This window comes from Mus caroli, unplaced genomic scaffold (assembly GCF_978045245.1).
Source record: "Mus caroli unplaced genomic scaffold, Mus_caroli_1 scaffold_14, whole genome shotgun sequence".
Taxonomy (NCBI): Eukaryota; Metazoa; Chordata; class Mammalia; order Rodentia; family Muridae; genus Mus; species Mus caroli.
Window position 1 is genome coordinate 107920358 of NW_028227269.1, and position 144179 is coordinate 108064536.

The following is a 144179-nucleotide window of genomic DNA, read 5'->3' on the forward strand; positions in this document are numbered from 1 at the left end:
TGTACCAAGTGCTGTGCCTCCAGTGTACACAGTGGCCATAGGGTTTCCATTCCAGCAGAAGTGTCCAGATGGCCCATCAGTAGGCCGACAGACAGAAGGGGCTAGGGAACCGACTCTACTACCAAGAGAGGTCACCTAGCTGAGAGCCCTGCCACCCTCACCTTGCACACAGCCTCCCAGACCCAGGGTGATGTGTGCTTATAGACGGTGGTCACCCCCTCCTCACAAACTCTCACTGAGAGGTGTCACTCCTTGACCTTTCAGGTCACTGGGATTCATCCTGAGGCTCCTCCTGGAGTCAGCTTAAATGAAAGAACCGTGTGACCTAGGCAGATTTGCTAGTTCCCAGCCTGAGCTTCCGGATTCTGGGGGCCTCCCTCTGCCTGAAGTTTTCTTCTCACTTCCTTGAAGGTGAGGGTCCACCAGGGGCAAGGGGCACACCCCCATCTCAGCTGGTCAAACAGACCTAAGGTCACCAATCCTAAGACCCCTATGTGGCCCCAGAGGAGGACCCTCTCAGGGACAGTCAGCTTAGTGATGCTTGGTTATGTAAGGGCAAGAGAAACCACAAAAGCCACAGAGAAGCCCTATAAGAATGGGCAAGCCTCAGATCTCAAGGAGTCTGCCTTCACTCTCCTTCCCCCAAATCTGATAGTCCCCAGAGCACAGATGGCCAGGAGAGTCAGGCCTGGACTTGTTTGTCTCCAGGGTTTTCAGGTGTAGGAAAGGACCCATTTGGCTCCTGGAGGGCAGTGGTCGATAAAGAGGGGCATCTTCTGATACCCTGAGCATCTCTGCCTCCTTTTGCCTCTGCAAACTGTGCTGACGTGGGATGATGCTCTTATCCACGTCTCCAGGTGCAGCACCCCAGGCTCTCTGCCTCCAGGCCACAGACTCCAGCCTGGAGACTCCATTCATGTCACAGGCTGTGCCCCTCCTCTGGACAAGATCCCAAGCTCCAGGTGTGACTTGGTGGTATCACTGACAGTCAGAGGGACTCTCCTCCTAATGGAGCCTCTTGGGGCCCCACACAAGCTGTTGCCACCCCCTTTCCCTCCAAACTGCTAGCTGGTTTTAGAGCCTGGGATGTCTGACAGGTTTTCCCTACATTTGCTTTTCATTTCAAAGTATAAACCTGGCAAGAGGCACATGGATCCCGTCAGAGAAAGTTCTATGTTTTTCTCCTCCTTCTGTCCCTCCCAAGTATCCCTCTCACAGGGCAGGATGGCTCCAGAGCTCCTCCTGGGTGGTTGTTACTGGCCACAGAGCTCTGGGCAGCGCCAGACAGCCAAGGCCCTGGCAGCCCTCCGTTTCCAGTCGGTTTTGCCACAGGGTTTGTTGTGCTGAGGGCAATCTCAGGCTCCTTGGGTTTCGGTAGTGTGTTGACGGTGCCCACGAGTCACCCCATTTATCATGGGAAGGGCAGGGGCCCCACCCAGCTATCTACCCTGACTGTTTACTGGGCCTGGCATCCCTCTGCAGGAGGAGCTGCTTCATCCCGTGGCTGCTACCTTGGCATGCTGTTGCGGCTCCTTCCCGGCTGCTGTAATCCCAGTCCTTCCCATAGCATCCAATGAGGACAGACCTTTAGGATTTAAGTCAAAATTCTCCCTCCCCGCTCCAAGCATAAAGAGGAGGGAACACGAGGGTCCTACTCAGCTCAGAGCCTGTGAGGCCAGCAAGGCTCAGGTGGAGAGGACTCCTGACTGGCAGTGATACCACCAAGCCACACTCCCCTCTTGGAATCTTGTCCAAGAGGAGGGACACAGGCTGTGACATAGATGAAGTTTCTGGGCTGTAGTCTGTAGTTTCCTGGTCTTTACTCAACCTGGGCATCTCAAGTTGTTTGGCCCCACAGAGCCTAAGTTGTACCATCCCTACAATAACCTCAGGAAGTTCCAGAGGCAGAAGCGCCTGGTGTATTTGGGATAAAGTTGAGTTGCCTCCAGGCTGGAGCTGCTGATCCCCACTCTGCTGAAACAGACATTTCCATGCACCAAGGCTGTTGTGTCTTCACACCTGGTGGACCAGGAATACTGAGTGAGCTGATCTGGGGTGGGGCAAGAGCGTGCTACCAACTCCTTACGGGCAAAACAACTGGGACTCAGCCTGGTCAGGGGCAAGCCACAGCCACTCTCAAGGGTCTTCTGCTACCAGAACCAGCACTTCTAGGCCAGATGAGCATCAGAGGAGAAAGGATCAACCCTGTGCCCACTCTTTACCAAGAGACATGTCCCTCCCACCCCGTACACTGAACCTAATCCCCAGGCTGTGAGCCGAAGTGCCCTGAATCCAGCCAGAGTCTCATTTAACACTTAACCAAGACAGGGAAACTGAGGCTGGACAATTCCAAAAGCAACCAAGGAGCCCCATGCTGTGGCGGAAGGGCCCAGGCAGCAATGGGGCCCCACTGGCCAGCTGCTGGAGACAGCAGCAGGCTTCTGTCATAATTAAAGGTCAGACCCAATTGCCCAGGCAACAAAAAAGACACAGTGCGGTTCCTGACCTTTCTCAGCTAATAAGGAGAAATATTTGATGTCGTAAAACATTTCATTATTAAAGCGACCAGGAGAATCTATTCAGAGGCACAGCCGACAGGCTTACAATTAGCATGCACGCAGACCCAGACAGCGCTGGCTGCTCACCCTGCTAGAGGGACAGCTCCTGGACAAGGATGATCCAGGCTTGAGGGCAAGACTCTGAGGTTCACGTGTCCTCACCAACATTTCATCTTGCTCTGCTTTTGTGGCGGGTGCTGGGGGTTTGAGAGAAACATATAGCATATATGTCACTCTGTGGATCTGGAGGGTTGGGGGACATAATGGTGACTGGAGTGGAGTCTTAGGGAATGCCATCTGGAAGGAGGACGGGGCATAGTGGAGGTAGTTCTTCAGGGTGGAGTGGAGATGGGATTTTTCCAGGACCTTCTGGATGCTAAGGCACCATCTTGTAACCAATGTGCTGCCCCTTCATCAGGGCTTGGAGCCCTGGCTTGGCATACCCCTTAACATGAAACCTTGGAGAATCACATGAAAAAAATAGGTTTGCATGGTGTATGGTGTTTGACAGTGGCATGTCATGTTGCACAGGTGTTAATTGTATTGAATGGTCTTTCTTGTCAACTTGACACAAGCTACAATCATCTGGGAAGGCAACTTCAGTGAAGAAAATGCCTCCCTTAGACTGACCTGTAGGCATGCCTTTGGGACATCTCCTTAATGGATGGTGTGAGAGGGTCTAGCCCATGGTGGGTGGTGCCACCCTTGGTCAGGGGGTCCTTGGTAGTACAAGAAAGTAGGGCAAAAGATGGAGAGAAACCACTATTCCTCCAAGCTCCCTGCTTCAACCTCCAAGGTTCCTGCTCAACTTGAGTTCCTGCCATGGACTATAAGGTGCAAGCTGAAATAAACTCTGTCCTTCCCAAGCTGCTTTGGGTCATAGGGTGTATCACAACAATAGAAAGAAACCTAACAGTTGCAAAGTCAAATCCCCCTTCTTAGGGTCATGTATGGTGGAGCTTTCTCCCATCCATAGGTGTGCCCCCTCTGCCCCCAGAGCTGCCCCAAACCTCCTTGCCTGCTTCTCTTTACCTCCACCCAGTTGTCTATCACCCTCTTCCTTCAGGTGAGTCCCCTGCTCTTCCTTTGCAGGGCTGCAAGGCAAAGAGAGGCAGAGCCCAGCTGTCCCAAGGCAGACGAGAGATGAGTTGAGCAGTGAACGGGGAAAAGCCAGCTCTAGGCAGGGCAGTGCCGAGGCCCGTGTGGCTTCCTCAGGATAGAATCCTTGTTGAAGGATGTCTCCAGAGAAGATGCCTGAGATGACCAGACTATCCCCTGGTCGTGGAAGCATTTCTGCATGTCCAGCTTGCATATGTGGAGTGACAGCCAGTCCTGCTGCGTCTCAGACACAGGTTGACAGGGATGCCCAGGCCATGGGGGTGGAGCTGCATGGAGGTAGAGCTGCATACATGGAGTCTCAGCTGGACCTTCATGGGCATCCTGGGCCCAGGAAGGACTTTTTCCTCCCAGTGCCTACCCCAGCGGCATCCTTCCCAGTAAGGATCCTAGATTCTCTCCACACAGTGGCTCAGTCCTGGGGATCCTTTTGGGACCTTCAATTCAGCACCCCATTTCCTTTAAGCCCACTCCCACAGCACCTCCCTCAAGTCCCCTGCAAGCCAAGGTTCCTGAATCTACCTGTGCCTCTGTGGCATTTGCATACACTTGCAAACTTGTGCTCAGGGAAAGTCATGTCCTTCTCAGCCCCTGAGACTGACTCTCTCTCTCTCTCTCTCTCTCTCTCTCTCTCTCTCTCTCTCTCTCTCTCTCACACACACACACACACACACACACACACACACACTACCAGCAACTGGAAGGCCCAGATCATTTGCTATGATCTTTGTGTGGTGTCCTCACATAGACTTTCTATTCTTCCCACTATGAAACCCAGGGTTGACCGTGGGCTGGAAAAGACAAGACCCAGGGATCAGGAGAGCAGGCCAAATGGCTCCCAAATGAAGGAGGATACATAGGTTCACTGTCTTGGGCCCCAACCAGACTCAAGTGTGTGCCCTGTGTCTGTCTCCCCGACCCTCCCACCTCTCCCACCACCCACCTCATCTCAGCAGTGTGACAAGGCACTGTTCACAGACAAGCTTCATAGCCCAGCCCCCATGGCAGTGATGGGGCCCAAGAAGAGGTGCCTGGGTCCTGAGAGCTCCACACTCATAGGTGGGTGTTGCTCTTTACCTCAGGAGGAGGTTAGTTACCAAGGGTCTTTAAAAAAAAAATTACCTGTGGCCCTTTTGTGGTCTTTCCCTTCACAGCAGGGGTAGAATGTACTTTAAGGCCCTTCTTAGGGGAGGCCCCTTGACCTCCAGGCTGGCCAGGAACTGGATATGTAGTTGAGGGGTGACCCTGAGTGACAGACCTTCCTGCCCTTTCCCCTGAGTACTGGGTTACAGGAGTGTGCTTCCATGTTCCTTCCGCCGTTCCTAAGCCCACCTGTTTGGAAGCCCTCAGACACCCTCCTTTCTCAGGAGACAGCTGAGAGAGGCTGTGTAAGGCTACTGAAATGGGAAATGAACCTAGGCTGTGCTGACACGGGTGGACATTTTTCTGTCGGGCTGCTGGGGGTTGAGTGAAACCCAGGTCTTCCGTTACTAAGGTAACCCAAGGAGGTTACGCTCCTCCCTTCAGGAGTGAAGGACTCTGGAGTTCAGGGAATTTATATCCCGCCCGGTCCACCTCAAGCTACACAGCAGCTAGGGCCCGGAACTCGGTCTCCCTTCCTTCCTGGAGTTCCTGCTCTTCCTAGCTGTGCTCCTGGGGCCTCATTTCCCCAGGACAAGATGGGGAAGCCGTGTTCACAGCAAGCTCATACCACCCATTCCGCCCCTCTCCACCCCTAGACCTGGAGCAGGTCCTAGGCCTCAAACCTGCAGAAGGCCTCCTCGGGAGCGGAGAGCCCAGCAAACCTGTGATTAATTTTCCAGGCCTCATTAGTTCCCGAATCTCACCCTCTCATTATAAGGCGGTGAGGCAGTGGGTGGTGCGCAGTGGGGCTGCATGCCTGCCTGGCGCAGAGAGTGGTTACCAGAAGGCCTGGTGCTGGTAATTGCCTTTGCCCAGCCTCGGATGGGCTCATTAGAGGTAATGAAATCAACAAGTCCAGGGCAAGAGAATTGCAGGTCCCTCAGGGGACCAATGTACAGGCAGACATTCCGCCTTCAGAGGAAAGTGTCCCAGGAAGCCGGGGCTGTGGAGAGCCGTGTGAGCCTGGGGCCCAGGGTCTCTGCCCATTCAGGGGCACAGGTAAAGGCAGGCCCGGGTCAAGCTCTGGGGATGCATGGTACAGTTTGGGGCTTGGTTCCAGATCCTTCTCTTTAGGATCCCTGGGAGTTCTCCTTGATAGGAATGATAGCTGGATACTCCTTCCTGTTCCCGGTACTTCTGCCCAGAAATCTGTGCAGGTTGTCCCCACCCACTGGCCCTGCTGTTGTTTCCAGGATGGACAGGGCTAGCTTTCTTCCCTGGCCTTAGTTTCCAGGCTTTGCCCTTCCCTAGTTCTCCATCTGTACAGAGTCTTATAGAACAAATATGGCTTCCCAACATGTTGAGGTCCCCAGTTGTAAGCTGTGCTTCCAGTCTCCCAATCCCCGGTCTAGCCTTGGCCTCTGGTCACATGGCTTTCCTCTCACCCCCTTTCACCTGTGACCTATCTTAGCTCAGCTGTCCCTGTGCCTGCAGTTTTCTTAGCTCCACGGTGAAGGAGACACTAGAACCACTGTCCCAGTTCTCCATTCCCAATCAGCCACCCACAGTGTGTCACCCACCAAACCTTTCCTCATGGTGCTACATTGGCCACACTATCCTCTTCACCCAGGAACACAGATCATCTCTTCAGATCACTAATAAAACCTAAAACCTAGCCTAGGCCTTGTACACAGTAGGTGCATCATAAGAGCACACTGCTCGGAATTGGCAGTGCCTTTTCTGTGCTGTCTCTCCCTGCATTTTGCTCTATGGCTCCTGCCCAGAGCATCCCTCTCCTAAAGGGTTGCCATAGTCTCTGAGTTCTCCACACTTCAGCAGGAGGGAGAGGAGGTGCCAGTGCTGAGCCCTGGTGTCCTGCTGCCCCCAGCCCTGTAACACACATGGCCTTGGAGAAGCAAGCTGTGAGCTGTCCCAGAGCTGTCCATGTCTTGGTCCCTGCCTCAGCCCACCACTAGGATCCTCCTAGGAGCGTGGATAGGTTGGAGTCATTGCTTCCTGTTTTGGTGTGTGACTAGTTCTCTCCTGCTGTCACAAGTTGTCACGTACAATGCCTATGACTCTACAGTGGTATCACCTCACCGTGCGGGGGATGATGACTAAACCACCTTTTACTGGCTCATATTGAGAAATCAAGGGCTTTGTTCATTCTGAGCACTCAGAGGAGAATCGTTCTGATTTATCTTGGCCTCTTGAGGCCACTCATTCCTTGACTTCCGGTTCTACCCCATCCTCAAAACTAGTGGTGACCTGGCAAGTCCTCTTCTGGCAGGGATCTGACCCTGATCCTGACCACTTCCTTCACATTCTGAGGAGCCACAGAGTTACGTGGAGTCACCATACAACCCAGGCTTCATCTAAAAGACCCCGAACTAGACCTCTGCCATGGAAGGTCCTGTGCCTTGTGGAGTTGTGTGCACTAGGTTTTGAGAGTTGAGCCCTGAACACAGGACCACAACCTAGACTCCCTGGGCACTGTCTCAAGAATGACATCCTAGGGGCATGCAAGGGAGCCCTTGCTAGGATGTGGGTCTTTCCCAAGACCTAGAAGCCAAGAGAAGCCTCCAAGAAAAAAGGGGAGCCCAGAGGATAGAGACGAGCCAGGGCCAGAATCTGGTGTGTGTACTGGTCAGTGCCCTGGGCTGAGTTGAGACAGCCCAGCTGATCCCAGCAGTGGAGGTGGGCACTTGCTGAACCCTGGGTTGGCTGGGTGGACCTCTCATGCTCCTTAGACCATGCACTGGTCTGGCGCAAGATGACTGAGCTAACTGAGTCTGTGGTACTGGATGGTGTTCACACACCTGTGCAATGATGTGGCCATGCTTCGTGCTCCCAGCACGGACACCGTGGGCCACTGTCTCTTCTCCAGTGCTCTCAGCAGATACTGTGTTTTAAGACATACTCTTGGAGGTTCTTAGGGTCTGTGAGCCTCCTCCCTTCCTCCACTGTTTTGGTTTTGGTCAATATAAGACCAAGCAGGGCCAGCCCTCCTGTCCAGAGTTGAGCAGGAATCGTGTGTCCTGGAGCAAAGGGGACAAGAGTTTCCAGTTCCTGTCTTGAAGGTGACCACAGAGGACAAGAAACAAGGACGTGATGTGCATTCCATGACCTGTGTGCACCTTGTGGATTCAGATGGGTGCAGGCCAAGGGGACAATCTTTACATTCCAGTCCTTAAGCAGGAGGACACAGTCACCTGAGTTACTCTCTTTAGCATCTAAATACCACAGGCTAATGGTATGGAATGCAATGGTCTGAACGTGATATATCCCTCAAGATGACTAATGTGTTCAGGGCTTTGTCCATAGCTGGAGCTGCTGTTCTGGGAGATTCTGAAAACTTTGGAACTCTCTCTCTCTCTCTCTCTCTCTCTCTCTCTCTCTCTCTCTCTCTCTCTCTGTGTGTGTGTGTGTGTGTGTGTGTGTGTGTGTGTGTGTATGTGTATCTCTGCCTCTGTCTCTCTCACACACATACCACATAAACACATATACACACACCCCGCACACAAACACACACACATACATGCATACCCCACACCATACAACACACACGTGTGTGCACACACATGCATGCTACACACCACACACACACACACACCACAAGACACACATGCACAGCACACACACATGCAAACCACACACACACACATATACATGCACACTCACACACGCACACATTCTCACCCATGCACCCCCATCACCATGCTGCTCTGTCCAGATATCTGGGGTCAAGCGAAGAGACTGGACAAACTGCCTGCAACTTAGATCTAAGTGGCAATGACTGCTTTGGGACAGAGGCTGACACATAGTTACCCTTTTAAAAATGAGGTTTGATAGGAGACATGGCCTCAAGACCATTATGGAGTTTGAGGTGGGAGAATGTTAGAAAGGCATGATACCCTGACCCTCACAGGGAAAGACACGTTCCCTTTTAACACCTAGATGGGAGCCTAGCAGACATAGGTAACTTACAAGACTCAGAGCACACTGCTTGCTGCCAGCAGGCTAAACCCTACTCCAAGCTACTCCATGTTGCATAAATGGTAGTTTTCTAGGCTGCACATTGCCCTAAGCTACATCATTTTACAAGCAGCATGACTCCATTTTGAGGGAGAAGGGTGACTGGCCACTGGATAGACCCAGAAACTGTGTCAACCATCAGATACCACCCTGCATACCCAGACTTATCCTGGGAATAGAGAGGGAGCCAGCCTGTCTGATTATTGGTAAGACTTGAAAGTGTGGGGACACTTGGAAGATTAAGATCATATATGGCAAGCCAGGACTAAGAATTTGCCATCCATACCAGACTAAGGAGCAGGTGTCACCCCTCACCTAAAGCCCATAAAGCAATGGCCAACTAACACCGAGACTGCCTGGTCCCACACCAACCGGTGTGTGCTTGAGGGAGTGGGGGTCCTCCTTGGATGCCTGCCCAGCCACCTGTCTCTCCCCCGCCCCAGCACTGGACCTGGTGGCTGTTTCCTGCCCCAGACCTTCACAGCTGACTCCAGCAGCATCGCAGATTCCCGGCTCCAGCAGCACCCTCCCACACTGCTCTGCCTTGTTATTGTATCTATAGAGACACTTTCTCAGCCACTTCTGAAGCTTCTTGAACCCAGCTGTAACTCTTTACCTTATAGACATTCTATGACCGATATATACATATGTAGGTATATGACTACATATACTGTATGCTGTGTAATGAGAGCTAATCTTTTTTTTTTCTTCTTCTTCTGGTTGTTTTTGAGACAGGGTTTCTCTGTATAGCCCTGGCTGTCCTTGAACTCACTTTGTAGACCAGGCTGTCCTTGAACTCAGAAATCCACCTGCCTCTGCCTCCCAAGTGCTGGGATTAAAGGTGTTTGCCACCACTGCCCGGCGGTGAGAGCTAATCTTGGGAATTAAGACTCAAAGAAAGAAGTTACATTCACCTCAGCCAGCTTAGCAAGATAGGTGAGTTTTATGGAAAATTGCTGTCCTTGGCACCACTTAACCTTATGAATTTATTGTTATTCTATATGTTCTGACACTGGAAAGATAGCAAGTTTGTTTATGTTTCTGGTGTGCTATGCCCGGAGCACTGATCTTGCAAAGGACCAGAGTTCAGTTCCCAGCGCTGTTAGAAATACGTTCAGGATTGCACAGAAGAGACCACCAACCACTCCAGCTGAAGTGTCTGGGCGAGGCAAACCTTACTCGACATGAGGACGGTGTGTCACAAGAGGGAACACTCTGATGGGAAGCTGAACTTTATCTTCATTCTAATGCAGGTGATGACCATGTCTTTTCCACATTGGCTGGGATCCAACCTCACAGTCTTTCATGATTAGTTAGTTTTAAAAGAATTGGAGGAAAAAGGAAGAGAAAGGAGGAAGAAGGAGGAGGAGGAGGAGGAGGAGGAGGAGGAGAAGGAGAAGGAGAAGAAGAAGAAGAAGAAGAAGAAGAAGAAGAAGAAGAAGAAGAAGAAGAAGAAGAAGAAGAAGAAGAAGAAGAAGAAGAAGAAGGAGAGAGAGAGGAGGAAAAGGGAGGAGGAGAGAGGAGGGAGGAGGAGAGAGGAGGGAGGAAGAAAAGATCAGCCACTTTAGTCACTTAAGAATACAGCAGTGATTTTGTGTAAACAGAAGTTTTACCAGGTTTTGTGAAGATATTAAAACACTTATGTGAGTCTTACAAGATGAAAAATAATAAAGATTTAAATTATTTCTCAGAAGCACGAGCTTTTCAGTGTCTCATAGAAAAGACGAGTACTTAATGTTTCTTATGACACCTGTGTGGCTGGCTCACCACCACCTGTAACTCCAGCTCCAGGGAATCAGTCACGCTCTTCTGAACTCTGGGGGCTCCTGTACGCATGTGCACTCAACACCCCCCCCCATGCAGGCATAATTGTTTTTAACATACAAGGAAATCTCTTTTTATTAAGAGATGGGGTAAAGAAAAGGCAAAAAAGTCAAACGTCACGGACAGGATAATGGGGCAGACAGAGGAAAGAACAGAAGGTCCCTCAGAGGAAACCCAGGAAGGAAGGGAAATATGTCGTTTATTTGTGAGTGTCTGACTCAGTGATCTATTGCTGTGAAGAGACACCATGACCAAGGCAGTTTATAAGAGACAGCATTTGATTGAGGCTTCCTGACAGTTTCAGAGTGTGAGCCCATGATCATCTCGGCGGGAAGCAGACGGTCGTGGCGCTGGAGCCGTGCCTGAGAGCTTTGTGTCCTGATTCTCAGGCAGGAGGTGAAGAGAAAACCTCACCTGGCCTGACACCTGCTTTTGAAACCTTAAAGCCCACCCCCAGGGACATACTTTTTCCAACAAAGACACACCTCCTAATCTCCCAACCCTACACAGGACACCAACAGGAACTAAACATTCAGGGACTGACCCTGTGAAGGCTATTCTCATTCAGAACACCACAATAAGTTTTGGGGGAGCTAGTGGGAAGTTGTACGCCTCACGATTAGTTCAGCATGGCATACATGACGAAGAGCACAGAGGAACCAAGCACTGGTCAGGATTATAAACTGAGGGCTGCTGTTAGACCCCAGGACAAGGCTTCTTAAAGCTCTGTCTCAAGGAGAGAAGCTAGAGGGGTGTGCATGGCCCCATTTCTTCAGCCTGTGTGGTTTGTCTTCTTATCGTGGCCAGTGTCTTTTTTTTTTTCAGATATATTTTATTCATTTATATGTGTGTGTGTGTGTGTGTGTGTGTGTGTGTACCATGTGTGTGCAGGTACCCCATCTAGGCCAGAAAAGAACACTGGAGCCTCCAAGGGAAGGGAGTTACGGGTGTTTGTGAGGCTCCTGGTGTGGGTTTTGGGAGATGAACTCAGGTCCTCTGCAAGAGCAGCAAGCATCCTTCACCACTGGGCCATCTCCACAGCCACTGCGACCAACGTCTTTAAGGGATAGGCCACGCTCTAACAAAATCCAGGAGCAGAAATGAGCCCTTGATCCCTTTAGCTGTTTCTGGCCTATGTTTGATCACATCCTCGATCAAAATGACACCTCTTCGCAAACAGTCTATTTCCTGCTAATGTCTGAGCTCGTGTCTAAGCCCTTACTACTTCAGTGTTGAGGGAGCTGCTGGTAGGCACCTGGCCCTACCACTCCCTGCATCATGCTTCACCACAGAGGACATACATTCGTCCCACTATCCACATCTACCCAGATGGTTGGCTGCGTGGTGCTGCTGTCTGTTTCCTCTCAACGTGGTTACCTAACTATAATTTCGGACAGATTACTTTGGCCCAGTAGCCATGGCAACCAACTAACGGGAACAATACAGAAGTAGTTAGGTCTGTGTTAATGATGTGGAAGCCACCGACAGGACCTAGAGGAAAGAGGGAGGGAAGCTCACAAGACGGATCCTCACCCACAATGGCAGCTTTTACTTCTCCTAGGCTGTCATCCATGATAGGGTGGGACTTTGTGGTGATTATGGGGGTCACCCATGCTCTTTAAGTAACCAAAACAGACTCACTGGTTCCCAAGCTGAACCTTGGTGGAATGGTTTGTCATTGGTGTCCCTATCTGGGCTGAGTAGATGTTTGTTCATATCTCCCCAGGAAAAGTTTACGCAACAAGTACCAAGTATGTGAGCTGCCTTCAGTCATCTGCAGAGTTCCTGCTCTGTTAGACTATGGGCAAGTGTCTTAGCCCCTGCCTCCTGAACCTCAACTTCCTCATCTGTATAATGGGGTCAGATACATCTGCCCACCAGAGCCTTTACAGGGACTGACTGGATGAGGCAGACAGAAGAGGGTTGCCATATAGCGGGAATGTGGCATGGGATAGCTGTCACCTGCCTAAAGCTGGTCATCAGCATATATCCAGTAACACTCACTTTGGTACCATAGTGCCCCAAAGACTCTTGGAAAGGACTTAAGGAGGAAAGAGATTCTGGTTCGGAACTTCAGAGTGCATGGCAGAGTGCCTTAGTCAGGGCAGCGGAAGTGTGGGGCACAGGCAACAGAAAGATGGGATACAAGGGAGAAAACATAGCCTTCAAGAACCAGCCCCTAATGACAAATGCCCACCAACTAAGCCCCACCTCCTAGGGCTCCCAGTCTCCCAAAATAGGACCCTTATTTGGGAAACCTAAAACCGCTATAGTACATGGGTGGTTTCAGCCCTCGCCCCTAACCCTCCCGCATGGTTGTCCCCACTTTCTCAGTCTCCACTAAGATTTTCCATTCCACCTGGTTTTGTTTGTTTGGTTGGTTGGTTGGTTTTGGTTTTTAGAGACAGGGTTTCTCTGTATAGCCCTGGCTGTCCTGGAACTCACTCTGTAGACCAGGCTGGCCTCGAACTCAGAAATCCACCTGCCTCTGCCTCCCAAGTGCTGGGATTAAAGGCATGTGCCACCACGCCCGGCTTCCACCTGTTTTTTTATTGATAAACAATTCTCATTGTATAAGTTTATCTTTTAGAAGCATGTATATCAGCGGCTCCTTATATCACAGCAGTGTGCAATTCTCATTGCGGTCTTGCTCCCGAGCCTTTCTTTGCCTCCTCCTTGCTGTCAGTCACTCATTCTCACCTCCTGTCAGCCGCATTCTTCGTTCTTTTCTCGGTGAAACGGCCTTCCCTGCACACTTGGAGCTAGTGGCTTTGTTCAGTGCCTTTGCCCTCCCTCAGCATCCCCAAGATCAGTCTGTGCTTCTGCCTGAGTCAGAGAACCACAGTCATTCCTTTTTAACGGTTGAGTAATATTCCATCGTGTGGCCATTCTGTTTTCTTCATTGAGGGACACTTGGGCTGTTCTATCTTTTGATTACTGTGCATTCACAGTAGCTCTGCTGAGAACATCATCGCTCAAGTTTTAGGGTGAACGTGCTCCTGGATTTGAGTATATTTCTATGAAATTATTGATTGCTGTGCCAACTCTATGTCCAAATCTTTGCAGATCATGGTCAGGCTACTTTCAAATTAAAAAAAAAAAAAAACCCGCCACCCTGTGCCTTTAAAAGTTTATTCTGCTTACCTATGTATTTATATGAGGAGGGATGTGTGTGCCACAGAGCACGTGCGGAGGTCAGAGGACAACACGCTAGAGTTGCTTCTCGCCTTCCACCATGCTCATGATGGGAATCGAACTCAGGCCCTCAAGTTTGGCAGCAAGCACACTTCTACACATTAAGCCATCTTGCTGACCCAAAGCTGCACCTTTTAATTTTCTTAGCAGTCTTCCATTGGGGTTCTAATGTCTCCACATGGTCACCCAAACTAGCTGCTTCATGCAGTTATTTTTCTGCCTTGCGTTTATGGGCAGCCCTAGAGGGTGAGAAATGGGGGAACCCCCACTGAGCTGTGATTTGCACTTCCTTAAGCATGCACGTGACAGAATGCCTTTCCATGCACACTGCCTGGCTATGTGAAATAGCCTATGCGGACTTCTATTTGCACTCTTTTTAAATGAGTTATCTGTGTGTGTGTGTGTGTGTGTGTGTGTGTGTGTGTGTGTGTGTGTGTGTGTGTGTGTGGTATAGTATGAATGTACACATGAGCATGTGTGTGGTCCACGTTACATTTGGAGACTTGATCTTACTCTGAACCCGAGGCTCACCCATTGGCCAGACGGACTTAAGGAATCCCTCTGTCTTAGCCTCCCTACCAGCGATAAATTTGCAAGTGTGTGTGTGTGTTGTATATGTATGTGTGTGATGTGTGTGTGTTGTATATGTATGTGTGTGGTGTGTGTGTATGTGTGTGTGTATGTTGTACATGTATGTGTGTGGGGTGTGTGTTGTATTGTATGTGTGTGTGGGTTGTGTGTATGTGTGTGTGTGTTGTACATGTATGTGTGTGGGGTGTGTGTGTTGTATATGTATGTGTGTGGGGTGTGTGTGTGTGTTTGTGTGTGGGTGTCTGTGTGTTGTATATGTATGTATGTGTGTGGGGTGTCTGTGTGTTGTATATGTATGTGTGGTATGTCTGTGTGTTGTATATGTATGTGTGTGGTGTGTGTGTGTGTGTGTGTGTTTGTGTGTGGGTGTGTGTGTCTGTGTGTTGTATATGTATGTGTGTGTGGGGTGTGTGGATGTGTGTGTATGTTGTATATGTATGTATGTGTGTGGGGTGTCTGTGTGTTGTATATGTATGTGTGTGGGGTGTCTGTGTGTTGTATATGTATGTGTGTGTGTGGGGTGTCTGTGTGTTGTATATGTATGTGTGGTATGTGTGTGTGTTGTATATGTATGTGTGTGGTGTGTGTCTGTGTGTTCACACACCTTTCATGTGGGTTCTGGGGATCTGAATCCAAGTCCTCATGCTTAGATGACTGGCTCTGGCCCTTCAACACAAGAGGCATCTTGTTATAACTCCAGTTATTATTGTCATCACTGTCATTGTCTTCTTCTTCTTCTCCTTCTTCTTCTTCTCCTCCTCCTCCTCCTTCTTCTTCTTCCTTCTCCTCTTCCTCCTCTCCTTCTCCTTCTCTCCTCCTCTTCTTCTCTACCACTACTTCTTTTTAAATCATCTTCTTAAGATAGGATCGGCATTCCAAAGCTGTGTACCCCACAGCATGTAGTAACCATAACTTGATGAGCTTGGAGAATTACGCACCCAAGAAAGTTTCACCACAGTCTACATATAGTAAGGATGTTCTTCACCCCTGCAAGTTTCCCCTGGCCTTATTACTGTTTGTATGGACATGTGTGATATAAAGACAACATAAACCACTGCCTTGGCGTGAATGGCAGGCACTGTTTTCTAGGACAGACTCATCTTGCTGTGTTTTGCCATCTGACTGATGTTTTCTGTGCTTCCCTGCACCTCACCCTTTATTTTATGGATGGCTTTGCAGGTGACTTAGGCCCACCGCCTAGACTGTACTAGGGATGCCCAGATGGCTGGAGATTGTTCTCATTATTCTCAATGCTTCCTCAGGCTTCCCAGCATGCCCCTCTCCTGCTAGAAGGGAATTTCTGGTAGCTTGGCATGCAGGGAGGATGACTGGGAAGGGTGTGTGTGTGTGTGTGTGTGTGTGTGTGTGTAGATCGGCAGTGGGTCAGTAGGCTAAATGACCACTGCTCTCCAACTGGGCAGTAGCATCTAATTGGCCGGGAACAGGAATAAAACAAAGTGGTTAACGTGGGTAAGCCTAGGGAGCAGGGTAGAGTGAAAGAAGGCTGATGCAGAACAGTAAAGATGACTCAACAGATAGAATTAAAGGGCCGGAGAGGAGACTGATTTGAGAAACCAGTTCCCCAGTTACAGAGGCTGAGTCTGTCTCTTCTGAAGCTAGGCCAACCTTCTACTCATAGCCAGGACATCAGACTCTCCAGCCTTTGGCCTAGGCAAACTCCTCTGACCCCTGGGGTCTTGGGCCTTCAGGCCTACCTTCTTCTTTCTTGCCTGGATTCCTAGTGCTTTGATGGATAGAAGGCAGGTGGGTGGGCGCCCTTGCCTGCTTCCAGATCTCACTCCCGTTTCTCACTGTTAAACACAGCATTAGCAGAAAGATTTTCATACGTGGGGTTTACAGTGTTAAGCCCTTCCCACACCTCACATACTGAGAATTCTTGTCATAAAGGCTGTTGTGCTGTGTCCCATTGAGACAATTATGTGACTCAGTCTCCATTCAGTTTGCATGCTTGTCCTGTTGACGGATTGGCAGATCCGTGAGCCACCCAGGGTAATCCCGCCTAGTCCTGGTGTGCAATCCCCTTACTGTCCTGTTGCACTCTGTCTGCTAAGACTTTACTGGGGACTTGTGCATGTGTGTTCATCCGGCATACTGGCCTATAATCTGCTTTTCTTGTGTCTTAGTCAGGCTTTGAGGTCAGGGTGACACTGGTCTCCTAAAATGACTTTGGAAGTGTCCCCTCATCTGCTTTTGAAAAGAGTCTAAATTCTACTTTAAATGTTGCTTATAAGAAATTCACTTGAGATGGCTAGGCCCTGGGTTTTCTTTGTGCGTGTGTGTGTGTGTGTGTGTGTGTGTGTGTGTGTGTGCGTGTGCGTGTGTTATTTACTAATTTAAGTTCCTACCTGTCATCAGCCTCTTCGGGCTTTGTTTCCTCTTGATTCCGTTTTAGCAGATTGTATAATCCTAGAGTCCACTCGTGTTTATTAGCCTAGGATCACCTCTAAGAACCCCGTATGCTCTTTGTCAGCAGCCTCAGCACCCGATATGGTGTCTTCCTCCCGTTCTCATTTCTGATTTCCTTCATCTGCCTCTTCTCTTCCCGTCTTTTTTCTTTCAATCTAGATAATAGTCTGGCAGCTTTCTGATGTCAGAAACCCAGCTTTTAGCATCCTTGCCCGCCTCTGTTATCTCCCTCTCCCTTTATTTCGTCGGTAATCTGTCATTTCCTGTTAGCACTGTATTTACTTTGTCTCCTCATTCCTCCAGGTATGAAGTTAGGTTACTTGAGTGTGTTTCCCCCTTGAAACACATGCATCCATCACTGTAACCCCCCTACCCCCCCATCACAGCTTTCTGCTGCAGCCTGTAGCTACTGTGATATTGTGTTTTCAGACAATTTTCTAATTTCCATTTCAATTTTTTTTTTTTGGCCTCATTGTTATTCAAGAGTGTGCTGTTTAGCTTCAACGTATTTGTGATTGTTTTCATGTTCCTGTTGTCGCGGATTCTGCCTTCATTCCATTGTGGTTAGTAAAAAGAAAGAGAAAAAAAAAAAACTTGGACTGCTTTCCACCATATTGGGTTTGTTCAGACTTCTTTGGTGACCCAGAATGTGATGTAATGTGGAGCATGTCCCACATGGCTGAGAAGAATGGGAACTCATATTGGTGGAGGCTCTGGGCCTCTCTGCTAGGTCCATCCGATCTATAACGTTGGCAGAGTTTGCTGTTTCTCTGTTGGTTTTCTGTCTGGACTCACTGGGGAAATGGAGAGATAAAGCCATGTCCAGGCTTTGCCCATTGCTCCCTTCGGATCACGCTGTTCCCTGGATACATCCAGGTGACCTGACACCTCTGTTCTCATTCCATGGCTGATTCTGTGATAAAACACCCTGGCTATCTGAGACTGTGACAGACACTGCCTCCACCTGTGTCAGGAGGGGGGCTTTCTCATCTTAGCTGGAGTTCCTAACTAACTCTACCTGTGCTTGAAGATGTCCCTGGTTTGCTTCAATTGTGTCTTGTAGTTTCCAGGGAACAAACCCTAAACTTCTCTGCTTAAATTTATTCATATACAATGGTCCTATCACAAATGGAAATGCTTGCTGAATTTTCAGCAATGTTTGACATTACTATATATAAAGGAAATGAATTTTTCTACTGACCTTTTACCCTGCCATCACCCTGTCGTCTTGCTGAACTCATTTATTAGGTCTGTATGTGACAATTCATTCATACACACAGAACATGCATGCATGCATGTAACTGGGATCTTTAACACATAGGACCAAGTAATACATGAGTAGGAGTATGGCTGACTGCCATTTACCTGTTTCTTGCTTAATTTCTGTGGCTGCTGTAGGGTCTGGGTAGAATAAGCATTCTGGCCTCCTTTGTGGCCTCAGCAGGAAGGCTTTTTCATCATGATATAAGCCATGGGTTTCTTATGGCAATTCATCAGCTTGAGGAATAGTCTTCTGTCTCAAATCTGCTGAATGAAAGGTTATCAGAAAAGATTCTGAGCGAGTGTTTGACTGCATCCTGTTCTGTGTTGTGTCTCTGGTGGGGACTCTGTGCTTAAGCCTTTATTCTATTAACAGGATGTATTACAGTGATCAACTTTTGGATTTCAAAACAAATTGCGTTCTGTGGATAAAGCTCCCTTTGTCTTAGCAGATGAGCCTTTTGTACACTGTTGGATTGATTTAGTGGTGTTTGCGGAGGACTTCAGCTACAATTGTATTCTGTCATGATGTCTTCGGTTTTGGTATCATGGTAACAGAGAAAGTAAGTTGGAAGCTGTTCCCATCTCCTTATCTTCTCCCACTCCTCGTCTTCCTCAGGAGATAGTGTGGCTGGGGGCATTAAACCTTCTCCAAGTAATTTTGTAGAAGTCACCAGAAAAGCTCTCTGGTTACTAAGAATCTTTTAGGAGCATCATATTGCTAAAATTATTAATACAAACAATATGGTCCTTTGTTTTTTACATAGGTCTATTCAGGTTTTCTACTTCTTCTCTACCCCGTTCCAGTCAGTAGCTATGTCTTTCTAGCATCTCGCACATTTCCTTTGGATTACTCAACTTTGGGTATGTAGAGATTTATTGCATTCTCCCATGTTTCTATAGGGTTTTCTCCAAAGATCTATTTTATGTGTGTGTGCGCATGTGTATGCATGTGTGCAAAGGCAGAACAGAGCCTCTACACATGCATGTGCATGCACACATATGCATTTCCAAACACATGTAAATATGGATGTCTGTAAACACACACACACAACAAACAAACAAACAAACAAACAATGTCTTCAGAAATACATCAGAACTTTTCAAAGTTCCTATGAGTGTGTGATTCCCCAGTGTTTCCTTAAAGCACTTGGCTATCTTTTTGTTTGTTATCAACTCTTTAGGTAGGTTGTGAAGCTAAATGTGGCTACATTGTCAAGAAATGTCCCAGGAAAAATGCTGTTTTTGAACCAAGAGAGCCTTAGGTTGAGCCACAAAATGGCTGCTATGCAAATGGGGTCTTCTGAAAAGATCGATGCCATGAGTCGGTTCTTCCATAATGAGGGCTTAAAGAGACTCCACCCCTTACCTTTTAGGCAACCCCAGCCGGCTGCCATTCACCATGGTCATGGGGACGGTGGTTTTCAAGGATATCACAGAGTGGGACAGAGGGACTTGGGAATAAAATAAGTTAAAATACTGTAAACTCTCACCCTCACCACTATCTGAGGCACTGTCAACAACTGTTGGCAACAGGGGAGGGAGAATCCTTTTCCTCCAGGACATGGTCCTGGAGACAACGGCACCCATGCCTCAGGCCTATGTGCATGTACACATAGCAACACTAAACAGATTTAGTGGATGTGTGTGTGTGTGTGTGTGTGAGAGAGAGAGAGAGAGACAGAGACAGAGACAGAGACAGACAGAGACAGAGACAGAGACAGAGAGACAGAGAGAGAGAGAGAGAGAGTCAGAGGAGAAAGTGGCAGACAGATGGGGAGAAACTGAAAGGGAGAGAATGAGTATGGGTTTGATTAAAAATTATATACATGAATGATACATGTTTATTTTTTTTTAGTTTGTTATCAAGAATCAGTCATTTTCTTGAATAAAATCTTCTAGAGCAGATAACAAACTTTTCGTCAATTTCTAGAAATCTAAAGCTGCTGACACTGCTAATTTTTGAAGGGTGTGGTATATATGGTCGTATTGTGTGTCCATGTATGTACAGGTACACACACACCACACGCACGCATATGTGGAGGCCAGAGGTGGACAACAGATGTCTGCCCCAATCACTCTCCACTTTATTCTTTGATACAGAGTCTCTTACTGAAGCTGGAGCTCACGGATTCAGCTACGCTGTCTGGATTCTCTTGTCTCTACCTCCTCAGCATTTCAGGCCACACCACCAAGACTAGCTTTTGTGTGAGTGCCGGGGATCTAAACCCGGATCCTTGTACTACAAGACAAGCAGTTTACCAAAGAGTGGACCCTGCCCTGGTAATTGTTCTCAGTGTTCTTGGAGAGAAGTCTGACAGGTCCTTGCTTTGCCAGCGCTGACAAGACATTACCATGCTGCCTCTGACAAGCTCCTTCCCCTTTTCAAGAGGAGACCCTGGGCAGGCCCGAGGCACAGCCCACTGGATGACCTGAGGCAACTTCATAGATCCCTGTCGGTTTCTTTTCCTACAAGGGTAAAAAGAGATGTTCCACAGAGATGGTCTCCAAGGGCTTTCTGGCCTCAAATACCCTGGCTCTGTGCCTTGCCTAGAGGCATCTGGAAAGCAGAAAATCTTTGTGTTCTCAGCATCCCCTAAAGCAACAACTTTCAAACTTCTTTCCCACAGTCCAGGTAGAAATGAGAAAACACACCAAGGACCCTAGGTTGACACATGTATTCAAATGTACTACATACAGGCTGAGGATTCTAAGAAGCCCCAGCTGCAGCAGGGCACACTCTGGCCCTCCCAGCCTGTTCTACACACCCTTCCCACACCCCACTCTGCACCCCTGTAAGTGAGAAGGAGGCTTGGCAGTTCAGAGCACAACATGAGCTGTTCTTATAGAGGACCTGGGCTCAACTTACAGCTGTCTGGAACTCCAGTTCCAGGAGAGCTAACGCCCTCTTTTGGCCTCTCAGGCACTGCATGCGTGAGGTACACAGATATACCCACAGGAAAAACACCCACACACATAATGAAATAATTTAAGGCCAGGCAGTGGTGGCGCAGGCCTTTAATGCCAGCACTTGGGAGGCAGAGGCAGGCAGATTTCTGAATTCGAGGCTAGCCTGGTCTACAGAGTGAGTTCCAGGACAGCCAGGGCTACACAGAGAAACCCTGTCTCGGAAAAACAAAGCAAAAGACAGATAAAAATAATTTAAAATAAAACAAAATGTCAGTAAGTTGCTTGCTGCTCCTAGGCCACTAAAACGGCTCACGACACGGACCCACTGAGCATCATCGCCTTCAGTTTCCACGGCTGAAGACCCACAGAGAGGAGATGGGCACACGGAAGCCTATCGTCACGCCGAGGCTCAGAATGCCTGGTCATTATTAGGGGCAATGCTGGTTCAGGGGCCTAGAAAGAATAAATACTGGGTCATTGGGAACATGGCTTCCTGGTGTCCCCTTGGGTTCTAAGCAGGGGCCCCTATCCGAACAAATAAAAAGACTCTTTCATATGGGTGTTTTCTGACAGGCAAGTCTTTCTTGATATGAACAGGACTGTGCCCATCCCTTAAGTTTGAGCATTTAGATCCTAACAGATAGTATGAAGGTTTCAGAAGACCAGAGTGTTAGGGAGTGATTGGACCATGAGGGTGGAGCCATCTCATGGGGCGGGGTGGGAGTGGGGATGCCCTCACAAGGAAACCTATAGGTCTCTCTATCTCTTTACCTACCCTCTTCTGGCACATGCTTCATAGAATTCACAAGTGAAGCCACTATCTTGACTTCCTGGTCTTTCCCTTGGGAGAAGCATATTGTTATTATTGCCAATGATGTATCACCTTTAAAAATTATTGCTGCGTGTGCATGTGTGTGTGTGTGTGTTTGTGTGCTTGTGTGCATGTGTGTGTGTGTGTATGTGTGCGTGTGTATGTGTGTGTGTATGTGTGTGTGTATGTGTGTGTGTGTATGTGTGCATAAGTACTGCTCTATACTTGTAAAGGTTAGAGGATAACATCGTGGAGTTGGTCCTCTCCTTATACCTTCATGTGGGTTCTGACCCAAGCTGTGCAGCAAGCATCTTTACCTTCTGGGCCATCTTGCCAACTTATTATTGTTTATAGGTCTATTCAGGCTTTCTCTTTCTTCTCCTGTCAGTTTCAGTAGTGTATGTCTTTCTAGCATGGTTACCCACAAGCCAAGAATCACACCACTGACACCTTGATGTTTAACTTTCCAGCTTCCAGACCCATGGGGATTTCTGTTGTCTGGGACAACCTTTCTAATGACGTTTTGTTACAACAGCTCAAGTTGCCAGGTATACCTGCCTGGTCTTAGGTCTCCAGAAGTACCCGGCCACCTGAAATACACACTGAAGTGTCCCTTGAACCATTCATCAAAGCCACCACTATGCGATGGCTACAGGAGAAGACACATGGTAAGGAAGGCTTCCCTTGGTCCCCGGATGGCACCTGTGGGAAACCCTTCTTTTTATTAATGAAACTCTGTCTTTCTCTGTCACATGCCTGCAAAGGTCAGCACACCTTGAGGCAGAATGGAGGTTACTGTGGAGAACCCATCTTTGTCCTCCCTGCCCCACGGCACAGACAGGGAGCCTATCATGGTGGTTGGACTCTCCTGGTTGTCACTCAGGGATAATCAGTGTTTCCCTACTCTCAGACCAACATTTCTTGGACTACAACCACAATCCAAGGAAAGTTATTACAAAAACATCCCAGTAATTGCTTCAGCTTCTTGACACTTGGAAATCACAGCATTCTCCCTCTGTCTCTCTCTCTCTCTTTTATTTTTTTCCTTTTAATTTCTTTTTAATTGACAACAGCAGACCTCAGTCGAAGGCTCCATGATCTCAATGGAAATCTAGCTTTCCAAGATGAAATGAAATCTATGAAACGCCACCAGCGGCAGTCACAGCTGGCTCCTCCATCTTACGTACTAGCAGCCCACACTCACCCAGGGACATCTGGAAGACGTCACACCTACCTAACATGTGGGCCCTCTAATTACGGGTAGGAGAGGCTGTTAGTTGCTGCCTGTGAGACACTGACCAGATACAGATGAAGCAGGACAGGGGAGGGTCCTGTCTGTGAAGGGCACGGGTGCAGGCAGGGATGACACTATATACTCTCCCAGGTCAAATTGATTGAAGAGTCCTTATTGCTTTAGCTCTAGGTCTCTACTAGGTGGCAGAGGTCAATACTTCCACAGTCTGAGGTCAGCCCTGCAACAGCAGCAAGGTCATTTGACCCCACTTTGAGTTGACAAAATGGAGACTTAGTTTTGTTGGCATTAGTAGGAAGCTTAATGAAGAGAGCAGGGGGCAGCCTCACACCCGACCTCCCCACTCCCAGAGCTCCTCCTTAAAGATTTCGTAGGTATAGCCTGCAGTTTTATTAGGAACGGTTATAGGCCTCTTGACCCACAGACATCTGCATCACACCTTGGAAACAGCCCGAGATTGTGGTAGTTGTGTAGCTGGGTCCTCTCTAAGTGGGTAATGTCTTTCTCTGCAGATGACCACATTACCTTGTGATCTTTACTTGGGCATAAGTCCCCTCCCCTTCTAGTGAAGAAGGGACTTCTGTGGACAGCTGTGACTGCCAGATGAAGTTTGGTGCCAGTCTTGTCTGCTCACACAGCTGCAGCCAAACCCATGGCCTTCAGAGTCATGAGTGAGAGGATGTACAAATTCAATACAGTGCTCTTCCTCCACAGAGATGATCGCCATAAAATCTTTTAGGTGCTACCTTGTTCTCAGAAGGCCTAGGGAGAGGCACAAGAGTCCCACAAGCCCAACAGCACCTCCCAAATATACAATGAATGTCGCCACCCCTTGTGTATACAGCCCACGCTTGGCTACACCACTTCTTTTAATGTTCATCTACCATCCTCCTAGCACCAAGTGGCTCAAAATTATCTCTTAATGAGATCTTTTTAAATACAGAGAAGAAACTGTATACATCCACCTTGCATGGTCCCAGTGCCTTTATTCTCATATCAATGATCCATGCAGTGGTGCAGCTTCATTCTCTTCTGCTGGAAGTGCTTCTATTACCAATGTCTACTGATCACAGTATCTTTCAGCATTATGTATCTAGAATTCCTCCCCCCACCCCCCAGACCTGGTCTGGTCTCTGAGTTCAAGTTTGCTATGTAGCCAAAGATGTCCATGAGCCCTGATCATCTTCTGTCTCCAGCTCCCAATAGTCCAACTGCAAGTGCGAGCCACCCAGATATTTTTGCTGGGTATAGAGATAATCAGTTTGAAACGTAGTTTTGCTGGATATAAAGTCAGTCATTACTTTTCTGCCTGTACTTAATTAAAGTGATTACCCAGCATCCTTCTCACTCAGCACTGTTGGTAAGATCTATGTACTCCACTCCTCTGATGTAGTGACTGATTTTTCTCTGGCTACTTCTAAATCCTTTTCACCATTACTGATTTTATCCAGTTCAGCTAGGGTATCCCCCATATGCTCTTCTTCATGTTTCACATGCCTGGGTTCACTGCCCTTCTTAGACCTCACTGGTTAGAGTTTTCACCACATTTGTAAGTTTCTACTGACATTTTTCCTGATATATTTCCCATCTCCTTGTCTCCCATACTACTTCACACAGACACTGGGCCTTTGGAAGTTATCTTGATGTTCTGTATTCTCCTCTCTCTCTAATGTTGCATCTAAAATCATTTCTAATACCGCATCTTCAGGTCAATTACTCTTCCCCTCTGAGCACTTAATCCTCTGCTAATTTCATGAGATGTATTTTTTTTTTTTTTTTTTACTCTCAGATGCTGTTTCTCACCTCTTTACATAGGGCTCACATCTCCTTTTATTGCCTTTGTCTGTTTAGTGTACCCTGTGTTTCCTTTTGCTTCCTGAACACAGAGGACAGAGTTATAAAATTTGTTTTGGAGCCTACCCACTGATTCCATCTCCTATGGTATTTCAGAGTTAATCTGGATTCCTTGAGTTCTTATGCAACTCTATCTTATCTTATCTCATTTTATCTTATCTTATCTTACTAGGTCTCCTGTAACCCGGGCTGGCCTCAAATTCCCTTCGAAGCGGGGATGACCTTAAGCTTCCGATTCTCCTGAGTACTGAGATTATAGATGCTCTCCCCTGACAGCTTATGCAGTGCTTGAGGAGCACAGGGATTCATGGACACCAGGCAAGCACTCTACCGACTGAGCCGTATCTCCAACTCTGCTTCCTCCTCTGGGCACATGCCCTGCTCCTTTGCATACCGTGGGCTATCTATTTTTCACCTGGTTCCCAACCTTGTATTTATTGTTAGGGAATAGATGTTTATATTCCTATAGATGGTATTAATCTCTGCTCTCAGACATAGTTAAGGTGCTTTGGAAACTGTTTCATTGACCCATAGCTTCCAGATGGGCCCAACCTTTTGACATCAAGATACAAACTGTCATCTATGAAGCGCGTGCTTCAGAACTCTTTAAGCTAGATATTTCTAAAATCACAAACAGATCTAAAATCACATCATCTCTTAAGTGAATTTAAAATCTTTGTGCTGTGCCTCACTGGCAGCAGAGTTCTCAGGTGCATGCGACCCACAGGCTGTGGACTGGATACAACTTGAAGAGCTCTCACAGGTAGGATTCAAGTGTCACTTAATCCACCACTGGGGCAGCATCTACTCCATACCCTTCCCAGTCCCTGGGAATGTACTGAGAAGTAGCTGCCATTGTCTTCACAGCTGCTAGGAGCCAGCACTGTCACTAGCCCTGTGTGAGCCTGCTACTGTCGCACCTGAGCTGACCAAGCTCTGCTGGGCTCTGAACTCCCAAGAGGGACCATCTGCAAATACATTCCTCAAACATCCTTCTTTTCCCATCCTTCCTTGTCCTAGGACTGCAGCTGCATCGGCCTCCACAAGTCCCCAGTTCCATGAGAAAGACCCCAGGCTCTGTCTGGGCCCTGCTCTCTGTGGCATGCCTGGAGACTCTCCTGGCTGCAGCCCAAAGCCATGACAAGGCTCACATGGCTTACTCCCCCCCCCCCCCGCCCCCATCTCAGGATTACTGTCTTGAACTGACTTGAACTGTCTGACAACCCATGTCTGACAATTGTTATTCCATGTGTTCTGTCCAGATTCTTAGCTCTTGCAGAGGAGAAGCTAAATTTGGTCTTTCTGACGTTATTTTGGCCCGAGGTAAAAGTTCATCACATGTTTATTGCATGTCAAACTGTGACCGGGGTGCCAATAGTTACTGAACACCAGGCAGACTACACCTAGATATCAGGATGTTCCAGACAAAACTCTATCTCTCTTCTTCTGGGCCAAGTATGGAAGGGGAAGAGGGAACTGGTCTGGACTGGAAAAACGAAAAAGAAACTTTCAGATGTCCGTAAGTCTTGTATAATCTGTCTGGAGGTAGTGACGGCCACAAGAAAAAGATGTCCTGCTGTATTTTTATACAAGAGTGAGGGTGTCTCACCTGGTACATGAGACATCTCTCTTTCCTTGTCCCCCTACCATTTATAACCTCCAACTCTGTGCTATTAGAAGTGTCTCAAAGAGACCAGACCTGGAAAGAGTCTTCAAGACATTTCATGTGATGCCCATGTCCTGGGGAGAAACAGAAAGGAAAGAATGGCTTGGGAAGGCTTGTTCTCACAGCCTGCAGCCCAGTGCAGCCTAGCCCAGCGGTAATTAATTGGTATACATGCTCTCCGAGTTGACAAGTGTTTATTCTACAAAATCTGGATCTTGGATCCAACAAGAAAGTGCATTTTTCCTGGTGAGCGTCTGGTCTGATGAGGCCTCTTGTGACAGGGCGGCTTGCTGGACAGCACACCCTGGTTGCAGCACGACTTCCTAAAAGCTCAGAGTTTCCACAATGGGTCTTGGGGAGTCCCCACCCACATCCAGACCCGGTGCAGCTGGCCTATCCTAGGCAAGGTGCTTCTGTCTTCCAGGGGCCACCACAAATCCACTGTTGTCAGTGATGGGAGGCCCTGGTCATAGCCTTGCTCATGTGACTATGGGATGTCTATCCTCCTAGGCTACATGGCAGTCGTCAGCTCCTCCTTGTCTCAGAGACACTCCATCCCATTCCCAACACTCACTTGATTCACAGGAGGATAGCCTAGCCCCTCAAGGACGGTGTCACCCAAGTAGCCTCTATGCAGTGACAGGGTCCAAAAGTACAGCCCTCATATTGGGATTAGTGCCCTACAAAAAGGGCTGGAGACTCTTACCTCTTTCCCTCCAGTGAGGACTCAGAGAGACAGGGCTACATCTCAAAGAAGGCCCCAACCAGGACCCTATTTTCCAGCTCAACCTTCAACTTCCAGTTGCCAGAACTGGGGGTAGCAAATGTCTGGTGCTTATGGGGCCTCCTGGCTATGGATATTGGCTATGGCCACTGATATTGATCTTCGGTCTCCCTCAGCCCTGCCCATCCTTCCTCAGTCTTCCTCAGCCCCACTCATTTCCCTTTAGCTCTGCCCTCATCCTTCAGTACTCCCTCTCCTCAGCCCCACCCACTTTCCCTTAGCCCCGCCCCTCATCCCTCAGTGCCCTCTCTGCTCAACCCCACCCACTCTCATCTGGCACTACCTCGCAGCAGCCATTGCCTTAGAACCTCCACCTCCAGCTAGTGCGTCTTCCTGGGAAGCACTCTTGGGTCCTGTAAAAGGTAGGGTAGGAGACCTAACATCCACTGAATCCCCTGGGGCACAGACACCTACAGAGAATTCTTACAGGTTCTGCCCACTGTCTGTTCTTATTTCAGAGATTCACCACAGGGGCCAGGAATTGAAGGGCTCCAGGTCTATCTCAGCCACCAGAAATCAGGATATCCCTGAAGCAAGCATACTTTATTAAAAAGATATATTTTTATTTTATGCATGTTCATGTTACGCTTGTATATGTATTACATGTGAGCCTGATGCCCAACAAGGCCAGAAGAAGGTGTCAGAGCTCCTGGAACTGGAGTTACAAGTGGTTGTGAGCCACCATGTGCGTGACAGGAATAAAGCACTGGGCTTCGGGAAGGGCAGCCAGTGTTCTTAACCCCTGAGCCATCTCTCAGCCCCCAAACCTGGTTTTCATTTGGGCATTTTGACCCCAGCTCACTGATGTCTGCCAAATCTTGGAGCTTTTCAGTTGCACAAGAACGTCTTAAAACCTTTGTACAGCTTTTCTAAAACTTTAAAAGAAAAAAAAAAAAAAACAACAGAACAAAAAAACTCTGGCCTCCTTGTTCCCTTCAGGCAAAAAAACCCTAAAGGATGCAAAAAAGCAAGCCAAAAACAAACAAACAAACAACAAGAGAACCCCATAACAACAGCAACAGACTTCTTGGTTGAAAGTCAGGCCTTGGGAGGGTGTGTGTGTGTGTGATCAATTTCAGGTGACGCCAGGACTGCCCCAGAACCAGTTACATCCAGCTCTCTACAGCCCAGGAGCACCCTGGGGCTTCAGGGATCTGGGAGACAGAGGGGAAAGAGCCTGCTGAGACACATGGGAAAAACCTGTGTTATGGGATGCTGGTGATTGCATACAGCCTAAGTGACCAAGCCAAGACCCCAGAAAGTCCCCTCCTGCCCCTCAAATGTTCACTTGTCTGTCAGCAAGTCTTGATTGTGAATCATAAGTTTTGTCCATCCTTCACTCTGCGATGGAAGGACTTGGTGATTTTTAGCCAGGCAGGCGGTGGACAGTCCCTTTCCTTAGCCCTCTGCACATTGGGTGGCTTTCCATCTGCCCCTGTCACCCCACACCTCAGGATCCTTATTTGTAGACTTGTTCACAGAGCAGTTTTCAGAAAGGCTGCCTAGATGCCTGATGGGAGTGTGATTTATTAACATGTGAATGGCCCCTGTCGCTGGGAAATAAAAAGAATTTTGACCTTGCCAGTACAGCCTGGCCCCTTCTCCCCATCCCAAGGAAAGCCTTCCTTAACCGGCTGGGCCTAGCGCTTTTTATGATGCAGATTTGGAAGGGAGGACACAAAGAGAGGGTCGGCCCGGACAGAGGCAGGGGTGGCCGATTTGCAGGAGGAGGCGGGTAGCGAGGGTGGGAGGCGAGGGAGAAGTGGAGTGGGGTGGGGGACTGACAACACCTCTCGTGCGGCTGGGTGAACCCGGGGGCTCTGCTTTGGTGTGGAGAAAGAAATATGGAGGAAGGGCGGCAGGAGCTGGGAACAAAGTCTGGGGTATGCATCCACCTCTGTCACAAAGAATCCTGAGTGAGAGAGGGGTGGGGTTGGGGAGGCGGGGATCAAGGAGGGCTTCTTGCCTGTGCCAAGAGCTCACTGTAGGCTCTAAGCGGGAGGCCAGGTGTGTGTGAGCCTTGTTGGGCTCAGTCTGCCAGCAGGGCGGGTTCCAGCTCTTTCCTTGGTTCCTGGTTGCTCTGCCAGTCGGTTCAGGCCCGTGGGGTTCCCTGCCCCACACTCTCAAACCTCCTCCCGGGATCGCCCATGGTTCCGCAGGCACCAAGGCTGCTTGTGCGCACAGAATGATGGCTGAGAACAGGGACTATATTTGCTCCTTGGGAAGAAAAGCCTAGACCTGCTGTGGGAAGGGTTCCACACAAAGTACGCTAAGCATGGGGCTGAGTGCAGAGAGGGCCAAGGCCTCTCCCCAGGAGAAGCTGTCCAAGCAAAGACCTGCCAGCAGAGTCCACGGGGCAAGAATATATTGTCCACTGGCAAAGGAATATGTGGGAAGGGAAATGGTGCAAACATTTTTAGCATGTGCAAAGGCCCTGGGGCAAGAAAATGTGTATCCTGTAGCTAAAGACTCCAGTATGGCTGAGGTGTTGTGTATGGAGCCCCGTGTAGAGGGAACACTGGTTTTCTACTGTAGGATCTTTTTTGATACTTGGCTTTGACAGCTACTGCAGGGAGCACTGAAGCCCAGAGAGCCTCTCATTTCTTCCTCTGTCAAGGTGCGTGCATGCGTGCGTTCGTGCGTGTACTCTGGGACACTGAGGCAGGATCCCTTCTTTGTCACAAGACCCCCTTTGCCCTTCACCACCGACTTTGCCCCAGCCCAGCCTTGGCCATGAAGCCGGGTGGCACAGCCGGCTGCCTGTGCCTGCCTGAGGACCTGTGGTTGCAGAAACAGCTGGAGGGAAATCAATTTGTTCTTCGCTACAGTCAGACATGAACCAATTAGAGCTGCCCCATGGGGCCTCTGTGCTCAGGGAGAGCAGCGAACAAGCCCAGGCCTGTTAATCCCTGCTCCCACCTTCTACCAGCCAGCAAAGTGAAGGGTGCAAGCTGGAGGAGAGCCAAGCCTGCTCCCTCCTCACCGCTCCCCTGGCACTGTGGTTGACCTTTGACCTTCCGTACTCCATGCCCAGTGACTGGGTGATTTCAGAGATGCCTCGGGGCTATGCGGAAGTGGTCGCCCGAAGAGCACCCACCTCAAACCCCCAACACCAGGACTGGCCTCCATTCTCAGAGCATCCATCCAACCCACCAACTCTACCCATACTGGGCAGAAGAGGTGCAGTGCACGACATAACGAATTTCGTGTCTCTCTTTGTGCCACAGAGAGGCCCAGGGAGGGGCACACGCATCAAGCACGTTGAGGAGTCTCAGCTAGGAGCATTCAGGGTTAAATAAGACCTCCTCAGCAGGATGCAGTTGGGGTTGGGGGCAGGAGCTGAGATGTCCCTCTGAGAGGCTCCCTCATGCCAGCCCTATCAGTGTCTGTGAGAACTGGAGTGTGCCAGCTTCCTGCCTCCTTGTTGTCCAATGTCCAACGGGAACTTGTGAGAGTCCTGTGTCAAGACAGTTCTTCCTCTGGCCACTCACCATGGTGTTCTGCCCCTGCTAACCTCATCCCTACAAGCTGTATCTATGTCCCTAGCCAGCGCTAGCCCACCCTGTGGCTCCAGGCTGTCGGCAGTCTCTGGATATGAGCCTCCCCTGTGAGGCCCCCTTGGGGGCTATGAGCTTGTTTTCCAGGAAACAGCATGCACAGGCCAGAACAGTTCCTGCTGCTTCCTGGAACTGGCCTTCTAAGAACTGGAGGGGGTAAACTTGGGGTGGGCAGCTACAGAGGGGCTCTCTGCTTCCTCCAGGTAGTGTGCAGGTATGTGTAGAGAGTGGCCTCTGCTGTCGGGCAGCAGGGGATACCCTCCCAGCTCTGCCACAGGCCCTTCTCAGCACACCTCTAGCCTGAGTTTTTGGGGTTGGGGGTGTGACCATGGGATAGGACATCTATTACTGAGCTCAGCTGTCTCCTGTCGGAGCCACTTCCTAAGCGCCTCCTGCTGGTCAAGAAAGCCCTTGGGCGGATCCCGGTACTGGGTTTCATCTCGGTTTAGAGGGAAGATGTCATGTGCGTCATAAGTCACCTGTGTGTGAGGTACCAGGTGTGCTAGCCAACTGACACCCTGGTGTCGAAGGGGATTGTGAGCTCTGTGCAAAAGGTCGCCTGGTGCCTGCAGGAGAGAGCTGATGTGATGATGGCTTTGTGAGGGCAGGAAGGCACACAGCTGGGACAACAGAAGAAAGCCTGGGGCCTCTGGAGACCTGAGGCTGGAGGTCATCAGGGGTCCTGGAAGAGTCACTGTGGAGGTCAAAGTGGGAATTGGAGAGACTGTGAAGGAAGATATCAGTGCACAGAGGGGATGCTTGGGCTTGGGCATTGTGCCTGAAGAAGGTTATAGGGGAAGGCCAATCCTAGCCTGACCCAGAGAGGTGGTTGCAGGCAGACTGCAGCTTGAGCAGGGACAGGGCGTGGGATCTGAGGATCAGGGCCTTGGGGTACACACAGCTGCTGCATGCCCTGCTGAGCAGCGGGGTCTTAGGCTGGATTCCAACTCCCCCCTGCTCTGGGGAGCAGCTGCAAACCTCAAAGTCCACAGCAAGGGTAGAGAGATGGCCTTGGCCCAGAACCCGTGCTCAGAACTCACAGCTTGGAGCACAGGGAAGGGGACCTGTCAGCGTGAGGCCTGACTTTCTAGTAATCTCTGTCGAAAGAGAAACGACAATAGAGTAAGGCCAAGCCCAGTGAGGCCGTTCTAGGCTAAGCGCACAAAGACACCCAGGGACGCACGTACTAGGAAACACCACTGGGAGACGCAAGTGCACACATTACAGAGGTTGTGGGCGGGTAAGCACTTGGGCTGATCCTGGTACAAGATAGATGCAGGCAACACACATTCACCAGCATACATGTGCATGCGGAGATATGGCAAGTCAGTCACACTCAGACACATGACCCTAGCTGCTAGGAGACTATCCCTGGCTCTAACGTCCCAGGGCCTAGGTGTGGAAGACAGGAGGACTCCTCACCCTCCACAGCCACCTCCCACTATAGGAGAAGCAAGAAGAAACAAGGACAGTCGCAGGCACCGAGAGAGAGGCTTGCTTCCAAAAGAGGCTGTGAAATGGGTCTGAGGAGTGAGCACCCTCTGCGGTGCAGCCTGCCACAGCGCCAACCCTGTGGAAGAGGAGGAATAGGAGTTGGGGGGGGCGGAATGAGGGTCAGCTGGGACCCACTTGCCTGCCTGCCTGCCTGCCTGCCTGCCTGCCTGCCTGCCTGCCTGCCTAGCTGGACCCAGATAAGGATGAGGCCTGTGTGGGACCTCACAGGCAAGAGGGCCTCTCCAGAGCACAGCCAATGTCCGAAGTCTGAGGGCCCTGAGTATATCTTCAGGGTTGGCTCTGAGAAAGGTGATAATGATGTCGAGTTCAGGAAGGCATTCTCCAGAGGCCACAGTGTAGGGAGACCAGAGCCTTGGACATCCTCCATGAGCCTGTGGGTGGCAAGCATCTGGGTACCAGGTCTGGATACTCACACAGGGCTTTCTGCCTCCTACTCCCTAAGTCTTCTCCACTGGACTTCTGGGCCTTCCCTGAAGTGGCAGTCCCCATCCTTTTCCAGCCTCCTTCCACCTTCTCCGTAGGGGTCCCGAGCACAGCCCCTCACCTCACAGCGGGTGGCTTGGCCAGGCCTTGGAATACTTCCCACCCCAGGGGTCTGCCATACATACTTCAGCTTCCCCCAGCTGCTGCAGACAGACCCAGTGGGCCTAGCCCGGCATCCATTCTGCCTGTTTTGTTTGTTCTATCAAAAAAATAATTTAAATGAAAGAAAGAAAGAAAAACCCACGGGGAGATCCCTGTAAACAGAATTAAATCCCACTCAGGTTCCAGACCGTGAGTCATTGTTGGTTTGCCGGGAGGACTGTAGGCTCTCTCAAAGACGCCTAGGTCTCTGAGGACATGGCTGCAGACCCCTGAGGCCCAGGGTCCCTTCAGACTCTTCTTCTGTCCCTCGCCCTCCCTGCCCCTGCCCTTTCTTTGCACTCTGGACCCCCAAGATGTACCACAGCTCAGTCCCTCGTCTTTGGGCTCAGTCTCTGTTAAAATAGCCTTGCCCTAACTGGATGGTCTACCTTTGTGATCCTTTCCTCCCTCCCTCTGGCAGTGAGGGGACCTTCTCTATATAGCTCCTTACTTTCTTCAAGTATTCAGCTGACCCTCCAAGTCTGCATAGTCTTAACTTTAAAAAGGTATTTATGTATATATGTGCCACTACACGTTGCAGGTGCCCATGGAGGCCAGAAGAGGGCGCTAGATTCCCTGGAACCGGAGTTGCAGGCAGTTGTGAGCCACCATATGGTGTTAAGAACTGAACCTGGGTCTTCTACAAGAACAAGTGTTTTCAAATGCTGAGCCATCTCCCCAGTGCCTACATTAAAAACAAAAACAAACAAACAAACAAAATGGACCAACTAAGTAGAACATTTGTTTGTTTGTCTTTGTTCTTCTGGACAGGGTTTATCTGTGTAGCCCTGGCTGTCCTGGAACTCACTATGTAGACCAGGTTGGTCTCAAACTTAGAGATCCACTTGCCTCGGCCTCCCTAGGGCTAAGAATAAAGATGGGTACTGCTACCACTACCACCTGGCTGCCATTTCTAAAAATGTTATATGTCAGCTGCCATTAAAAAAAAAAAAAAAAAAAAAAAAAAAAAAGATTTACTTAATGTATACGAGTACAGCATTCCTGTCTTCAGACACACCAGAAGAGGGCATCAGACCCCATTACAGATAGTTGTGAGCCACCATGTGGTTGCTGGGAATTGAACTCAGGACCTCTGGAAGAGCAGTCAGTGCTCTTAACCTCTGAGCCATCTCTCCAGCCCGTCAGCTGTCATTTTTAAAAATTTCATACATGCAGACTTTCTTCTTATCTTCCTGTTCTACGAGATGGGGTTTATTGACCATTCTGGCACCATTCACACACTAGGCCTCAGTAGTTTAAATCTCAGTAGCCTAGAGAATTCAAGTAAGGGAAGTTATCTACAAAAGTCCATCACAAACACTGGCCATCTCCTGCCAGGATGGTGCTCTCAGGGGAACCCCCTAACACTAATCCTTGATAGGTAACAAGAAAGGACCACACTTGGGTGGCTCTCCCATCCTATTTGGTATGCCTCTGCTCTAGACAATGAGCCCCAGACTGTCTAAGGCCTACTGCTGCCTGACCTGGGTCACCTGCTTCTACCTTCTTGGCATCACGTATGGCTACTCCTGCCCGGGCAGAGGTGTGGGTGTATAGATGAGGGAATACCCATACCCAGGAAGGGTTTGGCAGGGATAGGAGAATTCTGCTTGCGTGGGGATATGTGCACATGAGCCTCTTCCCTGAGTGACAGTGGACTCTGTTACTTTAGATGCACCCCTGAAAATCTCTCCCAAAAGGCAGGGAGGAATTCCACGAGGCCTGTCTGAAGGTCAGGGACTTGGGGTCCTTCTCATTAAACCCCAGTTCAATTAAGCCACATCGGCACCCAGCACTCTGGGCATCTGGCACCCAGCGCTGTTGTCATCTGTTGTCCAGGAGCCAAGAGCCACAGCCTAACCTGCAAGGTCAGAGGCACAAGACCTGTGTTAATCCCAAAGCTTTGAGGAGAAAGATCACCAACCTAAATCATCATGGCCAAATTCATTAAAGCAAGCTTTTAAATTCATGTACACGGGCTGTCTCCCCTCTAAAGGCAGGGTTCCAGAGATCAACACTGGACCTAGGGAAGATAGGGGGTTTATAGCTCTGGGGTAGGGGGGTTCCAAATGGGGGATTTAGCAGGCAAAATAGGCAGGATTACGGGAGCAGAACATAGCAAGGCGATGAGAACTCTGTAGTCATAACAACAGGTGGTTCATAACAACCTTTAGAAACAAAGACGAGGCTGTCATTTCCTGAGACAGGCAGTACAGAATCATTTGTAGCTAAGGATCCAGGTGGGGCATAGCCCAATTCTTGAGTAACAGAGGTTTAATCACGAACAGGAATGAGCCTAACTTGTTTTTACTTTCGGGATGGCTTTTAAGAACATGATGGAGGCAGACTGGTTTAGCCCTTGAGACTGCTGCATCACCATAGAGGAGGATACTGTACTCTGTGTTCTGCCTTTGCCATTGGGGGGCGGGCGGGGTGGGGGGGAGGCTCAGAGAGAAAGCATGGGAAGGTGAACTGAACCTTGAGCATAAATCTCCTGCCAGGGCCTGGCTCTAGTGCCCACCATACCTTGTAAGCAATATGACCACTCCTCCCTCCACATCCCCCAAATGGGCAGTGGGAAACCCTCTGTCTTCCCAAGGGGAAGTTCTGTGGATTGGAAGGGTGCCCTTGGCTCTCACTGAGGACTCTCCTGAGAAGCCGTTTCACAAGACTTATCTTGCCCTCCAGCCACTATTGAAGATCTCGTCCATCTTAGCTTTCTGTCTCCAGGGAGCTTTTGGGACGGGAACTCATCTCCCAGGGCCCAGGCTGGGAAGGTTTTGTGCTTTCTAGAGCACCGGATGACCACTGTCTCTGACGGAGCCGTCCCCTAATGAAGCTGTGCAGAGAAGCAGATCCACTCAGACACGGGACAGTTGTCTCCAGGATGGAGAACGCAGCCTGTCCACTTTCCCCTGGAGTACCACAGATTCCCCGAGTGCCCTGACAGGAACAGTATGCAAGGAACAGCCAAGGCAACCATGGGTACTGATGGCTTTTCCACTTTTGCTTTGGTGGTCAGGAGTCTCAGAGACAAATTAAAAATGCCAATCAAAGCCACTGGCCTGCATCTGTGCGCTTCTTCCTGTCACTCAGCTCTTCTTCCCCCACACATTTGCTCTCTGGGAATGCTGGAACATTGTAGTTCACTCATTTCTGCTGAGTCCTCCCTGGAGACCAAGGCAGACCTTCTGACCAAGCACACTCAGTCAGTCAACAGGTTCTCCAGCCTGGGAGTGAGGATTAAAAAAAAAGACAATTAGACAAAACTGTAGCAGGACCCCAGCAGGTTCTGAGGCTGAGACAGGCTTATTTTTTCCCAATCTGATTTTAATTACATGCAAGTATGAAGGGCGGGCAGTACAATGGAGAACAAGCAAGACAATAAACACAAATAGTCAAGGAACAAACAAGACAATAAACAAAATCTTGTGACCACGCCCTCAACCACTGTTTCTAAGAGCATATCAGGATCATCGAGATAACTGAGCCTACTTCCCCGTCTGTCTTAGTCAGGGTTTCTATTCCTGCACAAACATCGTGACCAAGAAGCAAGTTGGGGAAGAAAGGGTTTATTCGGCTTACACTTCCATGCTGCTGTTCATCACCAAAGGAAGTCAGGACTGGAACTCAAAAAGGTCAAGGAGCAGGAGCTGATGCAGAGGCCATGGAGGGATATTCTTTACTGGCTTGCTTCCCCTGGCTTGCTCAGCCTGCTCTCTTATAGAACCCAAGACTACCAGGCCAGAGATGGTCCCACCTACAAGGGGCCTTTCCCCCTTGATCACTAATTGAGAAAATGCCCCACAGCCAGATCTCATGGAGGCATTTCCTCAACTGAAGCTCCTTTCTCTGTGATAACTCCAGCTGTGTCAAGTTGACACAAAACTAGCCAGTACACCATCCTAGCCCAAAGTCATAATCATGCCTGAAGCCTACTTCTTTGCTCCACCCTAAAATCAGATTCTTGCCTGAACTTACTTCCTTGTCATGGCCAAATGTCAGGTTCCTGCCTGATGCCCAATTCCCCGTCCATGGCCGATGTCAGATTCCTGCCAAGTGGCCCCCAAAGGCTCTCCACACCTTCTCAGAGTAATGCTGGGCTTCAGTAATGGCTAACATATACCAGCTATGAAACAGATGCAGCCACATCCCCCAGGTCCCATGTGGACAGACCGCCAGCCCAAAACGCAACGTTTACGGCTCCCTTGACCTCCATTCCCATCCCGGTTCACACCTACAACCTTCCTGACCTCGAAGGCCTTAGGACAACTCTGTCCTCTTAGGGACACACAGGAACCTCCCTTCCAGGATGGAACTTCTGACTCAGAAGGTGGGATTTCAGGTCCTAAGTGGCACCTGGCCCTGGCATTTTCTTGGGGGTGACTTGGAAGCCAAGTGAAGACAGAGATCGTTCATTGGTCATATAGCACGATGGTGGTCTGGCCTGCTCAAAGGTGGTGCTCTTTATTCCTCCAGCCCAGAACATCCACACTGAATCCATCCTCAGGTTCCAAGCGAGGTCATTGCCTCCCACGTGGAAGATTCCAGGTAAACATGGGTTGAGTTATCACCATTGACTGTGTGTCTGCTGTCCTGGCTGAACTAAGATGGAAACTCTGGGCAGCTGGGTGTTCTGCCCACCAAACTTCTCAGCAATGTGGGAAACACCACCCCACGCCAGCCCTCCAGGCCACCCCACAGGGCAGTAAACACTGTGGCCAGACTTCTGGGCGGAAGCCACCAAGCACACAGAGGAAGCCGGCTTGTGAGGAGGCTTTGAAAAAGAACTGTTCAAAACAAGACTTGGGGCCTGGAGGTGGCTGAATTGGTGAAGTGCAGGCCACACAAGCTTGAGGATCTGAAAGCTGTAAGAAGCCAGGCAGTGTGTACCTGCCACCCCAGCAGAGGAAACAAGAGGATCCTGGGGGCTCACCAGCCAGCTAGGCTAGCGGACCTGGGAGCTCCAGGCCAATGAGAGACCCTTGTCTCCAAAATTAAGGGGGGAAAGTGACTGAGAAAGCATTTGACATTGACCTCTGACCCACACACACACATACATACACATAAACACACAAACACATGAACACATACATACATGAACATACACACATGAATATGCACACACACACAAACACATGAACATACAAACCTGAGCATGCACACACACACAAACACATGAACATACAAACATGAACACACACACACACACAAGCAGTAGAGGGTAGGGCAGCTGTACAGGCAGCATAAGGGGACAGGGACAGTGGCCTTGGTACGTCCATGCTATTGCTCTTGTTGTTGCCCCTGGCTTGCTCTGAGACTCATGGGAAATAGCTCATGGAGAGTTGTGCTTCCATGTCAGAAAACCTTGGCAGCTTCAGAGTAGCTGGCAAAGCCCAGGAGACACGCGGAGGAGCTCTCCGAGGAGCTGAGGCAAAAAACAAAACAAAACAAAACAAAAAAAACCCAGCTACTGATGTGTAATGACTGCTGGGCCTCCTCAGGAATGTCTCCCCCAACACCCCTTTTTGCTGCCGCCTTCCCTCACATGGCTTGTTCCTCTCTCTCTCTCTCTCTCTCTCTCTCTCTGTGTGTGTGTGTGTGTGTGTGTGTGTGATTGTTTGCAACAGCAGACAGGTGGGCACTTCCTAAGGAAAGCCACAGGCCACCCACATGTTCCACCCTGTCCCTTCTGTGTGTGCCAAGCCACAGGGCATCTCTTCTCTCTGAGCCCACCCTGCCTGGGACTGAATACTGAAGAAGACAGGGGGCAGTATCTCAGAGCCCAGGTGAGCCTTCTGCCAGGCGGATCTATGGTATCAGGCTGGGGAGCGGGGCGTCTAGAACGGGAGCTTCAGTGGGCTAGCACCAGGGACCTTGGGACAGGGTAGGGAGACTCTGAATGCAGATAGATGGCCACTGGGTCCTCATGCCTAAACACCTGGAACTCTCCAGGAATTTGCATACATTCTCTCCCTGCAGACTCTCAAGGGTTCAGGCATGCCCCATTCCACAGAAGAGCCCTGCCTGCAGTGAGGCCCACTGTGAGCTAAGTACAAGACACAGGAGAGTGTTAGGCATTGGCCCTAGAAGGTCTGAAATCTGCAGGGGAAGGACATGGGGGACATTGATGCAGGGGTGGGCCGCCTAAGGTCTCCATGATTTGAGTGCCACCCAGTGTATATGCAGAAGGGGCGTAGAGGAAGAACAGGGAGACTGTTCCTAATTTTCTGTGTGTCCCTGGGTAAGTCACTACCTGTCTCAGGGCCTCAGTTTTGCCATTTGTAAAATGGGTACTGGGACTGGCTAGGATGGAAGACTTCCTGGCACTGCAGTCTAGCAAGGGGACAGACAGTCAGTGCAGCATAACCCATCCCAGGGCCAAAGCTGAGGCTGAGCGACCTTGTTGGAATGTGGAGCACCCTCAAAGCGGCAGTGGACACTGGGCTCAGTTTTGGAGGTGGAGAAGTACTGTCAGCAGGCTGGGTAAATTAATCTGAGCCTGTATGGAGGGTGGTGTGTGTGTGTGTGTGTGTGTTGGGAGAGAAGGAGATGGAGGGGGGGAGTCCAGATGGATGTGGTTCTGGACATTAGGAGAAAGCCCAGAGGCCAGAACTACCTTGATCCTCACTCACTGTGAGTAAGGGTCTGGTATAAACAGCTCCCTGCCGCAGGGCCTCTGGCGGGAGGAGGGTGGATCCCTGCCAGGTCTCCTGGCTAGCACTGCCCCCCAGTGGCCGTCCTCCGTGCCCAAGGGCCTGGGGCTAGAGTAGATGGTAAACCAATCACAGGGCTCCACTTACCACCCAGGCAGGAGCGCATTTACCCTCTGGGAAAAAGAAAACCTTTCTGGCCTGAGCCCTCCAGACCCACGGAGTTTTGGTCAGCTTGCAAACGGACAGTCCACCCTGCCTAGGGGAGAGAGGGGCTGCCTTTGGTACCATACCACCAGGAGCTCAAAGAGAATGGCCAGCACCCCAAAGTCCCCCACCTGAAGATACCTCTGCTCTGCCACCAGCTCTTGGTGGCCTCTGCTAGGTCATGCCCTGGCAATAGTTCTCAGTCACTTCCTGAGGGGTGTCAGAGCTAGGAAGCAACATCTTGTGAGCTTAGCACTTCAGGGTCTGATGGTAAGGACCCAGGAGCTGTGTCAAATGAGCTCTCAGAGTTCCCCCATGGAAGGACACCCTCAGGCCTCCTCTAGCACTGAGGTGAACTAGAGGGGGGAACCCAAACTGAAGCCTCCAGGATTTCCAGAAGCAGGAACACACCATGTGTGTGTGTGGGGGGGAGCTAAAGGCTAATTCCCACCCAATGGGTCACATTGTCAGGGTCATTGGGGGGGAGAGAGCTTTGGGAGCAAAGAGCTTGGCAGGGAGAAGTGGAGGGACCCTCATGGTCAGAGATGCAACAGAGGATGGGGGTCAACAGGTAGGGAGAGTTTTCAATGGCTGGTCAGAACCCAGCCGCCCTCCCAGATTCCTGAGTGGCATGTCAGGTGTCCAGTTATACGCAACTTCCTGATAAGCAGTCATGTTTGGAACATGCTACATGTCTGGAACATGCTAACACCAAACACTAGAACCCACACTAACTGGTGATCTGAATTGTTATTTGTTAGATCTGACAGTGATGCTAAGCTTATCTTCCCTTGTTGTAGGGCTTGCCTCTGCTCAGGGCAAAACTCCTTTCTCAGGTTGTTGGGTCTAAAGGGACTGGAGAGCCCATTGCCTGGATCCTGCAGGTGACCTCAGCCTGCAAGGCCATCCAAATGAGAGGGAGTGTCAGTTCAGACCCTGGCCATCTGTTGTGTGGGAGGAGCTGGCCCCTCAGGTGTTTGGTGTGGATATTCCCTTCTATTAGGTCCAAATAGGGAAGGCTTAAAGAGCACTCCAGGGTCCCTGCCTCCTTAGTGAATCTTAGATCTTACCTCCTGGGTGTTGCTCCAGGTCCTTCAAGTAACCCCATATCTCTGCACCCCCCATGCCAATAGGAAAAAAGTCCAACTGGTGGTTACATCCTAGGGCAGCTGCCTGAGTTCGAGACCCCAGACCTGGAGTGGTGAGCCTATGCACTTGCATGCAGCCAGCACACGTGTGGAAAGAAGATGGATGGGAGGAGCTTGTCCTGCTGAGAGGTGCACAGCAGGACAGATGGCCATCTCCTGTGTCTACTGACACACCCACAGAACCTGGTAGACCCCGAGGCACACTCTGATGCTCTCTCTGTCTCCTAACCCCACCATGGCCTCCACAAAGAGTTCCCAGTCTAGCAGGGTATTGTCAGGTCAGGGTTGCTCATGGAGGACAGGAGAGAGTGGTTCACACTCCCCTGAGGCAGGCCTTGGACAGTGGGATTTTCCCTCACTGCTTCTAGACCCGGGGAAAGGCAAAGGCAGAACAAGAAACCTCTGTGGCCTCTGACTTGATCAGTCTCAGGGATCAGAAGAAGAAGGGGTAGAGGGGGAATGGCATGGCAGCCAAAAGAACCCCAAGGTCACCATGAGGCCTGTGGAGCAGGCCAGAAAGCCCATGTGCATAGGAACAGAGGGTCTTGTGGTCTTCATCACAGCTCACTGAAAAGCTCAGTCGCACTGCAAAAGAGATTACTCTAGGGACACATTCATGCATGAATGAAAACTTGTTTCCATCCTTAGAACCCATTCGAAAAGTAGAGCTCTGGTGGCAAACACCCTTGTAATGCCTGCCCTGCAGGAGTGAGAAAATCCCTAGGGCTCGCCAACCAGCAGCCTGACTAAATCAGTGGGCTCCATGCTCACAAGCAACATGAATGATTCCTGAGAACAATGTTCAAGGTTGATGTCTGGCCTCCAAGCTTGTGTTCACAAATGTGCATGCACACACTTATACATGCACACAAAGACACATGCCTTCCACATGTGTGTGCACACAACACACACACACACACACAGAGATATTCAAAGACAGAGAGGGAGGAGGAGGGAGGGAGGGGAGAAAGGAGGAAGAGAGGGACAGAGAAAGAGAAGAAGGGAGAGATAGATATGTAAATAAATTAAATACTACAGAACATCTTGCAGACAAGTGGGTAAATGTGAACACGAACTATCTGTGTCTTAGTTAAAATAGTCATCACATCACAGCGAGGAAGCATAACTGTGACACACACTATGATGCAGATGTCCTTTTCCTCCTAGGCCAGCAGCCCAGGACACAGGGGACTTTGTGGCATATTCTGGGACCAGCAGAAGTGCACACACACCCTTGTGAAGCATACAGCCAAGCTGTGAGCGCCTACACACCCCACCACTCACTCTGCTACAACCCTTAGCACTGACTGCATGGACAGTTGGCCACTAAGTCTAGCTGCAGTCTAAACAGAGAGATGGGGTACATTTCTGAGAAGGAGTGGGTGACATCTTGACCCCATTAGAAAGACAGAAAAGTTGGCTCTCAGGTTTACACTTTGGGCTGTGGCTAAGGATGACCATACCCTGCCAAGAAGTTGCCAAAGTCACCCAGGGCACAGTGGAGGGGTCAAGAAAGAAGAAAGGGAACATGAGAAAGAGTGGGCTTAGAGGTTAGCTGTGCTTCTTTGTGGACCTGGTAAGCCCAGACGCAGTTGAGGATCTCAGGATAGCCAGTGAGCGCTGAGAAGCTGGATCTAGACTCAGGGATGCAGAGATTATGGCAAGTCTTGCTCCTGAATGAATCACAAAAACTGAGTGCAGTTTTCCGAGGAGCATGTCCCTTGGCACCTGTAGAGAACACACCCAGTGCCTGGTCTTACCTTGGAGCACTCTTCTCCCCACCTCTTAACTTTCCATCTCCTTCCTCCCTCCTCCTAGACCTCCACTTGATTTTAAAGTGCCATGGCTCAAACCCATGGTTTTGCACGTTCTAGTCAGATCTTCTGTCAGCAGGCACAATTCTCAGCTTTTGAGAGACGGGGTCTCCCTCTATATCCCAGGCTAACCTTGAACTTATGATCCTCCTTGATCAGCCTCCCAAGTAGCTGAACCTAAGGATGTACGCCTCCAAGCCTTCCCACCTCTACCTAGAAATGGAGAAAATCTGTACTGAAAACTTTAAGTAAAGAATGAATCAATTGCCCTGGTGGTCCAGCATCCTGAAAGGACCAAGTTATTTAATCACTTCAGGAGCCAAATGCAACAGAGAGTGTCCTGAAAAGATTATGATGGTAACCAGCATAAAAGCAGCAAAGACCTTCTTGTGAACACTGCTAGCCAGTAAACTAGCTCCTCCAGGGTGTCCCGTGTAACCCAGTTCTGCCTGCTCTTTTTCTCTGGGTTATTCTTCACCTGTCTAGAAAGCAAAGACCTCTCCAACTCTGTCACTGTCAGGCAAAGGAAACGGAAGGTCACAAGGAGTCATTCAATTAGCAGGTAATTGGTGGAGAAAAGTCCAGCGCATCGTACACAGGAGCTCAGAACATTTACTTTGGGTGGGAGTGGGGGTGGGGTGGGGTGGGGTTGAGTGAACTATGAAATGTTGCTTTCTTTCTCCCAACTAGCTGTGAGTTTTCTACAGCCAGAGATCAAGTCATGGTTTCCAGGGAGAACAGCCTCTGGTCCCCCACCCACATACAGTTGAGAAGAGGATGGATACAAGATGAATACATTGTATCTGCTAATAGGGGACTGTATCCAACACTGTCTGCTAACTACAAAGTTTCCAATAAACCACTTGGGTCAAAGGGGATAATACATCATCTCTTATCAACAAACTAACTGTTTCCCCAGCTATTCAGAGATTTGTGTCCACTAGCCACTCCACAGACTGTGGCTTGTATGTCAGGGGCTTCAGGTAGAATCCTAGTTGGTTTCTGAGGCGTAAGTAGTTCACAAGAGACACTTGATGAACAAATGAAAAAAATCAGCAGGGGGAAAAAAACCTTATCTCGGGCTACACTGTGCCCACCTGCCTGCTTCCCTAAGGCCACAGCTGCAAGACTGCAGGAGACAATGTTTGATTTTTCATCCCTTAAGGCTGGCATGATGCTTAATGTTCAATACGTTCTCCCTTTTCTTGTCTCTTCTTTTCCTTTTGATATCTGGGATCAAACCCAGGACCCTCCACATGCTGAAGATTCTTCCTCAGTACAATACACATTTCTTGGGTGAATGAATGAATGAATGAATGGATGGATGGATGAATGAATGAATGAATACTTTCCTATAAAGGCAGGTGTATTCTATCCTTTCTACAATGCAGATCACCAGGAGCTGGGAGGATCCTTACCAGTCCAGTCTGATGAGAATGTCCCAAAGGAGCCTGCCTGGACCTGATGCACATCCTCTCTCCATGCTTCCTAAAAGTTTAGCAGGCAAAAGTATACCTAAGGCTCTGACTCTTCTTCCTGGCCCTCTCTTCCAGGCTTGGAGCTAGCATTTTGTGTCCCTGGTTCCAGTGTTTTGAGCTCCCACTGTGGCTGTACACAGGCAGCCAAGGCCACAGCTATTGGTATATGGCATGTCTTGTGCTCTGAGAATCCAGTTCCTGAGAGGTGCCATTGGAACCCCGAAAGGCAAATTACCAAGTGGCATTTTTCCTGCTCCTATCTTCCCTTCAGGGTGCCTCAAGTCTCTTGGTTTGATCATTGAGATTCCCTAATAGAGCCCCAAGGAGAGAAGGTCTCAGCAAGGATGGAAAAATTGCATCTTGATACAGGTGGCCAAGGCTCACCGATCTGGGAGAGTGCCCCATCCCTGTCTTGAGCTAGGTGAAGCAACACTGTCCTCTTAGCTTCTGGTAGGCATCTAGGGACGCTGTTGTATATGTGCCTATAGCACGTGGATAATAGATACATCTTGCACCTTGGTGGCACTTGAGTGTTACGATGCACCATCTGAGTTTTTCCTTCCTAGGCTCAGCTCACTTGATAAAGGGCATAAGGAAGGTGGTACCTGACCATACAGACATGGTGGACAAAGACCCTATACATAGTCACATCCCCAGTGTACCCATCATCACCACCACCACATACAACCACACCTGTGAAGCCCCCACATCTCCTTTGTCTGTTTTTTTTTTTTTAAATAAGAACGTCTATTTCAAAAACTTTCAAATTAATCATTAAGATAATTGCAAGTCCCAGCTTCAGGGCTCATTGGAATTTTAAGTGTGTCCTAGGGGTGATGAGATTGCTCATTGGGTAAAAAGGCAAACAGCACAAGCCTCACTTGAATTTGATCTCCAGAGACCAAGGAAAAAGCCAGATGTGGTGGCACACACCTGTAATTCCAGAAGTCCTACAGCAAGATGGGAGATGGAGACAGGAGCATTGCCTGGAATCTCAGAGGCTGAGTAGCCTAGAGTACACAGCAGAACAGCCACAAGAAAGACCTTATCTCAGCAGAGACCCCCCTCAGTAAGAGAGACCTCTCAACAAAAGAGACCCCCTTCAACAAGAGAGACCCCCTTCAACAAGGTAGAAAGCCAAGAATGCCCAAATGTGTTATGTTCTCTCCACATACACACACACTCTCTGACTGACTGACTGGCTGGTTGATTGATTGATTGATTGATTGATTGATTGATTGATTGATTAAACTGCATTTTCCAGATCCCCGGGGCATCCCAGAGGCTCTATGAGCTCCAGAGATATACAGCCATGGGGATTCCAGAGTCCACTTCCTAGCTCCATTTTCTGGAGATTGCCCCTCAGTTGTGGGAAGAGGAGGAAGAGAAAGCACTGAAGTGGTCTAAAGGAACAGTCTCCAGGGGGGCCGTGTGTGCCAGTGTGGCAGGAAGGGATGGGAACAGTCTCCAGGGGGGCCGTGTGTGCCAGTGTGGCAGGAAGGGATGGGATGTGAAGTCAGGCTTCAGTGCTGTCTGCTTTAGTCTCCTCACTCCAAGAGTTAGGGAGGACATATGGGATCGTCTCGTCTGTAGAAAGCTGAGGGGCCACTGTGGTTTCAGAATGACTGCCCCACCAAAAATGGGCATGCCCCCCATCCCAAGGACCGGCCATGGCCCACTTCTTTCACATCAGGGACTTTACAACTTGTGGTTAAGTTATGGATGTAGAAGACAGAGGTAAAAACTGGATGTCTGGAGCCCAAAGTATGTCTTGATGGTTTTTTTTTTTCCTGAGATGGGTTTATTAATTTTGTACATAGGATTTTTTCCTACATATATATCTATGCATCTCATGTGTGCCTAGTGCTAGAAGATGAACCTGAATGATCCCAGAGTTCCCAACCTGATCCCCAGCATCCCCAGCATCCCCAGCATCCCCAACATCCCTAGCATCCCCAGCCATGGTCAGAAAGTGAGCCGGAATGAAGGTGTGTCAGAGAGATGCTGCCTCACAACTGACTGTGGAGATGCAGGAAGAGGCCCCAAGTCAAACATCCCAGGTAGCATCTAGAAACTGGGAAAACAGAGAAGTAGCCCTTCTTACTGGAGCTTCCAGGAGGATGCAGCTCCTGTCGACAGCTTCCCGTCAGCCCAGTGGCACTCTGTCAGGCGTCTGGAATTCAGACTATGAAGTAATGCACTTTGTGTTGTTTTAAGCCACTGGGTGTCTGGCAATTTGTCACAGCAGTGATCGGAGCCGAATTAACTCCTGTGTAATCATACCCATGTGTTGTTGCAACCGACAGTGCGGCCACATCCTGCCTCTTATGTGCTGCTTTGGGGGTTTTCTCCTCAAAGATGACTATGAGCCTAGCAGCTGTGGCCCCTTGTACCTCTAAGGGCTGAGAACGCAAACGCTCTCATTTGGTCTAGTGGTCATACTCACTCACTTATTCACTAGTCAGCAAATAGATACTGAGTGGCGATGTTCGAGGAGCTGTCCTGGGCTTGAGAAGGAGTAGGACCATGAATGACACCCCAAGTCCCTCCTTCTTGCATGTGAGTGTTGTTTTCAAGACCCTTGAAGAAGAAGCAGACCTGCTCAAGGCATCCCCAGACTCCAGGGAGCCCCAGCAAGAGGAAGAATAAAGTCCTGCCTAGCCATACATTAGAGTAACTGATACTCAGTCACAAAGAGTAATGAAATGTTGGCACTGGTTGCAAGGATAAACCTCAACAGTCTGATGCCCAAACAGAGAAGCCAGACCCCAAATACCAAATGGTGCACCATTTAATCTGCCGGGAGTATCCGGAATAGGCGCATCCCTGGAGCCAGGGTAAAGACTGGGAGCTGCCAGATGGCAGGGAGGAATGGCGAGTGACCTCTCAAAAGCTTTGTGTTGTGGTGATGAAGAAATCGGAGCTGGATGTCCCCGAGGGTTGCACAACGATGCGAAGATATTCACGCCACCGAATTCTACCCTCTAAAGTGGCGTAAACGGGCCAGGCCCGATGAGAATCATATGCATTCTCTACTGCAGTCTCAGTGACTTGAGAGGTTGGAACAGGAGGATCCCCGCATTCAGGCTAGTCTGTGTGACAGAGTGAGTTCAAGTCCAGTCTGGAGGACTCAGTGAGAGCCTGTCTGAAATTGAAAGAGTCAAAAGGTGAAGGGACGTGGGGAAGGTGGCTTAGTGGGTAAGGCCCTTGCCGTACAAGCCTGAGGATCAGAGACTGAATCTCCTGAACCCACACGAATGGGAAAAGCTTGGCATGGCCACACATGCTCAACTCCAGCACCAAGGAGCTGGGAGTGGGATCCAGGGAGTTCATTACTTGTCCAACCTAACCCAAGTGAAGAGCCTGAGGCTCAGTGAGAGACACGACTCAGGGTGATAAGATAGGTACTGATAGAGGGAGACCCTTGACATCCTATTCTGTCCTCTGAATACATACTCCTCTTTCCAGCTCAGCAAATGACCACGTGCTTTGTCCAACATCCATGAACCCCCTAGGCTTGCTCCCTACTAGTTCAGAATTTAAATGGCAAGTGTTCGATCTTAACCACTATGTAGTGAATCAGGCAGTACAATTCACGTGCTCCCCTTGGTGGAGGTGTTTGGTTAGCTGTGCAGTGGAGACCCAGGGATGCTGTGGAATTCTGGATCTCAGACTACAGATATGCCACACCTGGGAGGTACCTGCCAAGGGCCAACCACCGACACCAGGGTCCTCATCTTTCTGAAACCGCCATGGTCACTGTGGCAGCCAGCCTCTTCCTCATCTGAACCTGGTCTGTAGCGCCCTGGGTATCACAGCCTACCCCGACCTCTGCAGAGAGTTCGTGGGGGAGGTGGGGGGGGGAGACTTTCCACCCAGGTACACAGCAGGCCTGAGAAAAGAAAGAAGAGAGGAAAGAGAGATCCATGGATCTGAGTAGGCACGACGCATCAGCTGTGGGGGGAAATGGAAGAATGATCAGGGTGACTGAGTGAGCACAGAGACACAAAGCAACACTCTTCTCTCCACACACAGCCATCTATTAAGACACTACTGAACGCAGCATTTCCCCAGCCTTGAGTGGCGTTGACCATAAACCCTTTCAGGATTTTTAACACAGGTCTGGAAGAGAGACCAAAGTCCTAGAGGGAAGACTTGCCTCGGTGGCCCAGCACTGAATAAATACCTTACGCGATTAAGTCTATTTGGCATGCCCCTGACTGGGGTCCAGACATCACATCCAGGTGCTACCCAAGTTCCCCACCAACTTGGACCTGAAAGGACCGACTCATCTTTGGAAGATGGGCAGCATCCACCCAGATGGGCACACGCTGGGCCGCCCTGTCCAGTATCCTGTGCCTGCTGGCTGCTTTAAATAAAAACAGCCGTGTTTCCAGCCAACGTAAGGAGGGTGGGATCAATCGGGTACACTGAAGCAGATTACCAAGCAGGTGGCTTTGGGCTAAAGATAAATTGTGTCCTCATGTAACTTGGGAAGAGTGGGATGTACACAGCTCCTACTGTGCAAAGCAAGATTGTTTAGTTACTTCTTTCTGCTGGGGACCAGGGCTGCAAGGAGCCCCAGAAGACCCTCCCTGGCTGAAGTGCCATCACATAGGGTGATGCCCTAATTCCCACGCTGGAGATCATGAGGGGTGGGGGGGTGGGGGGCGGGGGGAGACAGACTTGGGTTTGAGAGTCAGGGTAGGTAGGACAGGAGCCTGCTTCCCTCTTCTCAGGGTCACAGCTGCACAGAGCAGAACAGGACAGGGCAGAGCACACCCACATGTAAGTCTCTGCTCAGGACTTGGGTGTCACATCCCATTCTCAGCAGGTATCATATTTGGGGGTCACCCTTTCTTCGCTGGCATGAGTTAATGTTCCCCACCAGACATCTGGCCTGGTAGGTCTGCATAACTCAGTTGGAAGGAGCTTACCCATCACAGGTTTCTGCAGCTTCAGTATCTACTGCTCCTGGTCTCTGTGCAGACTAAAGACTCCTCATCTCTCTCCCCCTCGCCCTCCTCCCCCTCTCTCACGCCCTCCTCCCCCTCTCCCTCCTCCTCCCCCTTTCCTCCCCCTCCCCCTCCTCCTCCCCCCACTCCTGCCTTTCTTCCACTTCTGCCTCCACCTCCTTTGTATCTTTTTGGGGGTGATAATCTTAAATTCACAGGAAGTAGCTAAAATAATACAGAGGTCTCATAGCACCTTCATCCAGACCCCCTCCTCCCTCCCCGCCCCGTGCAGCATCCTACATGACAATAACACAGTATCAAATCAAGGAGTGACCTCAGGAGCAGTCACCTCCCTGCTTCTGGTCTCCCTGGTTACACAAGTTGTCACAGGGGCTTCGGAAGAAAGTGTCATGACCATGGGTTTTTCAGAAGACTTTGTTTCCAGTGGTTCTGGAAGCTGGAAAGTCCAGGATCCAGATGCTGTGTGGCTTGACTCGGTCCCAGCTCTTCTTGCTGTGTCCTCACATGACAAAGGGATACGCTGTCCTGAATCTCTTTAAACAAAGCTAATTTACAGGAAGTTCATCCCACAGTCTAACTCTTCCAAATGACTTACTCCAAAATACCCTCACCTTTGGCATCAGGACTTCAACATGGGCTCTGGAGGGATGCAATAGTCAGTGCACACAACACATGTACTCGTGTGTGTGTGTGTGTGTGTGTATGCTCACTTACTTGAATGCAGTTTAATCAGATGATGGATTAGAGAAGGCAGCATAATTAATGTGTAGATCAGCTGTAGCACACAAGGATCTCCCTTACTAGCCCCAGATTATGGGGTCTCACTCCTCCCTTCAACCTTAACCCCTAGAGACCCACTGTCTAGCCCTTATATCTGTCATGTCTCCTCAAGACTGTGGTGTGTCAGTCTTCAAGATGGGCTTGTCTTATTAGACACAATACTCTCCAGCACCCCCTCCGAGTTGCTGCCGGCACCCATAGCTTGATCCCCCTCTCACTAGCTGACCAACATTGCACCTAGCAAGGACATTCAGGTCTCCAGCTTTATGCTCTATGCATCAAATGCTACATTTCACCCAGGACTTTATAGAATGGCCTGGGGCTCAGCAATGAGGCTAGGCTAGCAGGTCAGGGAAACCCAGCGCTGAGATTAAAAGCATGCACCACCATGCCTGGCTTTTTATATGGGTGGGGATGGGGGGGTAGGGATGAAACCCAGGTGCTCATGCATTCTCAGACAACACTTTCCTAACCGAGCTGTGTTCCTGGATTACATGTTTCATTTGTTGTTATTATTGTTTGTTTTGACACAGGGTCTTTCTGTGTATCCCTGGCTGGCCTGGAACTCACTCTGTAGACCAAGCTGGCCTCAGACTCATAGAGATCTGTCTGCTTCTGCCTCTTGAGTGCTTGGATTAAAGGCGTGGATCACCACACCTGCCTATGTTTAGTTTTTAAGGAACCTGGCCAACTTTTCAGGAATGAATGCGATGCCCTTTGCCCATCGGCTGTAGGCAGGGGCCCAGTTTCTCTGCACCTCGAAAAACATTCACTGCGACTACATCTTTGCTTTGGAAAGCGCTGGTCAGGTGTCTCTCACTTTGGGGACATTGGATGTTTTTCTCCAAGTTGCCATATGTCTAAGTTGTCTGGTACGCGTTCTATTCTGTTCCTGTTACTCTGAGTATGTAGCTAGGAACACTGCACACAGGTTTTGGGTTTTATTTCCCACATCTGCTTGCTATGAGTGTGCTCTCAGGGTCAGGTAAAAAAATCTGAGCATCCCTCTCAGCCTGTTCTAACTCGACTGTGACTTTGTGCTGTCCTGGCGGTGATCAGTACCCCAGGTCGGAGTCCCCAGTCGGACCAGGGCTCTACAGGCATTTTTGAAGCCCGTGGCTTGTTGTTTTACCCTCTGACATGGCACCACAGGGTGCAAAGATCATTACTTCTGAGGATCCCAGTTCTTTGTTTATTTGTTTTGTTTTTTTAATAACCTATGCTTTGGGAATCTTGTCTAACAACTGCTTGCCCAGCCTTTAGACTCCCCAAATTTTCTCCTACATTTCTTCTCTAAAACTTCAGTAATTTCACTGTTAATCTATGAGCCTGTTTTTTTTTTCTTTTTGAATCTTTATTTTATTTGTGTATGAGTGCTTTGCCCTGCATGTATGTCTGTACTTCGATCGTGGGTGCGCCTCGTGTCCGTGGAGGCCAGAAGAGGGCATCGAATCCTCTGGAATTGAAGTTACTGATGGGCGTGAGCCGCCATGTGGGTCGGAAACAGAACCCAGGTCCTCTGGAAGAGCAGCCAGTGCTCTTAGCCAAAAGCTGCTTCTTCCAACCCCCGTTTCCTAGAAACAGGTTGCCATTAACCATCAGTGGCTTCCAGTTCTCTCCATCCCTGCGATCAGTTCTGCGCTTTTCCTGAATCTTTGCTTCCATTGTTCTGGCCTCTCCATGCCTAGTCTATCTCCAGAAACATATCTGCCACTCAGCCCTGTCCAACACCCTGTCACCCCACATAACCCTTCTGAATCTACATCCTCAGACCCCTATCTCTAACCATATCTTCTCCCCCCACCTCCATCCCAAACTCTCAATCACCAGCCTGCCCGCCTGTGTTCCTCAGCGGCTCCTCAGAAGCCTCTTTGCTTCCTGCAGTGGCTTCTGTTATTTACTTCCTCCTTGAAACAGATGCTTATCAGAGGGAGGCCTGGGAGCCTGCTGAGAGAGAAGATGAGTCCTCTGACCTCGTCCAGCTGAATCCATGGCAGGCACTTCAGAATCACTATCTCTGGCATTTTTTTTTTCCATGAGGACAGGTATCTTCCTTCCCCAGGCCTGGGTTTCTCACCCACGAGGACTGGGTCTGAGTTCTGTCACTCCTTGGAGCCTCATGGTCCTCTGTCTGGGGCAGAAGAAGGTCTAAGGGGCTTTGTGTTATTCGAGAGAAGTATAGGTGGGAACACACAGGATCAAGGATAAGCGACACAAACCTGGAGTCACCTGGGAGGAGGGAGCCTCAACTGAGGAATTGCCTCCATCAGAGTGGCCTGTGGGAATCTCTGAGTGGCGTTTCCTTAATAGCTGATTGATGAAGGAAGGCTAGCCCACCTAGTACCAGCCTTGGGCAGGTGGACCTGGGTGTATTAAAAAGAAGGTTGAGCAAGCCAGAGCGGGTGCAAGCCAGTAAGCAGCACTCCTCCACGGCCTCTGCTCCGGTTCCTGCCTCCAGGTTTCTGCCTTGAGTTCCCTCCCACCTTGGCTTCCTCCAATGGACTGTGTCCTGGGATGTGTAAGGTTTAGCCAGAACAATCATGTCTAAGTCACTTTAAACTTTAGGATGCATTGGTAGCAGAACCATCTGTGACTGCCATGTATTGGTTACTCTCTGCTCTTCAGTACCTCTCAGTGTGACCTGCAAAACAGGCTAGAGGTCATGCCCTTCTGCTGGGAATGGGTGGGTCTGAGCCAGCTGGGCACTGGCTCAGATCTGAAGACAGGATAGGGACAGTAATAGGAGTCTGTCCTGCTGGGCACTGACCTGGCATTGTCCTCTCAACCCTAACCTGGAAGGCTGCCTTCCTCTCCTTGTCTGAGTTTTTGAACAAAGGATACCACATCCTTAGACGAAACCCGACTGTCACCCTGGAGGCCACAAATAAGGTTCCCAGACAAATAAACTAACTGAAAACTATCATAAGGAGCCTTAAATTAACAGGATGTCATTTTACAAGTACCTCACAAACCAGTGGGAGATGTAAGCCGGCCTGGGGTGACTCAGCACTTTCAAGTGTCTTTCATTACATAATACTGCTAATTTTTTTTTCTTCAAATGTAAGCAACGTGCTTTCTTCCTAAACATTGTGTTCTTTGTTCTGCAATTTGGAAAAATGAATTCCCTTTAAAGCAAGGCTTTACTCAACCACAGAACAAGGTGGCAAGGCTGGATCAGAGCTGCCCAGTCCCAGCCATGAAATGGAGATGGTTGCTCATACAGAGACCCCATATTCGTGGTTCCAGAGACCTGTGGTAGCTGGATGGAGGGTAGGTGCCCAGGATTGATTTCTAGAGCCCTTGACATTCACTGGTTACAATTTGGCCTTGTCTTCTCTCTATAGAGCACAGCTGTGTGCCAGGCATGGGCTACAGCCTGTCAAAATTTGCTGAGTACTTACAGTGTGCATATAATCTAGACTAGGTGCTGGAGGGACCCCGTGACCCATGCAGTTCTCATAAGTGTGGACAGGTGGGCAAGGGCTTGCCCAGGATACCATGGGGGTACTTAAGGAGGTTCAACATCCAGCCTGGGGCCTGAGAAAACTGCAGAGGGCCAAGTTTACAGAAAGTCTCAAAGTACAATCCTGGGAATTGGGGAGGGTATGTCAGAGGAAGGGCTCCCGGGAATTTCTGGTATACAGCAGTGAAGGCAGGATTCAGGGGCGATACCACCCTACTTCCCCCAGGCTGTGGTTCCATGGGGAGACAATGCTCCAGGAACCAGATGACTCCGGTGCAAACCTTGGCTCTTAGGTATCCAGAAGGGTGTGGCACCAGAGAACAGAACCACCTTAGAACCAGCTGGAAGGTTCTGGAGCTAAGCAGCAAGTTTCTCATGGGGTAGGTAGATGCATGGGAGTCACAGGCCGGACTGGGTTTGAGCAAGAAAGCCCCAGTACACAAATGCTACTGACATCTGCTGACAGGCTCTGCCACTAGAGAGATGCAGAGAGGCAGGGCAAAGTCTGATGACGTGGCCTAGTTACAGGTGGCTGAGTGTAGGTAGCAAGGAGACTGTGGCCAGCCCCTCAGGAGGGGCCCAGGGACTTTGACAATGTAGGAGGGAAAGAGGGAAGGATGCAGAGCCAGGTCTTCACAGCGAAGTGCTGATGAGGTCCCAATCAGCTATGCCTTGGGTGCTGTCCTGTGGAGAAGTCCCACTGGGAAGGGTGGGGGGAACCAGAGAGGCATTTGGAAGGAGCAGTTCACTGTTTCTGACTCCTCATTTGTCCCTTCTGACTGTCCCCTCAGTCCTCATTTGCGGCCTATGTCAGGGTCAGAGGCAAAATAACCACCCTGACCATGCCATTTGGGACACGCAAGATGCAGTCCGAAGACACCTGAAGCAAGGCCTACACATTGAGTTCTAACAGCCTAAGCCCCGGCAAGGGCCACACCTCACCTAGAGGCAACCCAGTTTGAGATCTGGGCCTTGGGAAGCCCAGGGTTATATGTGGCAGCTCCCCTGCCTCACCACCCAGGCAGTGAGAAGACCCCGGGGGGAAGCAAGGCCAAGTAGGGCTCAATGTGGGGGAGGGAGGGTGGCAGGGAGGGGTTGGTTTCAGAATCTAGGGAGGTCATGAAAAACCCACACCCTGTCCTCTGTTAAGATGCCCTGGCCTGCCAGTTCAGCTCCAAATATCATCCACATGGTCACTTGCAAACAGCTCTACAAAGCAGCCTCCCAGCTCCCATCATGCCCTGTTCTTCTGTGCACATAGACCCAGCCTGACGTGAGTCAGCTTAGTCCACCAGGAGGTGCAGATGTATGCGCGGAGTCCGGGACTGTGGGAAAGGCTTCATCAGAAACATTTGCTAGGTGCCACAAGGGAGATGGGAGCCTTCAGAGCAGATAAAAGGAGAGAGCTGTCTCTTTCTTGTCTTACTGGTCTCTCTGTGGAGAGACACCCTTGCTGTGCTAACAGGCAGCTCTCTATTTGGATAGAGGGGAGGAGGTCTGGGAGCCGCAGTACCTGTGCTTTCCCCAACTCTTCTTTAATCACACACACACATAAGGCAGAGTCCCTTTCTCTGGCCCTTTCTCTTAGTTTCTCCTTCTGAACAAAGCTAGGGATACAATCTCTTTGGGACCCCCTGCATCCCCACATCAATCACATTGGTTTCCGGAAATCATGAGGATGGAGCATAAAGAACTATCTATGTCCTGCTTCTGCCCCTGAGGTCACTGCCCAGCCACTTTCCACAACCTCAGCCCCATCCCTTCTATCTTAGTGGCCTCTGCGAGCCTCCAGGGGACCCTCTGAAGAGTAGCAGGCAGAGCTGAGGACATGACCCCCACCTGGAAGAGAGCGTTCTATCCTACAGAACGCTGCCAGGAGGTATGTGGGCAGAGCGGGGAGCGGGATGTGTACTGAGGCCTCCCCACACTGTTTCCCGTGTACCTGCCTATGTGACCAGAACCTCTCAGGGGCTGCTTTCTGTGCGAGTCCGTCCTGTGATCAACCAGGCTCCACAGAAGGGAAAGCAGGCTTTCCAGTGGCTGCTGACTGCCCAGGTGGCTGAGAGCCCATCTTCAGAGCCTCTGGTGGATCTCACTTCAAATCTGGGAGCTCAGACCTAAGTGACCAAGCATGGAACAAAGCTGCTACTTAAGAGTGGATGTCCTTGGGTTCCTGGAGGTCAAACCTTGACTTGATCCAGACTGGAGAAAGGTCCTATTATTCCAGAGCCTTGTTATCTGGGAAAGTCCCAAGGTGGTGAGGTGGGAGAGGTCAGCTAGTGGCATCCATACCAGCTCCCTTTGGCTCATGGTCTCATGAGCCAGGTTTTCCGGGATGTGTGACCAGCAGGAGACCGCCTCCAGGCAGCTCCGATTGTCCATGCCGCATGGCAGCGTATTGTGCAACGGCCCACTGAGTTATCTCTACTGGGTGCCAGGAAACAATTGTCCCATCTGGCTTGCCATCTGGGCCCAAAGTCCATGCCAGCTGGGCACTCAGTCCTGAGCCGTCTTCCTCTGGATGTCCAGCATCACAGAGCATAGAAGTCCTGTCCACCCACATTTCTATGCCCCACAGTAGGCTGCCCATCCCATAAACATTAACTTCTCATCCCAGCTTTATGCCTCTGACACTAAGGAGTCCACCCCCAAGCTTCTGGAGCTGGGCACAAGGCAGCCCCAGACTCAGGGAGATTTCTGAGGCTCTCAGAGCCAGCCTGAAAGCCCCCAGGCCTAGGGAAGTGCGTACCTAGCAGTGATGACCTTAAGCCACTCAGCTACCTCTTGTACGTTCTTATTCCATACTTTCTTTGGGTAAGTCCTGGTCCTTGCAAGTACTGCTCTCTTTCAGTCTTGGGTGTGGGTGTGCTGCAGGAGAGAATAGCAGAGAGAGGAAGCCAACACAGGCCGTCAGAAGCCATCGGTGTGCCCAGAGGGTCAAGTTGCCTGTAGAAGGAGCTGCCTGACCTTTTGTACTGAACCCAGAAAACAGACAAGTTCCTGGAGGAATGGTGGACGTTGATGATTAAAATGGTCTCCTAAGGGCCAGCAGTGTGGGGCTGGGTAAAGACCTGAGTTAGAATCTCCAGCACTCACATTACATAGCTGGGCACGGCTGTGCAATCCCAGCTTGTGGGGTGGAAATGTAGGCAGAGCCAGAGAGTTCAGTGAGAGACCCAGTCTCAAAGCATTAAAGTGGGCAGTGGTGGAGAAGGACACCTGATGTGTATACCCGGCCACACACAGACACACACATGCACACACACACGTGGGTCATCTGTGGTAGGGCAGGGGGTGAGGCCATGTCAGTGAGGTGTTTATTTTCTAATGTTGCCCTAACAAAGCACCACAGCCAGGATCTTTAAAATGCAGCATGGTTGTCTTATTGTTCTCAAGCTGGAAGCCCAATGAAGGTGTCCATAGGATGGCCCTTTCGAGGTCTCTTCCCTAGCCTATAGCAGTCACCTTGCAATGTCTTCACATGGCATGGGTGTCCTTCTCATGTTTATGCTGCCCTCTCGTCAGGACCACAGCCGTGCCCACCAGAGCAGCCCCACCTTATCTTACCCACTCTCCATACTCAGTCTCGGTCTAAGAAATCAGTAGTTTGAGCGTCAACAAGTCAGCCAGAAACAGGGACTGAAATATTTGTCTACAGAACGTGAAAAGGGACGAGGAGATGGATCACTCAGTAAAGTGCTTGCCGGGCAAGCATGAGAACCTGAGTTGGACCTCCACAACCCATGTACAAAAAACTATGCTTGGAACTCCAGTGTTGGAAAGTTAGAGACAACCTTGCTGTCTATCCAATCTAGACAAAATAATGGCTTCCCACGTTTGAGAGGGAGACCCTATCTTCAAAACACAAGACAGACAGCTCCCAAGGAAGGGCACCCACCTCTCTGGCCACCACCTGCATGCCTAGACACGCTCACGCGTGCATGCACACACACACACACACACACACACGCACACGCACACGCACATGCACGAGCACAGGGGAACACACAAAGAATTCGAAACTGTAAAAGGCTATGGAACATAACATTTATAAAAAAAATCTCCCCCCCCCCACACTTTCTTGGGTCAGCGAGGGCTGGAGGCTGTGGGTGAACCAAGCAGACAAGATAGCCAAAGAAGATGGGTTAATCAGCACAAGCCTCTAGCAAGTTTCGGGAGCTGATGGATGGGATCGCACTTCATATCAAGTGCATTAATCTGCTCTGAAATCAGCGAAGTATTCATCATGATGAAGCCGATTTTCCAGGAAAATTGAATAATTGCAGCCCAGGTGGGCGGCCCTGAGTCAGCCCTCATTATCTCCCGCCCTCCACGGGAGGCTCGAGGGCCCTCAGCAGCTCCTTAGCCCTTCACTGTGATGGATTCCTTCCCCATGGACACTCCGGGAGGCTCTTTGTCATGCCTGGAAACTTCGGGATTCGACAGCCCCATCATCCTGAGAGCCTGTGGGCGGCTGTCATATCCTGCACACTCTGGATGGGAGCCTTCTTTGTGTCATGACAATGGCCCATCCCAGCAGACAGTGAGGGTCTGGAAAAGTTCATCACCAAGTCTTAGAAGTTCTAAATAACAGAGGACAGGATAGCAGATAAGAAGGACTGAGTCTGCTCATGCAGTCTTCTATGGCCTGAGCTTGCAGTGGCCTCCAAGCACACCTCCTGTCTCTTATTCACCCCACACATCCATGCTTCATGAATTTGTAGCCTGTGTCCCAGATCCTGACCATTGGCACAGACCTCATGCCAGCACTGCTGGCCTTGAACCCCTGGGGGAAACTCCAGGGGCACAGACAGTTGCTCTATGAAAGTCACATGCTTTCTATTATCACGGTACCAGCAATGTGGGAAATTGGCCTTCCATCAGAGAGATGCATGAAGAGGCAGGTCAGTATTGCTCAGAGCATGCTTACCCTCCATCTTGTCTTCTTCAGCTCTTCAGCGCTCTTCTGCAAACCCTTCATGATAGTTCCATGTGCAGCCTGTCATGTTCTAGCCTAGAATCCAGACAGGATAATGTATTTATAAGTCAGGGTCTCCATAGGACAGAACTGAATACATACATATCACAAGTGGGACTTACTAGAGTGGCTTACACAATTTGTCCAGCAATGGCCATCTACACACTGGAGAATCAATGTCTACTCAGTCAGTCCATGACACTGATTGCCTCATGAGCTCCAATCTAGTGCTGAAGGCCTGGAGGATTCTCAGAGGTCATGGGTCTTCAGTCCATGTTGGAAGTCTGAAGGAGCCAAGTCCTGATGGCAGCGAAGACAATGCAGATGCACTCACCAGCAAGGGGGCAAAGGTAGGCAGGCAAAACCAATCTATTCTTTTAGACCTCCTTGTATCTGGGACACTATGGCCAGAACGTTCTACCCACCCTTGGGGAGGCCTTTCTTCTCAGTTAATCCTTCAAGAAAATGTCCTCCAGAGGTAGCATGTCTCATAGTTGTCTCTATCCAACTAAGCTGACAAGCAGATTAACAATCACAGGTAGGGGCAGAGATGGTTTTGTAGACATTGACACTCCCACTTGGGATGGAGCATCATCATTGGAGCCATGTCATAGCTCCCTTATTTGCATATTTTGAATCATGCACTTTGGCTTGTGACAGTCAAGTTGCCGTACCTCTTACTTTATGGCCCAAGACAACTGACTGCTTATTTTTGGTTGTGTTAGGCATTTGGGCCCTTTGTCCCCAATGCTCACTGCCCCATTGTGCTCACTCACAGATTTCATGCATGTTCCTAGCTGTGCATTTTACTTTACAGGCATGGAGCTATCAGGTGTGTATGTTCACGTGCATGTGTGTACACACATGTGTGTATGTATGTGTGTACTTGTGTGTGTGCATACCCATGTGTGAGTGCATGTGTGTGTGTGTGTGTGTGTGTATGTGGCTCCCAGCCTAAGAATGTCTTGTTGTGCTCAGCAGCTCCTGTTTTTTTTTTTTTACATTTTTTCATTCAACAGTATGCCTTAGAAATCTGTCCCTTTACATGCTGCTGCAAAGACTTCCATTCCACCATGTGACAGTTTCCTGGAGTCCTACCTTCTGCTCTGCATCTCACTGTCCTGTCACCCTGCGCGGACAATTAGGCTATCCTTTCCACTAACAGCTACAAAGCGATCTTTCCATGTGCTCCCTGGGTTCTGGATGTGAGCTGGCCTTCTCTCGGGGTAGGCTGTGAAAATGTACAGGTCAGGTTCCAAAGCTGTCAGCCAGGCTGGATCAGTGTCTGCCCTGGAGCTCTGGGTCCCATTTTCATGTAGCCTTTCATGTAACTGCTCATTGGGGAGTAAGAAACCAGAGGCTCTTTCCGGTATTCCTGGCTGCAGAACCGTAATTCTGGAATGGCTGCTTTCCTTACGTCTGCCTAAATAGCTTCTCATTATTTGCCATTCTGAGAAGGTGACCTGGACCACAATGGAAAAGGAATGGGGGAGCCTATCTGGCTTCTTCAGGCCTTGGGGGCCATTGTGCATGTCACTTGGGGTACCCCTCCAATTAGGCTATCTAGAGAACCCCAAATAGGCATCATTAGTTTCATTTGTAGAATGGAAGTCCTTCATTGCTGCCTGGATAGAGACCCAATGGAAGGCACAGGTGAGAATGACAAGCCCTAGACAGAGAATCAAGAGAAGCCTTGTAGTGCAGCTGCAGGTGCTGGGTTGCAGCTCAGTGGGGGAAGCACTTTGCCCAGCGTTCTGGAAACTCTGGGCTCCATCACCAACACCAAAGTAATGATTTTTTTTAAAGTCACAGTACTGGCTACCCTGTAAACTCCTAACAGCAACGTGTCAAGGTCACCTGCCTTGTATCTCTGCTAGCATTTGCACCCCCCAAGTGCTCCCCCAATTATCTTACTCCTTTTGCCTTTCCAAAGGTGACTGTAACAACAGAGCACCCCTCACGCACTTGGGAGCAGTCCAGGGCTTTATTTTTATTTATTTATTTTTTTTATTTTTGAGATAGGGTTTCTCTGTGTAGCCCTGGCTGTCCTGGAACTCACTCTGTAGACCAGGCTGGCCTCGAACTCAGAAATCCGCCTGCCTCTGCCTCCCGAGTGCTGGGATTAAAGGCATGCGCCACCATGCCTGGCCAGGTCTTCCTATTTTAATTGCCCATTGTTCCCTGCAGATGCCCACATCTCTGGGAATTCTCGAGTCTCTAACTTGTCCTAGAAAGTGATCCCTTAGGGTGTCAACAGATCTGTCCTCTGCTGTTAAGTTGGAGTCTCTTCTCTGTTGAGTATCCTTAACTCTGATGTAGTGAAACCCAAAGGTAATACATTCTACTTGTGGCTTGTAAAGACCTTGTATAAGATGTTCCCCCTCCACCTAAAAGGCACAAGCAGATTATATGTGTTTGGGACTGGAGGGGAGATCTGTGCACATGGAAGCCAGAAAATGACACCCAGGGTCTTTCCTTCGTCATTCTCCACTTTGGATTTTTTTTTTGAGACAGGTTCTCTCACTGAACCTGGGCTAGCCTGGCTGCTGGCTCTCGAGATCTGGGGTTCACCTCCCTTCCTGCACCCAGGGCTAGGGTTACAAGAGTGCAGCCCAGCTTTTACCATGGGCGCTAGGAATCTGAACTCAGGTTGCCATACTTACATGGCAGAACATTTTAGCTACTGAGCCATATTCCCAGCCCCAGTTTTGTAGTTTCCATGCAATAGTTTTAGCTTTTATATGTAATATTTTTATTCCATTTATATGCAGCCTGCCCACTCTCACCATGCATGTGGTAAGAATGTTAGGAAAGCCATCCAATACCCAGTGACTTGCTTTCCTGCATGCATAATTTATGCTTTCCCCTCTGGCTTCCGAGTCTACCTCTAACCACTGCATTTGGCAAATGAATTCATGGGTTATATATCCATAGATCCAACCAACCTTGGACCAAAAATAATTTTTTTTGTGAAGTGTGATGACTCATGTTTATAATCTCAGCTTTCAGGAGGCTGAGCAGGGAGGGTTGGTACAAACTTGTGGCCACCCTGTGTTACATGGTGAGCGACCCTGTCTTAAGGAAAAGAAAAGAATTGGTGTTAACTGTACTGAAGATTGGAGGACTTTGCATCTCTGGCCATAATGGTCTAAATGATGAGGTAAAAATAACTACTCAAATTTTTTTTATCATGTTAGTAAGATTATAAATAAGTTACCTGGAGGTGGTTTAAAAGGCAGGGGAATGCAGGCATTGGTCCTATACACTCATCACACCGTGTCACACACAAGACTGGAGCATCTATGAGTTTTAGTGTCTGTGGAATCCAGTCCTTGGGGAAGAGCCACTCTCCACTCTGCAGAGGGCAGAGTTTGCAGCCAAATGCATCACTACAACATAGTCTGTGATATGTGGAGTTCTGAGATGCCCTGAGAATACCTCCATAGTACAGAGAGTACCATCTCCTCTCTTGAAACCACTTGTGCCCTCGGTGGAATGTCACTCTGGGTACTTGGTTACTAGACAGGCAACTGGCTTCATAAAAAACAAAAACAAACAAACAGCAACAACTCCAAAAACCAAGAGCAGCTCTGCAGAACTCATCAGCCCTGGGTCCTTCCTGAATGAAGAATCAAGTTTGAGACTGGATATGATGCCAGGGAGAACCCCCATCTGGGCTTTAAAAATGAGAGCAGAGATCACACAGGGGCAGCCTCTTGTGGGCAGTCAGCAAGGAGGGATGTCTTCATCTTCCCATCACAGGGAACTCAACGGAAACAATCATGGACTCTCAGCAGAGAATCAGTGAGCCAGACTGCAGCCAGCGGCCACTGACCTCCGAACCGCCAGATATGGAAGTGGGGTAAAATGCTAAACGTCTATCATTCCCTAAAGCCACACTTAATTTGTTACAAAGTGTCTCAGCGCAGATTCATTGTCCTCCCTGGAAGCCTCCAGACCAAGTGGGAGGAGCCGGCCTCCTCCTGCCTCCACCCTGGGCTCTCTTTTCCAAAATAAACTCAGCAATTGTGGACATTATGGCTTCTATGTATTTTAGAACGAATTTGTCAAGTCCTTCAAAAAGTCCAGCTGGTATTTTGAACAAAATTACATGAAATTTATAGATTAATGTGGGAAGATTTGACATTTGTGCGGCTTTAAGCATCCATAAAATGGTCGCCCGCTCCATTTGTTCGTGTTGTCAATTTTATCTCCTCTCTTCTCATGCCTTCTTCTGTGTCCTTTATATATTTTCAAACTTTACCCTCCTCCCCCTCATCTAAAGGTTTTCTGCAGTTATTTCTGGCTTAATTTCTAGATCCTTCATCGTTTGGGTTCATCATATGCGTGTGTATCTTCTTCTATTATATTTCTAATTGGTTAATGCTGGTGTCGGGGAAAGCCACTAATTTTACTTAGTTGATCTCGTATTCAGTGCTCTTGCTAGACTCTATTATTAGTCCCAATCAATTCTCAGTTCATTCTGTTGGGTTTCTATGTAGATGACATATACTGTGCACGATGACAGCTGTGTTCCCCCCCTTCACTTCCTGTTCTTTCCTTTCCCAATGGGGCCCCAGTTATAGCCTCTCTGGGGAATTGACACCCATGGTGTCTCCACTTGCCCTGCTTCCAGCATCCAAGGGCACAAGTCTTGAGTCCATCCTAAGAAGGGTAGGGTTTGGTTTTCCTTTTTGGAAAACCTTATAATTTGCAAAGACATTGCCATATTTAATATCCTTGTATCAATTGGAAGTCTCTTGAAAGCTTGTTTGTTTGTTTGTGTTTGTTTTTAAATTGCTCTTCAGTGCTGGACCTCAGCTTTCTACTCCAATCACAGGGCAGGTGACGTTGATGTCATTTCTACTGCTAAGCTGTTCTTGCACTCCTAGAACAAACTCAACTAGATCTTTTCCAAAATATACCTTATAGTTAACTAACTAGAAGTTTATCTGGAATTTTGCACCCATTTTATACACTAAATAGGTGTGTGTGTGTGTATGCGTGCCAAACCTTCTTTTTGTCCTTTTTAAAAACCCCTTTTCTTTTTTTGCAACACAGTGGATAGAACCCAGAGCTGTGTCCCTGCTAAAGCTAAGCCAATCCTCTTCCTGCTAAGCTAAGCCCAGCCCTAATAGCCATTTCTGACTTTTAAGAGCATGAAGTCATTACATTATACAATTTTCTCTCTATTTGCTTTCTTTAGTCTAGGGACAGATAATGTCAACCTATCAGTTTCTAAAAGAGATTTTTCTTTTGAGATGGGCCTCAAATTCCGTAGGTAGCCAAGGATGACCACAAACTTTGATCCTCCTGTCTGGGTTCCTGGTTGCTTAGGATTGTAGGCATCCACCACCATGCCTGGTTTACACTATGCCAGGGCTGGAGCCAGGGCTTTTGCATGCTTAGCAAATGCTCAGCCTTCAGAGAGAATTTTAAAATTTTTTATTTTATTATCCTTATGAGTGCTTTGCCTGTATATCTGTGGGCCACATGCATGCCCATGGAAATCAGAGAGAGTGTGGGGTCCCTGGAACTGAAGTTACAGACAGCTGTGGGCTACCGTGTGGGTGCAGGGAATCAAGCCTGGGTCCTCTGGACAAGCAGCCAGGGTTCTTAGCTATCTTTCCAGCCCCTAGACAGACATTTTTAATGACAATTTTAATTCTCTCTCTCTCTCTGTGTGTTTCTCTCTGTGTCTCTGTGTCTCTGTCTCTGTGTCTCTGTCTCTCTCTGTCTCTCTCTCTGTCTCTCTCTCTGTCTCTCTCTCTGTCTCTCTCTCTCTCTCTCTCTCTCTCTCTTGCCAGTTTCGTTGGTAGCAGCTGCCTGGATTTCAATGTTCCGTTCATAGGGAGCACATGTCTATGGTTGTTATTTTCCATATTTTGATGGTGGTAAAGCTTACATAGATTAGAATATATAGATCAGAAGTGTGAAGTATGGAGATTTTGACAAATATATACACTCAGAGCAGACAGCCCTTAAATCAGGACAAGGACTCTGCTTGTCAACCCAACTGGTTGTCCCATCTTTGATGTCACTCCAACTTTGATAGCAGAGTCTTGTCTGGTTCTGTGGCACTCCAGGCAAATGGAGCCTAGGTTAAGCCGACCCACCTCAGTGCCTTTAGAGTTCTGGACACGTGGCTGTGTCACTCCCCTTTAGCATAGCATGTTTTCCACTGTGCAACGAGACACTTTGTCTACTCCCTGTCGAGACGATTGTGACTAAAGAGCCCACTCTGGTCAGTCTACAAGCAGTTTATGGATTTTTGGATCTCTTGGTCGGGTACCTAAAGGAGGACTTGCATAACACTTGGGAAGGTATACGTTTACTTCCCTTAGCTCGTCGGAACCATCACATGCTGTTTCACAGACACGCACAACATGTAGTTAGTCTGTAAAAATGGATGTTAAAGACTTTCTCCACAAAGTTGTACCATTTGACACGTTGACAGAAATTGGCAAAACTCCCAGCTGGTCCATACTCCGCCTAACAGTACATTAACAGGTTTTAACATTAGACAGCTATAAAACACTGTGCTCTAAGATCACATTTTTCTGGTGATTAACACGACTAGGTGCCTTTTCATATGCTTGTTGTCCGCTTCAATACCTCTTTTTACAAACAGTTACACACAGACATCTCACTCAGTGTGTTAGGGATCAGTTTAAGTTGTTTGTACCCTCTGTACCTTCCACAAACTCGCAGCTAGCATTTAACTGTGCACGCTGGGAGCCATCAGCCATCACTTGCATCATCACTCACTGAAGGAGTCTTTTTAAAAAATAAAAATCTTTATATTTTTTAATAAAGTCCATTATGTGTTTACTTTTATTTTAAATTTTCTACGTGTGTGTGTGTATGTGTGTGACACACATGTGTGAGCATGCTCAAGTGAGCAAATGCCTGTGGAGGCCAGAAGAGGGCATCGGATCCCTTGGAACTAGGGTTACAGGCAATTGTCACCTACTAGACTTGATGTGGATGCTGAAAACCAGACTTGGGTCCTCTGGAAGAGCAGTAAGCACTCTTAAGAGGAGAACCATCTCTCCAGCCCCCATTTGTTCTTCTTCTTCTTTTTTTTAATGGACGAATTTTTTTTTTTAATGGATAACTTTTTTTTTAAATAGATTCTCTCTAGGAATTTATATTTCCACCAAGGTCTCAAAAAATATTTTCTAGTGATTTAAAATGTAATCTTAGGTCTGTAAATCCACACCAAGATAATCTTCATGGGCTGTGGAGGTTGCCCCGTGGGTAAGGGTGTGGTTACCCATGCTATGTGAACAGGAAGACCTGAGTTAGGATGTCCAGTTTCAGTGTGAAAAGCCAGGCATGACCACACACATGCAGGTTGCCCCAGTGCTGGCAAGGCGGCCCAGTGGCCTTGGAGCTTACTGAGTACTAGTCTTGGAGAAAAATGATAAGACAGTCAGAGACTGTCTCAATCACAAAAGGCAGCAAGCTCTAGAAGAGGCCACCCAACATACTCCACAGACCTCTGTGCATGCGCACGGGATTACACAGCTGCACATGAAATGTACATGCAAGCGTACACTATATATGCACACACAAATAATGTCTAGGATTGTTTTGTAGACTATAATATTGGGGCCCAGAATTATTTCCTATGGGCATCCAGGTGTGCTAGCTCATCTCTGAGGTTACCATCCTGACTGAGAGTCACTGGCATTTCCTTGTACACTGATTGCACATTCCTTGCACTGCCTCATATCAATCTGTTTCTAGACCCCTTATTTTGTTCCATTGATCTAGTTGTCTAACCCCACGTCGATACTTCAGTGAGCAATTACTGCTCCTTTTCAATAATTCTTCAAATTAATCTGATAGTTAAGTCCCAATGCCACTGAAACTCTTGTCACTGAGCCACCTTGCCAACATTGGGACTGCCTGCACATGTGTGTATATGTGTGTTTGTACATGTGTGCATGTGTGTGAATATATGTGTGTATGCATGTGTGTGCGCATGTGTGTGTACATGTATGTAGAGGTGCCACCATCTTTGCCTGGTGGTCACCTGGTCTGTCTGGCTTTTGTGTGGTTCTAAGGATCCTAACGGGTTCTCACACTTGTATGGTAGCCATGTTATCCACTGAGCATCTCCCCAGCCTGTGATAGCTATTCCAGGACCATGTACTCCCGAGATCTAACTTCTGGGCAGATTCATTGAGATGTAGCAACTGACCCGCACCTTTCCTGAGTGCCCAGCTTGCTGAAATCGCACTGCAGAAACAACTGAGAGCCCATTCCCCCACCCATTAGACTCACAGAGATGTCCATCACCCCTAGTTTCCACCGCTCTTTGCAATCCCTATCTCCCTCCTGTTTCCCCGTCTCTGGGCAGCCACTGATCTGCATTCCATACGAGCTCACATTTTCTAGAGTTTATATAAATGGAAACATACTGCCTGTCCTTTTTTAATCTGACATCTCTTGTTCACTTATTTTGAGATCCACATATGTTGGTGAGGTTATCAATAATTCACTCTTCCAACTGCTGAACTGTGTTCCACCATCTGAATAGTCTAAAATGTGTGTATCTGCTCACCTGTTGATGAGCCCTGGGGTCGCTTCCCATTTGGGGAGATCACAAATTATACCTCTATGGATGTTCTTGTATGGGTATTTGAGAAAATGTATATTTTCTGTTGTGTTCTGAACAGCAACTCTTCAACGTTTGTATGTTCGATCCATAACCCCCCCCCCATCCCCCCGGGATGCTTGCATAAAGCTATGGGACCTCATGAGGTAGGTGATGAGAGTGACGCCTTATGAATGGAGTTATTTAAAAACAATTCTAAGGCGCTGCTCATCCCTCTGCCAGAGGAACAGAGAAGGTGCCATCTCTGAGGAATAGGCTAGCTCCAGCCAGTGCTTTGATACTGGTCTCTCCTGCATATAGCACTGTGAAGAAGGCTTTGTTTTTGTCTGTAAGATACCAACCAGCCTGAAGAAGCTAAACATTTCTTTGGGGCAAGCACCACAGGGTAAAGTGTCTAAGATGTATGGTAGGCATATATTTCACTTCTTAGGGAAGTTGTCAAAGCAAGGCAGGGTTTCAGTTGCCCTGTGTTCTTGCCAACACTTGGTGTGGTCGGATGCTCTCCTGACGTACTTTGGGTTTCCTCCATGTTTTCTTCGGGTGTTTCCGACCCCCGGGTCTTGAAGGCCCTCCTCCTCCTCCTCCTCCTTCTCCTCCTCCTCTAAGGTCTAGCAAGGCTGCAGGCCGGTTCGGTGGCATTTACGGGGCGCTCATCTCTAGATGCTGTGTTAGTTTCCGTGCTCTCTAAAGCTTGCCTTTACTTTCTAATGGTCACAATGGGAGCTTCACCGAGCGCTTGAATTCTGATGCATAAGTCAGATCCAAGTCCTTTTTGTGGGTCTGACCTTTCCGCCTGCTTCTTGCCTCGTCATCTTTTATCAGAAAGTAGACATCATGATTTTACTCTGTCCCGTGTTGACCTTTGCATCCCCAGCCTATGCTTTGAGATACAATGAAGTAACTTGATCTTTTGGATTTAAATTTCTTCGGTCAGCCTGGAGAAGTGTTTGATTCAGGACTGGGACCACTAGCAATGTGGGGAGAGTCTGGTGCATGGGGTACAAAATCTAAGAAGAAAACATTCTCAGAGTCACTCGAGTAGAAGTGACACCTTACTTTTTGCACAGGAGAGGTCCCCTCCTGCCTCACTCTGTCCTTGTCCTAATTAGGACGAATCATTTTTCCTTCAAAGAGACAAAATTTGTCCAGGAGCTGTAGCCAAAGCTCGGTGCATTCTGAGGCTTTCCAAGCAGGAGACTGAGATGGGCTGCGCATGTGCTGTCTTTTTCAAGCAGGGCTGGGCCGCGCATGCGCTGTTTGCCCCACACCATTGTTCCTTCTTTCCCTGGTTTTGGTGCTTTGCTTGTGTGGATGTACTAGGGGCACCTGTTGGATGTTCAGGAGACCTGATGATGTCAGAGTTTCATTCTTTATCTGCTTCTCCTCTGGTGCTGTCCCATGGTGTCCGGCTGCCCCGACAGCCTTCCACCCTTTCCTTGAGACCCTCTGTCCAGGAAATCTACTCAGCTCCAGGACCCTCCCTTCAGTCCTACACCAGGATATATAGGTTAGATACCCATACCTTGCTTCCCTTGTCCTTTGCTGGGTGTCTTGATAAACATTGTGTTTCATGAATTTTTGTCTTTCAGGAAAATACCATTCAGGATCAAAGATCTTCTCTTAGGTGAAGTTAGAAGCCTACTTTGCACACGTATTTTGGGATCTTTTTTTTTTAATCAATTTCTGTAATTTTGCCTGATATTGTGTTGACTATGGGGGTCAATGGCGGGAAAACTGTGATCATAATCTATGAGCACTGTATAACTCCCGTTTAAATAGATTTTTTTTCATTTTGACCACAACAGTTTGAATTTTAATTTCATCGGATTACTTAGGAGTGCTCTCTTAAGTAGTATTGTGAATAAATTTCATTTTCAATCATTTCTTGCTATAATGTGAGAAGCAAACTGATTTCTGTTAAGGTTAAGTGGCCATGTCTCCTGAAACCTCAATTATTATTGGTAGTTAGCTTTCATTCTTATCTTTTTGTTTGTTTGTTTGTTTTTGTTTGTTTTGTTTTGTTTTGTTTTTCAAGACAGGGTTTCTCTGTACAGCTTTGGCTGTCCTGGAACTCACTTGTAGACCAGGCTGGCCTCGAACTCAGAAATCCGCCTGCCTCTGCCTCCCGAGTGCTGGGATTAAAGGTGTCCGCCACCACGCCCGGCTTGTTTTGTTTTTTAAGACAGGGTTTCTCTGTTTTAGTCATCCTGGAACTCATGCTGTATACCAGGCTGACCTGGAACTCCTCCTGCCTCTGATTCTTGAGCGCTGGGAAAAGCCTCTGCCCCCAACCCCCAGCAGCTTTGATTCTTTTTTAAGTGGTGTCTTTGGTCTTTTGTTGTCTGGAAATCTTCATTCAAAGAGACCATCTTCTCCTTTCCCAGCCTTGGCACTTTTGGGTGCTGGAACAATGCAGACAGAATATGGACAAGGTGACAGTCGATGCTTTGTTTCTGACTTCAGGGTGAGGAAGGTGGATTTCTCTCAATGTTAGTTGGCTGTAGATTGGGGAGACCTTTTATTTACCTGGAGGCTTTTTGTCTACATTTCTAATTTTCTGAGACATTTCTCTTTAATCACAGCTGAGCATCAAATGTTGCCAATGCCTTGATTACAACTCACAAGATGATCACAATCGCTTCTTTTACTAATATGATGAATAACAATGAATGGCTTTGGTTTATTTATTTTAATTTTTGCAGGCACACACACGTGCGCGCGCGCACACACACACACACACACACACACACACACACACACACGTGCACGCGTGTGCATACTGGTGCTCTTGAAAGCTAGGAGAAGGCCCTGGGTTCTCTGGAGGTCGTTACAGACAATTGTGACACAACTGCTCACCTGATGTGAGGTCCAGGTCCCAGCTTCAGGCCCCTCTGAAAGGGCAGCAAACTTTCTTAGCCACTGAGCCATCTCTTCATCCCCCCAAATGGATTTTAAGTCTCCTATTCCTGAGGGAAACTTGACTAGGCCATTGTAGTTTGTGATTTTGTATACGATTGGAATTCATTTGCTCAAAGTTGGTCGAGAAAACTTTCATCTGTGTTTCTGAGCAATATTGGCCTAGAATTTTCCTTCCCTTATAATGCCTTTTTAAGAGTCGGTATCAGCTTTCTACCAACCTCATAAAATGAGTTGGGAAATTTTAATTCCTATATCCTGAAAAGGTTTGTATAACATTGGTATTATTTCTCTCTTAAGTGTTTGATCGAAATAAAAAAAAAAAGAAGAAGAAGAAGAAGAAGCCATCTGGGCCTGTAGTTCGCTCTGTGGGCTTTAAACTATAATTCAAGTGCCATAATTGATAAATATAGGGATCTTCATCTTTTCCGTTTCTTCTTGTCTCAGTTTTGTAAGTTGGGTTTTTCAAGAGAGTTTTCTATTCCATGTAAGTTGAATGTATTTGCATTAATTTGTTCTTAAGCTTCCCTTCTTATCCTTGTATGGTCTTTGAAGCAGGAGTGAGGCTACCTCCTTCATCCCTAATATTGGTAACTTGCTTTTCCTGTTTTCCAAATCACTCTCACTAACTTTTTGTCAATTTCATTCCTGCTGTTAAAGAACCAACTTTTTAGCTGGTTGTTTTTCCTGTGTCTCTACCCTCCTTCTAGCCCATGGATGCCGAAGCTCACCTTTGGATCCCTCCGACTCACACACTCCCCATTTTCTTGAAGTAGAAGAAAAGGTCATGGGCATTGGGGTTTTATTTCCAATATAAACATTCAAAGCTATCATTTTCCTCCAAGATTGCTGTTGCTCAATCTCATGTCTCTTGTAAAACAAATATATGTATAATTTTAATAATAACTTTAATCTTACAGATTCAAAGGCAGTACAGGGCTCTCCTGCAAGCCACACCCAGTTTTTCTCCATGGTTGACATCGTGGGCGCATAGCTTCACCATCCATATATGTATGTGGCATATTTGTTCCAAGCAATGGGCCAATACTGGCATGCCATGATTAAGTGAAGCCCATATGTTATCTAGATTTACAGGTTTTAAATCATTCCATTTTTCCGTGCCAGGATCCCATGCAGGACACATTGCACAGACCCACCCTGCTTCCCCAGGCTCTATTCTGCTTCTTCTTTCTTTCCTGTAAACTCTTGACAGTTTTGTCAATCCTGCGTCGGTAGTTTGTGAATATGTGTGCTCCACCTATTTTTGTAAGGTTTTATTTAATTTTTTAAAAAATGTGTGTGTGTGTGCATGCCTGTTCTTGCATGTGTACATGTGTGTATGTTTGTGTGCGTGCACACACACATGTGCATGTGCACATGTATGCTGGTACCCATGGAAGCTAGGAGGGGGAGTCAGATCCCCTGAAACTGAAGTCCCATGCAGTTGTGAGTTGGCCAGTGTTCTGCTGGGACTTGGACTTGGATCTTCTGAAGGAGCAGGCCTTTTCCCAGCAGTGCATCATCTATTTGAACACATTGTGTCTTTTTTTATTGTTATTGTTTTGGTTTTTTGTTTTAGAGTTTTTTTCATTTTTTTAATTAGGTATTTTCTTTATTTACATTTCAACTGCTATCCTGAATGTTCCCTATACCCTCCCCCAGCCCTGATCCCCTACCCACCCACTCCCACTTTTTGGCCCTGGCCTTCCCCTGTTCTGGGGCATATAAAGTTTGCAAGACCAAGGGGCCTCTCTTCCCAATGACGGCAAACTAGGCCATCTTCTGCTACTTATGCAGCTAGAGACACGAGCTCTGGGGGCACTGGTTAGTTCATATTGTTGTTCCACCTATAGGGTTGCAGACCCCTTCAGCTCCTTGGGTGCTTTCTCTAGCTTCTACATTGGGGGCCCTGTGTTCCATCCAATAGATGACTGTGAGCATCCACTTCTGTATTTGCCAGGCACTGGCATAGCCTCACATGAGACAGCTATATCAGGGTCTTTTCAGCAAAAATCTTGCTGGCATATGCAATAGTGTCTGGGTCTGGTGGCTGATTATGGGATGGATGGGGGGGATAGTCTCTGAATAGTCCATCCTTTTGTCTTAGCTCCAAACTTTGTCTCTGTAACTCCTTTCATGGGTATTTTATTCCCTATTCTAAGGAGTAACGAAATATCCACCCATTGGTCTTCCTTCTTCTTGATTTTCTTGTGTTTTGCAAATTGTATCTTGGGTGTTCTATGTTTCTGGGCTAATATCCACTTATCAATGAGTGCATATCTAATGACTTCTTTTGTGATTGAGTTACCTCATTAAGGATGATATCCTCCAGATACATCCATTTGTCCAAGAATTTTATAAATTCATTGTTTTTAATAGCTGAATAGTACTCCATTGTGTAAATGTACCACATTTTCTGTATCCATTCTTCTGTTGAGGGACATCTGGGTTCTTTCCAGCTTCTGGCTATTATAAATAAGGCTGCTATGAACGTAGTGGAGCATGTGTCCTTCTTACCGGTTGGAACATCTTCTGGATATATGCCCAGGAGAGGTATTGCTGGATCTTCGGTAGTACTATGTCCAATTTTCTGAGGAACAGCCAGACTGACTTCCAGAGTGGTTGTACAAGCTTGCAATCCCATCAGCAGTGGAGGAGTGTTCCTCTTTCTCCACATCCTCGCCAGCATCTGCTGTCACCTGAAATTTTGATCTTAGCCATTCTGACTGGTGTGAGGAAGGAAACACATTGTGTCTTAATCTCCATCAATTTGGAAATTTACTGACTTTCTTCCTCTACACATTGGTTATGAGGAAGCCACTTTATGTCCTCAAAATTCAAGATTTCCAGATGACTTTTTTTGTGTAAATCCCAACTTATTTCCATTCTAATCGTTATGCCCACCCCACCCCCATTCCGCCTTTGAAGCATAGCCACTTTTGATGGACAGGTGAGCAAATTCTATTTTGAAGGCATTTTATAGTCACTTAGGAAGAATGCGTCTCAGGCATTGTCACATAAAACAGTCTGGAAACATTAACATTGTCAGTATGGCAAAGTGTTCAAATGCTCTGCTCGGTGCCTTCCTGAGTTGGTGTCTACTCATTCTAGACATTTCTGTAGAACAAACAGTCTTCACCTATAGTTTTAGATACATTTGTTCTCCCATCAACAGTCTACTATAAAGTGCAAAAAGTTTTAAAAGTTTAATCTATCTTACATGTGTGTGCCTTGAATGTTATGACAGCACACAGCACATGTGCAGTGCATACATAGGCCAGAAGAGGGCACCAGATTCCCTGGAGCTGGAGTTAGGGAAGTGCTGAGCTGCCTTCTGGGTGCCAAGAACTGGGCTTGGGTCCACTGCAGAGGCAGCGAGTGGTCTTTCTCATTGATTAGTCTCTCTAGCCTGTTACATCTTCCATCAGTTGAAACTTCCTGTATGAAATGCCTCTCGGTTTCCTCTGGCAGCATGCATTGATTGACAGCCATATTTCTGCTGACACTTTAGATGCCCTGCTAATTTGTTTTTCATTTCTCCCCTTTGCTCTTCGCTATGTCCCTCTTTTTGCACCATCATTAAAAACACCTAAGCCATACGTGGCAGGTTCAGCATGTACTCCCCCCCCCCCCCCAACCGGGTTCTTCTTGAGGATGTCAAGGCACACGGCTTGGCACTGGTCTATCTGTGGTTACTTTAAGAGTTACAAATGCATCTTCGATGGATCAGGTTTCCCCCAAACACCAACTTCTGTGAGTCTTACAGTCTCATCCTTTTGAGGTGCTGAAGAATATATCCATGCCAGTCACCAGGCATACACTGACCACTGAGCATCACAGCCCTACTCTGCTGGAGTGTTTTTGTTTAGCATTCTCTCATCATTTTTCTCTCTCTCTCTTTCTCTTTGTGTGTGTATGTGTGTGTGTGTGTAAAGTGTATTTGTATGTATAAGTGTATATGTGCATATATATATTATATTTTTAAAAACCCAACCTACATTAACATATAAAGAAATTAATCAAAACTATCTTCCTTGCCTTCTTTGCTCTCGCCGGCCTTTATTCCCACAAAGCAGCATGTTCACCCTCCCCCACCCTCTCCTAGGACAGCCATCTTTAGTATTCCTTGTAGTCACCTGTCTACTAACAGCTCCTGCCCAGCTTCCTTTTGTGGAAGTATTTTCACTCCATCATCATTTCTGAGTGGCTGTTCATGTGACAATTTAGTTTTCTTTTAGAAACGTGGAGGGCTGGAAAGATGGCTCAGTGGTTAAGAGCACTGACTGCTCTTCCAAAGGTCCTGAGTTCAAATCCCAGCAACCACATGGTGGCTCACAACCATGCTTAATAAGATCTGATGCCCTCTTCTGGGGCATCTGAAGACAGCTACAGTGTACTTAGATATAATAACAAATAAATCTTAAAAAGAAAAAAAAAAGAAACGTGGAAAACTTCTGGCCAGGATTTCCTCAGGGTTCTGCATGTTGACTCTCTTTTCTTTCAGAAACTGCTGGTCCTCGTACCTAAGACTGTCTGGTTGGGATTCGGGGTAGTAGGAACTGAATCCTGTGCCTTGACATGTACCCAAGTGCTCCCCCATTAATCATGTCCTAAGCCTATTTTTATTTTTATTTTTTTTTTATTTTTGAAACTGGGTCTGAGCCCACAGTGGCTTGAACTTCTTATGTAGGGCAGACTGGCCTTGAACATGTAACCCTTTTATTTCAGCCTTTCAAGAGCTGGGATGTCAGGCCTGCACAGGTCCCACTAAGGTGTTTACTATCATTCTGTTACTCATCAAGGCTCTCTGTTCACTGCTCTCTCTCTCTCTCTCATTCTCTCTCTGCTTTAGTTTGGAAATTACCCCTGACATATTTCCATTCTCATCTAATATTTTCTCTCTACAATATATTTAACATACAGTTAATCCTATCTGTACTGGCTAGTTTTGTGTCAACTTGACACAGCTGGAGTTATCACAGAGAAAGGAGCTTCAGTTGAGGAAATGCCTCCATGAGATCCAACTGTAAAGCATTTTCTCAATTAGTGATCAAGGGGAAAAGGCCCCTTGTGGATGGGACCATCTCTGGGCTGGTAGTCTTGGGTTCTATAAGAGAGCAGGCTGAGCAAGCCAGGGAAAGCAAGCCAGTAAGTAACATCCCTCCATGGTCTCTGCATCAGCTCCTGCTTTCTGACCTGTTTGAGTTCCAGTCCTGACTTCCTTTGGTGATGAACAGCAGCATGAAAGTGTAAGCCGAATAAACCCTTTCCTCCCCAACTTGCTTCTTGGTCATGATGTTTGTGCAGGAATAGAAACCCTGACTAAGACACTATCTAATGAATATTTGGTACCAGGTAGTTTACAATTAATCTTTTTTATAATTTCTATATTTATTCAAATTTTATCTCTTCCTCTGTTACAGCCTTTTTTTACTGTACATTTGGAAGCATATTAAAATCAACTTTTTTTTTTTTTTTTTTTTTTTTTGGTTTTTCAAGACAAGGTTTCTCTGTGTAGCCCTGGCTGTCCTGGAACTCAAACTCACTTTCTATACCAGGCTGGCCTCGAACTCAGAAATCTGCCTGCCTCTGCCTCCTGAGTGCTGGGATTAAAGGCATGTGCCACTACGCCCAGCTATAATCAACATTTTTAAATCCTTCCCTGCTAACTCAGAGGTCTGGGTAGGGGAACGCTATCTGCTCTGCAGAGCTCAAACCATTTTTTCTTTTTGTCTTGAGTTTAAGTCAAAAGTTTGAATTTTCAAATGGCTTTTGATTTTTTGTTTTTTAGTTCATGCCGGACATCATAGATGAAACATTAGGCACGCTATTGATTCCATATCACTCTGAAGAACGAGGAGTTCAGTGGCTGGTAGCTTGCAAGAAGCCCATTTGTAAGCTTTGTCCCAGCAGGTCAGACTTACAGCCTTGGCCTGGCTTCTGCAGAGACATTTTCTGGTTCTCAAGGGCAGTTCCAAAGCAAGTGTTGCTTGCAGCTCCAGGATCCTCAGTCCTGTATCCCCAACATAGCAAGACTGCTGGAGCCGCAGTTCATCAGTTTAAACTTTCCACGTGTATTTTTTTTTCCTGTTAGATTCCACAGCTGCCCAGTGAGGAGGCTGTCAGGCACTCCAGGCTTTGGGCCCCAGGATAGGACTGAGTCAGTTTAGAAGCTCTCCTATTTCTGTCGGAAGCTTGCAGACCACTGGGATGCTTCTTTAAGAGTCCCGGTGAGTGAGCAGTGACTGCACCTGGCGCTGGGCTTTGCTCTGCCCAGGCTTTTTTTATTACAATGTTGTGGGTTTTTTGTTACAATGTTGTGGGGTTTTTGTTACAATGTTGTGTTGTTGTTACAATGTTGATCTCGTCTATACAGATATATTTGGATTAGTGATTCCCTTTGGCTCCATTTGGGAAGGTCATGTGTATCTAGAGACTTGTCTGTTTCTTTTAGATTTTCTAATTTATTGGAATTTAAGTTTTCAAACTATTCTCTAATGGGCTCCAGGTTTCAGTAGCACCTGCTGTAATGTCCCTCCTCCCACCCTTCTTTCAATTAAAATGGGCCACCTTTCTCAAAATGTGGTAGGGGTGACTAGGACTTTGTCAATCTGGCTTATAGTTTAAGAGCAACTCTTGGTTTCATTGAGTCTGTACTTATCGCTCTTTGGCCTCCCTCCATGGCTTTCTGCCCAGATCTTTAGTTTCTTTCTTCCTGCTGGCCTGAGGTCTGACTTGCCCACGGTCTTCTCATACCTCGGGATGCATCATTAAGTTATTTATTGCGTTTTGTATAATTTGCTTGCTAATAATGCAGTCACCTGTGACTTTGGATTCATCTCTTAGGGCTTCCTTTGCTTGATCTCTAAACCTCTTGGAGATTTTTTTAATTTTTCATTTGATTCTAGAAATTGTAAAAATGTGCCTGTTTCCTCAGTGGTCCGCACTATTCATTCCGTGTTCACCAGCCAAGCCCTGTGCATTTGTAACTTCTTGGCAGTTTCCTTTGCCATCTCTACCTTATTCCATTTCATATGGAAAATATGTCAAAGATAATTTCAGTTGCTTATGTTTGTTAAGGCTTGCTCTGCGGCTTAAAATGTCGATCTATTTTGGAAAAAATTCACGGACTGCTGAGAAGTATTTTAGAATCTACTATAGATGTCTGTTCATTCTTGACTTATGGTGCAATTTAACTTTGAACTTTTCTCTGGATAATATGTCTCTTGATAAGAGCTATCCCCAGATTATTTTATATGGGTTTATTAATATATTTACTAACATAATATTTGCTTATAAGATTAGGTATACCAATGTTCAATTCATGTGTGTGAATGTATGCCTGTGTGTATGTGTGTGTGTAAAGTTGTTATGTATTTTTTTTTTTTTTTTGGTTTTTCGAGACAGGGTTTCTCTGTGTAGCCCTGGCTGTCCTGGCACTCACTTTGTAGACCAGGCTGGCCTCGAACTCAGAAATCCACCTGCCTCTGCCTCCCGAGTGCTGGGATTAAAGGCGTGCGCCACCACGCCCGGCTCGTATTCTTAATTCTTATTATTATTAAGACGGGCATGGTGGCACACACCTTTGATCCCAGCACTGGGGAGGCAGAGGCAGGCAGATTTCTGAGTTCGAGGCCAGCCTGGTGTACAAAGTGAGTTCCAGAATAGCCAGGGCTATACAGAGAAACCTTGTCTTGAAAAACCAAAAAAAAAAAAAAAAAAAAATCTTATTATTAATGTAGAGACATTTACCCCTTCTGGCAAATTTTGACTTGATGAATGGTTTATGGTGTGTAAGTAGGGCTCCTCCTGCTCCTTTATTCTGTTTGATTAGAATATCATTGTCCACATTTCTGCTTTCAGTCTGTGTATGTCTTCACCAGAGGAGTAAATTTCCTGTGGACAGAAAAAGAACCAGATCTCTCCTTTAATCCACTCAGCCTGCTTGTGTCTTGAAAAGTCCGGACGGCCCTGTTTCTAGTTCTTAGTAAGAGTCTGCACTGCCTGCCTGCCCACCTTGTTCCCTTTAGAGACTCGCTAGCCTGATGAGTTAATACTCTTTCTTTTCTACTTCTCATTTGTTTATCTGTCCCCCCAGTGACAGTCATTGTTTTCTGAGCTGCCAAGCCTGTGGATATCTTTCTTCCTCTTCCCTGTGTAGCTGTCCCTGGAGTGCCTTCTGTACCACTGGCTTCATGGTCACAAATAGCTTTGGTTTGTGCTTCTCAGGGAAGGTCTTGATTTGCCCTTCCATTTTGAAAGATAACGCTGCTGGATGCAACAATCTTGCCCAGCAATCTTTTTGCTTTTGTTTCAGTGCTTGGAACATATCAGACCATGCTTTCCCATCCTAAAGGGTTTCTGCTGAGAGGACCTGCTATTCCTCTGATAGGTTTGCCTTTGTGAGTAACTTGGCACTTGTCTCTGAGAGTTTTCAAGCCTCTGTCTTTGTTCTGTGTTCTTGACCTCCTGACTACAATGCTGATGTGCACGATCATTTCTGGTCATGCCTATTCAAACACGCAAGTGTCTCATACTCTCAGGTGCTTGAGTGGTTCCTGCACTTCGCAGTTTTCTGTTCTGGCTTCATTGATGATGTTTCTATACTTTTAGACCCAGACCCAGGCACACTTACTTCATTTTAAATTATATGCATGGTGGGGGGTATACACCTGAGAAGGCTGGAAGTAATCATCGAAGCTCCTGGAACTAGAGTTACAGGTTGTTATGGACCCCCTGACATGGGAACTGAACACAGCTTCTCTGCAAGAGCAACAAGTGGTCTTAACCACTAAGCCATCTCTCCAGCTTCAATTCTGTCTCTTGACCATGACCCAAAGGCCTTGGATGTACACTTATGGTTGTAGCTTGCCTTTATTATCATCTTTATGTAATGATGTCTCAGTCTTGTCTTCAATCCCTATTATTCTTTCTCCTGCCTGAATTAGTCTATTAGTAATCATTTTATTGAGTTTTTAATTTGATCTATTGAACTTTGGATTTTCGGGATTTCTGGAGGAAGCTGTTGCTTTGGTTTCCATTGCCTTACCGTTATTGTTCTCAGAAGGGTTCTCTTGAATATCTTCTCCAAGTTGCTGGATTTCTGGTTTATACCCTGAATTGACATCTTTACTCCATTCACTCACGTAATCTTCTTTGAGGTCACTGGTCTTTCTGACAACTAGACCCCTGCTATTTCTTTCGGGCATTTTAACCAGCGCAGTGTCTTTGGATTCAGTCATTCATACGTGTGGCCTCCTAGGTGAGTCCTATGTTGTCTGCTTTTTACATTTCTTGTTTTTCTAAGCTAAGAACTCTGCAGCTTATTGGGGTGGTTGTCTTTCCCACTTCCTTCTGGGGTCTTCTTAGCGAGCAGCTATTTCTTAGTGGCTCAGTTTCCAGCAACAATAAGAAAGGAATAAATTAATCTTCAGCAGGATGAGGCTCAAGCAGGTCGAAGGTCAGCTATTAACTGTAGGTCTGAGTTCTGTTTGGAAGCTTTCTCTCTTTGCAGAATAGGAGTTGCTGTTGGCCAATATGCTTTGCAGCCTATAAGCTGAGTGGTATATCCCTTGCCCTAGAAGCCCCACAATTATTTGCAATCAGGGGTGCAGGTTCCTAAGTCCAGGTGCTCTGGACTACTGAGGAAGCAAAGTATTGAGCTCAACACTGGACCAACCCAGGTGACCCATCACGCTGCCAGCAGGGATGGGTGCCTTCAGACCCTACCACCTGGGAGGGAGAGAGGGAGGGGGTTGTGGAAATAGAAGGATTTGGAATCTACTACACCTGGGTTCAGAGCTCTCAGGCCCAGGATGTATGAACAATACACAGAATAAGGGACCTATGGAGGCTGAGCAATCCACTGGACACAGGCTCAGGGCTTGGTCTCTGAGGTAAACCTCCAGTGTCAGGGCTCACTCCTTTATAACAATAGGGCTTGTCTACTGCTCCACACATAGGGTGTGGCTGCCGTCCACCACACCCTCCCAGCATAAGCTTCTGACTGCTTAAGCTTTATATTGGTTATTATAGAACACTCGCTGCCTTTACCATAGCCTCTCATAGCTCTCCAACCCCCTCCACACCCCCTCCCACAGCAGACCAGGGTGTCCTCAGGATACCTGACTTTTATTCTTTAAGATATAATTTTTAATGCATTATTTTCTCTTATGTGATGGGTGTTTTGCTTGTAGGTATGTCTGTGTGCTATGTATGGCCCTAGTGCCTGCAGGTACCAGAAGAGGGCATCAGATCCTCTGGAACTAGAGTTACTGATGGCTGTGAGCAGCCGTGTGGGTGGGTCCTGAGAAATAAATGTGGGTCCTCTGGAAGATCATCCGGTGTTCTTAACCACTAAGCCATTTCTCTGGTCCCCCTGACTTATTCTCATGTCCTCAGAGTATCTTAGTGTCAACTAATAGGCTTCTACTTACATTTTTAAAAAATTATTAATTTTATGTGTACCAACATTAGGTCTGCATGTATGTCTGTGTATTGCATGCCTAGTGCTCTCAGATACCAGAAGAAGGTGTCAGATCCTCTAGAAATAAAGTTGTAGACTGTTGTGAGCTACCACGTAGGTGCTGGGAATCAAACCTAGGTGCCCTGAAAGAGCAGCCAGTGCTCTGACCCACTGAACCATCCGTCCTATCCCAACAGGCCACTTATCAAAATAACACCTTGCTTTATCACTCTGAGATATGGGAAATGGCCACATGGATTTTCCCCCTCACCCTAGTCTACCACACACTATACACAGAGGAGCCCCTCTGTTCTATTTGAAACTCATAAGAACTAGGAATGATGAGCTGTCACCACGTCTGCCTGGCTTACTCTGTGGGTGTGGCTTCATCCTTTCCTCATTCCTGGAGTTGCTGCTTCGATGGAGCTGTGAGCTGTCACCTACTTACGGTGAGGCCTTTCTGTTTACTGCTTTCTGTTTGCCCTTAATGTCATCTCTGCCAACACCACTGCTGTGATTTCCACTGCCCTTTTCTTTCTGTCTGTGACTAGCCTCTCCTTTGTTCATCTGACTCCTCTCTCCTTCATGTGTCCAACAGACAGCTTTCTACTCCAGCCTCTTCCCCCAGGAAACCTCTCGAAGGCAATTTGAAGTCGGTTTGGAGTGGTCCTATCTGGGGTTTCCTAAAGCTTCTGGTTTTCCTCCTGCACTTGCAGGACTCTTGAAACACCCCTGCCTCTGGACACAGTGCAAAAGGAGATCTTGCGATTTTCCCCACTTGCCTCAACTAGAAAATGTTACAAGTTTACAGTATTGTTTTCTGGTCCTGAATGCTGAACACATGATCCCGTGACCCCTGGGAGAAAGTAGAGAAACTGTCTTACTGACATCTAGAATGAGAGGAGAAATGGAAAGAGACATAAAAACATTTGAAGAGGATCAGGCAAGGTGGCTCAGCAGTGAAGAAGTGCACTGCTCTTCCAGAGGACTCGAGTTCAGTTTCCATACCCCACCCATGTCAGTACCCTACAGCTACGGGTAATTCCAGGCCCAAGGAATATGGTGCCTGCTTCGGGCCTCCACAGGTACCTAAGCTTCTGTCACACCCCCACCCCCACCCCCACCCCTGCCACAACACACAAGCACACACATACATATATGCACACATGCATGCATAAACATGCACACACTCACATGTGTGCACACATATATACACACATGCTATCATTTTCATAAAATCCTAGATTTCAAGAACTTCTTCAAATATATAATTTTTTAATTATGTGTGTGTGCATGTATATGCTTATGCATGTATATGCATGTTCATGCACATATATATGTATCTTACCAATTCTTAGTATGTCTGCTAGAAACTCATTCACATTTTTTAAAAACTAGGAATGTTTTGTTTCTAATTGAATTTTAAAGAGCAGCCTTCCTAGCTACAGCAATGGTTCTGGACCTGTGGATTGTGACCTCTTTGGGGGGTCACATATCAGAAACTCTGCATATTATTTAGATTACTATTTATAACACGTCACTATTTGCTTCTTGTTTTTTCTGGTGAGAAGTCACTCACTAACCGTATCCCCTGTATTTGACAAGAAGAGAAGAAGTGACATGCGTCATGTGCAAAACCAGCCAACCGGGATCCTGTAGCCCAGTGCCTCTCCTAATGCTGCGACTCTTTAACACAGTTCCTCATGCCGTGGCCCAACCAAAAAGTCATTTTCATTGCCATTTCATAGCTGTAATTTTGCTACTGTTAAGAATTGTAATGTAAATATCTAAGGTGCAAGATATCTGATATGTGACCCCAAGGGAGTAATGACAGAATTGGTTGGATATGTAGAAATGGTAAAAACTTGTCAATGTCAGTGACTTAGTTGACATACAAATTAAATTAAACAGAGCAGATGGCACCGTTGACCACTGAGTAATCTCTCCAGCCCCAATGCATGCATGCATGCTTAAATACCTTCAAACTTCAATATTATTTATTTATTTATTTATTTATTTATTTATTTATTTATTTATTTTCAATATTATTTAAAACACTAGTTAGAACCCTACATTGTTTGCTTTGTTAGAGACATGGAAGACTTCCACAGTCAGAAACATAGAACTGATTAGTGTTCTTCTAGCTCCTTTGATCAACACCACTGGAAATGCTACACTTGAACGATAAGGAACTTACATAAAGCAGAGGGACAGAAAGGAAGATGGCCAGGGGTTCCAAGAATGACATAGAGTTGAGTTCTCTGGGTTTCGTTTTTGCTATATATAGCTCATATTTAGACCCTAAGAAAGTGATACACTGGAAATACTAATGAGATTAAGTAAAAATGCCCCAAAGGAGATAGGATGGGACAGCCTAGTGATGCAGAGACCTTTCAGACAAGAACCTCTCTGCTCTTGCCAAAGAAAACTGTAGCCCAGCTCCACCATTACCACCAGACACTAGGGAGAGAATAGATGTCTGTCTGTGGGAGGCGGAGTCGTTACTTTTGTTACTTTGTATTCAAGTAGTTAATTGTGCAACCCAAAGGTTTCCTCACAGTGTCAGAAGGATTTCAGTCTCTAGTGTTGGGCACAGGTCACAGGTGGTGGTGGTGGCAGCATGTGGTTCTCCACGGGACAGCAGATCTGGGAACAGAGAGTGGAAGCCGGAAGCCAAAACCACTGGGCATAAGTATAACACCCCCCCCCCCAAATTCCCTGCCGGGGTTTCTATTTCTTCAGACCACACTCCACTTTCAAAAGGCTCCTCAGTCTTCAAAAGAGCAGCCCAACGGTGAGACCAAGCATTCTAAACAGGAGCCTGGGGAAGACATTTCAGATTCAAGCCCCATCCGGCCCACAAAGGCTCATGACCATTTCATAATTCAAAATGAGCATAGTGCAACTTCAAAAGCCCCCATAGTCTTAACAGTTCCCGATTCTGTTCAGAAAGGATTAGGGTTGGGGTCCAGTCTCTTCTTAGTCCCAAGGACGAGGACATCTTTTAACTGTGAACCCCTGTAAAGTCAAATTTTAAGTCACGTGCTTCCAATATACGAAGGCATGGGGTGGGTGTTTACATTTCACAGGGAGGAACAAGACATTAAGGAAAGTCTGGACCAAAGCAAGACCAAAATGTAGCAGGGCTGTTACCTGCGGGGCACATGGTGGCCTTCTGTGAGCTAAAGTAAACCAGAAAAGCTCCATCCCAACAGTCCTACCACTTGCACCATGTGGGACCTTTCTCTGGGGATGGTTGTACTGGGTGCTTGCAGCTCTCTTAGGTAGACATTCCACTTTCTGTTAGTATACACAGACAGACAGACAGACAGATAAATAGATAGACAGATCTATTTGAGAATAGTAGCACAAATGAAAAAAAATGGAGCTATACTCAGTAGGGCTATTTTTTTTAAGATGTATTTATTTTTATTTTATGTGTTTGAGTATTTGGCCTCATGCCTATCTGTACACCATGTGCATGCCTGGTGCCTGCAAAGGTCAGAAGAGGGCATTTGATCCCCTAGAGCTTCAGTTAAAAAATGATTGTGGACAGCTGTGTGGGTGCTGGGAACTGAACTCGGGTCCTCTGGAAGAGCATCCTGTGCTCTTAACCACAGAGACATCTCTCCTGGCCAAGCTGTTATGTTTTCACAAGAATTGAGTTGTTGGGAAGGAAATGGCAATAAGTTAAAGATGAATTTGGTGAATAGTGTGGTTGATTGAGCAACCACAAGAAATTATTTGGTTGAAAAATAAGAGAGATAAAAGAGACACTGTTGAAAATTGCTTACAACAGAAAGGAGGGAGGGGGGAGGGAGGGAGGGAGGGAGGGAGGGAGGGAGGGAGGGAGGGAGAGAGAGAACAGTAAGTATCATGCATCATCTGAACACAGGCACAGTCCCATCTCACCACTTATTCAACCGACATTATCACTGATGATATAAGAGATGCTGCCCCACTGCTCAAACTCAAGCATAACAATTGCTATGCTAAATGTAGGAGGCAAAACCCAGTTAAATTCTAACTATAAAATACAAAACTGTCCAGAGTTAGGAAGAGAGATGCCAATCTGAGCTAACACTTAGGACACAGCACAGACAGGGTTAGAAAAGGACTTCTGTTGCACTCGAATTCAGTACTGACTACAGAACAAGGGCGACACAGGGAAAGCGGCAAGAGACAATACCAAGTCACACACACAGGCAGGCCCCTAAGAAAAACAGCACATAATTCAACAGAAACCTTAAAAGCCAGCAGGGCCGGGACAGCTGTAGTTCCAGTTCTGGATGACAACCATTGCTAACCCAAAGTATATAATCATCAAAGGGGGGAAAAAGTCAAAGGAAAATTGAAAACTTTCCATGAAAAAGACAGTAAAGGAGTTTATGAGCGTGAGCCAGCTCTCCAGAAAACAGTTGGAGGAATCCTTCAGACTAAAGAGAAAAACAAGTCCATGAGTCCACAGGATAGAATAGGCCAAGCTTGAGTGAAAGGCAAAAGGCAGCCGTTGGTAGGAACATTTTAATAGTAAGTTAGTATTAATGACCTCAGCTCCCCTGTCAAAAGTGCCAGCTAGCAGCTTGGATTATAAAGCATCTCTTTGCTGCCATCAAGAAATTCACCTCTACACGTAAGACAGTGTCTCATGGAGCAAGGATGGAGAGAGGCAGGAAACCAGCCGGGGTCACTGTCTAATACCTGATACAACAGGCTTCACACCAAGAGTGGCGCTTAAGAAGTGGGACCCAAGAAGCCCACGAAGAGGACACCGTGCTTGTCAATATAAATGCCCCAAATGCTGATGTGCCAGGGTCATAAGACAAATACTACTCTATGTATAGTCACAGATGAACACTGCCACAATGGTGGGTGATTTCAATACCCCATTCCCAGAAACTGGTAGGCCTTCTCAACAATAACAAAACAAAACAAAACAAAAGAAATATGTGAATCAAATTGACACCATAGATTAAATGTGTTTAACAGACATTTACAGAAAATTCCATTTGAGGTCTGCAGAACATACATTTATCTCAAGTCCATGAAACTCTGTGAAATGGATAGTTTATTAAGGCTCAAAACAAGACTCAACAAATACAAGAAAGCTGCAATAATCCCTTGCATCCCATCTGATCATAATGGAATAGAGCAACAGCAAGAGAAACCCCAAAGCGCATGCAGAGTCTTGGAGAGCAGGCAACACCCACTGAATGAAGAATGGGCCCTTGAAGAAATCAAAAGGGAAATAAAAAATTATTAAATCAAATGAAAATAAAAATACAACATACCAAAATACAAGGAAAGCTGTCCTAAGAGGGAAGTTTGTGGCTTAAATGTCTACATTAAAACAAAAAAATCAGCTCTGGAGGAGAAGGGGAGAGGGGATGGGAGAAGGATTGTGGGATGGGGTGATGGGAAAGGGGGTGGGGCAGTGCAGGGGATGTAAAGGAATAAGTAAAAAAAAAAGTAAATAAAAAATAAAGAAGATTTTAATCCCAGATTTTAATTAAAACATTAATCAACTAAAAAAGAAAATAATATCAGCACAATAAATAACAGCACACCTTAAAACTTTGGGAGAAATAAGGGATAAGCCAAATCCCAAATCAGGAGAGGGAATGATAATTAATATCAGGGCAAAAATTAATGAAGTGGAGACCAAAACCAAACCAAACCAAACCAAAACCCACCAAAGAATCAATGGAATAAAAAGTTGATTCTTTGAAAAGATAAACTGGATTGATGTAACAGAGAAACGAACCAAAGAAAGAAAAGACCCAAAAGAACAAAATTAGGGAGAAATTACAGCAGACACCAGCGACATTCAGGAAGCCATTCTGTTTTCCTTGAGGACGCAGACTCACTGGACTTATTGGGAAAGCTTAGAGATGTGGGTTCCTGTCCTATGACTGGATGCGCAGGACCTACCAAACCTAATTCAAGATGAAATAAGCAGACAATGAACAAGCATCAAGGTCAAAGCAGCACCTTAAACATCTCCCAGGTACATAGCAGGACTCGTGCCTTGACTGGGCAGCACAGTGGAACTGCCTGTGGAAGTAGGGGTACCAGGGCGAGAGAGTGGAAGAGCTGACCCTGCCTCCTGCGGATGGCAGCATTGGCTGGCCTAGACCAATCAGTGCTGGAGAGCTCACTGGTGGTGGAGATAAGGGGAAGTTCAGCTGATGCTGAAAGAGCCAGTCTTGCCAACCCAAATCTGCAAGATCTCCATGACACAGGACAACAGAATAACTGGGAGGAGTCCGGGTGAGGATCCTATATTGATGGTGCCACAGAAGCCAGATAGCTCCAACAAGCCAATGACTCATTGCAAGGAAGTGGAGATTTGTGTGGAGCACAAAGAATCAATAAAAACTACCAAAAAAAAAAATCTCCTGGTTAAAAACGTTCAGGCCCACTGAACTCTTGGAGTGAAATTAGAGCTGCCTTGATCAGAAGCAGACAAAGGCAGCCAATCATGGGGGTGGAGATTATAGATTGGGTTCCCTGATGGACTTGGAGGGAAAACTTCTTAATAAAATTCTTGAAACCTCATTTAAAAGCACATCATTTCACGACAAAGACCACAGTAAGCCACAGCAAGCAACTAGGTATGGACTTCATCACAGATATGCACATCAAAGAAGAATTAGCCACACATTTGCCTATATGTGAACAGTGAATTGGTTTAAAAAAATGTCCCAGTGTGGTACATTAAGAGAACTATGTTGCTGTATGAAGGACATTAAGAGAACTATGTTGCTGTATGAAGGACATTAAGAGAACTATGTTGCTATATGAAGGCAGGAAATCTTTGTTTCTTAAATATGTTACCCGAACCACAATGTATAAAAGCAAATCTGATAAATTCAACTTCCTCACTACATAAATGCTTCCTCTCCGATTAGAAGCGGTAGAGAATCTTCTGACCCACTGACAGATGTATTAATTGAGAAGAAGAACACAGAGACGTTGAAGGTTAAGTTCCTACTGCTGAAAACGCCACACCCTTCAGACTCAGGACTCCAATGAGGTGAGCTAGATCTGACCTGAAAGTCTCCTTCCCTGTGCCTTCATACTACCTGAAGGTGCTTTACAAAACGAGCTGCCGAAGGAGGAAAGCAGCCAATAATCCGGCCAGCTGTGACCCCGAGAACCACAACAGTGACCGAGTGACAAGATGTCCCTAAAGGTGCAGTAGCGGCACTGAGATCCCGGAGGTAACTGATAGCCGTCTGATTGGATGTAAGGCCACTCAGTAAGAGGAAGATACTTGGCACTCTAAATCTAGATGACTACCTGATGCTAGTAAGGTCCTGGATTCTGGGGGAGAAATTTATAGTCAATTTCCTAAACCAGTGCAATCTCAAACTACATTCGAAATACTTATCTTTGTACACACAGATAAGTACAACTCTCGCCCTTCATCACAGAAGAATTTCTTTTTTAGCAGGTGGAAACTATTGCAGAAAGCTATGATGGTCAAAAGGCAGGGCACAACTGACCAGCATATGCCTAGCTCCAGTGGATGTATCTACAATACAACCCAAACCTAAGGCTGGGGGAATGTCACGGAACAGGGGCCAGACAGACTGCAAGAGCCACAGGGCCAACAAACCTATTGTGAGATGGTGTCTCCTAGAAATGACAGCAAGCTGAACCCATGAAATCTCAACAATATGATGCCCAACCAAGTCCTGAACAATGACAGCACCAGGTGACAGCCCAGTGTGGATGGGGGACATCCGATAGAACCCACCCCTACATGAAGAACTACATGCAATTAATGACTGCCAAGAGAAGCAGAATTAGTCTTTTCAGGGAGGCGTTCCTTAATTGCTTGCTATCCATTACCAGTGGTCAACCCTAAAAATATATACATGTGAGGAATGCTAAATGGATGAAGCAAGTTGTTCACACACACATATGTGCACACACAGGCACACATATACACACATGTTTGCACACACAAGCATGCACACACACATACACATGTTTGCACAATGCATGCACACACATACACACATGCACATATATTAAATTATATATGTGTATAAAATAATATGTTTTAAAGAAAAGGGCCATGAATTACTTATGCAATTAATATAACTGTTACAGGGCTTGAATTTGTATCTTATAAATAAGGCAAGGGGCTTAATAAATAAATCTTAAAAAATGAAATTGTAAGAAGTAACTACATTCTTGAAGGTGCTTAGGAGGCACACGGAGGGTTAATTACATGGGGCATGCTCTTCATCAGTGAGCATTAAGTTTAAATTCAGTTAACATAACTGTTCTACTTATTTTTTTCTGTTGCTGTGATAAACACCACAAATAAAAGCAACTTATGGAGGAAAGGGTTTATTGGGCTTCCACTTTCAGATCACAGTCCATCACTGAGGGAAGCCAAGGCAGTTACCTAGAGGCAGGAACTGAAGCCGAGACCATGGAGAAGCACGACTTACTGGATTAAGGCTTAATTCAGCTTGCTTTAAAAATTGGTTTTTTGACTTTTAAACTTTTATATGCTGGGCATTTTGCTGGCGTCTATTTTGTGCACCATGTGTGTGCCTGGCTCCCAGGCCAGAAGAGGGCGCCAGATCCCCTGGAACTAGAACTACACATGGCAGCCAAATGGTGCTGGGAATTGAGCCTTTTCAAGGGCATCATGTTCTCTTAACCACTGAGTCATTTCTACAGCCCCATCAGCTCCTTTTTTATACAGCCCATGACCACACACCCAGGGGTGGCACCACACACAGAGACCGACCCTCCTGTATCAGTCATGAATCAAAGATGCTCCATGGAAAAGGCCCACACAATTTGATGGGGGCATCTTCTCAGTTGATGCTCCCTCTCTTCACATGACTCCAGCTCATGTCAAGTTCATGAAGAACCAACCAGCACAGTCACCACGAGGTATCATCACCTCAGAGCAGCTAGGATCACAAACTCTGTCACGGCCGAGTGCTATCCCCTGAGACCAAAGGATTCTCTCTTTTTTTTCCTAAGGTTTTCAACATGTCTTCTCCTACTCCATGTCAAGAGACAAAACAATTAAGAAAGTAAAGAGAATGACAACCAAACTGTCTTTATTTGAGCCCTACACAACATTTAAGGAATCTTCAAAACCTACTTTATAAACTATAGCAGCCATAGTGTAAGAAATCCAGCACAGGACAAGCTACAACATATCAGTTATACATGTCTGTACACACCAGCAACAAAAATGGACAATGTAAGTTGTCAAATGCCATTTAAAATTATGGATGTGCTGGTGTGGGACCTTAACTTCAGCAGCAGGGATATGGAGACAGGAGGATTAGGAAGGATTCAAAGCCAACATCAGCTACATAGCAAGTTTGAGGGCAACCTGGGCTACAAACAAATAAAAAAATTTAAAAACTCTTTAATTAAGATATTACTATTTAAAGTAGCATATAAAGGAGCTGAAGAGATGGCTCAAAAAGTTAAGAGCACTGACTGCTCTTGCAGAGGCTCTAGGTTTTGTTCCCAGCATCCACATGGTGGCTCACAACCATCTATAACTCCAAGGGATTCAGTGCTTTTCTGGCCTCTGTGAGCTCTGCATATAACTGGTGCACAGGCATACATACAGTCAAAACACCCACGTACATAAAATAAAAGTGTATAAATAGTTTAAAATAGCATAAAAGGCAGGAAGAAGTGGAGATAAGTATCTGAGATCTACAGGCTAACAACTATAAAATATCTCATCAGAATGGCGTGGTGTTGGTTTGATGTAATTGAAGACTTCCCTGTTACAGAGATGTTTTTCTCACCCCCCCCCAGTTGACATGACGATTCAGTGTAGTCATAATGCAAATATAAAATGCTCTGTTTGCAGTAATTGACAAAATTATTAGAAAATAGTCAAAATACCATTTAAAGGAAAACTCTTTGAACTATGCCATTTCCTTCCAATCCTTGTTATGGGAACTGGAGAGAGATGCCTCAGTGCTTCACAGGACTTAGGTTCTGCTTTGCAGGAGACTTAGGTTCTGGTTCCCAGAATCCAAACTAGGGGCTCATGACTGCCTGTAACCACAGCTCGAGGGTGTCTGACACCTCTTCTGGCCTCTGTAAGAAGCCACACTCATGTGCACACACACACACACACACACACACACACACACATATACCAGATTACTAGTGTATATTTGTAAAGATATATAAAAGAACATATCCTATTGGCATAAAGATGGACAGATGAAGCAGTATGGCAGAAGTAAGAATTATACATCTGCACTTACATGGAGCCATTCTATTGTCTCATTTATTGTATTTTGTGTGTGCTCCTAAATATATGTATATATACTGCATGGTTGTACATGCCCATAGAAACCAGAAGAGGGCATCAGATCCCCTACAGCATTGTAGACAGCCATGGGCTGCCCTGTTTGGGTACTGGGAATTGAACCTACAAATGCAGCGAGTTATTTTTAACCACTGAGCCATCTCTCCAGCTCCAGTCAGCAGACTTAAAATGAAGTCTCCAAGGCAGTTCATTGGGGCATAGGTAATGTCTTTGACAAATGCTTAAATAATTAGACATTCATATGCAGTAAGAAAGATATGCAGCTTAGCTTTTACCTATGCCTTGCTACTTCAAACTGTGTCACACTGACACTGTGTGTGTGTGTGTGTGCGTGTGTGTGTGTGTGTGTGTGTGTGTGTGTGAGTGTGTGCGTGTGTATTAAAGATTGTATGAGTAAGAGAGTAGATTGGCGTGGCCTTAAGTTAAGAACAGATTTGTTCAACAGGACACAAAAAGCAATGTGTGCTGAGACCAAGGAAAAATGCATTTAGAAAGAAAGAAAGAAAGAAAGAAAGAAAGAAAGAAAGAAAGAAAGAAGAAAGATGGAAGGAAAGAAAGAAGGAAGGAAGGAAGAAAGAAAGAAAGAAAGAAAGAAAGAAAGAAAGAAAGAAAGAAAGAAAGAAAGAAAGAAAGAAGGAAAGAAAGAAGGAAGGAAAGAAGGAAGGAAGGAAGGAAAGAAAGAAAGAAAGAAAGAAAGAAAGAAAGAAAGAAAGAAAGAAAGAGAGAGAAAGAAGTAAAGGAAGACAGAGAGAGAGAAAGAGAGGAAGGAAGGAAGGAAGGAAGGAAGGAAGAAAGAAAGAAAGAAAGAAAGAAAGAAAGAAAGAAAGAAAGAAAGAAAGAAAAAAAGAAAGAAAGAGGGAGAGAGAAAGAGAGAAAGGAAGAAAGGAAGAAAGAGAGAAAGAGAGAAAGGAAGGAAGGAAGAAAGGAAGAAAGGAAGAAAGGAAGGAAGAATTACCTTCAAATAAATTTCTTTATGGCTATCAAAAACTGTATAAAGAACAAGGCCAATTAGGAATCACCCTGAGGAAAATGAACACAGAAGCCATAGGCTTAGAAAAGGTGTTTGTAAAACATATATTTGAAAAATATAGACTCATATCTAAAATTTATAAACAAATGTTATAGTTCAACTGAAGGACAATCTCATTGTTTGACCAAAAAAACCCAAAGAAACAAACTACAACAGCAACATCCCAAAAACAAAATCCCTAGACTACACATTTGAAAAGAAGCATCCCAGGAATTGAACAGGTGGCCAGGAAGCATATGACAAAGTTGCCAGCTATCACTGTTCATTGGAAACATCAGATAAAGTCCCCAGGAGAACCATAGGCTCATTTCTGATAATGCAAAACAGCAACACTAATCGTCAATGCCGACATCTGGGAGCCCCGTCCAGTGCAGGAGAAACGCGAGGCCACGGAGGCAGTTCAGTGGCAGTCCAGTGGGGCTGTTCTTTCTCTGGCTGTTAAAGGTGCACTTACTGTTTACCCACCAATCTCACTCCTGGGTTCTTACCTAAGTCCCCACAAAGACTGTCACATGACTCTTCACAGCAACCCCCTTTAAAACTAGCAAACACTAGAAAGGACTGACATGTTTGCCACACACATTGCAGATAAAATCATCACGGCGTATCCCAGACATCGGTCTGTCTGAAAAAGGAGCGTGAACTCCTCCTGAATGCATGTAACAGTGAAGTTCACCATCAGTATTCAAAGAAAAAGCAGCCAGACAGAAAATACCATCGTCTTTATGATTCCAGTTCTGTGAGGTCCTATAAAGGCTGTGTGGCCAGTGCCCAGGGCTCAAGAACAGACCTACCTGTAAGAGTGAGAGGATGGTAGGAAGGGGGATCTTCTATTGGAACCGCGATGGGCTTTTCATGTTTCTACAGTCATCAGATGATAGTTCGGTAGACAGGAATCTTCTTCATAAGCATAGTCGTTCTGTGAGGAAGGCGGCTCAGGCTGGAGAGGTCACTCCTTGGTTACAGCACATGTCGTGAAAGCATGGGAGCTTGAGCTGAGATACCCAGAGCCCAGGAAACACGTGTGGCCATTCAGCCCACTTGCAATTCCAGCCTTAAAGGCGAAGAACACAGGAAACAAGCAGGCAGCTCATAACCCCATTACTCCAGCTCCAGGGCACCCATCACCCCTGGCCTTCATGGGCATCTGCCCTCATACACACATACCCACATGCAGACAACACATGTATGCACATAATTAAACACTACCCATATACCAGAGCTCTGGATTTCATTGAGACCCATACCCAACCTCTGAATGAGGTCCAAGGGCAACTGAGGAAAATTCCATCATTATAACCCAAGACCTCTGTGAGCGCCCGCATGCGCGCGCACACACACAACACACACACACACACACACACATGACTCAAAATAGGCAACAAAAATAATTTCTACCTTCTTGTAGCCTTAAATTTCAACTAAAAATTTCAGCCCAATAGTGTTCAGTTTTTTTGGGAGGAGGTGCATCTCCCTGTGCCGTGGGAATAGGACACATATTCCTTGGAAAAGAAAGTTCACTTTGGAGGTGCGGTGTTGCTGGGCATGTTCATTTCCACCCTCGGGCCCCTCTGCAGATTTTCTTCTTGGTTCTACAGGCCATCATCCAGGCTGGTACAGAAGGCCATTGCCCTTGGGTGTGTGGCCAGGGCTAACTCTCAGGTATGATTTTTATGTAGATTCTCACCAATCACTACCAGAAAGCGTCTCCTTTATAATTCATTCCAACTTTAAAGTTTATTTTGGGAGACCTTTAAAGACTTAAAAAATTTTATTTATTTATTTTATGCATCTGAGTACACTGTTGTTCTGTTCAGACACACCAGAAGAGGGCATCAGATCCCATTACAGGTGGTTGTGAGACTTGAACTCGGGACCTCTGGAAAAGCCATCGGTGCTCTTAACTGCAGAGACATCTCTCCAGCCTCTAAAGACTGTTATTTTAAAACAACTTAAATGCCCTTCAACAGACAAATGAATAATGAAAAATGTGGTGCATAGACACCAAAGGAATACCATTCAGGTGCAAAGAGAAATAAAATTTGCAGATAAACGATTGGAGCTAGAAACGATTCCATGAAGCGAGAAGGTTCAGACCTGGGAAGACAAACGTTTGTTCTCGCTCATCTACATCTAACCTGGAGCAACTGCAGAGCCCAGGGGTGGGGGGCGGTCCAAAGGGACCGTGGAGAATGGAGAGGGTCTGGAGAAAGCAATAGCAGGGTACATACAATTGATATGAGGGAAGGGATGGGGAAAACGGGCAAGCGTGGCTTTAGTTGGGCAAGAAGGAGACAGGGCATAGGTCAATCGAGACAAAGAGAGATGAGGAACAAGTAACGTTAAGGATATTTGAAAAACCACAAGGAATATCATGCTGTTTTTATCCACCTAAAATTGCATATAATATATACACACGCATGTACACATATGCACACACACATTAAACAATGGTATGATATTTGGGTTGACAACGCTCCCCCTAAGAGTCATTGACTAACTGACAAAACCCAAATTCCAAGCATGAGGAATCCTCTTATAAGTTGTTGCTCAGGGGACTCCAAGCGACTCCAAGAACAATATGGGCTGTTGCTGTTTCCCCTGGTTGCCTTCCAGAAGTTGGAGAGATGTCATTTTTGCTACAGTCACCGCGCACTTTGAACACGGGACTTAGATGGCTTGAGTTGGCTCAAACCTGACAGCCTCCTCTCTTAGGACAAGCTTCCACAGTATCAGAAAGTACCATGCAAGCTGCCGAGACAGTGTGATAAGCCTATAGAGTACAATGACCAGCAAGACATACCAAAAGGGGCAATAGTGGTACTCCTATCTTAGCAGTAACCAACAGCTGCTTAAGTGGACATAAGGCCCACTCAACAGGGGGTAAGCTGAGCTTGCCACTGGAAAGCTATCCAACTACTAAGGGGTAAGGAGACCATGGATCCTCGAGGAGAATCTACTATAAGCACTTCACTAGACCAGCAAAATTCCTGTGTTCTAAATACCTGTCCTTATATCCACCAAGTATAGCTCTTTCCCTCATTAAAGAAACTTCCCTTTGCATCAGACAAAGGCTGATTAAACCGGGTCGAGGAACTGATCCCAGGGAGCCTAGCCTCAGTGGATCTAACGCCTATGCCTAAGGCTCAGGGAACGTCTCAGAAGTGGAAAGCTTAAAAGAGACAGAGGACTAGGAAGTCAGCTGTGAGACTGTGTGTCCTAGAAATAATGGAAAAATGTCACCAGGGTACCCCAACAATATAGCTGCCTAAACCAGACCTGCACAAGGACATCACGGATAGGCATGCGATTGTAGAAAGGAGAATCTCACAGGGTCCCAACCCTACACAAATAACTGCAGGCAGCTAAGGGATACTGGGAGCAGGGTTCCCTAGGGAGGGGCTTCCTAACTGGTTATCCAACACTGAAGGGACTTAGCAGGTGTGTGTGTGTGTCTGTCTGTCTGTCTGTCTCTCTGTCTGTCTCTCTGTGTGTCTATCTGTTGTGTGTCTTTGTGTCTGTGTCTGTCTGTCTGTCTCTCTGCATGTGTGTGTCTGTGTATATGTGTGTGTCTGTCTGTCTCTCTGTGTGTGTATGTGTGTCTCTGTATGTGCCTCTCTGTGTGTATGTGTGTGTGTCTCTTTGGGTCCATGTGCCTTTGTGTCTGTCTATCTGTCTGTCTGTCTGTCTGTCTGTCTCTCTGTATATGTGTCTATGTGTGTGTTTCTTTGTGTCTCTGTGTGTGTCTGTCTCTATCTCTCTGTGCATATGTGTGTCTCTGTGTGTGTCTGTGTGTCTCTGTATGTGTGTGTCTTTGAGTGTCTGTATATCTGTCTGTCTGTCTCTCTCTGTGTGTATGTGTGTGTGTCTATGTGTCTCTTTGTTTCTGTGTGTGTCTGTGTATGTGTGTGTGTGTGTAAAACAATAACAACTAAAAAAAGAGGTCATGACTTTGAAAGGGGTAGGGATTATGAGGTACGGGGTAGGCTGGAGGGAAGAAAGGGAAGTGTGGAAAAATGTAATTATACTTTAAAAAAATAAAACAATAACCCTACAAACGATCGCTACCTTAAACTTATTTTGACTGTACATGTCTGCATTTTTCATCCCTTTATTTTAAGCCCATCTCCTGAAACAATTTATTACTCATGTCCTCTTTTTTTTAAATCTAAAACGAAAGGCTTTCTTTTAATTGATTCAACCAATTTACATGCCTTGTAATTGCTGTTACAATCAGATTTACTTCAGCTGTTCTGAGCCATTATTTTCTCTTTAACTTTTGTTTTTATTCTTTCTTAAGCCTCCATTAGGAAATGGAGCAGTTTTCAGCTGGTTGAACGTTACACATCTACGGGCTGGGGAGGAGGACTCGGGAACTGGGAGCACTGACTGCTCTTGCAGAGGACCTGGGTCTTTCCCAGTGTCACATGGCAGCTCACAGCCTCTGTGGTTCTAGTTCGGGGGATCCAACCCCCTCCTTTGGCCTCAACAGTGCCAGACAGGCAAAACGCCATACACATAGAGCGTAAAACTGTATACACCTTAAAAAAAAAAGTTAAACTATTTTTGTTTTGATGACAGGCTCGTCGTGCTTAGGGAACCAAGACGAAGCAGGTCCAAAGCCCCCGCAATCCCTCTTCCTGGAATCACACAGGCATCACTTGGAGTTTTACCAGGGGGTTCTCCTAGGCTTGCTTTCTGTTCAGAAAGGCATGACCATACCAAGATGGTGGCTTGGACACCGATAGATCTCCCTAGCCAAGTTCATTCACTCTCACGTCTCTGTTTAGCATCTCACTGGGGCGTCCAGCAGGAGAACAAAGCCAGTCTGGTTTTCTCTTTAGGGCAGAGGGTCTCTACCTAGAGATCAAGGGCAGCCAAGAGGCAGGGGGGTTGGGGAGAGGCAGGACTCAGCGGCAGCGGCAAGGTCTGCCCATGCTCCTGCCTGGAATTCACACTGGAGCAGAAGTACCAGAAATGTGGTGGCGGTGGTTCAACTCACCAAGGGGAGTGAAAATGGAGACGGCAGCAAGGCACCGGCAAGCACAGGCTATCAAAATACCATCTCCCTGCCCGACTGACTAAATGGGACTTTGGGAATGGGAAGCCTCCCACGAGTAAACAAACACAAGGGTTCCTGCCCGTGTAACAGGATAAGATGGAAAACACATTAAATGATGAAACCCTGTTTAAAAGGCGCAAGTCAAAACAAATAAATTAGCTTAGCTTGTTATGAAACAACAATACCCACTGCCCTCACCCCACCCCACCTCCAACTCCAACTCGAGGTCTTCTTTCTGGCATAAACCCCGGGGTTTTGGCAAAATTTAAGATGGCTTGAGAGTACAGTGCGTGCCTTTGGGCCGGCTTGCCGGCTTTATTATGTGCGAGGTCTACATCAGTTCCACATTTGGCAGGCTTCCCCCTGCATCCTCTCTTGCTCCCAAAGAGAGCCATGAGTTCTCTCTGCCCCTGCAGCCTGCTCCCCAAAGCCTTCCTGGGGTTGGGCCTCGGGTCTCGGGCTGGTGCTGCCCTGACTGCAGTGCACGGTGGGAAATGGTTGGTTGCTGCTTTGTTCCACTCTGACCCTTCAGGTTGAGCCCTGCTGGGCCTCCTCTTCCTTCCAAAAGGAAGTCTCATTTCCAACCCCACTCACAGCAGCCTCCCTGCCCTTCCAAGGGGATACTGAAGGGATCTGTTTCTGATAAGCCTGAACACCCTGATGACACCCTAGCCTAGAGAGCTGCTGACCACCCTTCAAGACAGCTGTGACAGTGTGGGTTCTAAGGAAACCACCGTGGAGAGATTAATGACCCATTCTAAAAATGTCTGCCACAGAATCTCTGGGATCTATCAACTTGTCGCTTATGTGCCCCAAAGTTAACATAATCATTGGCTGGCCTTATAATAGATGATCCTGGATCGGCCCCGGTGAGGGGAGGTACAAGGAGGCGTGTCTCCTTGGTATCCAGAGACCCTTCAATGGGAAAGACCGAGGTAGGAATGAAAAGAGGCTGGGCCCACCATCCCTGGGTGGAGGAAGGGACCACCGGCCAAGGTCAGGGCTGGCAGCTGGTCACTATGTTCCCGGGTCTGAAACAAGCACAGACAACGGGAACACTGAATGTGATGATGGGGGATGGGATCTACGCGATCAGTAAACAATCAGAACAGTGGGGTGGGGGAGGGGAAGATAGGACTATGGCTCAGTTAATAGAGTGCTTCTTGGCACACATGAACCCCTGGGTGCAATCTCTCAGACCACATTAAACCCCAGCACTTGAGGTGGCAGGCAGGGCAGGGTGGGGGGAGGATGATGAAAAGGTGTATATAAGCAATTGGAAGTCAACCGAAGGTGTGAGGCCCAGCCTCAGAAACAAAAAACAAACATATAAGCAGCAGCAGCAACAACAACAACAACTGTGCTGCATAGTTTGGTGTCAAAGTTGACACAGAAAAGAGGAAGGAACCTCAGTTAAGAAAATGCTCCCAGCTGGGTGGTGGTGGCACACACCTTTAATCCCAGCACTTGGGAGGCAGAGGCAGGTGGAATTCTGAATTCGAGGCCAGCCTGGTCTACAAAGTGAGTTCCAGGACAGCCAGGGCAACACAGAGAAACCCTGTCTTGGAAAAAAAAGAAGAGAGAGAGAGAGAGGGAGAGAGAGGGAGAGAGAGGTAGAGAGGTAGAGAGGTAGAGAGGGAGAGAGAGAGAGAGAGAGAGAGAGAGAGAGAGAGAGAGAGAGAGAGAGAGAGAGAGAGAGAAAGAATGCTCCAATAAGATAGGGCTGTAGGCAAGCCCGTAGGACGTTTCCTTAATGAGTGATTGATGGGGGCGGGGGGAAGGCCCAGTGTATTGTGGGTGGTCCCAGCTCTGGGTTCTAGAAGAAAGCAGGCTGAGTGAGCCAAGAGGAGCAAATCAGTCAGTCAGCAGCATCCCTCCATGGCCTCTGCTCCTGCCTCCGGCTCCCTGCCCCGAATTCCTGTCCCAACTTCTTGGGCCGATGAGCAGTGATGTGGAAGTGTAAGCCAAATAAATCTTTCCCCCTCCCCCAGGCTGCTTTTGGTCGTGGTGACTCATCACAGCAAATAGTAACTCTAACTAAGACACCACTCGGAGCAGCGATGTGAAAACCCCAAACCCAAAACAGCAATCGTCGCCCCTAAACAAAAATAACGTCCTCGGTCGGAGAGCTTGCTTCATCAATTTTCCTGATGGAGAAACCCTTGGTCTCCAGGCCTCTCTTTCCCTAACACACTGCCCCCGTTGTGACTGGCTTCTTTCTCTTTCCAGTTCTGCTATGCATTAACCTTCCCCCAGCCTTGCCTGTTCCCAGGGTGTCCTGAGCATGTCTGAGGTAGACTTGATTTCCCCCAGGATTATTATCTCAAGTTTCAACCTTCAGGTCTCTTCATGTAGCTCAAAAGGAGGACCCAGAAGGTCTGCAGAGCCTCATTGCCTATGGCAGGAGCATGCCCTGTAACTGACCAACACCCTGCAGTGCACTGTGGGAATGGGGGCTTGCAATGCTATTAGCCTCAGCCATGAGTTAATGAAGAACACGCATGCCCTGTGCTCTCTCCTCTAATGGAATGCACTGCAGAATAATGATATTCCACACACCGGCCTCTCTCAAAGCTGTGGGGGACATGGCACCCTGCCTCAGAAGTGCTGGTGCAAAGTAGAATTCAGCGGTCTCCTGTGACCTGGAAGAATGCTCCAACTACAGTCTCCACCACCCACATGTGATGGTAGAGTACCCCCCCACACACACACACACACATACCTGTAAAAGATCACTGCAGATCTGGGAACAGGAGACAGCAGAGCAGCCTCTACCCTGAGTGTGTTCAGTGAGGGACTCCAGGACCAGCCAATACCTGCTGGTTGCTGTCCAGCTAATACCCGCACAACTGCTTGCTGCTGGATCCAGCTCCTTTCTCAGGTCTCCCACTGTCCAGAGTTACCAGCAGAGGCTGGCCGGCTGATGACCACCAACTGGTAGTCACCCGAGTGTCAGAAAAGTGTCTGTGATTACCCAATTCCTGTCCAGCCCCCAGTTCACTCTTGCAGAAGGTAGGCTAGGCTCAACCTTCCCTGGGTCTTTTGTGTTCTCTACCCGAAGCTTCAAGCAGCCACCACCTGACGCAGACAGTGACACCCCCCCCCTTTCTTCTTCTTATAAAACAAATACTCTCCAAGAAGGCAGACATTTTCCCAGGGAGCAAAGGAAACTTCTGGCATTGGTGATTCTTGGTGACAGAGCAACTCCAGGCCACCCATGGGCCACTGTGGGCCACTTGACATGCCTCTAAAGGAGCAACTGTCACCATGGGAATCAGGGATATACACAGGATGCCTTCCTTAAGGAGGGAGAGGCATAGATGCTTGTTAAGACCACAGGAGTAATCGACAGCAGTTTCCAGATCTTTCTACTGGACATCACGTGAGTACACACACCCAGCAGGTCAGACAACAAGGGGACCGTAGCCAACCACAAGCAGAATAAAACCCAACTCTCCACCAGACCTTGTTTTTTATTTACCTATGTGAATCCCGGGCTTCTGGTTGCACAACCAACCCCCATCATTGTACAGTTGGAACACATCCCCTGATAGACCTGGCCCTGGTAAACACTTTTGCACTTTGTTCTCCCACCAATTACACCTCAGCTCTCCAGTGGAGCCACAAAGGAAGATAACCTTGACCACGCAGTTAATTTTTACCAAAGCCACTGCGGTAAACAAGGGAGTTAGCATAGTCACGCACAGGCTTTTCCGTAGCGCAGCTATCCCACTATGTCTGTAGAACAACAAATAAAACATTTTCTTGGCGCCTCCGAGAAATGAATGGCTCAGTTTCTCCTGGCTGACTGGTAGGAGGGGGTACTAAATTACTTTGTGTTGATTAAAGACAAAGGGTCCGTCCCTGCCTCTAAGCAGAGAAAAAGATAAACTTTGAGATGGGTTCACAAAAGGAGGTGGCAGCATGAGGGGCTGAACAGCAGGGCCTTCTCTCTCTGTCTCTGTCTCTGTGTCTGTGTCTGTCTGTCTGTCTCTGTCTGTCCCTGTTTCTATCTCTCTCTGTCCCTGTCTCTCTGTCTCTGTCCCTCTGTCACTGTCTTTCTGTCACTGTCTCTCTGTCTCCCTCTGTCTCTCTCTGTCTCTGTCTCTGTCTCTCTCTATGCACACACGCACAGGAATGCATAATGTATGTGTACATATGTGCAGAAGCCCTCTAGCCTTGGGCGTCTTCCTTAGTTACCCTCTAGCTTGTTGTATGAAGCAGGGTCTCTCTCTCTCTCTCTCTCTCTCTCTCTCTCTATATATATATATATATATATATATATATATATATGGAACTCACATCCAGGCTGCTAAGTGAGCTCTCGAGACTGGCCCTGTCTCCACACCTCCAGCTTTGAATGGCAAGCACGTGCCACCAGTGCCCATCCTCTTTACGTGGGGATGGAACTCTGGCTCTCCTACTTGTTCAGCAAGCACTTTACTGATGGGGCCACCTTCCTAGCCCAGCTTTTCTACTGCAGGACCAGTTCCAGATGCTGCACGATACAACATGGGGGAGCCAGGACCACACTTCATCTGGGGCTGTCCTTGACAATGTCTTACATAGAAGCAGATGGTTTACCCAATTTCCCATCAGATCAAATGAACTTCGTCTTGCAGCTCCGGGGACGGGGTCAGAGGGGTCCACACAGGTTTGCCTCTGGGGGTGGAGTAAGTGAGTGCCCAGGCTGCTGCTGGGTGAATGGTGTCAGGGGCTCTGGGACAGTACACCCCAAACACCAGGATCTGCAACTCAGACCCATTTTAAAAAGTTAAGTGTGGTGGTGCATGCTGTAACCTGGGTGCTGGGGACAGGCATGGTGAAGACAAACATCGCAGGTCCATAGTCAGCCAATCCAGTGACACAGGAAGCCCCAAGTTTCGGGAGATTCTTTTCCTCAAAAATTAAGGTGGGGTGTCATAGAGGAAGGTACCTAGAGCTAACCTCAGGCTTCCACATGCACACACAAACACTTTATGTTCTCATGTGTATGCAACACACACACACACATGCACACACACACGCACACGCACACACATACACATACACACACACACACGCACACACACACACACATACACACACACACACGCACACACACACACTCACACACACATACACACACACGCACATACACGCACACATACACACACACATACACACACACACACATACACACACACACACACACACACACACACACGCACACACGCACAGTCCCATGATCTTTTGTTTGAGAACATCACTACTCTGAAAATGGCTCCTATGTCCTCATTACCCTCTGCGTGCATTTTTTTTTTCCTGCACTTTGGAGTCTTGGCTGTATGCTTTCCCCTGTCAGTATATGAGCCCACCTCATTTTGTCACACTGCCATTGATAAACACACGTTCACAACCGCACACACACACACAACTGGACATAGGAGTTTCCCTACCCTAACTCCATAGCACAGAGAGCAGGCTGGAGCACATAATGAAAAGAAGGCCAGGCATGAGGGCCCAGTGGCTGACTTCGGAGTCCCCATCCTCCCTCTCAACAGATTTGCCATGTAGACAAAATCACTCAGTGCCCGGTGCACAATAGAGGCGGGTCCAGGGTCATCTCTAAGGTCCCTTCTCATTTTACATGCGATGATTCTATTAATATTGAGAATGGCTTTTACATGCTAAATGGAGTCCATGAAGGCTGACTATTTCCCGAGATTTAAAATGTCCCTCTGCTAATTGAAACTAATTCTCCAAACTGCACATTAAAAGCCCCGGGCTGATTTTTCTCTCTGATGGACCCTGACAAAGCGGCAATTGAGATCGAGAAGCCTGCCGGGAGCCTTCCCGCCCCCACTGCTTCTGCCCCAGAGAGTCTTCTAATTTATATTAATGCATCTTTGCTTTCTGGGGCAAGAGGGTGCCAACCATCCCCCAGCCTATGCCACTGAAATTGGATAATATGCTTTTTCCTCTTTCTCTACTGAGAGCTTGGTAGCCTAATGGCTTTGCTGAACACGGGTGCTGCTGCCCAGAACAGAACCTGGCCTCTTCAGGGAAAGGAGTGTTAGGTCCTACAGCTTACCTGAGTGGGACACTCAGCCTGGCAGGTCCAGGTCCCAACGACTGGAGGGCAGGCTAGAACTGGTTGGGATATGGCGCCGTATGTAAAGTGCTTTCCATCCCAGCTTGAAGAGCTGAGTTTGGATCCCCAGCACTCATGTAAACAAAAAAGCCAGATATGCTTGTAATACCAGCACTGAGGCAGGAGAATAGGGAAGATGCCCAGGGCTCGGCAGCCAGCCAGTCCAGCCAGAAAGGCAAGCTCCAGGTTCAGTGAGGGACCCAGTCTCAAAAAACAAGGAGGACAGGGATTAAAGAGGACACTTAACATCAGCCTCTGACCTCTATACACATGTACACATATGTGCACATGCATGTGTACCCAAGTACACACACACACACACACACACCCCATCATCATCATCAGGTAATCAGGACAAAACCTGTGAGAGCCTGTCTTCCACTCTCCACAGGCCTGCAGCCACTGAGGCATCTCATAACTCCCTGTCTCACCCAGCACCTTAAACACAAGGCAACTTGTGGAGTGGGAGGCGTCTTCCTCAGCAAGATGTGTTTTTAAATTAGGCTAAAACGTATGTCACAAGGATTTACCATCACCACTGATTTCAGCAGGCTGTCAGTTTGCACCGCCCACTCATGTTGTGCAACATCTGCATTGTCCCAGTCCAGAATCCTGTCATCCCCAAAAGAAGCCATGCACCTGCTGAATTTTGCCTGCCATCCTTCTGCACCCGGCCCCTGCATCACTCTTGTGTTTTCCAGTCTCCTCCAGTGAACTACACTCCACAGAAACCTGTGTTTTGTAACTTTGTAGCCTTTATTCCACAGCTGTCTAAACCAAATCCCAGGGGAGGAACATCCTGACTCCCTGAGTCTTATCAGACAGCCAGGGGCCACCGGGGTAGCAAGGCCACTTTCCTGACATGCCTTCCTCTTAAAAGGAGACAAGAGAAGGGCATGACATGAGCCCTTATATGACCACCACCCTGTGTGACAGGTGTTAATATCCTAAAAGAAAGAGACTATGGCAGATGAGGTTTCCATTTTGTCCTCACTCCCAGGACACTCTTGTCATTGCAGGAGATGTTAATTCCCACCCCCCTCTAAAATTGGGGTTACTTTGCCCGGATCCCTCTTGCATGTTTACACCTACAGAAAGAGGTAGGCATGAATAATTCATAGTGTTGTTAGCAGTGTGTTGTGAAACATTTTCATAAATGCTCCTGCACTAGGGCTTGCTTTTGCACTCAACAGTATGTTTTCCCGAGATGTAACTGTGCCCATACGAGTTCGTGTAGACGGAAGTTGTTTCCAATTTACTTTCCTATTACAAACAATGCTGCAATTACGAGCAATTCTCTCTGGATAATAGACGTGGAAGTGGCATCGCAGAGTCTCTGTGAACACGCATTTCCAATTCCAATTCTGCTTTGGATATGGACAAATTGCTTTCCAAAGTGGCTGAATTAATTCACAGCCCCCCCCCCCCCCAAACCAGCAGCGGATGTGAACTGTAGCTCCCCCCTGCGGGTGTGAACTGTACCTCCCCCCTTACCTTCACTCTTGACGTCGTGGGCCTTTTCAATTTTTACCCATCAGATTGGTGTGCTTCTAGGAGCCATAAATGGTGTTTATTTGATTATTAGGGCGGCTGTGCACTCTTCTTATGTGCACTAATCATTTTAACTCTCCTCCACGAATTGCTTATTCTGCTACTTGCGAGGGGCAGCCCGCGGGGGCCAGGTGTGGCCTGAAAGTTGGGCTTTGTGAGACAGAAGTTTACAAAGGGTCATGATTTAAAAAATAAATAAATAAAAATCACAGGCTGTGAGAGTCCTGTCAAGAGGGAGAGCAGAGAAAACCGAGGGCTCAAGGAAGCAGAGTTCCTTACCCAGAGATCTCATTTACCTGTCTCACTGGCTGAGGGTCAAGAACACCGATCCTGACAAACTTGAGGCAGACAGAGAAAACAGCTTAGACTCTAGCCCTAAACCAAAACCTCGGTGACCTTTGGCTTTCGAATTCCCAGTCCACCTCTCTGGTCCCTAAGCCTGAAAAGGTCCCTTGTGAACCACCCCAGAGTCTCGTTTGCAAAAGGAAATTCTTTAAGATAAGACAAATACACAAACCAGCTCATACTTAATTTTTAAACTTCTTGTGATCTTTGAGCCTGGCTGTGCGTGATATCCTCTGGACCGTGTGCGCAGCCACTGCTGAGGGACTTTGACAGGACCCTCCACTTGACAAGTCTATTGCTTGTTCCCCTTCTTAAGCCAGGGTTCATCAGAAGGACGGACTGAGGCCGCCTGCCACCTTGACTGAACAAACCCAAGCTGAATTCTTTTCTGCAGGTGTCAGGATCTTCCAATCCCACTGCAGGTCCACAAGAGAGAGCCCTGGAGCATCAGCCAGCAGTAGAGTGCTGTCTCCCATCACCATAGACACTACAGAGCCTGCCACGGGAACCCTGTGGCTTTAGCCAGACAGGGATCTGCTGGCTCCTTGTCTGTGTGCCGACATAAGCTCTGGACACTGACAATTTCTGTGAGCTGGTTCCCTTCCTCATTAGCTACCTACCCCATTCCTGTTGTCCAGACACACCAAGCTTCTACTGTCCCAGTGCTGTGGCCTAATGTGTATTTCCCATGTCAGGAAAGGAAACGTATCTACCGGTGAAACTCAGCTTCCTCCAGAGCATGTGTTCACACGAGCAGGAGAGTGCATGTTCACGTGTGTACAACGTATGTATGAGGAGATCATAGGAGCCACCCACCTGGTTGGTTGAGGCAGGACCTTTCACTGACACCTAGGGCTAGCTGATTAGGCTAGTGGTTGGATAGTGTCGATCCCCCTGTCTCTAAGTCCTCAGGATTACAGGTGTGACACTGTGCCTGGTTTTTTTCACGTGTCTTCAGGGACTGAAGTCAGATCTTCATGCTTGCACGTCAAACATTTTTACCAACTAATCCATTTTCCCAGCCTCTCAATTATTATTAAATTCTCTAAATAAGACAAATGTTGGGGCTGGAAAGATGGCTCAGTAGCTAAGAAAACGTGCTGCTCTTACATCAGACCCAGGGTTGGAGCCTTTGAACCTACATCTGTGGCTTACAACTGCCTGTGACTCCAGTCTCGGCCTTTTTAACCCCCCTCTTCTGGTCTCCACAGTCAACCGCATGCATGTGGTTGCACATACATATAGCAGGCACACAGACATACATATAAAATTTTAAATTTTAAAGTAAACAGATAAAAACTAGTGGTTGTGTTTGCCCTGCGCACTGAATGTTGGAGCATTTTGCTTCTGGGCCTGAGGGTGTCACTGGTTCTGAACTGGCTCTTTTAGGGAACCACTGGGCTATTGGGCCACAGGAGGTCCAGCTGCCTGGCAGAGGCACTGTGGGGAGTAGACATGGAGAGGACCAGGGGCTGTCACTGGGGAAGCAACTGAAGTTGGGAGGAGCTAAAGTAGCTAGTACTTACAGGACTGGGTACCAGGGAGGAAGGAGAGAGCTGCAGGCAGGCTCTGAGACCTGCACAGGGCGCCTGAGACACACACAGGACACTTAGCTGCATATGCACGAGGCAGACTCAGCTGGGCAGAAACCACAGGAGGACTGCAAACTAAACAATTCCCAGAGCTCATTCAGGGCTAGGACAAATCTGAATTTAGTTCAGTCAGCATAGAGGGACCTCAAGGAACCCTGGGACTTTTAGAGCGTGATGAGTACAGGGTCAGGCTCAGCTAACATCTAGCAACAATGTCTCCTCCTTCTCCCTTCCTCCTTCCCTCCTTTTTTCCTCTTCCTCCTTCCCTTCCTCCTACTTCTTCTGGAGATGGGGGTCCCCTTATGTAGCCTGGACTGTCCTCAAACTCAGGACCCTACTGCCCCAGCCTCTTAAGTGCTAGAACTACAGATATGTGCCACCATACCTAGCAGAAAAATATTTTTAAAATATTAAACTTAGCTGCCTGCTAAAATAAACTGCAGTATTTGGTTCAACAACAACAGCAACAGCAGCAACAACTAAACCAGATGATAATCTAATCTGAGTAAGATCCGGAATCTATTGAAAAGGTGCCACACATTTGAATGAGCAGGAAAAGATAACCTGTATCTTCTGGAGAAAAACCAATCAGATGAACGGAAACAGTTGCTCAGAACATCAGCCAGGACCAAGGGTGGGAGGCCATTGCTCTTCTCTTCAGAAGCTACCCAAACTGTGCTGCAGCTGTAGCTCAGTGACAGTGCACTTGCCTGGCATGTTGGAGGCCCTGGGTTCAATCCTCAAAACTGGAAAAAAATTAAATAGAAAAATTTAAAAAGATCAGAGAAACCCATAAAAGCAACAAGACAGCAAACTAGAATCTTCAAACTGTTAAGAGAAAAAATAATAAACCACCAGTGTGGATGTTATTTTATCCATTAAAGTTATCGTCCAAAAACCAAGTGGAAATCTTTTCTCAAATAAAAAGGAAAGAAAGAAAACCTTTGCCATCAATAAATAGACTTGCCTGGAAAGTTTTTTTAGAGAGAGGGGAACAATTAGGTTGGGAGATTTGAACCTATACACAGGAGGAGTGTTGGAGAAGAGATATGAAATGATAGAATGCAGTGTTTCCATGCTTTTAAAAAATGCCTGAGACTTTGTGTTTGTTTTTATTTTATGTATATGAGTGTTTGCCTGCTTCTATGTATGACAACCATGTTCATGCAGTACCAGAAGAGGCCAGAAGAGGGCAACGGATCCCCTGGAGCTGGAGTTACAGACACTGGGGAGCAGCTATGCAGGTGCCCAGAATGAAATCCAAGTCCTCTGAGTCCAAGAGCAGCCAATGTTCCTAACCACAGAGCCATCTCTCCGATCCCAAATATTTCCATTTCTTCAGTGATTTGACAAATAACAGTTGGTTCAACACAGCGGGAGCAATATCTCTCGTGATTAAATTGAGTGGTAAGTGGGGTAAATGGTGTCTATGTGACCGTGACAGCAGAGAGGAACTGAGTGTGTTTTTACAAAGGACCAGCATGCTCCATGTAACAACACAGTGTCACGGGAAAACGGAGCTAGCAGATTAGTACTATAAATGTGAACAAAGTGACAGTTAAAGGGGTTCCCCCCACTGCTCTTCTGCTGCAAAGACAGAAAATATTTGTTTGTTTGTGTTTGTTTATTAATATATTTATTATTTGTGTGTGAGAGAGGGAGGAAAAAGAGATAGATAGATGGATGGATGGATAGATAGATAGATAGATAGATAGATAGATAGATAGATAGATAAGACAAGACTAGCCAAAGAGCAGCCTAAGGTGCCATCAGAATGCCACCCACCTCCTTTAAGACAAGATCTACCATTGGCTCAAAGCTCATCAGTTAGGCTAGACTGTCTGGCCACAAGTCCCAGGGAGCCTCCAGTCTCTGTCTCCCCAGTGCTCAGATCTGAGGCACACCCCTAGCCCCTGCCCAGCAGTTTTATGTAGGTTCTGGAGATAAAGCTCAGATCTTTGTGTTTGCAAGGCAAGCTTTTGCAAGACTGAGCCAGTTCTCTAGTATCTGATTTTAAAAAAAAAATTTGGTAGTCTGTATTTATTTTCAAAGTAGTAGGTTTCGTTGTGGGCGTTGTCATATAGGATTAAGATGCACTATTCTCTCCTGTCCTGATCTCCAGCTCCCAGTAGTCCCTTCTTCCCAGAGCCCCTTTGATCTCTAGTTCATTTATATGTACTTGTCTAGATTCTCATAGAGACAGAGGACCAACACCAGAAATGTAATAGCAACACTGCTGTGTCATTTGGGCACAAATGAAGGGACAGACTTTAAACAATGTTATGCTTTGCTATGTTGTACGGCACATCCAAATAACCTAGATGAAAATGGTCTTCCTAAAAATCAGGTGTAACAGAACTCACACTGGAAGGCAGCCATCTCAGCAGGCATGCTTCCATTAAAGAAGTCTAAAAGCAAAATAAAGGAGCTGGTCCAGAGAGTTCACTGATAAGTTCCACCAAGCAAGGATGACATGACACTAATGTGCTACAATCTCTCTCAGATCCCCGAGCAATGGGGGTGCTCCCTAATGCATGCTACAAGGCCAGAATTCTGCTAGAAACCAAACAGATAGAAGAAAGGAAAACCATCAAGCTAATGTCTCTCCTATGAGCACCGGATCAAAACCCTCCGAGGACTGGGAAATAAAATCCAGCCATGTACAGAGTTATCTACCATGAGCAACTTGAATTTATCCCAAGAGTACAAGGATGGCTCGGTATCTGAGGATGAATCCAGGTAATCTAACACATCAAAAGACCAAAGAAGGCAGATAGCACAAACATAGTAAATGGAAAGCTAATGCGTGCTTATAAGAGAAAACGTGATCCTTGTCTTTCTGAGTCTGGGTTACCTCAACCATATATATTTTTTCCCATCCTGTAGGCTGACACTTTGCTCAAACGATTGTGCCATCAATTGCTGTACGGAAACCTTGTGGCTTCCTGAAGCCCCACTTATTAACTATTGGTCTTAAAGCCTGCACTATACATAGTCTTTTTCTGTGCCAATGGGTTCTCCCTTAAACACACAGCTTGTACATTTAGCATTGTGCATGGCCACACCCCACAGTGCTGACTAAATGCCACTTACACACATTGGCTCTGATTCCAGTGCTACACGTGGCGAGTCACACTGCTTTCACTATTCGTATGTAGAAGCACAAGGGTTGATTATGGAAAATAAACACCCAGAATCAATTCAAGATCCAGTACACAATACACAAATCTGAGGTTGCCCTGGAGGTGGCCCCCTGTGTTGCAGGCTGTGACTTCACTGGAGGCTTGTTCTGAACACACACCAGGATGCATCTTGCACAAGACACATCGTCACCCACCCCACACACACCACAGACACACACAGACACACACAGACACACAGACACACACACACACACACACTCGAGTGCACGCCAGCCAAAGTCATGTCAAAGAATTCTGCTCAGATTCTAAACCAGGGGTTCTCGACCTATGGCTCCTGATCCCATTGGGGGTGTGTATCAAATGACCCTTTCACAGGGGTCACCTAAGGCTGTAGGAAAACAGATATTTACATTATGATTCCTAACAGTAGTCAAATAACAGTTATGAAGTAGCACTGAAAATGATTTTATAGTTGGGGCGCACCACAACACGAGGAACTGTCTTAAAGGGGTCACAGCACTAAGAAATTGAGACCGCCGCTTGAGGGTATTTGACTGGGCCGTAAGATCTTCACTGCACTCAGAGAGGTTCTTGTTATTTGAGGAACACAATGTTTCAGTGACGGAAAACGCAGACTTCCCAGTATTTTCCTACCTTCATCCCTCGGAATGACTCAAATTAGACCATCTTTGGGTTAAGTTGGGTTAGAATGTTTGATTTTTAAAATTGCTGTTTGAATTGCAGAGATGAGTTTCATTTTAAAAAAAATTAAAATAGCTAAATGAATTCTGGCTTGGGATTAAGATGGCATCTCCAGCAGGGTCTGATACAATCCTAAACACACATCTGCCATTTTATACCCCATGTTTGTGCAAAGCAGAATTCTTACCACTGAAGACCATAAAAGGGAAACAGCAGCCACCTCTGAAAAAAAAAAAAAATCCTGCCTGTGCCATGCTCTGCAGCACCAAAGCTTCAGCTGCCTCAGAACACCAGTCCCTCCTCCCTCACCCTCCTCCCTCACCCTCCTCCCTCACCCTCCTCCCTCACCCTCCTCCCTCACCCTCCTCCCTCACCCTCCTCCCTCACCCTCCTCCCTCACCCTCCTCCCTCACCCTCCTCCCTCACCCTCCTCCCTCACCCTCCTCCCTGACAGATCTCAGGGCTGAGATACTTCTGTCCCTGCTCTCCACCACTCCCATGCCCCCGCCCCCTTGTCCCCAACTGCACAGGGATTTCCATATCCCAGTGACATGCCACAGGGCAGAGGACATTCTTCGGTGACACTGTCACAGACTGTTAGGAGCTTGACTTGCTGCTTCCTTTGGCTGCCAGCAGTCTCCTTACTTCTCCCTGATCATTCAGTGGCAGCAAAGGGGAGTCTTGCTTACAGCTGCAGAGTGTGGGACCTCTTTGTCCTTCATACACCTACCCAAGTTGTGGAAAGCAGGGGACATTCTCACAGTAGCAAAGGGAGTGTAACTGGGAGTTCTTCCACACATGTTCTTACACAGACATGAAGGTTGCCTAAACTCGTACCATGTATTCTGTGTGACTACATATGTGTACATGCGCCTCCCTGTGGGGGCCATGCACCCTGTGTGTGGCTCCTTCTCTGCATCCTACATCCCTGGATGCACCTCTGTCTTAAGTCTGCTGGGATGACCATGCTGGGCCTTGTCTGTACTTCCTCCATTAGCTTAAAAAAAAAAAAAAGACAGTAGCCTCATTTTAAAAATGAGTTAAAAACAGATAAACATACGGCAAAGAGGCCGAGTAAAGCATATGTTCTACCCCAGTGAGAGTCCACAGCCTCACAGCTGTGCAGTGTGGGGTGCATTGGGTTCAGTGTAGGGTTGCTGGTTGAGGCATGCCAGGGTTTAGCCAGTGAAGAAATGGATAATTCCCTAACAGTTAAGCATATGCTTGTCCTATGCGCCGTGGATCCTACTTCCAGGAGAGCACACATGCCCACAGCACTTAGACAAATGTTCACATAGCCCTGCCGGGCCCAGCAAGTACCTGCTGCCAGGCGATTGGCTGTGGAGCAAAGTCCTATCAGAGCAGCGTGGGTGAACAGCAGGAAACGATTGGCCCTGCCAATCTTCTGGGCAGGACACAAGCAGGCACAAAAGAGCACATGTGATTTCCCTCTCACACAAGACCCCTAGCCTGCGGCTGCTGTGGCTGTGGGTGGAGGGATTGACCTAGGGCACAGGAAAGAGTGTATAGGGACAAATGTGCCACCATTATTATAGTGGTAGGCCGCGCAGGTCACATTGGTTAAGGTTCCTCAAGCTATATCAACTAAGTTCATTTTTAAAAACCCAAACTTTAATGTATGCATCATAGGTGGTTTATTGGGAGAAAGTAACCTTGCTCCTAAAATGTAGAGATGATTATGTTTGCATGTGTATCTCTCATGTGGAATGTTCTAGAAGAGAGTCAAGTTGTGCATACAGTCAAAAGCACAGTTCTCTATTACAATAGTTTGGGATTCATCATACAGTTGATAAAAGGTTCTGTCGGAAAAGAAATGGGGTAGGCTGGCCTGGCATCTGCACTCTCTGTAGGGGAGCATCCCTGATGAGTTAGGCTTGAACATCCATGTTCCCACCTGGCCCTGTGACCTGCAGGATGTGTTGCCTCAGGCCCGTGTGTCCAGGCTGCCTCATACTTCCAAGCCTCAGAGGTGTCACGCTGTATTCTAACAGCACAGGCGAACCCAGAAACTGCCTTGACTCAACAGGAACAGAGCGTGCTGACAGAGGTTAGAGAGCGATGGGAGCCGTCTGTGCTTGAAGACTACTGCAGGTTTTCTTCTGCTTGTGAATGCTGTGTAACAGTTTCTCTGAGATGGATACATTCTATCCTTTAGGGAAACTCTTTAAACAGGAAAGTAAAGGATCTAGAACACCCACAGGAAGTCCCTGAAACTGACCAGATTCTCTAGGCCCCTTCCTGTCAGAGTAAGAAATAAAACTGGAGAGTTCCTTGGTAAGGGAAGGAAGGTAAGCCGCAAAGAAGATGCTCAGACAAGACAAGCCACAAAGAAGACTCAGACCAGACCAGCTGCCTAGAAGACTCAGAAACCAGCCATGCTGCCTGGGAGAAGTTTAGAGCAACTGCGACATCTGGACAGGACACTCTCCAACCTGCTGAGCTGCCTGCAGGCTGTGCAGTGTGCTCCAGGTCCCCAGCTTTGTGAGCTGTCACCCGTACTGGGATAGGCTTTGGTGATGCAGCTGTCTTTGAGTCATTTTTACTCCTATAAGTGACCCCAGTGAAACTCATTGCTTCACCATTTGGACTTCAGTGGTGTTCTTATTTTGGTCTGTCATTGGATCCCGATCCGGGGCAAGTAGATAAGTATTGTGTTTTCCCAGGAAAAGTTTGTCACACCACAAAGGATGATATGTTTTGCATACCTGAGGTATCTCAGTGGTTGTACCACTCTGTACTGACAGTTCTCTACTGCCAGGGACTACGGATTATTCTGCTGCTGCTACCTCCAGTTGTTTCTATGAGATGAACTGTAGGGCCAGAATCACTGTTCTCAAAGGCAAGAAGAAGGAGCCAGAATGACACAAATGTGGCCCCCAAACAGAGAACTTCGTCCTCAAAGCCATAAATTAATGACATTTGGTGTGAGACCTATGGGGGTAATATAGATCCTTGATTAGGTCATGGAGGTGGGACCCTCATGACAGGATTAGTGGCTTTATAAGATGGAGAAGAGAGCTGGTGAGATTGTTCATACGCTAAAAGCACTTGCCACCGAGCCTGACGACCCAAGTTCAAACCCGCAGAATCCGTGTGAGCCTAGAATGAGGGAACCACCTCCACAAAGTTGTACTATGACCTTTCCATGTGAACCGCGGCACGTGGGTGCCCCTCAAATACATGCATACCTGCATGCATATATGTACAAAGTGATAATATTTTAATTCAAAAGAAAAGAGGGGAAATCCAGCAGGGCAGCTTGCTAAGTCTTCTCTGTTGACACCGTTGTCGCTGGCATTACAATGCAGAACGGAGCCCTTCGCCATGAGCTGAATGAATCCTGTTCTTTGTAAATCACCTAGCATTTATCACAATAACAGAAAACAGACCAAGAAAAAGGACAGGGAACACAGCTGAGTGTCACCTCAGCTCTTGCTGGCTGTGGAGTCTCAAACTGGGAGAGACTGGGTGGATGCTAAGAAGAAAAGTAAACTCATTGATCCTTCAACAGCTGGCACTCTAGGAGGGCAGAGCCAGGGCTCTGGGTTCTTGGCCACTTGTGCCCCTAACTGAACTCAGCATTTTTGCATGTCAGTTCCTCCTTGAGATTTTATTGAATAAATCAATAAACAGCAAAGGTTAAACTAGACGTTGTCTATAAGCAAGTTCAACAATGCACATCAGAAATGTGCTTAGTGTTGGGGAATGGTGGTATCTGCTTCTCTCTCTCTCTCTCTCTCTCTCTCTCTCTCTCTCTCTCTCTCTCTCTCTCTCTCTCCTTCCCTCCCTCCCTCCTTCCCAGGAGCAATGAAGACAGAGCTAGGGGCGCCAACCAGTCACTAGCCTAGTTAGGCAAATGAAATTGCTCTCCAAAAGTGTCACCTGTGAACCTCTTATAGATCATACCAACTGTTGTACATAACAATACAAGGACTGTTTTACACCACACACACACATGCACACGCACACCAGTATCTGAACTAGAATTCTTTGACAATGATGTCCTAGACTGGGGAGATGCTTCAGCAGCAAAATGTTGGTGTGTAAGAGTGAGGACATAAGTTCAAATCCCCATTGTAATCCCAGTACCCCTTGTGGAAGGTGGAAGGTGGCGAAAGGAGAATCTCTGGGCATTCATGGGTCACATTGGCTGTCTTAAGCAGAGGCAAGCAAGAGACACTATCTCAAACAAGGTAGAAGATGACACCTAACCACTGAGGTGGCCCTTATCTATGTACATGCCATGGCACACACAATCCATACACCTGAACACACACACAAATACACACACACACACACACACACACACACACACAGAGTCTTTCCTTAGAGCAGGTGACCACCACTTTCCTCAACACTGATGTCACAGGGCCTTCCAGGTGGGACCTCTATATCACACAGTTCCAGCAGGAGCACCCACATTATAGTCTCAAAGAAGTGGGGCACCAGGGGCCAGGCAGTTAGCTACCTACTCAACAGGACTCACTGCACCATCTAGCCTTCTGCTCCTTTCATCAAACTACTGAGCTTCTCTCATGGGCAGACAGAAAGCTAGAACCTGTTACAGGGGTGTCTGGGAGAAACCTGGGGAGGGCAGAGGGCTGAACATGGACACCGCATCTGGCGTGTCTGATGGGAGCTTTCTTAGTTAGCGGATAGCATGGAGAATTATCTTAACAGATTCCCCAAACTTGAACCATTACTTTACCGCTAGGAAACCCAGTTTTCTCGTAGACCACTCTATTGACTTGTAATCTTTTTTTGTTGGGACCTTCTGCCCTACTGTCACAATCGAGGTGACCTATCTGCACTTGTCTTTAACCTCCTGGGGTTCAATCCCAGGAGTAGCTTCATTGGAGAACCTGACACTGTCTTTTCTATCCATAGAAGAACGCCGTGGCTCTAGCTCATTTTATGCAAGTGTGGAGGTCACAGAGAGCCTGGGTGGGTCCCTTTGACCTCCTTTCTTGAGGTTTTTAGGGCTTATCTCCATCTTTGGGGATGCACTTTAGTTTATGAAGTCCCAGTTAGCTCTGTATGGTTGCTAATTTTCTTTGACTCCAAGTAATATAGAAAACAGCTTCTTAATACGCAAAGGGATGGATTATTTTCTAGTGAGATGGCCGTGGATCTTCTTGGTACCGACTGTGATGCCAGCCTCTCTCTGCTTCCCCACTTCTGGAATGCAGATTCAGCTCTGACTTTAAGACCTGGGTCACAGCTTGTCCAGAGTGATTCTAGAACCCCTGCACCTCACTTTCCCAACCTCCCTGTGGTCAGAAGAGCCTTGTAACAGCATGCAGACTCTTTCTTTCTCTAGCTGGGAATGAGAATTACCTGAAGGGACCTTATATCTTAAAAGGTCAGTACAGGTGCACGCTGTGCCAGGATAAATACCCAGCGCACCAATTAGTAGCTATAGAACACTGAATGTGTTACTGACTTGCTATCTGCCTCGGTTTCCCTATATGCAAATAAGGGATAAGAGTAGCATGTCACAGTGCATGTAGTGATTGAAATGTGTAAAGGGCTTAGAATGGTGGTTGATACAATGTATCCTTAGAATGATAATACCAATAAATAAATAAACCAGTAAATAAATACTCCTTTAGTTGAGGTCTTGATGATCCCCCAAAGGCTCCTGTGCTTTGTCCCAGTCTATGGTTTTCCTTGGGAAGTGGCAGAGATTGTGGGATGTGGGGCCTCTCAGGAAGGATGCCTGTGAAGGGGATATTGGGACCTTGGCCCCACTCTGTTTTTCTCTCTGCTTCCTAGATACAGAACATGAGTACCTCCCCCACGCCACCACCACGTGGTCCCTCCATGGCGCCACCATTATTCCAGAGCACCCTGTGCAGCCACAGGCCCAGCACACAATGCAGCACCAAGAGGACCATGGACAGACACCCCTGAACTTATGACCATAGTCAACCCTCCCTCCACTGAGGTGGGCTCCTCTCAGGCGTTAGATGCAATGGTAGAAATCCAAACAGCATTGACCTTTACCACTATTGTCATTGTTACCCTGGAGATGAGGACAGTGACTGATGCTGAGAACACGGATACTGAGGCCGGGGAGAGCCAAGGCCTCGCGAGACTTCAGCAACTCACTCTAGATACTAAGGGATCACGCAAGATCCTCACGGAGCTCATCGACTAGGTAGGCGCTCACTTCTCAGGCCTTGCTACAGTCTGTATTCAGTCAAGAACTGGTTTGGGCCACCATTCTAGATTCTGGGGATTCCACCAAGACCAACAAAAACGCCTCTGTCTCCCAGAGCTGATGCTCTTTTTTGGACTGGTTTCTGAGAGAAGCTTCCTCATTTAAAGTTAGAGAAATTGCCTTAATAGCGTTCCGAGTCCATGACTCTGCTAAGATTTTGTTCTTAATATTCTTATTACGAGCGTACCATGAGTACTCGAGAGGAACCCATACACACATTCAACCTCTAGGAACTGTGCAGCCACAGGCCTAGAACCTAGAAATCGCTGTTTGTGTATCCATGTCCAATGATGCGATTTGTGACATAACCCTGTCTCTACTGATCTACTGTTATATAGCTCAAAACCCAAACGAGGGCCAGTGACAGCTCAGGGGCTAAAGACACTCCCTGCATACTCCTGAGAGCCTGAGTTCAACCCCACAATAAGAACTCAGATGCTGTGATGTACACCTGTGATTCCAGCACTCCTATGGTAAGACAGGAGGTGGAGGTAGAATCCTCTGGAAGCTCTCGGGCCAGCTAGCCTAGAATAGTCAGCATGGTAGTAGAAACCAGAAAGCCCCTGCCTCAACAAGGTGAAGGCAAGAACAGATTCCCCAAAGTTGTCTTCAGATGTCCACACTCTCACCGTGACACAGGTGCAATAGTGCGCACACACACACACACACACACACACACACACACACAGACTAATAATAACAACAATAATAGTAAATTTTACAAAAAGAAATGACCTTATTTCTTGATAAGAAGAAAGTTAAAACACAATAAAAACATATAGGGTAAAATCTCAGACATTGGCCAAGATGCTGGCCTCAACCTAGAGGTGAGGTGGGAACCCGTGGTACCTCGAGCTGGCTCATCTGAAGCTGAATAATCTCTGGTGTTTGTGTCCCTCACCCCCCCCAAGATGCTGTCTGGCACGGTTGCTCACAGACACCCCACAGGACTCACAGGCCAGAACATTCACAGGATCACAGGAAGGACCCAAGCTTGGAACCGTTAACTGCTCATGTTCAGTAGACCCGCTCAGCCACATTCCCAGCACACAGCAGACTGCAGTGGCGCAGTGAGAACAATTGTAAATCAGCATGCAGGAATGTGGGAAGACCTCCCACGTGTGGGTGTTGGAACAGGAGAGGCAAGACAGGAGCGTGGGCCCGTGGTGAAATTCCACGAGTAGGAAGCGCGTGCACACCAGGTCTGCGTTGAAGAGGAGCTTGTGGCTTACCTTGGTGGGAAGTTGGGGGGCAAGGGGGAGCACAGGAAGCCTGCAGAATGTCAGTCTTGACGAGGGCTGGGTAAGGGGTCTATGAGCATCCAGGAAACCACACAAACCCATGAACGTTCTGCGCGGACCTTCTATTTCAAAACAGAGATGAAAGGAAGGCAGAACTCTTCTGGAAGAAAATAGCTTATGTCCACGGGCAGAGTGACGTCACTCTGTACCCTATCTGCCTGTCCTATAAACGGAGCTTATCCACATCTCATTTCAGGCATGTAGTCTGTAAAGATCTGATGAGACAGGAGAACAGGACACAAGATTAAACTCTTGCTAGGGAAGAAAGAAAGAGAAAATGGGGGAAAGAGAGAGAGGGAGAATGAGAATGCAAGGACAGAGGGGGGAAGGGAGAGAGGGAGGGAGGGAGGGAGGGAGGGAGGGAGGGAGGGAGGGAGGGAGGGAGGACAGGTAGAGCTAGCCCATCTTACCCTGCCCTCAAGTATCAAACAGTCCTTGGCACAGAGTGAGTGACTCAGGGCACTCATGGTCCGCCACTAAACCCTACACGTGGTTTCCTGTCCAAAGCTTCCTTGCCACGAGACAAAGGCCACAGTTCTAGTCATCTTATACAGCGTGTCACTAAGGCTGGCTGTGGACTCGGAGAGTTTGTTAGGGAACTAGCTGAGAAGCTCCTAACTCATGTGCCTGTCTGCAGTGCTGATGTGCAGTGCCATTCCCAGGGTGGCACAGGGCCACTGCAGAGTCCTACTGCAAGCCAGGCAATCACCTTCTCAGTGAGACTGGAAAGTCACTCCATTCTCTTTGCAGACAGGACAGGACTCAAGACACTAAGACAGGCTGTGGCCAGAGCTCTCTGCCTTTGCTCTGTATCTGTCTCTTTCTCCACTGTCTATTGGCCTTTAGGACTCAAGTGAGGGTGGTGGAGATTCTTCCATTCTAGGAGGAGGGATAAGGGAAGAGAAAATGTCCCTACCCTCAGAGCTGTCTGAGGAGTGTGTCACCTATTCCAGGAACGTGTGGCATGCTCCAGGAATGTGTCACCTTTGGGTGTGGCAGTGCATTGCTGAACTTGATGAGATGGGGGGATGGGGGCTTTGATTGCCAGGAACCTAGAAAGACCTGGGTGACAGAGACGTGGGTCTGGCCATGTCTGTGACAGCTTTTCCTGAGGATTGAGGAGAGATACCCACCCTGACTGTGGGGACCCAGAGATAAGAGAGGGAAAAGCCAGGTCTGACATGCTGTCTCCTCCATGATGGACTGATCCCTCTGAGGCTGCCATGCAAAGCAATACGTCCTTACTCAAGTTGTTCCGACAGACACCCTGTCACAGTGGGGGAAAAGCTAATGATCACAGCGATCAAACCGCAGAGGGGATGGGGGCACTGGCTTCAGAGGTCAAATCACCCGGCAGAGACCACATCAGAGGTCACATCAGCAGCTGTTATTGTGGTGTTGGAATGATAATCACACATGTAGAGCATATCTGACATCCCCCCTAGAAGCTGATCGCAGGTTCAGTGCACCCCACTGGAGACGCAGTTCACCAGTGCAGGCACTCTTGGCATGTCCTAGTACCTGTCCAACCTGACATGCTCTGTCAAAGTGAAAAAAAAAAAAACTTACATTCTGAATTCTCCAAATTTCACACCATAAACCATTGGAGATGGAGACCAATATCTTTCCATATGGTGTATACATCTACACAGACATGCATACATGCATGTATACATATATTGTTAGAATACGTGTACTGAGTTACATACCTACACACACACATACATACACATTCAAATCAAAGGCCTACACACACACACACACACACACACACCCTTTCCAGGGAGCTGCTGCTTAGACTATTATTGTCACAAAGGAGTGGAAGAGGTTTGGGTCCAAGGCCACACTACCCCTTCCTCTTTAGAAGGTTGTTCTGTGACTTCCTGGAGCTGCAGGAGGTCTCAGGGGTTCCTTTATGAGGGGCTTCTAAGAAGATGGGAGAGAGAAAAAGCAGGAGGTGAGTTTAGACTGATGGCCAGGAAGTATCCAACACAACTTCACAAACCTGAGACATTCACAGGGCAGGGAGGCTGTCATGAGGCATGAGTAACTAGACCGAGTCCTCAAGGCCACCTCAGTTTCATAAAATCACCTATGCTATTCTCCTCCCTGGACTGCAAGCTCCCTGCCTGGTCACATGTTGATTTCCTGAACACTCCCCACCATGGTACCCGATAGCAGCATTTGAGAAGGAGCAACTATGGAAGAACCTGTGCACTGCTCAACCCACTGGGCCTCAGGAGCCCTAGGGAGCCAGCTCCCAGAACACCTGTCACCTTCTCCAACTGGGCCTGAGCCCAAGGCTAACTCCCTTTGGTTTGGTTCCAAAGGGAATACATTTCTTGATAAAAGTCCAACATCCCTACGTTAGTCACTGTCTTAGTCAGGGTTTCTATTCCTGCACAAACATCATGACCAAGAAGCAAGTTGGGGAGGAAAGGGTTTATTCGGCTTACACTTCCACACTGCTGTTCATCACCAAAGGAAATCAGAGCTGGAACTCAAGCAGGTCAGGAAGCAGGAGCTGATGCAGAGGCCATGGAGGGATGTTACTTACTGGCTTGCTTTATTGTAGAGCCCAAGACTACCAGCCCAGAGATGGTCCCACCTACAAGCCTCCCCCCACCCCCATCGCTAATTGAGAAAATGCCTTACAGCTTGGATCTCATGGAGGCATTTCCTCAACGGAAACTCCTTTCTCTATGATAACTCCAGCTTGTGTCAAGTTGACACACAAAACCAGCCAGTACAGTCACCTTTCTTAATGCTTTGACAAAATACTGGAGTGAAGGAGGGGCTCGTCCTGGCTCACAGTTCATGGTGGGAAGTTGGTGGCAGGAGCTGCACCCACGTCAGGAAACAGAGAGAGAAGAGGGCTTGTGTTCAGCCCACCCTCTCCCTTTAATTCATCCAGGGACTTGCACACTGATTTGTTAGAGTGGGTCTTGCCTTCCCATGTAATCTAGAAACTTCCTCCTAGACGAGCCCAGAAGTTTGTCTCCTCCATGATTCTAGATCAGCAGTTCTCAACCCTTTTGGCAAACCTCTATCTCCAAAAATATTTACTCTATGATTCACAACAGTAGCCGAATTACAGTTATGGAGTGACAACAAAAATAATTTTATGGTTGGGGGGGGCGGGTCACCACAACACCAGGAACTGTACTGAAGGGCTGCAGCATCAGGGAGGTCGAGGACCTCTGCTCTAGATCCTGTCGCGTTTCTGATCAAAACGAACCACCCTGATCTCCAAACAAACATTTTCAAGGCTACTTGGAGCTGGGTGGCAGTCACAATGTTCTGGCTCCACCCACCACCCACAGGGACATTGTGCTTCCAGATCCCTCTGGCTCAGGAGGTGGCACCAAGGGAAGCCTTGAGAGGAGGCCAGGCAAGTGAAAGGGAACAGGATCCTACATTGGCCTGTGCTCTTCTGAGGACCGTTGGCATAGGGAGGCACCAACAGAGAAGTCACTGGCCCTGGCCACCCACATAGGGAGGCACCAACAGAGAAGTCACTGGCTCTGGCCACCCATGGGACCCGAGGACACCTGAAAAGGAGCATCTGTGACCTCCCCTGGAACTCAGGGTGTATAGGGAAAAGCCGTGGTCTGCTGTTTCTGCCTGCTTTCCAGGTTCATCTAAAGAAAGCACCAGACAGGCGGGGCCCACAAGCCACTGCCATGTGTTCTGGGAGCCACAGCTGAGATCAAAGAATGGGCCTAGCAGATTCCTGGGGCCAGAGGGATAGCCAGGCCCTTCTCCTGGCTTCCACTGCCTGCCCACTATCTCTGGACATCTTTAACTGGTGACAGAAGGCTCCACTCCATCTGCAGCCTGGCACAGAACTCTCCCGTCACATGTCTGCCTCTAACTCTCTCCTTAGATACGGACACAGTCACTCCAGAGCAGAGCTACTCAGTACTGCTTTGACCTACTCTTAACTAGCCACACATGCAACAGTGCTACTGTCCCCACCCAAATGGCCACATTCTGAGGCCCCAGAGGGGAATTTCACCAGCGCACTGAGCCGAAGTCCAGCCTTCTGCTCTACTGTCCACTTTCCTGCCCTAGGGAAAAACTGGGGACTCAACGTTCCATAGCTGCTCCCTTCGCCACTGTGTGGGAGGGCGGGGTTGGCCTCTCAGAGACTTACAGACAACCAGCATGTACCCAGAACACTCAGATGGCTGGGTTCTCATCACCTAGCTTTTCTCAGACCAGGAGTTGTGTATCTTCCCATCCAAGCATCTTCTTCTTAGCTTCTCACCCCGATGCTCAGGAGCCTGCTAGAGGACAGTAAAGGATTCCTGAAGCTGCTGGGCTGTGAATGCTGGGAAGGGAATCTTTGACAAGGATGGCTAGACTGTATGAACACATACCATACACACTACATACACACACATATAAACTCACACATGCACGTACACACACATACTACATATATACACACAAACAACATACATGCACACACACATACTACACACATACATACTACATACATACATACATACGTACACACACATACTACACACACACTCATGCACACAAATACAGTAAGTATGACTGGGCTATCACAGGGACAAGAGTGGGTGCTTGTAGGAAGGTCTATCTCATCTAACAGGTTTTGGCCTCCAGCCACAAGAAGATTCTGTGGGGGGATTGCAAACATACTCCATTAACACACCGAGAAACTAGACCTTTCTTTGTTTCATCCCCCACAGTGGCCATCATTCCTACTGAGCCCCCCACCCCCACTGCGTCCAGCAGGCACTGCAGGGAACCATCATCCCACGCGGCCCCACGGACACCATCCCTGCATTTCTCTCACGGTGAGCCGGCTCTCCATTGGCAACGCTGGTGCCGGTCTCTGCCAACAGCTCCAAGTCAGCACTGTGCCCTGTCTATTCCTCACCAAACTACAAAAGGGGAGAGGGTCTGGTCTTGACCCCTTTCCAGAGAAGGGCCTCCTTGGCGCCTATGCAAATGTGCCACCTCTGTCCAGAGCTCCTGCTCTGTGAGCTGGTGGGGGGGGGTAGCTGAGAAATGGCAGAAGGGCCCTGGGTTCCCTCCCCCAGAACAGGAGCCTTATTGACACACTGATCCTCATGATGGATAAGAAGGCATGGGCGGGAGAGAGCAGCCAAGACCAAGAGCATCCCTGCCTTGTCTAAAGACCCCTATGAAGCACTCACCAACTGTTCTTGGAAACAATCTCAAGTTGTGCTGAGAGGGTTAAGCCTAGCACCTAGTTACTGGATCTCCAGCTGGGGAAACTGAGTCACGCTACCTCCAAGGGATTAATTTGCTCCGTTGGAGCTGGAGAAGGGGGGGGGGGATGAAGCAGTTCAGAACACTGTTGGGACCTCGCCCTTCCACCTGCTCAGCAAAGGATTTTTCCAGGGAGGAAGCACTTCTGGAAAGGTCCTGGTGTCAAGAGCAGCTCCTAAACACATGTTCTCCTCAGCGCTCCTTTGCCAGGAAGCCTCCAGAGCATTGTCACACTGAGGTGGAAAAGAAAGACCAAGCACAGGAGGAAGCACGGGCTGGGTGGGTGGGTGGGCGGGGCTACAGACCTAAAGGAGCGGAAGCCATTTAATCCCTTTGCCATGAGGACTCCTTGTAATTAAGATCCTTGGGAACAAAGTGATTCCAGGTCATTTCATGGAAGCTCTGTCTTCACACAGTTCAGGTCAGCTGTAGGCACCGGCGTGGTCCTAATTGATGGCTCCCGTTGGGTCCTGAAAGAAAAGATGTAATTGGGGCCACACAAAACATGTCTCGCCCAATTACAAGAATCGGCACAGACAGGCTGACCTGTGACCTGTAAAACAAAATTAAAGATTTTTTTCCAACCTCACCAGGAGGTGTGTTGTATGTGTGTGTGGCATGCCAGCTGCCCTTGTCTCCCAGTTCCCCAGTGGTGAGGAGACAGAACACATTGGGAGCCCTGGGAACAAGTGCCACAGGCTTCAAGTGGCTGTTGGGTGGCCTTTCAGCTGGGGGCCAGGGGTGGGGGCTGACACTCAAATTTTTGTCCCAGATGCCCAGATATATGTGGCAAATGAGCAAGTTCCTTTCTATTGGGCCCTGGGTGCCAGCAAGCCTGTTCTTTATAAACAAACCAAAATCCCCAACAACCCTGAGATGTGTTAATTATGTTTAGCCAGAAAAATTAAAGAAGGGACGCGGAAGGGGAGGGCTGCGGAAAGGTCTTCGGTGTCTTGTGAAAGAATCCTATTCCCAGTCCCCACAAGCCTACTCTCCTCCTGTGAACCCCAAGCAGACTCTAGGGCAAGGGGTGAGCCCAGGTTCTCCGAGGCTTGTCTCCATCCATTCTTCAACCTCCTCTCCTGGGGAGCTGTTTCCCATCTCATAGAGAGAAGCCCTGTGGATGAATTCTCAACCATCCCTCAACCTGTCACCCATCAGGAACCTCTGACAGCACAGAGGTGGAGGCAGGCTCTCAGCTTCCCAGGAAGACACCCTAAGAAGTGGACCTTTGCCTTCCTGCAGCAAGCGTGGAGCCAGGAGAAGTGCAGTGAGCAGCCAACTCCCTTCCTTCTCTCTGCAAATCAACACGGTCCCCCAGACTTGCTCTTGGCACGCATTGCTTAACTGCTGCTGTTCTCTCTGAAGTCGCTGCAGAGAGTCAGATAGTGAGCTGGCATGCTCTTTTGAAATGTTTACCGTGTTCCTTAAAGCAAGGGACACGCTGGTTCCTAAACTAATTTGGGGTCGCTAGATCTTTTTTTCTCCTTTTGGAAAAATCTCTGCAGTAAACACAAGGACTTAAGTATAACTCAGATGCATCGGGGAGTCAAGTAAACAGACCCGGGGCTTTCGGGAAGACAAACTCGTGTCGATCTGCCCAGAGAAACTTATTCTCAGTTCCCCCACAGAAAGGCAAAGCAGTATGCGATCATTAAGCTGTAACAAGGAAGCACAGCCTGAAAACTGGGCGATAAATACCATCTGCTCTTGCCTTCCGTACAAGGAACCCCGAGAACGAACACCCTAGGCTCAGCAGCCATGCTGAACAGGCTCCACTGACGTGTGTAAGGAAACACTTTTGCATGCAAACTGCTTTGGAAAAAGAGATTTTATTTGTAAAGTGTGTGAGTGTGTGTGTGTGTGTGTGAGAGAGAGAGAGAGAGAGAGAGAGAGAGACAGAGACAGAGACAGAGACAGAGACAGAGACAGAGAGACAGAGATAGACACACACACACACAGACTGTCTGTTGGTCTGTCTGTCTATAACTGGAGGAACTTGTGAAGGTCAAAAGCACTGGGTGTCCCGGAGCTGGAGTTATAGGCAGTTGTGAGTCACCTGACTCAGGTGCTGGGAACAGAACTCAGGTCCTTTACAAGAGCAGTAAGCGCTCTTAACTGCTGAGCCGTCTCATCTCTCTAAACTAGTCTTTACTAATGGAGAAGAAAAGCCATGCAAGAAGACCAGTTGAAAAAAAAAAAGCCTCAGCATCTCAACCTGGCAGATAGTACAGTCTATAAAAAATAAAATAAAATGAAATAAAATAAAATAAAAGGAAAGGAAAGGAAAGGAGAGGAAAAGGGGGGAAAAAGAAAGAATTAGAACTCAGAGCTTCAGGAAATGCATGTAACCTTCATGATAATAAAATAAATGAAAACACATCCACATAAGCCTGAAATCCCCGCACTCAAATTGAAGCTCTGGAGTTAGGATGACATTTATATGAATTTCACGTGGTATTTTGATTGCATGTCCCCCCCACCCCCCAAGGAGTTCGAGGCATTTATAGATACTCTGAGGATTGCTGTGATCCCCTGGTGAGGTGGCAAATTCTATTAGTTCAGTTGTTCAATTGGGAATCAAAACCTAGAAGCAGCCGAATGGCTGGGCAAAAACCATATGGCGTGTTGCTGATAACGCCTTGGGAAGAGAACAGGTTCCTGAGCATCACTTCGAGCTCCCTGATTCTGTCCAAATTGCTTATTGCAATCTTTAAAAGTTAGATTACACCAAGGTGATTGTAAGGACGAAGATAACGCCCTACATTTCCAGCCCACTGGGCCAGCTTCCTTACACCTGCAGGATTGAGGGATCTGAGCCCCAACCCTATCTCCTCAGCCCCACCCCACCCAAATGGCCACCACCTCTGGAGAGCTGAGTCCTGAATGAAGAAGGGCAAGATGAGGCTGTGTGGGACCCCAGAGTCCTAAGATGGGTTTCCCTCTCTGCAGTAGTCTAGAAGACTTGTGGCTCTCCGCACACCAGTGGTTATGACTTCCTTTATGCTCAGTCTAAACAAGAAGTAGAGAAGGAAGAAGAAGGAGGAGGAGGAGAAAGACGTGGGCTTGTTGTCTAGGGCAGATGGCGAATCTGGAACTGCTGCCAGGCGTGAGGAAGGCTCTCCGCAGCTCCAGTCCGCTGTCATCGTCTCTTTACGGCTACGGAGGATGCGCTGAACAAGAAGCAGCCAGAGGGACCCTGGGCTGCTGCTGACCAAAGGAAGATCTTTGGCTCCTGGGTAGTGATTACATTCATTCCAAGGCATTTCCAGGCCTTACAGCTGAAATTGCTCACCACAGCCTCTAGTGACATCTGAGGAGTTTTAAGGACACAGTGCCTGGGAGAAGACGGCAAGCCCTGCTGCCGCAGGATGTTAGCTGGGATGCTTGGCTTTGCAGGCAGGCTTCATGCCTTGCCCACTATCCCCCCAGCTCGGCCTTCCTTTGACCACATCTGGGTCCTTCGCATATTATGCTAGCTACCATGAATTCCCACCTTTCCCATACACATGTATCCATCATGTATTTAAACACGACTTCCTCAGGGAAATGTCTCTCCTGATCCTTAGCTTATCTCAGGTCCACTCTTCTCAGCCTTCTGCTGCAGGCTACTGTTGGTCAAGATGAAATTAATAATAATGATAATAATTAATAATAATAATAAGCTTAAATTATACATTACTGTTTACTGTTATATGGAACATATGTTCCAATGGCCATAAGATATGGGACTGCAGGCTCACTTCCTCCGTGCTAATTGGTATCAACAAATATCAACGAGCTAATACACTGAATAGGATGGAGCTGTGGGGTTAGTGGTCCCAGTCAGGAAACATGTCACATGCCAGGTCATGTAGGCTTGCCTTTCTTGCTATGGAAACATGTCACAAGCTAGGTCACGTAGGCTTGCCTTTCTTGCTATGGCTGGACTCTCCCATGTCTGCAGTCTTGGACACCTGGGGGCCACCTCTCCTCTATAGTCTCCATTTGATATCTGCTGGCTTTGAGCAAAAGAAGGAAAGCAAGTCATGGGGACTCAGCGAAGTTGAGGTGGCTTGCTCCCCTTAATCTTCCTCCCATGGCTCCTTCTCCGCCGGTTAGTCCTTTCTCTGCTGGAAACGGCACATCGGCTTGTACTTTTTCAATGTTTCATATTTGTTCATGGGAAGATTTTTTTTTCCTCCTCATTACTTCATGGGTTTCACTTGTTTGGAAGGAATCAATTTGGTTCATTATACTTCAGCCAGGCTTTGAAATACACAAGAGACTTCCAATCTAAGCCTTTTGTGATTGCACTTTATTGAATTAAGACCGCTTATTCAGTTATAAAGAAAGGCCCCAGCACCATCAGCATCTTTGTTTATAAGCTTTTGACTTTTTCCTCTCTCAATAGAATTCTCCATAACCCAGGGGGGGGTCTTCATAAAATATCACAAGAAACAAAGGTGCTGGGCTGTTCCCTGAGCCCACCCTTACCCCTGATGAATTTATCAAACACCCAAAAGCCTTTTTGACAAACAGGAGCTCTCTAAGGAAGAAGTCGCTCAAAGAGCAACTGTGGCATCTCCAACACGGCCACTTATCTTCACATCCAAGGCGATCTCTCCAGGGGTGAAGTGCAAGTAGTAGGCCTCTTATAAACAGCCTGAGGGGTGAGATGGCCCTGTCAATAAAATTGCTTGTCACACAAGCATGTGGATCTGAATTCAAGCTCCAGGACTCATATAAAAAGCTGAGTGTGGTGGCACCTATAATCTGAGCTGGGAAGGCAGAGAGGGGAGGAGCCTCAGGACTTGGAGGAGTTAGTCTGGGCTACCTGGTCACTACCAAGCCAATGCTCTACCCATGCTCACTTACCTGCATGCTCACAGAGAAACACACAGACAGATATGTATATACACACACATGCATGTGCACACACACATGCACACATGCACTCACACACACCAGAATGAGAAGGACAGTAGAGGGTGGGGAATAGACCCAAGAGGGATAAAGGATGGAAAGTGTTCATAGAGTCTTGCACACATAACTGGATGTAAAACCATACCCATAGAAGCTGACAGGGCATTGAAGGGGATCGTGGATGGTCCAATGCACCACAGAGGTCCTTTATTTTTTAATAATTTGCAATTTCCCTAGACATTGAAAGCACTGAGGGATACAGGCAGGCAGGTCACAAGTTTTGCCTATTATTTTTTTGGCCTGACACAGATACTGTTTTCAAACGTTTTTAAACCTGTGAAGGCTATGCCCCGCACACAGCTTCTTGAACTCAAACTATCAGCTGACGACGTCGACAGTGTTATGTCCTTAGATAAGGAACACACATTCAGAACTCAAATGTCCTTTGCTTCCGTGACACATGGCACCACTCTGTGAGCCAGTTACCCAGAGGTGGGCACAATCTGAGAACAGAGGGAGCTGGGGGCATTTCAGAGTCCAACGAAAGGATCCCTGTGTTCTTGACTTGGTACTGTCTGCGAGGACAAGCCAGCTAGGGCACTCGGTTTCATGCAAGAAGCCAAGGTGGAAAATGACAAGAGAAGTGGAGATACCAAGCAGGCTATCAGCAGTAGGCAGGTCAGCCTCACCCTCTGCCTCACTGAGATTCTAGCCAAACAGCTCACACTTCCTCTGAGACTCCTCAGACCACCTTCATGGACTCTAAAGACAGAAGTCCTCCCAGACGGAGACCCACGCCTTCCTCCTCTCCCAAGCATACCATTTTCACAGAATCTGTGCCTTTCCTGACACACAGTGGATTTCTTGCACCTGTTGCTGGGGAAGGGGACTGCTTGAGATTCATGAGCAAGTCGGTTTTCTGAGCTCAGGCTTGACAATTATCACAAAAGTGAGGTGACAGTAGACTTTGCCCTGAGCTCCCCATGACAGTTAATGACCTGGTGCCGTGTGAGTACGACCCAGTTTAGATTCTGTCCTTGAGGGTATTTCTGAAGGTAAGTCAAGATGAGGTTAGCCTCTAGGTCCATGACTTCCTGGTGTGAGCATCTCATCTAATTCTCTGAGAGTCCTAATAGGACAGAAGCTAGAGGGAGAGCAAATCCACACCCTGCCGCTTTCTGACTGCCTGCGTGAAGTAGACACCCTCTCCCCTGCAGCCCTCACATGTGTGGATGCCTCCATAGGCCTCCTGGTTCCCAGGGCTCTGTCCTCCTAGATCTCCAGCGTGGAGATGACAGGCCACGGGGCTTCTCACCTCCTGACAGTGCATGAGCCGATTCTTCACCTAATTCTCCAATGCTCATATACAGACATCAGCCCTGCCATTGGGTTTCTCTGGGAGCTCCAACTAATACTCCCGCCTCTCCATTTTGTCTACCTGATCTGCCATTGCTCATGAATTCCTTAGTCTCCTAGGTGTCTTCTCTACAAATGCCCGCATTGCCCACTATGGTCAGCATGGTTGTGATGCCTACTCTTGGTTGTCAACTTGACTACATCTGGAATTTGTTTCTTTGTTTGAAGTGGGTGAGTCTTTTTCTAGCCCAGACCTCTGAGGTAGGAAGACACATGCCTTTGATCCAGATTTTAAGTTGGGAAAACAAACCTTTAATATAGGCCATACCTTCTGCTGTAGGCCTATGTAAGGACACGAGGACAGAAGCTTTTGCTCGGGACCTGCTTGCCTTCACCTTGCTAGCACATCCATCCCTTCGCCAGCATTGGAGACTGTTTCTTTGGGATTCTAGCATCTACAGAAGTTCTTGTGGGCATAACAACTACTGCACAAGTGGACTTTCTGTTTACAGTCAACTGTTGTTGGATTAGCAGAACTGTAGCCTGTAAGTCATTCCAATAGATCCATAGATAGGTAGATAGATGATAGATAGATAGGTAGATGATAGATAGATAGATAGATAGATAGATAGATAGATAGATAGATAGATAGATAATAGATAGATAGATAGAAAGAAAGAAAGAAAATAGATAGATAGATAGATAGATAGATAGATAGATAGATAGATAGATAATAGATAGATGGATGGATAGATAGATAATAGATGGATGGATAGATAGATAGATAGATAGATAGATAGATAGATAGATAATTGATAGCTAGATGATAGCTAGCTAGCTAGCTAGATAGCTAGCTAGATAGATAGATAGATAGAAAATAGACAGACAGATAGATAGATAGATAGATAGATAGATAGATAGATAATAGATAGATGGATGGATAGATAGATAATAGATGGATGGATAGATAGATAGATAGATAGATAGATAGATAATTGATAGCTAGATGATAGATAGATAGATAGATAGATAGATAGATAGATAGATAGATAGATAATGGATGGGTAGATGGATGGATAATGGATGGATAAATAGATAGACAGATGATAGATGATAGATAGATAGATAGATAGATAGATAGATAGATAGATAATGGATAGCTAGATGATAGATAGATAGATAGATAGATAGATAATTGATAGATGAATAGATAGATACATAGATAGGTACATAGATAGATACATAGATAAGTACATAGATAGATAGATAGATAGATAGATAGATAGATAGATAGATAGATGTTCATATATTCATTCTATAAGTTCTGTTACTCTAGAGAACCCTGATTGATACCACAGTCTTTGGAGCACAAAGTTCTTGCCATCTTTCCCATATCTCATGAGATCAAAATCAAATTCCTGAGCTTCCTGCTCAGAGTGCCGGGGAGTCTGGTTGATGGAGATGTTCCAGACTTAGTACTAACCCTCCCTTCTCAGCTCTGTCCCCATGGCCACCACAAATCATACAGGCCTTGAAGCTGTCTGAATTCACTCACCTCACTACATACTTGCCAAGTAAGCACCTTGGGTGGAACGTTTGGGCCTCTTAGGCACTGCAATGAGTTTTAGGTGTAGACATGAGCGGGGTGGGCGGGGAGGGTCACCATTCAACGAGCTGGAAGTTATGCTGTAGGTGTTGGCTCCAGACCTTGTCACCTGACCTTGGGAATGTTTCCTGACTGCTCCTTGCCTGCCCTGCTAGACTTGGAAGCCGTACTTTAGACTTTGCGGAGGAAGTTTGACTGTTGAATAGGAAAGCAAGTTTAACTATTGACACGAAGATGGCTGTCATCAAGAACCAATCAATAAATCGTGCCCAAGGGACAGAGAAATCAGAATACCTGTCCATGGCCGGATAGAAGCATAAAAGGGGACAGTCACCACAGAAAAGGGTATGGTGATTACTGAAGCTGTAGCTATCCAACTCACACAGAGCAGTGCTGGTTGGAAGGGCCTGTAGGGCAGGGAGAAGGTGAAGCCTCTGTTCAACCCAGATTCAGTTCTGATGTAGGAAGATTAAATGTGCAAAATGACACTGGCTTAGCAGTTAAAAGCACTTTTTCACAAGCGTGAATACCAGAGTCTAGATTCCAGAACCTTTGTAAAGGTTGGGCATGGTCCTACCCATGCCTGTCACCCCAGCACTGAGTGGGGTAAAGGCGGAAAGATGGGGCCCTCTGGCTGCCGGCCTAGCCAAGAAAACTCATGCCCCATGTTCAAATAGTGACCCTTCCTCAACGGAGGGGGAGGGGAGCACTGGAGAAGGACCATGAGCATCCTCCTCTCGCCGCTGTGCATGACATGTACGCCTGCACACACATCCATGTGACATACATATATGTTTACACACCAGAAAGAGTAAAATGTCAAATGGTTGTGGTGGTAGCATTCAAATCTCTTATGACCAAAATGTGTGCCCAGAATTTCTTTTGTGTATGTGTCTGTGTGTGCATTTCATATGTGAGAGTGCACACGTGTAAGGATACACGTGGGTGTGCACGGGGAGACTCACACTCTGCTTCAGATGTCATCCCCAGGTGCTGTCCACCTTGCTCTTTAAGAGTGAGCCTCTCGATTTTAGCTGGAACTCAGTTATCGGGCTGATGTCCAGTAAGCCCCCAGTGTCTCCTGTCTCCATCTCCTCAGCACTGGGGTTACAAGCATGTGCCACTGAGTCTGACATTATCTCAAAACATGGGTCTTGGGGATCAAACCTAAGTCCCTCCTGCTTGTATAAGAAGCACTTAAACAACAGAGCCATCTCATCAACCACCGTTTCTACCTCTGACTATGATGCACAAGGACAGAATAGACAGACAGACAGACAGACAGACAGACAGACAGACAGACAGACAGACACACCGAGCGTCACATTACAGGGATCCTGGAGAGAAAGGAAGAAAAGAAGCAAGTTCTGTGGCTGCCCAGCTCACTCACCACCTAGAGAGATGCTCCAGACTCTGTGATAAGGGAGAGCTACAAGAGTCTCCTCAAGAAAACAAGGATAGTTGAGGACCCGAAGACACCCAGGACACTGCCATTGTCCAGGGGCTCCTCCAAGACCTTGGCTCAGCACTGATTGGCACGCACATGATCCCAGACAGGCACAGGTAGGTATGGCTTCAGCATGAATGTGTCCACATACTCATGCACTAGTCACTTGGTCTTCAGCTCATGGCACTATTTGTGAAAACTGTGGACCCTTCAGAGGGAAGAAGTGAGCAGGGGTGGGCGTATCCTTGAGGGCTATACCTGGTCCCTGGTCCCTGGTCCCTTCCTGTCTCTCTGTGGTTCTCTACCATATAGATGAGGAAACTGTACCATGTTCTGCCAGCCCCAGCCCCATGACATTTCACACAACAGCACGGGGCAGGCACCACAGAGCCAAAATCAACCCTTCCTCCCTTTAATTCAGTAATAAGAAGAGCAACAGAACCTGGAAAGTGGTATCTTCTTTGGAACCCAGACAGCACCTGAAACAGCCTTGTAACATCCTCCACACCGGGCAGAGCATGCAGCACACTTCAGAGCAGTGGTTTGCAACCTGCAGGGTGCTACCTCTTGGAGGTCACTTTCACAGATGTCACCTAAGTCCATTGGAAAGCACAGATATGTATGATTTATAACAGTAGCAAAAATTACAGTTGTGAAGTAGAACTAAAACTAGTTTTATGGCTGGGAGTCACCACATCCTGACTCACTATAATAAAGGACCACAGCATTAGGAAGGTTGAGAGCCACTGATCTAGAGTTAAACAAGCTATCCACAGCTGCTCCTACCTGGTGCAGGTTAAAAACAAGTCTTGGAAAGATCGGGGTTGTCCACAGCTAACAGGGAACTTCTGGACCAAAGGTCAGAAATATGCACAGAAAGATGAAACATCAAAAACAAAATGTATAAACCTGGTATCTGTTTTTTTTAAAAAAAAGCCTTAAGAAAATATGCAAAGCAGAGAAAAACATGTCCCATAACCAAGGGAAAAGATGTTTTAGCAGACAGAGGGGACTTGAAATGACTACATTGTGTGTGTGTCAAGAAGGTAGAGGCTACAGGGGTGTCAAAGAGAGACAAGGACATTAAGCAGACATAAATTGAATTGGTAGAGACTTCTACAAAAGATTATTTTATTTCATTTTGAACTCTCTCTGTGTGTGTGTGTGTGTGTGTGTGTGTGTGTGTGTAGAAGGGGTGTGTGAATGTGGGTTTTAGAGCCCCTAGGGTTACAAGATGTGAGCTTGAGGATGTGGCACTAGGAACTGAACTTGGGTCTGCTACAAGAGCACTGTGTGCACTCTTAGTCAGTAAGACATCTCTCCAGACAGCCAGGTAGAGTTGGAGTTGGTGTTTTTAAGGTACAGTGTTAGTATCATACTGAGTATGATAGAATTATAAGAAGGGCACCAATAGGCAAACGACCAGATAACAGAACACAGGAAGCATGCGAGGAGGCTGAGCAAGACACTAGTAAGCAGAGGGGCACATGGCCACACTCTCTGGACATGGCTTTAGAGTCCCCCAATAAGAAATAGGTGAGGACAGAAATATTTGAAGAAATCGCAGTTGAAATATCTCCAAATTTGGTGAAAACTATAAATGCACAGGTACAAAAAATTCCCAAACACCAGAAATATGAAGAAAGGGAACCAAGGTACATCGTAACAAAAATGCCCCCAAACCAACGATAAAGAGCCATTCTAACTAGAGGCAGCCAGCAAGGGGCAACGGAGAGACACACTACAGACAGCAGAATAAATGTAAGGTGACCACCAAATTCTCACGAGGAACAACACACACCAGAGGACGGTACCATGGTGTCTGAAAGCACAAAATTCCAGGATTGTTGTCCCAGAGGAAATCAACTCCCAAAGTGAAGGCAAAAATGAGTCTTTCCAGACATGCAAAACCTGAAGAGATCGATCAGCTTATGTTAAACATTCCTTAAGGGTGGATTAAAGGGCTTCGTGGTAAAGGTGCTTGCTGCCAAGACTGACAATCTTTGTCCAATCCCTGGGACACACACGGTACAAAGACAGAACCTGCTCCCATGGTTTGTCCTCTGACCGCCATACATCTTTAAAAGGATGATTATTTCAAGGAAGTGTAGCAACAATGTAATGTGTGTTCAGTGCATGGGCAGATTGTTGACAAAGCCAGTCTCACGCAGTTCCAGGACAAGCACACACAACTGCTGTGAGTTCATGCTTGGCCTGGCTGTGGTGACCCAGAAGGACACAAGTAGGTCTGCTTAAACCCGTATAACAAACATAACAAAAGACATGTGTGTAAGGAGGGTGGTAGGGAGGAGAAGACAGATAGGCAGAGGTAGAAGGAAGATTCTTTTAAAGGATGGCATAAAAGAAATTAGTATGCATCATATGCATACATGAAATTATCAAAAATTAAGTAATTAAAATATCACAGGTAGAAATGCAAAATGCTGGGCCCTAAAGGGAATGCATAAGTCACACCCGAAGCTCAGGGATCCTGGCTGAAGAGAAGGCAGAAAGAGTAAAAGAGCTAGAGGCATAGACATAGACATAGCCGCACATCCCAACTCACAGAGGTTACAACAGCATGCACCCAGTCCAAGTCCTGGCATGGAGAGGGAGTGGGGCATCCAGTATTGCTCCTAATCATGGAGCTATCGGCAACTGCCAGCTACTGGGAGGGGGAGAAACATGTTCTCTGCTAGTGTAGGCCCTGGTAAGTCAACCCCACTCTGGTAGAAGACCACGCATCCAAGAATATTTGGGCAAGGCAAATTAAATCAAGAGGGTAGATAGAGGATGCAAGGTAGGGTAGAGAGGGAAGGGAGTGGATGGGGAAGAGTGTGGGGGAAGAGGTGAATATGGCCAAAATACATTTATGAGAATCTCCATGAACCAAAACCTTAATAATTAAAAAAAAAAAAGACAAAAAGCTAGGAAAAAAGAAATGGAAACAGATTGGCTAGTCTGTGACACTAGAGGAAATTTTGAGTAATATCAGTCGGTTAATCCAGGACATATATTCAAAGCTCTAAAGAAACCTTCAGTTTTGAAAAGACAACCAATGATATAAACTAAGACAATGGAAATCGTCCAAGCGATCCAAAAAACACCAGGAACAAATAATATAGGAACTAAAAATAAAAGGGAGTACATACGAAGTGGCAGATTAAATGTAATTATATCAATATTCCCATTAAACGTAAATGTTCCAAATATCTCAAATGAAGGACAGTGCTCATCATATTAAATAATATAACAAGAGCAAGTTCTATGCTATCTAAAACAAGAGGTAGACAGGGGCTCTAGAGATGGCTCAGTGGTTAAGTACAGTGGCTGCTCTTGTAGAGGACACAGGTTTGGTTCCCAGAACCCAAATAGTGGCTGATAAGGCCCTGTCACTCCAGTGTCATGGGATCTGGCACTTTTTTCTGCTTTCCTTGGGCACCAGGCTCTCACATGGTATACAGACATACATGTAGGAAAAATATTCCCACACAGAAAGTATAAATAAATAAATGTTTTTAGAAATGAAGACACGGAGTCTGTGGCAGTGACAGGTATGGGAATGTGGCTGTGGTAGACAGGAACGTGCTGCTAAGTAGGGCCAGTCCTTCGGCCACTGGGAGGCTCAGGCCACTGCTGGGCTCACTTCGCTCCTATGTTGCTTGGAACTGCCACTGTTGCTGCTTACTCTGCTGGGGAAGGAGAGCACGGAGCAAAGGCACTGCCCATGGGTTGTAAACATGCTGGTTGTGCCCAGGGCAGAGCAGCCAGAGCCGAGGGCAGGGTGGTGCACAGCACCTGGAGCTTGCATGGGTCCTGCCCCTAACTTGCTGCCCAATTGCACAATCACCCTAACTCTGAGCAACAAGCCATCTGAGATAAAGGATGGTTCCTTTTCTAGATTATTCTCCCCAAAACACCTCCGTGGTCTGTGCTTTCAACAGAAGTCATGTTGGTGTCTGTGATCTGTGCTGCCACCACAGGTGGTATTGATGTCCACGGTCCATGCTGTCTCAGGAGATCATGTTGATGTATGTGATCAGGGCTGCAGCTGGAATCATGTTGAGGTCCATGGCCCATTTTGCTGCCACCTCATGTTGAGGTCTGTGTTCCCTGCTGCCACTGGAAGTTGGGTGGACCTGCTTGGTCTGCACGGCCACTGGAAACCCACGAAGAAGTTCACGATCTATGCTGCCATCAGCTGCTGGGGCAAAGACACTTCTTTCACACTGGTGTTGATGACCACAGACTCCTAACAGAATGAGAGACATGGAAGGTGTCTGGGACAACCTCTTTCTGCCTCCCTCCCCCTCCCCTCCCCCAAAAAACAGAAGTCCAGACAGGAAGCTATTGAAGAGAGCATGTAGGTCTTCATAGTTAATGGGGATGGGGAAGGACTCAGATTTCTTTAAAGGGCAGGCCACTGAGAGTTGGGCTATGCTCCAGTGAGTATATGGACCACACAAATTGGACTTGGTGTGTTTTTCCTTTGGGGAAAGGGGTGGTGCAAGGACAAGAGGGTGGACATGGGAGGATTAGAAGCTAGTGTGATCATTGTGTGAAATTCTCAAATAATTGGTGAAAATATTACGTTTGGGGAAAAATAAGGATATAGACACAGCTGGCCATGGTTACCTTTATGAGACTCTAGTACCAGGAGGCTGAAGCAAGAGGACAGATAATTCAAGGCCAGCCTGGGCTACAAAAATAAGACCTTATCTGAAAAACAGAATAAAATAACAGAACTTGGAATGAAGGGATTGAAAGTGCACAGTGCTGACTGTAGCTGGAGGAAGACTGAAGCAGCTCCCTCAGCAGACGGTGTAGATTCAGAGCAAAGAAGAGAAGTAATATAGAACAAGGGAATCCTTTAGCAAGAAGACGCCAGCCAGCTGTCAAGAAGAGAGAGCAACCAGAATTGTTCGCACCACTGATAAAAGAGCTGTGCCAGATCTGGCATGGGCTGGAAACAGGTGGGCTAACCCACGGTTGGAGCTGAGACGTCAGCTCTCTTCGTAGCTATGGAAGGTGTGGAAGGACAATTGGTGAGGATACAGATGCTTTGAATTATCCTGTCAGCGTGACCTGACCTGAGATTCCTAAACATGTCAACCACAGCAGAAGATGTTCAGTTCAGAAGTTCTTCCAGTTTCATTTTGTTGCGATGATAAAAATACACTGGCAAAACTCAGCACGAGGAGGAGAGGTTAACTTGGCTCACCATTCCAAGTGAGAGTCCATCATCTGGGGGAAGTCAAGGCAGGAAGTCACATCTGTAGTCAAGAACAGAGAGAATTATCACACCCTTGTCTGTTTGCTTCTACTCTCTCTCCTCCAGCCTTCTCCTGCCCTCACAGAGTTCAGAAATCCCCATAGCTTAGTTAGAATTTCATTGCTGTGAATAGACACCATAACCAAGGCAACTCTTACAAAGGAAAACATTTAATAGGGGGATGGCTTACAGTTTCAGAGGTTTAGTCCATTATCATCATGGTAGGAAGCATGGCAGTGTGCCAAACATTCTACATCTATCTATTGGTCCACAGATAGCAGAAGACTTTGTGCCACATTGGGCATAGCTTGAGCATAGGAGATCTCAAAGCCAACCCACACAGTGCCACACTTCCTCCACCAAGGCCACATCTCCTAATAGTGCCACTCCCTAAGGGCCAATCATTCAAACACCTGAACCTATGGACACCATTCCTAGTCAACTCACCACACCCTGCCTAGGGAATGGCACCTCCCACAGTGGGCTGAATCTTCTCACATCAATCAACAATTGAGATAATTTTCTACCCACGTGCTCTCAGGCCAACCTGATCTACATGATTCCTTTCTTTTCTTTTCTTTTCTTTTCTTTTCTTTTCTTTTCTTTTCTTTTCTTTTCTTTTCTCTTCTTTTCTCTTCTCTTCTCTTCTCTTCTCTTCTTTTCTCCTCTTTTCTTTTCTTTTTTTTTTTTTTTTTTGACAGGATTTCTCTGTGTAGCTCTGGCTGTCCTGGAACTCACTCTGTAGACCAGGCTGGCCTCGAACTCAGAAATCCACCTGCCTCTCCCTCCCAAGTGCTGGAATTAAAGGTATGTGCCACCACTGCCCGGCTCTACATGATTTCTTATTGAAAAACCCCTTTCCATGATTCTGGATTGTGTCAAGTTGATAGTTAAAACTAACCAGCCTGATTTCTTCTGTTTACAATGTCATATCAATACTATGAATGAAAGGTTTATTCTATGGTAAATAAATCATACACAATCTACCAGGATTCAAACCACACAAAGGATTTGTTTCAAGCACTGCGATACTAAATTTAAAAATGCACTTGATGCCAGGCGTGTTGGCACATACTTTTGATCCCAGAACTCAGGAGGCAGGACTAAATAGATCTCTTTGAGTTTGAGGTCAACTGGTCTATAACAGTGAGTTCCAGTGTTCCAAGCCAGCCAAGGCTACACAGTGAGATTCCCATCTCAAAACAAAACGAAAGTTCCTATTCGTGTGATCTTTGTGACTTCTACCATGGTATATGTGGCCAGGGCCAAAGGGTGCAGAAGGTGATGGCGCAGCCCATCCACCTCATCTTCGGATACTTGTTAAATAGATCTCGAATTCAGGTGTGGATGACTGGGCTCATGAAGATGAGGATAGAGGATTGTATTGATGGCTTGGATGAGCACTTGAACCTCACGGTAGATGATGCAGAAGAGAATCATTCCAAAACCAAGTCAAGAAAACAAGTGGGTTAGATCGTACTAACAGGAGATAACGCTACTCTGCTCTAGTGTTTCCAACTAGAAATGGTCAAGCATGGGGGACACTGAGAAGGCAGTTCAGGGTTTTTCAGGGTGTCTTCTCCTGGGAGCACAGTCTGCTGCTACATTTGTTCTTACTGCTTTAGTGACATTATCAGGTGACAATAGATGCTGTGAGGTGCTTTTTTTTTTTTAAATGAAAATAGAAAGAAATAAAGGAAAAAAGAATACCTGATAGATATCTGAAAATTCCTCTAATATTTGGAAACTGAGTAACAGCTTTCTAAGTAACTTATGAGCCAAGGGGCGGGGGGATCCAGTATTAGAATGGAGTTTTCAATAAGTGGAAATAAAGTAGCACATCAAGGGTGTGTAAGGGAGCCGGAACTGCACAATTACTCAATAATAAAAAATAAACCAGAAAGTTTCTCAGACCCTTGCTCCCTGTTTAGAAAAAAAGAGAAGGAGGGGGCGGAAATCAATATTAACCTCATCAAAAAAGCAGAACGAGGAGAGATACTAATAAATCAGTGACAGGGAGGCATGGTGGAAAAGGTCAATGAAAACAGAGGAGAGGCGTTAAAAAGATGAATCAACATGGAACGCCCTTGGCAGCGTGCTCCGGAAATGAAGAGAAGGAACACACCACCAAACTCGGGAGCAACTTTATGACCCAGATGAAATGGGGACAATGACAGATACAAACCACCTCATGCATGCAAGAGTAAACAGACTGAAGTCTGGTGGGGGTGACTCAGCAGTCAAGAGCACTGGCCGTTCTTGCGGGAGAATCCAGGTTCAATTCCTACAGGGTGGCTCACAGCTGTAACTCAGTTCCAGGGGATCTGACGCCCTCTTCTGGCCTTTGCATGTAATGCACACAGGTGGAGAAACATGCACACAAAATAAAAATAAATCTTTTAACTGAATAAGGGACAGATGGTAAGAGCAGCGCAACTTCATGTCTATTGAAATTGAATTTGTACTTAAAAACCACCTCACTGAGGCCATCCCAAGTCCACATACTTAAATGGACAATGCCATCCATCCTTAGAGAAAGAAACAAAAGCCTTTTTTTTTTTCCAAAACCTGAAGAGGGAGTATAGTTCCAGTCTTTAGGTCGGAGGCTGGAGCCAGGCGCTGTCCTAGGTTTGTTTGTGCTGATGTGATAAATAACCAACAAAAAGATCCTGGGGGAGAGAAATGGTCAATCTCAGCCTACAATCCCAGGTTGCAGTCTACAAAAGCAGAGAATCAAGACAGGAGCTAGTCACACCACAAAAGCAAAGAGAGACTGAGCGAATTCACACTATTGACCAGTTCATTTTCTCCACTTTTACATACAGTTTAGAACCCAAGCCTAGGGAATGGTATGCCCACAGTGGGCTGAGTCCACATCAATAAACATAATCAAGACAGCACCCCCTCTCCTCCCCAGACATGGCCAACCTGATCTAGACAAGCTCTGATTGATACTGTCTTATCAGGTGGTTGTGCATTGTGTCAACGTGAGCACTAAAACCAATCATCAGGCTGGCATTAGAGAAACAACGAGGTAGATTCCTCATGAATGTAGCTACAAGTATGTTCCAGGAAATGTGAGCATATTGAGCCCAATAAAAATATAGAAAGAATCTTGTGCCATGGCCAAGTGGGGCTTTTTACAAATGGAAGGGTGGATTTACATTTGAGAATCAAATAATGCAATTAGACATATTGAGGGAATAAAGGGGAAAACAGAGGGCCATACCCACACATGCAGGCGATGCCGCACGCAAGACCCACCAGCTCAGTTCTTAAAACAGCTCTCACGAATTAAAGTTAGAGGAAATCCCCTCAACACAATACAGGACCTCTACAACCAAGGTCAGTGGTAGCTGAATGCTCAGTCCTAAATAGACATTTACGACCTCTTCTAAGATGCAAGGAAAGGCCCGGTAGAAGGGGAGGGAAGAAAGCTGCAGAATAGGGAGTAAGGGCTGTGGAGTGTTGTTTCCTGGACACAACACAGACATTGCAATCATGACGCCATGGAAGCTTTGGCTGACTTCACGGGGCCTGAGCAAGAACAGATTTGTCAACCATCAAGCATGGAGCTTGGAAGTGTGTCGCCCTTCCCCACCGATACATAAGGAGAGACAGTCACTGTCTTCAGCGGTGTGCCTGCTATTCAATCAGACTCCAGTGCATAGCTATGGACCCCACAGGCACACAGGTGGCCATGAGCTGGAGGTCATAAAGACCAGACTTCCACGAGTCTATAACTGCCAAAAAGTATTTAATCAAGTCTAATGCCCTATTCTGCTGTGGCCACTGTGCATAGAGCTACCTGCTGTTGGTATAAGAAAACACATCTCAAAATAATCGTCTCTTGTATGGGAAAATCCTGTTAAGAAAGGTCGAAGTCCACCATGACCAAATAGCCTCCGAGCTTAGTGCAATATGGGAGACTCCTTTGTTAGCAAGTTTTCTCCTTCTCTGACCTTTACTAGGGTGTTCTAAGCCCCCACGTGTGCCTCTACTTGAGGAATGTCATGTGGCCTCAGTTAGTTTATAAGATCAATTTCCTTTCTCTTGACAAAACCTGTTCAGCCAGCACCTGAGATCCCGGAAATGCTTCCCATGCTAATGAGGCATTCCAGGAACCCTAAGCCCCCGGCCAATGACCTTTGCCCATCCTGGATCTCCCTGCCCTCAGTCCCACAAAACTTCATAAGCCTTCAGTCACCCTAAGTAAAGATGATCTGCCAGCTGACAAGCATTCCTGGTGTGGTCATTCACGTTTGTACTCACGGGGCTTCTGAACCCTCTTTCAACATCTCTGCTCCCACTGCCCTGAGGACTATACCAGACAATGATCCATGAGAATGGGGAAACCCATTCCTGAGCATCTTCCTGGTACACTGGGGTCAGATTCCTTCATTGTCCATCAGGCTGGTCTAAAAGAGATGACTTTTCAACTTTCAGTCACCCTGAAACACTGCAGCTGCTTAGGAGGAGAGGCCAATCCACAAGACAATGCCTGACCCCAGAGATGAGCTTGGTGTGACCAGCACAGGGTGACATAAGCCTCAGACAGAGGAAAAGGAAAAGAGAGCAGACGAGTGGACTTCCAGAAGCCATGAAGCATGGTCCATGTCACCACCGGTGTCACCCTCCAGCTGGACAGAAAAGGGGATGGCAGTAGAGCATAACAGAAGGAACATGGTCTTAGCTGGCATTTCTATTGAATTGACGAGACACCATGACAAAAAGGCAAGTTGGTGAGGAAAGGATTTATTCAGCTGACATTTCTATATCACTCTTTACCACCAAAGGAAATCAGGACAGGAACTCAAACAGGGCAGGGACCTAGAAGCAGGTGATGATGCAGAGGCCATGGAGGGTGCTCCTTACCTGCCTGCTCCCTACGCCTTGCTCAGCCTGCTTTCTTATAGAACCACCGGCCAGAGATGGCCCTGCCCAAAATAGGCTGAGCCCTCCCCATCAGTCACTAATTAAGAAAGGGTCCTACAGTCTGATCTTAGGAAAACATTTTCTCGATTTTTTTTGTTTGGTTGGGTGTTTTGTTTTGTTTTGTTTTGTTGTTTGTTTGTTTGTTTGTTTGTTTGTTTTTGAGACAGGGTTTCTCTGTGTAGCCCTGGCTGTCCTGGAACTCACTCTGTTGACCAGGCTGGCCTCGAACTCAGAAACTTGCCTGCCTCTGCCTCCCAAGTGTTGGGATTAAAGGCGTGCGCCACCATGCCCAGCAGGAAAACATTTTTCTCAATTAAGTTTCTTTCCTTTCAGATAACTCTAGCTCATGTCAACTTGACAAAAAAAAAAAAATTAGCCAGCACTGGCACCTTTGACTGTCTAGTCTTCTTGGGATACCCCCAAGCCTAGCCTGCACCAGGGAGCAGAGGTGTACAGTGGTAGGCAAGGGACCGGGCATGGTGGAATAATACTGTTTATCTCCAAGATGTCAAAATGGAGACTGAATTCTATGCTGTTAGGTCCCAGACCATACAAAGCTGATACACGCGAAGCATTTCCCTTTGGACGGGTCCCTTGGTGGCTTCCAGCAAAGCAGAGGTTGGCTCTGTCTGACCTTGCCCCCAGAAACCACAGTTCATTCCTGAAGGAGTATTCCTTTCTCTCCCCCACATTCCCACTCTTCTCCGGGGCAGCATCCCCAAAAGAACCCTCTAAGGAATGCAGCCTTCACCACTGGCCAACACCCTTCCCACATCACCAGGCCTCCTCCATCCTGGCCTGACTGCCTTCCCAAGGCACAGCCACTGCAGTCAGCTATGGCTCCTGCTGCGAATGCCAAAAAGGCAGCTTCGGTGGGAGGAACTGAAGGAACGGAAACTCTCTTAGTCACTCTGAACTCTGTTGTCCTGAAGACAACCAAACCTTCATCAGCCTTCAGTGGGGTCCTGGGCTAAGTGGAGATTGCAAGAGATATGCCACCAAAGCAGGGAGCAGGCTGCCAGGCTGCCAGAAGCTACCACATTAATGAACAGGGGCTTGAGCAGGACAGAAAACAGACAGGGTTGTTGCAAGGAAAGAAGTCATGGTGTGGAAGGCAGAGACACAGAAAGGTGCCAGGTGCCAGGTGAGGGACTGAGAGAAGGATCCTAGGCCTGGTGAATAGCGACTCTCTGGACAGAAGCTTGCTTTGTTTGTTTACATCAAGAGGGAAGGCAGCAGAGTGCTTCTGTCCAGGATACTAAGATGCTGAAAGCTACACAGAGAAAACCAAGTTGCATCTCTCCCCCACTGTAAGAATCAGAATCTTTGCAAAGCCACGAAGTTCTGAATCTGGAAGAAGAGCAAAGGGGCTGGAG

At 47.4% G+C, this 144179-nt stretch overlaps 3 long non-coding RNA genes across 7 annotated transcripts; 1 reads left to right on the forward strand and 2 right to left on the reverse strand.

Moving 5' to 3' along the window:
- Nucleotides 1–47135: 47135 nt before the first annotated feature.
- Nucleotides 47136–49014, reverse strand: LOC147001325 (uncharacterized). Its single transcript, XR_015045287.1, has 2 exons — nucleotides 48064–49014; nucleotides 47136–47507 (listed from the first exon to the last, which is right to left on the reverse strand). It is a non-coding gene; the product is annotated as an uncharacterized LOC147001325 (long non-coding RNA).
- Nucleotides 49015–57614: 8600 nt separating this feature from the next.
- Nucleotides 57615–100063, reverse strand: LOC110307163 (uncharacterized). 3 transcript variants are annotated; one of them, XR_003838400.2, is made up of 5 exons: nucleotides 99723–100063; nucleotides 92733–92893; nucleotides 58682–58859; nucleotides 58512–58595; nucleotides 57615–58164 (listed from the first exon to the last, which is right to left on the reverse strand). It is a non-coding gene; the product is annotated as an uncharacterized LOC110307163 (long non-coding RNA). The 3 variants fall into 3 exon arrangements; XR_003838402.2 differs by having other exon boundaries at nucleotides 92733–92992; XR_015045286.1 differs by lacking the exon at nucleotides 58682–58859 and having other exon boundaries at nucleotides 92733–92992.
- A 643-nt stretch (nucleotides 100064–100706) lies between these two features.
- On the forward strand, nucleotides 100707–116513 carry LOC115032779 (uncharacterized). 3 transcript variants are annotated; one of them, XR_003838405.1, is made up of 4 exons: nucleotides 100707–100811; nucleotides 107792–108028; nucleotides 109125–109360; nucleotides 116263–116513. It is a non-coding gene; the product is annotated as an uncharacterized LOC115032779 (long non-coding RNA). The 3 variants fall into 3 exon arrangements; XR_015045137.1 differs by lacking the exon at nucleotides 116263–116513 and having other exon boundaries at nucleotides 107752–108028; nucleotides 109125–110544; XR_003838404.2 differs by lacking the exon at nucleotides 116263–116513 and having other exon boundaries at nucleotides 109125–110544.
- Nucleotides 116514–144179: the final 27666 nt, after the last annotated feature.